The following is a 140,366-nucleotide window of genomic DNA, read 5'->3' on the forward strand; positions in this document are numbered from 1 at the left end:
TTGAATCCGTTCTATGAAATCAATAAATCAAGCTCTGGATCCAAGAACTTTTGAGAGAGTCCAAATCATTAAAATCAATGCGGCATTGATCTCAACAATCTCGATTCTCGACACAATAGAAGATCACTTGAATCAAATGGCTTCATTCGAATTCCAGATTGTCTTTATGTTAGGGTTTTCTTTTGGAGAGATGCCATTAATGTTCCAATTGGCAAATGTCGAGGAGGAAAAAATACCAAGAGGGAAGAGATCGAGAAGTTATTGGTTTTATCAACATAAGAGCGAGACAAATATCGATAAGTTCTTGTACGCTTTATGCCTCGTTCTAATGCTCTCTTATCACTACTTCATATATATATATATATATATATGTAATCTATAACTGCATGCATAGGTACTGGTAAATATATACTTTTGATTTATGGACAACTTGGATATATATAAGTAATTAGTTTTGTTTTCAAACTTAGGCTAAAGTTATTTGATTCCCATAATATCGAGCATAAAGATCAATAACATTCGGTACGTACGGAGAAAGGGAGGACGTTACATGCACTACATTAATTATTTGTTAGTGGTCTGTAGTTCATGTTTTCGTCAGTCGACGTAGGCCGGCTTGCTAAAAGATAAAATCATACACTCCTTTTATTATTATTGTATGATTGATCCTTTATTTCAATCATATAATCCTTTATACTTAAAGTCAATCCTTAGAATAAAGGTGATCAGAATTGAATCTGCCCGTGATAAAATTATTTTCTCAATTGAAAAATATCGTATTTACTATAATTATATATAATTATATTGGAAGATTAATCATATATATATATATATATATGACTATTAACTATATATATATAATAAATACCTTAATCTTTAGGGTTAGTTACGTCATGAGATCACTTTAAGAGATCAAATGATTACTCAAAAAGTAACACAGGAGTGGATGCATGAAATGGTACTTCCACTGAGCAAGTTGACATTTCCTGATCATATTTGTCTTCTTTTTAAAAAAAATTAATTTCCATGTAATGGTGGTGATTAGATCTTGTACGTGCACGAATCCACGATTGTCGATTAATTTCATTTAAATATATCTTAGGTTAGATTCTTCGATGATCTACAGCTTTAAAATTTAGAAAAATCCCTCTCTGATATTCTAATTGAATTCCGCTCCAAAAACTTAAAAGAGTCTTTCATTGCCAGGAAGCCATTGGAGGGGAGAGGGGAGGTGGAGGGTTGAGTTCTTTATCATTATAATTGCTTTAATCAACTATAATAATATTAATAATAATAATAGATAATTGTCCCGAATTAGGACGCACGACATTAGGGCAGGTTTGTAAATTTAAAATTCTCATTTCAAACTCAAAATTTTCATCTTAGCATTACACTCTTTTTAAATCTCCATACAAAATATAATAAATAATTCAACTTTTTCAAATCCTAATATAATAATATTACTAAAACTAATATTTTAAACTCTGATCTCAAACTTAAAATTCTCATCTCTACTCCCAAACCTCCCCTAAGTAGGTTAGACGACAAGTCTTTTGACATCTCTAATTGGTCGAGGCCTATCGCAGGGACTATTAAATTAAACATTGATGGGGGATCAGTAGGTAACCCAGGCATGTCGAGAGGGGGAAGAGTAATTCGAGATGATCAAGGTAAGGTTATTGCGGGTTTTGCACATTCTTATATATATGCGACTAATACTATTGTTGAGTATCGGACATTTCTTGATGGTTTAAAATTGTGCTATCAGCTTGGTTTTAAACATTTTTTTGATTGAATTAGATTCAACGGTAGTAGTTGGTTGGTTTAAGTCGGGAATCTATAAATTTTGGTATTTATGAAATTTTTAGAAAGAAGTTATTCTTTTGTTTAGATTGATAAATGCTAGAGTTTGTCATATATTTCGAGAAGCAAATATGGTGGCGGATTTCCTCTCAAAGGAAGGTGCAACTGGTTGGAATCTGAATTTTTTGGGTGAGGATTTTAGAAAAAAGGTTTTGTGGCCTCGTTCGAACGAATAAATGGGATCTCTCTTATATTAGGTGTTAATTTTTTAGTTCATGTGTATTCTTTGTTGGGACACATGGGTTGGTTTGGTTGTTTATTTGTTATCCCCAAATGTAATAATGTTTTTTGGTATTATTCCGCCATAAGTGGGTTTTTTCTAATAAATATGGGGTGGGATCATTCATAGACATGTGGCCTTACCTCTTCTTAAAAAGAAAAAAAGAAAAAAAAATGGTGGACAACATCAATATGCACTAACATTAATATATAATATTTATTATTTAACAACAACAACGTCATGGTAACTAAGTTATGTACCTGGGATTTCCTGTCTCCTGATCTGCTATGCATTAATATGTGGCAATACGGCCAAACAACCAAGCGGAAAATCGTGGGGAAGGGAAAAAAAGCAAGCCTAATATTTAATACTGGTAATTGGCTTGGACCTAGCTAGCATTATTATTTATAGAGAGAGAGAGAGAGAGAGAGAGAGAGAGAGAGAGAGAGAGAGAGCAGGCATGCAGCTTGGCCAATCTCTGTAGTCCTAGTTGCTAGTGGATGAATATCACTCACACACACACACACACACATATATATATATAGATAATAGATCCCTTATTATATAGAGTGCTTATTTGCACAACTTTTCCTTCCCGATAGGTTTCTGTTTTCCTGTTCTGGAAGTGATATTAAAAGGATGCTTAATCCGAATTAAGGAATGGACATAATTGGCTTTCTTCTTGATCTTTTCCCCAGGTCTTTTTGGGGACTCAAATTAAGCATTACGAGGGGGATTGGTCTGACTATTCACATTATCTTTTGCTCATTTACGTACAAAGATCAATTAGTTATGGGGATTGCAATAAATGGAAAATTTTCACGTGGCATACAATAAATTAATAAAAATACATAAAATGAAAAACAAATAAGGAAAAACTACATTATACAATAATTAAAAAACTACATTATCCCTCCTTTTGTAATCTAATTACTAAACTATCTAAATTGTCATTTTGACGTTCAAATTACCATAAATTTTACAATTTATCGTCTCTTTTAAGATTCAATTGTTAAGATTATGTCTGTTATTTAATTTCTATTCATCTGATAGTCAGATCTTGATAATATATAAGATATCACAAGGAATGTTTTAAATTGAAAGACTAAATGAAATTTTTAGTAGTTATATTATAAAAGAAGTTATAGTTTAAATGGATAATATCTTCTCTTTTTTTTTTTCAAAGGATAAAATGTGATTTTTAAAAAAAGAGAAAACTGTATTCGACATTGTAGCCGGACCATTGGGCCGATGTTCTTATTAGAGTCTTCCGGATAGAACACAACAACAAACGTAGAAATGCTGTGGCCCATTGCGACTATTGGGCTGAGTCATGGAGCCGAAGGTCCTGATGGCCTTTTGCAAGGTGCTTCGAGGTAGGGAATTTTTTTAATTTCTTTTTTCTTTTTAATTTTTTCTTTGACGGAATGATTCGAGACGGGATTTTAAAGCAAAGTAACTGCTTTCTACTTTTCCTATCTGTTCATTTCATGACATAGATAGGCAACGAATATTTAGGTACAGGTTTGGTATGTAAAAATTCCGTGCAGACCTTTTAAAAAAAATAAACAAAATTTATGAAAAAAAATAATTTTTCAAATAGATTCTACCTTTTTTAATAGGGTTTACGTGAGTTTTGCACATTCAAAACCTGTTTTTTAGATATCAGTGTTACAATCCGAATGGGGGAAAAAGGAAAAAATTTGTCAGGCATGTCTTTCTTGCCAGTGTTATTTTGCAAAGAAAGTAAAAATATTATTTCGACAGCTTTTGAAGAGAAGATTATGGGCACATTCGAATGTATTTGTTCATAGAAAAATTTTATTCATCATCTCCATAGCAAAGCATTTTGCTGAGATTAGTTATCTTACACAAATTTCAGATCAGGAAATGTAACTGCCAATGTATTTGCAATTATATGATCACCAAATCATCACATTCAATTAGCAAGATAATTTAAAAAAAAAAAAAAAAAATCGGAAATGATGAGACTGCTCAAGCTGCCAAGTCTGCCAAAGACCAGACAAGTAGAATAATTTGACAAGTTATACCCAGCAGAAACAGAGAACAGAATTCAGTACCACGACCAAGGAAGAGTTTATATGTAATCATCTCTCTTTTTATGATCACAAAGAATTGCTAGCCATATAAATAATACAAAGATAACTCGGAAGATCTTTACCAAGGAAGAAAACGGGGGCGGGGAGAATGCACACAATAAAAGAAGGCTATAAATCAACCCATATATCCAACAGTAAAATGAATTACAACGTGCCAGCAGTAAAATTCTTAAAAACCAGCCACTATGCAGTTAGAAAATCTTGTTATACTGGCCAGTGAGAGAATCCTTGAGATTTGAATAAAGACCATAAAGCGAGTACTGACGAAGTTTTTCCACTTCATACCATGAGTTGAGAGCTGAAAGGTGCTTATCCGTACCAGAGAATGCTAATTGTATCCCAAGACTGCAATCTACAGTGGATCCATGGTTCTTGCAGCTGGATGTTTTGATTGCACAATGCTGATTATTGAGACAGACAAAGTTAGTTTTTCCTGAACATTTGGAGCAACCATCCCTTTTCCAATACAAGTTTTGCAGCCTGCCCTTCTGAAACTCAAGCACCTGCACCACAAAATTTAATGGGTTTATATTTTTTTCCAAGTATGTAAAGGAAAAACCAGATCTAAAAGAGTGAATGAAAGTTGGATCTCCTTACAAGAGTAAAGCTGGTTACAGTGTATGAACTATTCGCAACAAACGTAGGAACAGACCTTGCAGCATATTTCCGACCCGCAAATGCAACCATATACCCATAAGAGTCCTGTTAAAGGCAGAAGAAACATTACACGTGACATAAATATATTACATATACAAGTGAATTTATTGAGGATAAGGAATAAAATTGATTAACCAACTAATAGTAACAATACTATATTAGTCAATCAAGGGGAAGAGTGAAAATCATCTGATCCATTTTTCCAAGTAACCTCAAGAAGGTAATTCCTTAAAAGAAAGGAAAAAAACAGCTCAAGAAAGTGTAAAACTTTTGTTTGGACAACACAAATTCAATTCAACAAATTCACTACATACTTTTAACTTCGAAATAGAGCAAACAATCAATACCACTCCAGTACTCCATTTCTCACCATTAACTGGCAAAGCTACGGAGAACAGCTTTAGTAGGGAATCAACCCAATAAACTAATGGCAGATAAGCATATGCAAGCGACTGTCCATCCCAACCAAAAATAAAAAATCCAAAAATAGCAAATATTTGGGAGTTAGCACTTGAAACAGGCAAAAAATAAAATAAAATAAAGTCTCAAACAACGCCAGAGTTCAAATTATTCTGATCTACAAAGTAGTGAAAGAATTTGACGCTTGTTATGAAATCAAGTCAAAGAAAAATTCTAAAACTCAAGCCCAATATGGCTAAGGAAGCGTCTGAACTCTACATACTGGAAAAAAAGAGGGACTCACCATAACAACTTGACTGGTACCGTAAGTTCCTAGTAAAGGATGAAAACAGAGAACTTCAAATTATATATATAAATATATATATATATATATTTTTTTTTTTAGTAGCAAAAAAATAACATTTTCCTCGAAGAGAGAGGAGGGCTTGATATTTCTCAATGAAGCACTGCGAGATTTGAAATGAAACATAATTCTCTGGCACAAAATCAAGGCTGAGTTACATAACCTAACATAACCCTAGTAATATTTACATATCAAACCCATTATAACACCATGTTTCTAGTACAAAATTAAGGGCGTGGAATAAGATCGGAATCCTAAAGTCTAAACACAACCCTAGTAATATTTACATATCAAACCCATTATAAGACCGTGTTTCTAGCACAAAATTAAGGGCGTGGAATAAGATCGGAGTCCTCAAGTCTAAACACATCAATTTCATTGCTCACGTATATCAAATTGTTTCGTAAATGAATTTCAACGGCTCACAACACCACATCATGGCGAAACAAGATCATCCTTTCAAGTAACCGTGGAGGGAGGGAGGGAGGGAGGTGGAGAGAAGGGGGGGGGGGGGGGGGGGGGCGGACTAACCGGTTTGAAGGAGGAGGAGTTGACGGTGAGGAGTGAGATCTCGTCGACCTTGGGCCTGAAGAGCGCGATCTGAGAGTTGGAGGAGGAAAGGCGAAGCCTGCTGTCACAGGGGGACAGCTGGAGGGCGCTGTTGTATAGGAACGAGTTCTTAGCCGCGAACGCGATCGCGAAAGTGAACCCGTCGGACCTTGCCACCGTCGTGTCCGAGCACGGCGAGTGTACCCGGTTGTTGTCGCTTGCTCCGACCGACACCGCCGCCATCGCCATCGCCATCATAGTAATCGCCATAAACGACGTAGTCGCCATGGCCGGTCGTGAGTATCTTCGGTTCTTTGTTCCTCTGAACTCTGAAGCTGAGGTAAGCAGGAGTAGAATTTTTTCTTAAGCGAGCCGGAACAATTAGAGGTATGATCTAGTGCTGCGTCCCCAAGTTGGCAAATGGTACCAATTTCTTTTATATATTTTAGCTGTAAGCATTCTTCTGGTAGGTAATGAGATGAAATATATTTTTGAAAAATATTATTTAAATATTAAATATTTTTAATTTTTAAAATTTTAAAATTTTTTATTTAATCATTACAAATTTTAAAATAAAATAAAAAAACAGTATAATCTTTTCAGACTTCAAAATAAAAATTATATTTAATTTTTTTATCCTATTTTTATTCAATATTTTCTCTATATTTTTTCAAAACTCAATAAAAAAAATTTTATTTCAAATAATTTCACTATTATTTACAAAATTATGAGATTCTCTTAGTGCCAAAACCAACCTTAATTCTTCACGCTTGCAAATGTGTATATTTTAAAGTCATTCTACATCATTTTACTTTCAATCATATTTAAACATTGTTATGTATATAGAAAACATTTTATATCTTGATATGTCATAAAGTAATTTTCAAAAAATTTTAATTTCATACTTATTTTTTAAATCAAATTTAATTGTGTCAATAACTTATAAGGTTTTTCTTCTATAATTACTTATAAATAAAATATACATAAAGTTATCGTTCGTTTGATAATACAACTATTATCAAGTATTATAAATATTTCATTTCAAAATATTACTTAAATATAAATAATTTTTAATTTAAATCTTTACATCTAATTATTATAATTTTTTCAAATTTTCAAACAATACTACTTTTTTAAATTTCAAAACAAAAAGAATATTAAAAAATTATATTTAAATAGTTTTTTAACTTTATAATATTTTTATTTAATTTTTTTCTTTCATCTTTTAAAACTCAATAAAATATCTTAATTCAAATAATTTAACTGCAATTTATAAATATACTGAGATATTTTAAATATCAGAATGGAATTTAAATTTTCAAACTTAACAAGAACAATTGTAAAACAATGTATCAATTTTAAATGAGTTTTATTACATATAATTAAAGTGGTGTATTAATTTACATACTAATACTTATTTTTTTATATTTAAAATTTAAATTAATATTATTTTCAATAAAATTTATTTTTCAATTAATTATATTAGATTGACATATATATTAATACACAATTATATTTATAATTAAATTTTCCTATTTTAAATACAAAAGTTGCATCTTTTGATTAAGGATCAACCAGCCAACCCCTCCTGGAGCCAGCTAACTGTACAATGCTGTGATGATACAGGAAGGAAGTGATAAATGCACAGTCCTAACAAGTTGGCCACCAACACATTACCTGTCTCAAAAATAGTCTTTTTGCCTTTTAACGTCAGTTTGAAATGTGGAATAAACTGAAATTAATTTAATTTAATAAAATTTTAAATTGAATCTAATATTTAAATATCTAATTCATTTCAATCAAAATATTTTACATGTAAAATCTATAATTTTTTTTAACTCAACACATTTTTACACACGAGAGTTATATTCTTTTTTAATCTTCTATAAATACATATAAATTCATATTAAATAAATTTTATAAGACTCATTATTATTCATAAAGAATTCAATTTATCTCACTCAGCTCAACATTTTAACCGATATAACATATCCTTAGATGGCGTACAAAACTCATTCCTAATATAAATAAAAAAATATATATTTATATTTATTGTAAAACTATTTAAAATGTGGAATTTAATAATACATAAATGGTATGTAAATAGGTGGGAAACTGGTAACACAAACTTCGTGATCGTGGGGGCAAAACTAAAGCATAATGCGACACGACATAAACAGGGTAAAGAAGAGGCCTCTTCATTCTCCTAATTTCGATCCATACAAATAAAATATTACCTTACCTTGGCCTCAATTCTAATAAATTAGTGTTAAACATCAATCTTGCAATGCATCGAATGTGCGTTGTAACTCAGATGAGTGAGACAGACATGAACTATTAATGCTTGTTTGAAATAAGGACGTTGCCCACATCAAACACCAAGAGTAATATTATAAAAGGATGATGAGATGCGTTGACCTCCAATCACCCAAATCACACTTGCACACAAATTTTCGTAATCTAATGTAGATATGAGTACAATGTAGTCACATGTATTGCTCCATTTGGTTTTCCTCTTTACTTGCAAACAAAATAAACCGACTTTGGATTAAATACTCAGCCAATAATCTCTCTCTCTCTCTCTCTCTCTCTCTCTCTCTCTCTCTCTCTCTCTCTCTCTCTCTCTCTCGTGTTGCATCCGTTGACTTTTTTAACACTAATCCTAAAAAGCCATTTTTCTTGGGTCACGGCCTGGCCATGGCTGACCAAATCACTACTCCTATTATCTCTCAGAATCTCAATCCCTGCAGCTGGGTAATTCCTAAGTACTCCTTAAGGCAATGAACAGCACAGCAGGATCAGGTGGACTTCTCGACAACATCGGAGGATTTGGCTATGGCATCGGAATTTCGATCGGAATCCTCCTGCTTATCACGACCATCACCCTGGCTTCTTATTGCTGCACCAGGGCAGACCAACCAACAGAACCGGCAAGAAGTCGGAGGACTGCTCCTCAGGTAATCGAATCACAAAACTATGTTGTCGACGTTGGGCTGGATGAGGCCACCATCCTGAGTTATCCAAAGCTGCTCTACTCCGAGGCTAAGATCAAGAAGAAAGACTCCACGGCCACATGCTGCTCCATATGTTTAGCAGATTACAAGAGTAGCGATATGCTCCGGCTTCTGCCTGATTGTGGGCACCTCTTCCACTTCAAGTGTGTTGACCCGTGGCTGCGTCTGCACCCCACCTGTCCAGTTTGTAGAACATCTCCAATGCCAACACCCCTCTCGACACCTCTAGCCGAGGTGGTTCCACTGGCAAGCAGGAGGGATTGATGGCTGGACTGAGATCAGGACATTAGAAAATTTCTCTCTTTTTCTGACATTTGTATACGCTGTAGAAGTTTCCCATATTATTGAAGTTCACACACATGACGATACTATTGCTATATTGAAAATCCATATATTCTTTCTCCTTTCTTTAGGTAGCCTCGGATCTGATTCTGTCATTCATTGATTTTCAATTATATGCAATATAAGTCCAGGAAATTTGTGTATGTTTTCAACATGAACGGCGGTATTGTAGAAGTGGTTTGTTGACAAGATACGGGTGCATAGAAATCAATGCGGGACCATGCATCGGCCAGACTTTTGGACCAGATCAAGAAATGTAAAATCAGGGGAAATTTGCATCCAGTGCAGGTGCATACATCTAAGTTTCACTAGAATATGATTTTCTCACCCCATAGAACAGATAAAAGAAGGTAGATAAAACCATAGAAACTCAATAAACCAAAAATTGCCTAAAGATTCCACAGACCACACAGGCACAACACAACATCAGATCAAGGTTTCTTCAAATTTTTGTCCAAGTTTGAAGGCCTCAAGTGAAAAAAAGAGTGACACATGAAATAAATATTGCATCATTTATTGTTATCCGTATAAATATGTCAGATATCATTAAATAAGTAAGAAATAATATCTGACTCACTTCATGCGTCACCTTCTTTCTCTTTCATTAGACGTTCTCAGCTAAAAATTCGAGGAAATCTTTTTCTTGGTATAATTTTGAAACACTTGGAAGAGAGCCAAACTAGAACCTCGTATCTATCTCCACCCTCGGCATCTGCCTCTTCAGATTGCCTTAAGTCTTGCATTTATCTCATTATAATTTTCTAGCGCCCTGATAAAATAACTTGGGAAGACCTAACAACATTATTATATCATGTTTAAATAGACAAAACCATTGGCACAAGCATCCTGAATTCAACTCAACATAATTGTGTGTCTTTCAGGGTGGTTGTCATAGTGGCATCAATCATGCAAGCCTGCTGTCTTGGGATTGAGTAGTATTTTCGCGAAGTGTGAAAACAGCTTGGTTCGACAGAATCAACATCAAAACAGAGCAGTATTCATTCTTATTCATCTACAATATAAACTTAAAATTGATTCCTCAAATTCTGTAGATAAAATCATCAGCCATAATATAATATTAAACATTCCTTTTGTGATCAAGAGACGTTCATATACATATATGTAGCTTGTCTAACTTAAAAGATATAATTTCAACATAATTATCTCGTTTGAGTTAGATAGCTATATAAAGAATATAATTTCTTTAATAATAATAAAAATAAATCAAAAGATTATAATATTTAACTAAATGATAAGTTTGAACTCGACTCATATTTTAATTAACTAAAATTTACATATTTAATATTTAGGTGTACTTTAGATAGTGAAATGAGATGAGATAGTTTTAGATGAAAATTGAATAAAATATTATTATTATTTTGAGATTTATAAAAGTTGAATTATTTATTATATTTTATATGAAAATTTAAAAAAATTATAATAATAAAATAAGAAAAAATGAAATCATTTCTGTATCCAAACGGATCCTTAATTTGACTCATATAAAAACTATTTCAACTTTATTTGTTATTTAACTTATTTTGGAACCATACTCGTCAGTTTCTAGAAGACAAAAAACTCAAATATATTTTTAGAAATTTTAGAAAATTCTAATTAAATAAGATGAAAACTAAAGTAATAGGTTAAATATAGTTAAAAAAATTAATTAAAGAGATAAACACAGATACACAATAATCAATGAGAGAGAGAGAGAGAGAGAGCGAACCAGCGAGCATGGACTAAAATATTTGTTAAAGCGAGAGCTGCCGTCATAAAAGGGCGTAAAGAAGCATCGATTCTTAAGCCAGCTAACATTCGAATCCCAAACACAATCACCAATCCGGGGTCTTCTTCAGATGTTCTTGCCTCCCCACGCCTGCCACTACAATCTCCAATCTCTCTCTCATCCTCTAGTCCTCTGAACTCAGGATTTGTTGATCACTATAATTTGCAAGAGTATCATCTGTTTTTACAGATTGCATAATCTACTCTATGGAGGCCTTTCGATTCAAGCTTCTCACCCCCCTCCTCCTTTCGCTTTGTCTGGTTGTACCTTTGACCCTTGCAACCGACGTCAAGTACTGCGGTCTGTATCTCTCTCTCTAACCCTACGCCCTGTTCCTTCCTCAAATTCTGAATTTTTGTTTTTTGTTCCTGCACAATCCTTTTTACTTTGATCACTTTATAATCGGAAACTCGTTGCTTTGGTTTTGGATTATGGTTTTGGTTTTGGAATGAATAGCTTTCGTTTATTGTGCCCGATATCGCGTTCAATGATGTCGGTTTGATGTTCGTAATTGTGAGTTGCCGCTGATGGGTCTGTTTATTTTGACCGAAAGTTTCTTTCTTCGAAATAATCTCGATAAATTTTCTCCCGTTTGTCTTAAATTTGATACATGTAAAATAAATTTTGAATCCGTAGACTGTAGCCAACAGGATCATAAATCTTGTATTTTTTTTTTTCTTTTGTAGATAAGAATGCTGACTACGCTGTTAAGGTCAAAGGCGTTGAGATAATCCCGTATCCCGTTGCGAGAGGCAAGCCGGCTACCTTCAGCATCTCAGCCTCTACAGGTACTTTATGAATGCCGCTTTGCTGGATGAATGATGAATCTGCGCTTGTTGCTTACTTGTTGTCTGTTCCTTAGTTGCTATCGAATACTTTTTTTTATTCGCACGGGGTGTCCAAGAACAGCATCTCAACTAATTTTGGAGGTGCACGGACCCTCATTACGGAGTTTCTTGCAAGTGTATTTCGGGTAATTTTAAGGAAAAATCCATCATATGATGGCCCCTAGAGATTGTTTACCCTTAAGAATTTTAATTTTAGACCTGGAGGAGCATACCTCCAAGACTAAGGTTTTTACCACTTGAGCCAACTACTAGGGGTTTGGAATGCTTGATGCCATGTTTATACAACCAAGGCCACAAATCGAGAAATGGCCAAAAATTGTTGTGTTTGGTAAACTGGAAGTTACTTATGCATGAGAGTCTATTGCGTTTGGGCCCCCCCTGGTGGGGTAAGTTGCGTGGAGTCTGTGGATAGTTACCTATAAAAATAAATAAACAAAAGGAATAAATGATGCATGATGGCGAGTGGAGACATTTATCAGGCCTATCATTCTACTTTTGGTATGATGGATCTATTGTTAATGATGAAGAACAACTCTAAAACAGAGTTATCAAGAATCAAATTTTTTATGTAGACATTTACCTTTGAAGGTGGCATATGGGTGTGGAACATTCATCCGACTAGTATATTATAGTTGCTATGTATGTGCGGTCAGTACCTTTACATGATAAGAGAAATCTATTCTACTTTCTAAATTTCTAATAAGTAGACGGTAGCCATTTGGCTGAAGAAAATAAGGAAGAGAAATTATAAATAAAGTTCAACTTTTATTTCATCACTTGAGGGTTTTAATCAATTTTCTTGTGATGCATTTGCAAATGAAATCCTCAGGACCCCCCCCCCCCCGATTTTTTGTTGTGCTTGCATGCCTTTGTTAGGAACTCTTTGCTGATGATAAATTTGTACTAGATACTAGCACTGCCTGGACAAACCATGTCCTTTTTAATATATATGGGATTTTCATTTTGATATTCATACTTGTATATATGCAACACAGGGAAAGCAATATCTGGAGGAAAAATGGTGATTGATGTCTCGTATTATGGATGGCACATCCACAGTGAGACCCATGACCTTTGTGGAGAGACATCTTGCCCTGTTTCAACTGGCAATTTCGTGGTTTCTCACTCACAAGAGTTACCTGGATTTACTCCCCCAGTAAGTCATTATTCTGTTTAGTAATTTAGCTTTTAGCTTATATTTTTTTGTATTTCTCATGACTTTCCGGCTGGAACAAACCCTTCAAGTTTAATTGTTGGTTTACTTCTGGACCAATCCAAAGACTTACCCCTAAGCCCCATATGGTGTATTCAATAAGTTATTTTTTTGTCGTCACCTAGAATGTTGTTACCTCTGAAGGGACTCACCCTTGTGAATTTATCTGGTAAAACACAGATCGTAGCAGTGTAACCTGATAGTTTCTATCACCTACCGCCCCATGGTTTGTGTATAACCAGCTGCCTTTAATGTTGGGTATGGAATCCGTTCATGACTGAATTTTCCATCAACCAGGATATACGTAATTTACAAATAAACAGGACAGAAATACCTGATTCTCAATGACTTAATTTTACCCTTTTCCTTTTGTATTTGTGTCACACCACATTCATTCATTTTGCAATTGCTTAATTTTAGCCAAATTTTACTTTGGGCAATAGAGTACCGAGTTGAGATGAAATAGGCTCGGTTTGATCAATGTTTGTGATGTTGAATCCTAAACCATGACCATGTTTGACATATGCAGGGCTCATACTCTCTTAAGATGAAGATGTACGATGCAGACAAAATTGAGCTGACCTGCATTGGCTTTGATTTTGAGATCGGTTTTGGCTCATCTGTGGCTGATAGCTAAGTTCTTCCAAGAATGAATTTTTATTTGAGTCTTCATAATCACCATATGAATAGCATGTACAAAGGATTCTCTTCACAGTTGGTTCCTCCATTGTACTTTCAACCTTTGCTATTTTTATCCGACTTATAAATACGACTAGCTCCACTACGAAGGAGACTATTGGAAGTTATTTCTCCAGCTACATTGGGAGGAATTATGATATATTCTGTTGTTTTATGTAGATAAAATGTTTGTGCATGAATGTTGGTACCTTTTTCGCAGTTTATTTTTTTGGTGAGAGAGAGAGAGAGTGAGAGTAGCATTAATGATTTCTTACGCCGGAACAAATTAATGATTTCTCCCAGTCCACTCAAACGTGGATCTTGTGCTCGGATTTAACACATTTGCAGGATGATTCTTGACACGCTTTATGGTAGGTTGATTCTAATATTTGGACAAATAATCCAAGGGGTTGGCTCAAGTGGTAAAAGCCTTGGTCTTGTGGTATTACTCCCTTCAAGGTCCAAGGTTCAACACTACTCCCCTTCAAGGTTCAAGGTTCAACACTTCATGGGGTGCAAATAATCTTTTAGGGCCACACCTCCTATCCCTAATGAAAAGCCAGCGATTTAACTAGTTCTGTATAGGAAAACTTCTAAGAATGCAGTGCACAAGATTAGGGTTTATTTTGTAGGGACGGGTCTGAAGGACCTTACCTCGGAGAGGTTTCCCGATATATATATATATTTGAACAAATACCCATTACGATTTTAGGTCCCATATTAAGTAGTTTGCAGTACTGAAATTTAGAGATGGCTCCAGAAACGCCTTTGTTTTGAAATGTATGCATTAAACCATTCGTCTGCAAACTAAAATTCCAATGCTATGAAGTTGTGCTCTACGCATTTTCAGCTACGTGTGGAATGGAAACCATGGATAGTTCCTCCAGCGTTGCGGCCGTGATTATTGGAATTGATTGCGGGTCAAAGGGTGAAATTTTTTGGTAAGAAAATTTTTTGGTAAGAAGGGTTAAATAGCTCACTATATTATAGTACTCATGACAATGGTGCCAACTGATAAAAAGATGGAAGGGAAAGATGCTGCTGCACTGTTGCTATTGAATTATTGTCATTGGCACTCCTTGTCGCCCTGGGATTAGCCGTGTGGTCCTGGGGCACTCTCTATAAATGTGTTTTGAGACCAATCAAATTGTGCCTTGTTAAGGTCCAGCGGACATAGTCACCTCTGGGGTAATCATGCATGGGCATTTCAACCATAGGCTTGTTTCCATTTTATTGTTAATTTATCCGCCTAATGGTTGGTACTGGGTCAGTGGAAGCTAATTGAAAATTGGAGATGGGTTCTACACAAGCCAGCCCCATGCAACGATCATTCAAAAACTTTTAAAAGCAGCCCCCAACACAGCCTTTTCAGTTTCCACTTCCCACTCATTGGAAACCAAAAGAGAAATGTCATCCTTATCTTGTCCTCTAATCCCCTCTCTAGTCATTCTCACCCAAACCTTACATGCATTGTACTCAGAATTTTGGACCAGAGTAGAAGCTATGAAAGGGACGAGGGGAAAGTTCTTTATGAAATTGAAATTCATACCATCATTTAGTACCTTGAAACAAGGTCTAGGCCCTCAGTTAGACCCCTCGGAGAAGGTTTCCAGTCAAAACTGTCAAATTCCACCAGTTTACAAAGAACGAGATGGGAAGAGCAACAACCTCTTAGAGTTATTAGTTGGCAGTACTGGCGTGTCTGAACTGGATAACCATCCTCAGGATGAAGAAATGGAATTGGACGTCAGTTTTAGCGACAAAGATTGCTTTACATCCTCCATAAAGACCAAAGACAAGGTGCTTGCCAAGGAAACTCCAGAGATTCCAATCTTGTCACGCAGCATCATGGAACATGGTGGTACACATGAAGTAAAAGAATTCGAAGAGATATGTCCACCCGGGGGAAGTGACTCCATAGTTTTCTACACAACAAGCTTGAGAGGTATCAGGAAAACATTCGAGGACTGCAGCACAATCCGGTTCTTGTTGGAAAGCTTTAAAGTATTGTTCTACGAGAGAGATGTTTCAATGCATTTGGAATATAGGGAAGAACTTTGGAACATCATGGGTAGTAGAGTGATCCCTCCAAGGATTTTCATAAAGGGGAGGTACATTGGAGGAGCTGATGAAGTTGTCAGTTTACATGAGCAAGGCAAGCTTAGGAAGCTCTTGGAAGTTATACCACTCGACCCATCCAGTTCCTCATGCAGTGGGTGCGCCAATGTGAGATTTGTGGTGTGCCCTAATTGCAATGGCAGCCGGAAGATTATTGCAGATGGGGAAAGCGATGACTTGTTCATTCGATGCCCTGAATGTAATGAAAATGGGTTGGTTAAATGCCCAACTTGCAGCTGATAATCTAACGAATATGACCTGTTAATTTCTAGCTCTTCTTGATCAGCTGGTAATGAAACTTATTCCTCCTTCTCTTAGTTTTCTTGGTCTTCACTTTATAGTATCTATTTAAAACTTCTGTAATTGTTGGTTCTGATTATTGTTCCATTAGCTTGTAGGTGGAAAAAGAAAACCATGACGTTTAGACCTCTCAAGATGGAATCTTTCATCTTGGGGTTAAATTTCAAGAAAATGTTGCCTGTAGCTGAGAATAGGAAGTTTAAGGATAGCATGTTATTGCAGTGGATGGCATCATGATGTGTTGTTTAGAAAGAAAACACCTCCATAATCTATATAGTCCTAATATTGTTGTGGGCCTCAATATATACAGATTTAGAACATTTTGGGAAGCCATGCAATTGAAGTAACCTCACGCTATCATCTGGTTCTATTACTTAATCTGAACTTAATGAATGGGAATTTCATTTGTATTGAAATATGGAATGATAATGTAGGGAACGGCCTAATCGCGTGTAGGGAAGAGGACGCACGTGGGCCATAGTAGTTGACAACATTCAGAGAAAAGTCACTGTTTTTATGTACCAAAAGGTGATATTATAAAGGAAGAGCTTTAGCTTATGATGGAGCATTCACGCCAACAACTTTAATGTTTAAAGTGTGAACATTGCTTTTCCTTGATTTTTTTTCATTATATTTTTTGACATTGGTCAAGAAATTCAAGATGTCAATTCAAAATAGGGGAGATAAATTTTCGATGCAACCTTCAAAAGAGTGACTGAGTAAACGAATGGGATTGAGTTTAGAGTTTAGACCCCGAGTGACAGACACAGCCCAGGGACTAGAAAATGGTGCAACTTTCTACCTATTGTGTGTTGGAGCTTACCTTTGGTTAGCTGCTTTCAGAAATACTCAGCAGCATCTGTTGGAGTCGTGTTGATAATTGAAGATGATCCGATCAAAGCAAGGGGGACCTGCAATCAAGAAGAGGAACACACAATGGGAAGTTTCTGGTGGGATACTCGGACGCTTAAGTTAGTAAAAATATTATGAATGAAGTCGAGATTTTCATCGAGAAAATTTTCCGAAAGGGAAAAGGAACTTGGCCGTAGGATTCTCCTTTTCTTTCTTTTCAATCAGCAGCTTTTTCTTCCCCTTGTATATGAGAAGGTGGTCAGAGTTTGTCCAGTCCGTAGAACAAGCTCCGACTCGACCAACATCTTGTGTCAGTCGGTCGGGTACTCGAGGAGCTTATTTCCAATTGACTGGGCTACACAGCGAGAATTGAGGCTATTGGGCTTGAGAATCCTGGACCTGTTTTGTTTAGTCCCAGGCGTATGAAGCCCCGTACCAATCAATGAATATACGGATCTCACCAAAAAACTGTTACTCTTTAAAAACCAACTTTGAAGGGGCTCTGCTATGGTTGTTGCCCAGTGTAGGAAAGAATTCTCTCAAGCTCCTGCGGAGAGAGAAACACATGGAGAAAGGGCTTACAGTAACAAATATAGTAATACTATATATAGTCGTGTAGTATGCAAATATTATACGGTACAATCACGACTATAATTATCATTTCTCTAATATATATTGTAAGATCTATTTTATGTGTTTATCTCTCTTCTACTTAAGATTTTCTAAGTTCGAATAATAATTCAGACCACTTTGATCTATCTTACGCTACAGGCAACAGCACATGGAAATAATTTTTGGGCAAGTCTGGCAGAACAAAATAATATACGAACAACGACATGATTTTGGTACCAACGGCCTGCTCATGAATAATTAATTACAATCCACGTGAAACAGGTATGGTTATGATGATGGAATGTAGAGGGGATGGAATATTCTAAACGTGCACAGCTGGGGCCGGCAAAACATTATAAGTTGCTCACAAGGTAGTCGGTACAAAGAAAGAAGTCATCTTGACGGTATCGAAAGGAAGCCTTCGGATTAACATATCTCAAAATAGGAGCATGCAAAAATTATTCGCTTCAACATAAATTATTACCAGAAATTCAGAATTTTGAATATATAGGCATTTTTCTAAACCGTCAAATCCAAAGGATCAGATAAATGGCCTGGGATACATTTATGCATTACGGGAATGAGAATGAGAAAGCAGCTTCAAGGAGTACAGTTGTATTATGACTTTTTCACAGTCTGCAAAAGCTATAAAATCTGTCAAAAAGTAGTTTTTCGAAATTTTGAAGAGAAGGTTAGATATGCTATGCATGTGAAATGTAAAAGGAGACCGCGGTGGTGTTGTGACACCCCCAAAATTTCCACGCCCGAACACGGAGAAATTGAGACGTCCGGATGGTGACACCCCGGGTCACCATCCCATCGACGGGTGCCGAGTGTGTGCAAGGCAGCAATTGTGTACAGAGAGACACGCAGCGGATAAGAAAGTCATAACTAAGTACCAGAATTTTTCTTAACGTAATACAAGCTGTTTAAGACATACATAGATAAAATATTACAAAACACAAATGCAGTTTTAAACAAATAAAAAGATAACATCAGCAACCCGGCGGAGCCGCATCCTCGGGCTCAGCCTCTTCCTCCTCCTCCTCAACTCCTGCACCAAAAGCTACGGAACCACAAATGGTTCCGCAGGTAAGTAAAACCCAAACACTACCAGATAAAAACACATATAACTCAAACAAGATGCATGAAACATGCCCAATGCACAAACCCGTAAAACACAAGTTTTCCACGCACGCCAAAAGACACATTTGACATCTCAAACCATTATCCAATTTTAACCGTATGCACCATGACCTCCCCTAGGGGTCATCCGCACACCCTGGCTCCAGTGTCACACCGCAGAGTACCGCCACGCATGTGACACCCAACGAGCGATGCCCAGTTCCGCGCCCCGCGCGTGCGTAGCCAAGCATCCTCTAGCCCTCGCCAGCGAAGGGCCACGGAGTCGGTGAGTAGGCCGATGCCCGGTTCCGCGCCCGGCGCGTTCGTAGCCAAGCACCCCCTAGTCCCGCTCCCATTATCGCTTTCGATAACTCAGGGGACATCACTCAGTTTATTCCGCTCCCGAGTGACCAGAGGAGCTCCACCGAGATAATAACCCATCCCGGCTTGGGCTCGTGATACCCACGCACCCGCAACACACTCACGCCAAAACACAGGCTTTTCTCATAAACCCACAACACACGTGCATGCACCATGAAATGCCAAATCAATGCATATTAAAATAATCCAACAATATAAATCAATAAAACAAGTAACTCCGTCCTCCATCCATCCGACCCCCGAAACTCCTCGGACTCAGTCCGGAATCAACAACCAACAACAGATATTTATTGAATGAGCAATATATATTTAAATCTGTAAATAGGGTTTGGAAAATACTTACAGCGCTATACGGCAATTTTAGAAAACACGAGGCGTTGCAAACGGCGGAAAAACAGCAACGTCACAGTGAAAATTCACTGTGGCCGTGGGTCCGAAAAACCCACTTTTGAACGGGGACAAACTAGGTCACGTAATTGATAGGGAATGGTCTAGGGATGGTTGTGAAGCTATTGGAAGTGACGGACGGCCGTGGGTGGCGGCGGAATGGCCGGAAATGGCCGGATTACCCAAAACGGAAACTAAGCTCGTAGGAGCTGTTCCGGTGGTCGTTGGAGGCCGGAAATAGGTGGGTTAGGACGGCAAGGAGTCGATGATGAAGTGGTGAAGAAATGGTGGCCGGAGGTGGAGCGACGGCGGCGGATCGGAGCAAAATCCGTGCGCCCTTTGGAAGCTTTTTCCGGCCAAATGGCCGGCCGGTTGGGGGTGGGTTTTGGAGGGAAGGTAGACCGGAAGGAGAGGAAGAGAATGGGACCGGTGGGAGGCCGAACGGTGGCCGGACGGCGGCGGTAGGGCTTAGGGAAGGTGACGCCGGCGTAGGGAGAGAGAGAGAAGAGAGAGAGAGCACGGGGAGGGGGGGGTGACCGGGTCGAGCGGGAGAGAGGAGAGAGAAAAGAAAGAGAAAAAAGAAAAAGAAGAAAAAAGAAAAGAAGGGAAAAAGAAAAAAAGAAAAAGAGAAAAAGAAAAAAAAGATGTGAAAAGAAATGAGGTCCAGTCCTCACTCCGGGAAAAAAAAGAAACAAACCGCCAAAAAGATTAAAACCACAAAAACAACTAAAAGAAATAAAACACAACCTCAAATAAATTAAAATAAATTAAAAACCGACTTTAAAACCGCAGCTAAAATAAAATAAAATATCTGATATATTAATTAAAATAAAAACAATTATTTCAGCGAAAATACACTTAAAAGCGAGTCATCACAGGTGTTGTACAGAATACACCTTTCCAAGAAAGATAAGACCAAAAATAGCAAAACAAAGAGCAGCACAACTTGGAAGGGATCCATAAATTTAACACAGTTGAATACTGCTCCATTTCCAGTCCAACTTGAACGGACAACCACATCTCTAATATACCACGCAAAAAAGATCGCATAGGCTCCTCTTTATCGAACCAATTTTCACATCAGAACACAACCCATAATCCATAAAGAAAGACAGGTTAAGAGTAGTCACACCTCCTACAATTTACAGTAAGTCCTATGAGGTGGAAGCTAATGCAACATCGACAATTTGTGTCGTAGCTGCAGTCATTTCGGGTGCTGGAGTTTCAGATTCTGGTTGAAAGAATTGGGTGTAGTGGAATTCAATCTGTAACCGGTGATGAAGAGGTGTTGATGTCATTAGACCCTTCTTTATATCCACCTGTAATTCCCTAAGTGGAATAGCAGCCAAGAAACTCTTAATGTACGCTTTACATGACTCCTTCCCTCGACACACAACTTCCTCTTCCTCCTCACTCTTTATGGGTTCCTCAGGTATAATTCCTACCACCCCTGCTACAGAACCCTCTTCCTTCATGTTGGCTAGCTGGGCCTGCTGGTTCTGATGCTGGTTATTGGATGTTTTGTCTTCCGGTGACTCTGCAACATTTGGCATTTTGTAAATTACAGTGCTGCGATCAAATTTCAAGATATAGGCCTGATTGCATCCCTCGTACAGCCTCTCCCCCAATGTGTCAATGATGTAATAAGCTTCCGGCTCAACTTTGAGGATGAAAAAATGATCATTCCAACTGACAATATAAACCTGAGGTTCACCATTGCCTGGGCATTCCAAACCAGTGCAGCTTATCTCATCCCAAATGCTGTCAAAGGACATGGCACCATGCAGAAAGTCAAATCTTCCCTCTTCCATCTCCTCCGGATGGAAAAACCCAATAAAGGACTGCCCAGGAACAACAGAAAGAGGGCGTATCTTGGCTTGGATGACTGTGTCAAGATCAAAGTGCTTGTCAGGGAACTGCTCCTTATAGGTTTCATTCTCACAAAGGCTTCTCCACTCTAACGAGCCTTCTCTTATGAGACTATCAAATTGGGATTTTATGGGCATAAGATCACGATTGTTCTGAAACCAGTCTGCAATGACAGCAACAAGGGCCGTACATGCACTCTCACCTGCTGCCTGCTCACTCCGTTGATCAATGGAAGCAAAGAAAACTTGGGTCTCAAGTTTCATGTGTCCATCCCGACTTGTCACTTGTTTCTGCTCCCAACTGCCTACGGCAAAATTGTCATCCCCAAACTCAGAGACTGAGGATCGATTTGCAAATGAATCCTCGTCTGTCTTGTGCCACTGCCAAGATGGTTGCAATTGTTTTCATTTAGAATATCGTCAGCCAGTAATTTGGTACTTGTTTTAAAGAGAACTAATTAGCAAAAGATTAAAAGCCTAGGTTTCATATTATAACAGTGTAAACAGTTCTGATTAGAGATCGATTGACATAATAAATTTATTTTTATTAATCGAATTTCAGTTTGCTTCTTCTATGTGCAAAACTTTTTACGACATGGTCATGGCAGAGCAATTTTCTCATGTACAAGGTTAAAATAACTCTAATAACAAAAAAACTTGAAACCATCTTTCTAGATAAGAAATGAGGTTTTCCCTTACTCTCTCTTTCACCAAACTATAAATAAAATAATGTCCAGAAATCATGAGCTTCTTTCCTAAACCATGAAAATATGCAATTAAGAACAGATTCTTACCCCAAGTGAAGGACATTCATCAGAACTAAGCTGTCTACGATCAAAATCAATGTCGTCCCCACCTTCTTCTCCATATGCCTTCTTCAATAACGGCTCTCCTTTGGCTTTAGGAGACCTGAAGCTTAGCTTCCTCTTCCTCCAAGGTAGTATGCTGCGCTTTGAACCTTGCAATAGCGATGGCTCAGGCACTGGTGCAACTGAATCCTCAATGTTGGAGCACCCAACATCAGATTTGCGATTGCTATAGTAAACCCAATTCTCATCCTCATTGTTAATCCTTGTACTGGAATAATATGATCCTCCAGCATAATTAGCATGTGCCAGTGAGCCATAACTAAATGACTTCCTGACACTGGAATTCTCCTTGTGCTCATCTGATTCTCCATCCTCAAAATCCTCAAGCGAGTCTGTGTCAAATGGGTAATTATACTCACTGTCCTCACTCCTGGCAGAGCACCTGCCATCACTGCCCTCTTCCTCTCGGCAGGCCTTTTTCGTTCTCCTGGCAGAGACATACTCAGTAAAAATCTTTACTTTCCTAAGACCAGCTTTAATTGCAGAAAGCTCATCCTTTTCGGTTGAGATAATTTCTCCTGATCGGGTAGGCGATGGAACAGGCACTGTTGATTCCTGCATTGGCTCTGTGGTCTCTTGAGCAGTTCTGAGTTCCAGTAAGCTCAGTGATATCTAAATGTAAGAATAGAGGGTTCAGAAGAATATATAAAAACACTGGACATTGAAATGAAAAGGAGAAACTACAAGTGTGTTCCCTAAACAGGTAACAAATCACTTTTTTTATTCTTTTTAAGGAAAATGCTATATATTATGTCATCATCTCGCTCTTGATGAGGTATCATTGCCCCATCAACCATTGAATTTTTTTAAAAATTTAGAAAGTGCCACATTTACAAAGTAGGATAAAAGTAGAATAAGAATGTGGTATATAGCATTACTTGTTTTTCAATTGCCCAAGCAAACCAATTGTACAGCAGGAAAGGTAGAAATAAGCAGTGGAAAGCGATTGGAAGTCACATACACTGAGTGAAGGAGAAGGCTCGGCTGCATTGCCAGAGAGTGCAAGAGGGAGGTTTAATTCAAACTCTTTGTGATCAGCTGCAGAAGCATATTCAGCAAGGTTCAATGAAGCTGTTCCAACAACAGGAACCTTGTTCTTTGGCCCTTGAAGTTGATTTAATCCCTGGAGATAAAAGCATCAACGTTTTCATGAAAGGTTCAATGATAATTCTCCGAGTAATAAAATAATAACAGTAGTTATAAAAAATGATTAAACTTGTTTCTTTTTATGTGAAAATTTATATTAAAAAAATAAACTAAAACCAGGTCTCACAATGTGCAAGTCCGAAAAATGACAATTATCTCCAAACCCATAAAGGGTGAACTTTCACCAAGAAGTTTCCAAAACTTAACATATTTTCTGATACCTCAACACCTCAGAACCAGACATTCAGAGCACAACCATCGGTCAAGTACCCCCCCTGAAATAAATCAATTACCACACCTTTACCGACTCAATTGCAGAATTAAAGACTTGATTATCATACCAATTCCAGCCATTTGGTTCCACAGTGAAGAAGTGAGGAACGAAGAGACCTTTCTTCTCTTAAATCAAATACGGAAAGTAATTTAAGAGAAAAACAAACAATTGCAGAAATATACTATACTTCGCAAGCGTCGACATTCATCAATCAAGAATTATATATTAGGCTTTGTTTCATTTGCATATGGATACGTTTAAGAAAATTATGAAAATCACATTTCTTATAAAATACAGATTAAATCCTCCAATAAATCCAAACACATCACAAAATGGAAACACCCAACAGCAATCCAATGAAAATTAACCTCCCGAATGATACAAGATTCACACCCTAAAAGTCAACACAATCAAACAGTTAAAGGAGAGAACAAAAAGCCTCCACATGATTAGTCACAGATTATCGTCTCAATCCATAAAACCCATGAACTTCCCACGGTCTTTCTTTGTACTAATAAGACATTTTCTCGAACGAAGACCCGCAGGAAAAGACGAAAAAAAAAAGCTTTATATTTTATTCATATATATCTGTATAATAGAGAGAGAGAGAGAGAGAGAGAGAGAGAGCTCACATTGAAGACAGTGAAAGCGATCTCCCACGGGTGAAATACATTATCCTTGTACGCAGAGAGAGTACAGAGGCTCTGAAAGTCCTCCTCCCACTCGACGACGCCGTTTTGTTGAGACGAAGCACCTGCGTCCACCTCCACCTCCCTCGTGAAGTTCCTCTTCACGGCGGTCCTCCTCAGCGAACTCAGCGCCAATTTCGGACCCTTCCACTTAATCTCCACAGTCAATCTCGCAGAGACCCCTCCCTTATCTGTACCCTCCCGCACCAGATCACACCCCTCCAGACTCCGCACCACAAGCCTCACCTCGTACTTCTTAGACACCAGAGGCGGCCACGGCCGCCACCTCATCATCTTCACCACCATTCCCACACAATACAAACACGAGCCCCGAAGATTACGAGGAAACCTTGAGAAAACGGACCTCGAATAGCAAAGGAAACAAGACTTGCGAAAATCCTCGAAATTATCTCAAGTAATTCGAAGAGAGATACTCTGAAAGTTCAGAATAACAAGGGATAATTTCTTTCTCCGGAGTAATAAAAAAATCCGGAAGAGGACAGAGTGAGAGAAAGTTGGGGAAGACACGGCCTTTATATAGTGGAAATGAGAGAGGGAGGGAGAGAGAGAGGGAGGAAAAGAGAAGGAAAGGAGGGTATTTGACATGCCGTGAGAGATACTGTGCTTACGTTGATGGGTTTGGTTTGGTTTTTGGGTTAGGGACTAGACTATGGTGGAAGGAAGGTTAAAAAGAGTATTTTTAACCATGGTTAAAAAATGACGTACCAGTTAAAAACAGAGGATTCCGGTCTGGGTATCCCCTGGAGTAACGCCGTATTAACGAGTTAGTTGACTTCTGTTGTTCTGCTTTTGGTCTTTTTCTATTTTCTCTTTTCTTTTCTTTTTTTCTTTTTTTTTTTTTTTTTTTCGTTTTTTAAAATCGTTATCCAAGTGCTTTTTATCCGTTGGGTTTTCTAGCCGTAACATCTCATTTAATGGCTAGTTGGAATATCTGTTGCTAACAGCAAAGTCGGATATTTTGGTAATTTTCTTTTACAGTTCTACTATTTTTAAACAAGTTTAAAAGGAAATAGAAGTTTTCTTCTCTTTCTACAAAAGTCACACCATGATTATTATTTATTAGGTTCATGCATGATGCATTGCAACTTCTTAGCCTTATTGACTTGGCTATTTCATTTCAATTTATTTATTTTGTAAACAATTTTTTGATTAAATTTTTCAAGGCATACATCATTGACTTGACTTAGCATAATAGGTTAAATTATAAATATATTTTTATTATAAAGTAAATTTAACGTATCATATAAAATTATGTTAATTTTTAAATTTATTTTTATATAATCTACGTAACTGTATCACTTATCTTTTAATAATTTAAATAATTTTCAAAGCTAATTTTCATCTAGATGGTGAGTGAATTTATAAGAAATCACATTCATTATTTTCTTGAAAGATATATGAAGTCATGAATACAAGGTACTCATTGGACTAACTACATGTTCTCATTATGCGAATTTTTACTTCTAAGTAATCCATCCTACAACCAACGTAATGAGTAATGGTCATTTTAATGATGTAACTTTTACAATAATTTTTACTTTCTTTTTAATATTGTCTAACTTGTATTTTAAACTTGGCCCCTTGAATCAAACTTAGACTTTAGAGTTAGTTTGGGGACGGATCGAGGCACTTATTCTGAGGAGCACATGTGCGACACGAGTTATAAACTCGGGGGTGCCCATGTGAACTTTTGCTTGATAGGGTAGATAGGGATCAAACCCTTTTCGGATTCCTTTATGTGAGCAGAAAATGAGAGACACGCACAAGTTGGCATGCATTTTCCTTCATCCATGGGACAGTTTGGCTTTACAGATTGGCTTTTCAACTCGTGTTATGAGAGAGACAGACAGAGAGAGAGAGAGAGGTTTTAGAGGCTTTGAAGTTGGGGAAATTGATTCGACTATTGGGTGCAAGTTGAAAGGAATCCTAACCCCGTATTCAAAGATTACAAAAGTTACAAAAAAATCAAGAAAAGATCATGCCTATGTTGTATGTTTGAATGGATTTTTTTCATTTGGTAGGTATATATATATAACAAAAATCGTAACGCATGGATATAAATAAAAATCCTCTCAATTTATTATTCGCTATTAAGTAGGAGAGTGATAGATATATAAAATATATATTATAATAATTATTGAACTTACTATAGGTCTATCTTTCTCAATTTTTAAAATTCTAAACTTCGATTAAAAGCAATTAAATGTGTTGATGACCCTATGTTTAGCCTGAAAAATAATTTTCTTGTCTTGAGTTTATTTTGTTCTAATCTCCCGAAACGTGTACATGTGATCTTTCTGGCATTAATCTATCAAGAATATTAATTAATTACGTTGTGAACACTAATGCTAATACAAATAAATAAATAAACATTACGCAGTAATCATGTGAGTGGAATGGGGAATTTGCCGCCCCAAGTGCTAGCCTAGTTAGCACATATATTATATATATATGACATTGACGCATGCAATACGTTCCTATAAATTGTTGGGATGTCACGTATCAATTGTAGAATGAGTTAGTAGTCAGTTTATAAGTATGAATAAAATCTTCATTTCTTAAACTAACTCTTGAGTTAAAATTAAGAAAGATCCAAAATCACCCAAAACGAATCTCATACTTTGAACCACCCACATGCCCATGCATACATGGTGGCACATGATGATTGGCTTAACCCTTTAGAACTACTACATATGACGCACTCAAACCCTTTAGATTAATGAGGAATATTATTGTATCTATACAAAATTTTTATAAAACACAGATAAACATGTAAATTAAATACTTTTAATAAAATTATGCAAACCCATTAATTAATTACCCTTTGAAATTGTGATCTTGTTTTCCAAGCCTTCACAAATTGGCATGCAGCTGATCAATGATATTGACAAATAGTAAAGTACTATCATTAACCATGCATGCATGCCTCAGGCTTGTAGCCGATCGAAACGACAAAACTTTACCCGTCTTTCATTTTTCTGGGTTTTAATTTAACGTAGAGATCACGGAGTTAATAATTACTGTCTTTGCTATATATATATAGATAAAGCGATCGCTCATATATAACATACTTTAAGTACAGGCGGACGCATATAAAGAAATATTTAGGAAATTCAAGAGACGGTGGGAACATGAAAATTGACTTGCGTGTGAATAAGAAATATATATATATATATAACATCACGTAACCATCAAAGAAAAGCACTTCGTTTTTAATGGATCGCCCGTGTGCGTGTGGGACATACTCGATCGGAGAACTATATTACTTTAATTTATTTATTTGAGTAAGGCTGCTCACAAGTTGACGGAGTTTACAAATTAAAGAGGCGTATGGCTGATCCGATCTGAAATTTTGGCCCGACCCGAAAACAACTGACTCGATTAAAATGGGCTGGAAATCGAAATCGACCCAATACTCGAGTATATACTGGAATGATCTGAAATATGTGTTAAACAGTGTCATTAAAATTTGATTAAACTAAAAATAAATATAAAAATAAAATTGGGTCGGTCGAATCTACACTAATCATTGTTATTGAATTTCCATCTTCACATCAATTGGCGGGCATGAAGCATGCTGGAATATTCAAACCAATATCTACGAAACTACTCGGAAGAAGACAATTATATCAAACGTCACCGTTTTTGGACTTGGACTTGGGGGGGTGACACGTGAATTTTACTTGGCATTGAAAAATGAAAATGTGGGACCAACATACATATTACATCTTTAGGAGATAAAGTAAAAATTATGGAATTAAGTATGATTATCCTTTATTGTATATAGTCCATGGACACATTAATGTACATGTCCCTTCAAAAGCTACATTCATCGATAAATGGATCCCCAGTTGGATCTGGTTTTTTTTATTTAATAATTAAGGAAGTATATTTTAGTGATGTGAAATTTTAAAAAATATATATATATATATTTAAGATTATAAAAAAAAAGAATAAAAAAATTTGTTCTAGACAAGTCTCATGCTACATCCTTGACAGATGTAACACGACTCCTTCAATAAACTAAGTTCCGTTTGATTACATAGTTCAAATGAGTTCAGATAAAATGTTTTCAATAATAATGAATAAAATATTGTTATAATATAATTTTTTAATATTAGTTTTGTATTGAGATTTGAAAAAATTTAATTATTTATTATATTTTATAAGAAAATTTAAAAAAATTATAATGTTTAGATAAGACGAGATTCTTTATATTTATACATATTTATTATTAAAGAGAATGAGTCCATGCATGTGTACAATATATAGGCTTTTGATAAAGAATTTTACACAAATATACATAAAATTATATATAGAGTTGTTATTGAGTCAAATTTATAAATTTCAGAGGATTATTTTACAATTTTATTTTTTATTTTGTTTAAAAAAGAAGGAGAGATAATAATTAGAAACATCCTCAATGAGCCAATACGGTGCAACCATGGAAAGCCTCTGTAGGACAACCACAGAGAATTAGCTAGCAGACTACTAACTGATACATGGGCAAAATGACGAACTACATTGAAAGTAGCGACAAATCAAAGATGGTGGAACAGTGGGCCTACGTAAAATAATACCAACAACGACCGAAACTACGGCTTGTCCACAACCAACCAATGGGAAATAGACATCTTACGAACGAACGAGTCCCATTGGACGAGATAGAGACTGCCTTGCTACTGCATAGTAGATTAAAAGCGGCTTTTTTTCGCCACGACAATTCATTTATCTATGTATTTTAATAATTATTTTAATTATATGCTTTTTTATTTTTTATTTTTTTTTTTAATTTTTCAGGTGTGCTTAACGGCGCATCACGATGCTAACGTTTTGGTCTCTCACGCGATTGTTTATATCAATGATTCTGTAATTGTATGCAGTTAGTACATGCAATAGAGATCAATTTATAATTAATGTTATTTATTATTCATATACTACATATTATTATAAAATTTATTATTTTTATTATTTTATTTAAATATACATATTTATATATTAAAATAAAAATAATAAATTACATATTAATACGTAATTTAAAAGATAGTAAATATAATTTTTCTTTTAGTCCGGCCTAGAATCAATGTTAATGAATTGCCGTTAACACTTTGAATGAATCAAAACTTAAGATTTCAAAGGCAAAAAAAATCTTGAATAAGATCAAATTAGGAACAGCTGGGCATGAGTCCGATAAAAATCTTATGCAACTACCCCGTTCGAACCATTCTCATGAGACCTTCGTTGACCAACGTAGCGCTTATCAGCTTATATATGTAGACACACTAACTAGTTGGGATAGGCAATTTTGTAATCATGTTACTCTCTTTGTCTCTATGCTTCGGATATTATAATACGGATAAGTACTTCGGTTTTTGGTAGTATTTCGGATATTATGTGCGATGATTTTTTTACGACAAGCCTAACATTCATGATAATTAGTAGATTTAGCCATATTAAGTATCCCCAACATATATATAAATAACTGTCCTCGTTTATCAGTATGACTGTATATGCAATCTCATATTCAGATCTGTGAATATAATTTTTTTTTTTAAATAAAACTTAAATTTAAAAAATATTTTTTTAATATTTTAATATGCACGGTTTTCATATGCTATGCTAAGTAAGCGAGGAAAATTAATCATATTACAGATTAATGAAATTCGGTTGACCAAAAAAGGGTCAAGTTGACACGTTCTTCAAAATCAATGTGCACACTAGAATTCATCTATAATAATCTTATTATAAAGTTTAAGCTGTATATTATTTATGTTTATAATTTACTTTAAAATTTAAATTTTATAAATTAAATTATATTAAATAGAAAGTGTGCAGGATAAACTATAAAGACATCAAAATCGTAGTTAGCTAGCTAGCCCCTAGAACCTGTAAAAAAGTCGAAGCTTCGCTTTCACCTGATAACAACAGCACATTCTTGGTGTCATTTCCAACATGAAAGAAGCCAAAGTTTGTCATCAAAAAGAATCATGCAAAGGGATGTCCCAGTGGGGTTTCCCGCATTAATTATACTGAAAGCTAGCTAGCATACATGTATATGTACAGCGATTGAATGTAATACTCACTTGCAACCATGCATGCATGCAGTCATTGTTTGGCCAGAAATGAGATGATGGCGTATTTATAGCTAGCACTGTTTACACAGCATCCATATTTGTGCACTATATATGAAACAAAGTTTCAATTTTACAACTCATACAAGCACCAATTCTGCCAAACAGAACTTGCCAAAGGGTGAAAGAAGCAAGCAAAGACATTCTCATCAAAGTCCGCGTCAGGTTCCACAATGTATCAACAAGCAGCAGCAAATAGAAATGAAAAACATTTTGAGTGGCTGTAGTTGACCCACCCAATTAATAATCTTATTGTCTGGCCGAAACAAAACGTGTTTCAACTGTTTGAAAAAATTGAAAAATGAAAATCCTTCTACTGTGGATTGAGAAAAATTAATGATGGGTGGGAATTTTTTTGACCATTTTCAATGGAGACCATGATTACGGGGGTTGTTAGTGGAGGGTGGAGAGGCCATGAGGGCCACATTTTTCCCACTTTGATTTTGCTCCTCAGGTGGATATATCACGAAGATGAAGGAATCCCAGGAAATGGTGTATTCACATTGGACGACAGGTTTCTTTTTTGTCATGCCATAACTCGACCTTCGGGCACCATTTGCCGACCTCTCCAAAGCTATCTCCCACGTACCAATATCACATATTTTCAAAGTAGTGATTGCTGAGCAGAATTATCATTTCTTCCTGTTTCATTTTGTGGACAGAATACAGATCAGCACATGTTTGAATTTTCAAAAGTTGCGTGAAGAATTATGGTAAGCAAAATGATAGATAGAGATACATTTTTTTTTTATACAACTTGCTTATAATGTAGCAAGCACTATGTCAATGCCACGTAAAAGCTGTATTGATCCCTGCTGTCATTACTCTTACGGGAATGCCAAAGCCATGCATACTCCTAGAGCTAGCTTTTAGAGGAGAATATCATGAATGAGATATGCATACATGATAAGAGAGGCGGTGCCAGGAATTTGTTTTACATAAAAATTGAAATTGCACTTGACAATTTCGGAAAACAGGATACATGTACATGGTGCTTTAATATTGATTTCGTAACCCCTGAAAACGTGTGGGACTTCCTCAAAAGAGAGAAAATTCAACTTGAAACGCGCAAATGGACTATTTACTGTGTTGTCTCCACAAATTTCCAATCATGTTCTCTGCCTGAAATTTAATGGAACTGAGGGAGAAAAGAACGACTTCACACCCTACATGATGATACGGGCTCAATCTAAAAGCGACGTAGGCCTGTTACTTGTTAAATTCACAATCCAGTGAGCTAAGAATGTTACTAACTGAAATTGTGTTCGGATTTGGACCTTAAAGTTCTTGTTGGGCCTTGATTGTCCCTTCAAACTTCAAAGGTTGCTTAAACATCCATCCTTCGTGTAACTTTTGTTTTTGGGTTTCTCTATAGCTCTGGAGGCCCAATTTCATTCTGGGGTTGTGAATTGTGAAGCACATCCTTAAGATGCCCTTTTGTTTTTGGGTTACCTTAAATGCATCCTCTTACCGTTTTACGTGTTTGCACGCTCCTTGCAACTTTAGTCTGACTTTTATGCATTTTTTTGGTGGAAAAATATAATTATAAGTATAATTATATATTAATATATATTAATTTATTATAATTGATTAAAAAATAAATATTATTAAAAATAATATTAATTTAAATTTTAAATATGAAAGAATCAATATTAATATGTAGATTAATGCATAATTTTATTTATATATAGTAAAACTTTTATTTGCACATGGGTCATTAATGTTACAACTTCCTGCACCGTTCGTTGGTTGTTCGCAGTTGGTAATAAATGAGGATCTGAAACGTTTTATTAAATAGGAAGCTGTCCTGTCTATTAATAAAGTAATCTTATTAAGTAACTTAAATTAAAGGTGAATGTCTGGTACTGTTAACATACGTATAGTTGTATCGTGTCGTATTTTTAACGATAAATATAATTTTAAAGTGGGTGAGTTTCATGTATTTTTTTTTTTAAATAAATAAATATAATTTTAGAGTCTGTTACAATTTTAAAGACTGCTGTAATTTGTAGTATAAATTATTTTCCTATCAAATTACAAACAAATGGGACCGTGAGAGACCAAAACTGGCAAAGCCATAAATGCGTGATGGACGTCCTACGTATGGAGCTTAAACCCAACGCAAGAATCCCTTTAAACCAAAAAATATAAAAAAAGGGAAACCTTGTCACTTGTCAGTACATATGCACGCAAAATTAGGTGTCCTGTATTTGCTGTTCTCGTTGACCTAATATCTTTGCGTGGCAAAATTAGTTGTCTGTTACTAATTTTATATAATTATTTAAAAAAAATAAGATTTATAATTAAAAAGTTATTTTTTTATATAAATTTTATATTAATTTTTTTTAAATGACTACATACTATTTATACAATTATAACTGTAAATATTAATTTTTTTATATATATAATATATAAGTGTGGTGTAGTTATTTTAAAAAAAATGTGAAATTTATTATTAAAAAATTAATTTTTTATATTATTTATATATTTATTTTTTTAAAATAATTATATGATTTTATAATACAATCATGAAATATAAGTAAATGGTTGTAATTTAAATAAGATTGCACGAATTATTAGCTATTTTTTTGGAATCTCAAAAAATTCGTATTTTAATAGTATTTCCTTGATTAAGCCGTGATGTCAAATACTCAGTTTACCTTTTAAAAATAAAAATAAAAAGTTATATATATTTTTAGACTATTTATTATATTTTATTTGTAAATTTATCTATATTATGAGATGATAAAATAAATTATAAACATATTTATTATTTTATTTTAGATAAAAATTTAATAAAATTATAATAATTAGATAAGATGAGATGGATTGTGAAAAAAAAAATCAAAATTTTGTAAAGTCTTGTATGTTTTTGCAAATAAGATGAAATGTGATTAGATTAGTTGAGATAAAAATTAAAAGTTGAATAAAATATTATTTGAATATATTTTTTTAATATTATTTTTATTTTAAGATTTGAAAAATGATTAATTATTTATTTTATTTTATATAAAAATTAAAAAAAATTGTAAATTAGATATTAAATTAGATGAAAAGAGACGCTTGGAGACGAGAATAGTTGCGAAGAAAAGCCTTCTCACTTTCTTTCCACCTAAACTTCGTTGTAGCGCAAGCACTTTTCCCACCAGACACTTTATTCTCAGAACGTACACAACCGATGTACTCTTCAAACTGTATTTTTCCTCCCCCACCCCGCCTGCGGCCTGCCTCTATCTTTAAATAGAATTTGATGAATTCATCAAAAAAAAAAAAAAACAGAATTTGATGAAGATTTGAACACTGTTAACTATTTTAATTAGATTAACTCTGGGAAAACTAAAAAGTGTTGCGTGCGTCGGTGATTCTGTCTTTTGTCTGGAATTTCGTTATGCCCGAGAGTGGCCCGTGTTGCGTATCGTCCTGGGTGTTCGAACATCAGGTGACCCTGTCTCCTCCTCTTCATGTGGATTTATAATTGATTTTTCATTGAGATCTGTTTTTTGGGTGGTGGGGATTTCGGTGTTCTGATTCTCGGCTCTGTCTGGAGCTCATAAAGTCGAGCTGGGTGCAAGTTGCTTTTCTCTTGGAGCTTCGTGTGAGTTGTGTTAATGGAATTTTTTAGATGGGTCTTAATCTGGGCACTTTAATATATGTGATTTCTGGTTTTGCTTTGGAATGGGTTTTGATGAATGTCAAAATCTGTCTGCCAAGGAGCTTGTATGTTTATGTGTTTGATATTGATGGTTTTCTTTCATCTGTATTGGTTTTATGTGCTTAGAGGTGTAGTATTGATGGTTTTCTTTATTACTTGTGGTTTTATGTGCTCATAGGTTTAAATGTTTGCGTGTATGAAATTTTGTTAAGAAGGCTTCTTATTAGGTAAATCGTCGACGGCTTTTATTGGAAGTTTTCTAATAGATTTCAATTAACATTCATAGATTTCTAAAGGTCATCTAATCTCAAGTCCTTTATAAGATGGAATATAATTGAAGAACTTTGAACTTCTTTCATTACTTGTGTAGATCAAGAGAAACCTTTCTCCGTCATCATTTGAAGGCTTATTATTATATTGATGAATTGATGGAGATACGTTTGAGAGATAGATCTTCATAATTTTCTTGGATGTGTAAAGATGGAGGAAAAACAAATGATCACTCAGTATCGGGAGAGGTTGGACAAGACACTTTCGTCGCCGGATCTGACAAATGAAGAGACACTTAAAACCTTAGTCAAGAATCAACTCCTTCATTCTTTAGAAGATGGAACTGAAGGTTATTAATTCCTCTGGTTTTCCTATTCACTTTCTTTAGACAGTCGTGCTTATGTTTCCTTATAATTAACAAGAGATACTGATTTGAAAGAAAATATCATGCATTATTCAATAACTTTCCAATTTTAAACTTTTGTTTGTGCAGGATGCAATCTGAAAGTAATTGAAAGAAGGACTGCAGAAGTATCATATTTCCTTGACATGTTGAGGAGCGCTTCCACAGATGATAATGAGGGATTGAACGCCAGTGAGAGATCACATGCTGAATGGAAGGTACACTATATCTAATTTGCGTATTTTCTTCCTTTCCTTTTATTCACAGTGAACCCTTCTGTATTCTAAAATCTTCTGCGATTCCTCTGCCTTTCTCCCCTAAAACCTTTTCTTCTCATCCATCCAGAAAACATGTGAGAATTAATAAAAATGAATGCAGTTACATTTTCTTTTTATATTTGGATGGGCTTGCAGATGACATTTTATTAGGTCTTGGTATACTTTTGTGACAACCTCCTTCTCTTGGCAGTTAAAACAAGACAGTAAAGACTTTCGTGTTATGTATCGTGAAGGTCCGGAAGGCACTCCCTTTCATACATTACTTGCTGAAGGCTTTGTAGATGGGCCTGTAGATGTTTGTAAGTTATACCAGAATGCCCAGACATCTTGAGCTCATCTTACACTGATCAATAATAATCAGCGAGTTGTTTAGGTGGTTAGATATCATTGAATATCATATAAATTAATTTTAGAAATATTCCATCCTTCATTTCAGGTTTATGCATCTCATGGGAGTCAATCCTCTACAAGAAATGGTTAGAATCTTTCCATCATTCTGTGTGCTTTAGTTTTCTACATTAACTCTGCAATAATATATTTTGTCTGATGGCCTGATGTATGCGTCACATTCTACTCAATATGAATATATAATAGAGTATAAAGATAACTCACACTGGCAGATGTTGAGAGAGAGAGAGAGAGAGAAGGCATTAAGAGTCCATTCATGACAAATGGCAACCCGGCTTCTTTGATTGACTTTAGTAGAACTGTAATTTTGACAGTAATTTCATTTTCCTTTTCACGTTCTATTGTTTTTCAGGTGGCCTCAGTCTAGTGTTCCGACTTTCAAAATCCTCTCTTGCAAATGTTTGCAAAAGGTTCAGATTGGTGAACAGATATGCTCAGTGAGGTTTGTCTGGCATAAGACCACAGCATTTCTTGAAAATAAAGTTTATGTGATTACTTCTTTCTTTCTCAAACATATTCCACTTTGAAATCCTGATTTTTCTCTGAATTCTTGGAAGGAAGGATGAAGGTTCCTTGGCCACTGTCAACAAGGGAGGCCATTGTACACTATTTTATGTTTGAGTACTTTCAAGATGATCTCATTATTGTTCTTCTAAACACGGTAGTACTAGAAATCTTTGGTGGACTTTTTTTTCTCTCAGTTGCAATGTTTTTTTCTGTCACTTCTGTTTCTAGGTTGAAACGTGAAGTAAAAAGTATTTTGTTTATCGTGCTTGTAGATCTCTCATTCAGAAAGCATTGATAGTATTACTCATGGTTTCACCAGTGAGGGGATCCCTGAAGAAAACGATGCTGTTAGGATTGATGTTATAGGAGGTTTTGCTTTGCAAAAGGTGGCTCCAGAAAGAAGTTACTTTCGGTGAGTTGTAGTCGAATGTACTGAACATGGTGTGTGGACTTTTGGAACTTTAATCAACCCGAACTATAACACTCCTAATTTTGTAGGACAATAACAAATATGGATATCAAGCTTGACTTTATCCCTCCATCCCTTATAAACTTTGTCTCAAGGCAGCTCGTCGGCAATGGTTTCAGACTCTATCAAAAGGTCATTTTATTCTCTTGTACTTCACCCACTTGGTTCAAGATATCATTTTCTTGTCCACTGTGTCAGCAATAAGAACTCATGAAGAAAGAATGCTGTTTGAGTTAGTTCTGAATGAAAGTGATGCTACATTTGGATCTTATCAAATCATCCAACTTGATAACTTATAGAATTAACGGCATATATCCTACTTATTCACTGGATTTCAACAACTCTTGATTATCATATACAATCTTTTGGACTTAACATAATATGAAAACTCAAAATGTACTTGGTTGAATCTATGCAACATATGGCCTGGGTTAAACGGCCTGCGTGTTGACTCCTGCATCCTCATGTATGCGATTTACGTTCTATTTTCTCTCTCACATTTTCCCATTCATAAAACCACAGGTAGTGTCTTCTATGTCGAGCGACAAAGATTTTGTCATGGCCTTGGGGGACCCGTTGTATGGTAAAATACGTGATGTTCTTTATCCCATTGATGTACCAAAAAGGGCTGTGAAAGGAGCAGAGATTAAGGCTGATACATGTCTTCTCCCTAAAGAACATCTTATTGTAAGTAAGCAGGATGACTTGATGGATACAAGTCAGGAGGTTCACAACAATTACCATGCGAACGAATCTGAGCCAGAGAGTGAAAGAGTTACAGGTGGGAAAGCTTTTGGAGAGATCGAAGAAGAAGAGAATGAAGAAAACAGTCATTTTGAGGAGGATAGCAAGGACATCGATCATATTTCAACCAAGGAATTTGGAGAAAGGTATAATGTAAACGACACAAAAAATATTTTAATCAGACCTGAGGTGGAGCAAGCTCTAGGAACATTAGAGAAGATCATCTTGGTTGTTCGGGAATATGGATTTAATGCCCAACGTGGGATCTCTTCTGGCTTCAACGGTAAAGAACCTCCAAATAGGGAAGAGGGTCTGACAACACACTCAAATTCTTCTAACCCCAAGAGTGTCATTGATGATGAGGTTAGTCTTGAAGTGCCAAAAACGGAAATAGTCAACCAGACTTCGCAAGACCAACCGAGGAATAGCGTTAGCAATCACAGCTTCAGGTAATTATGCTAATAAACGAGTCCTATCAATTATATATTCACAAGCATATGTCCCGTGATATTTTGACATATAATTATTGTCCTCCATTTTAGTCACGTATTCCTTATCGTTTTTCCTTCATCCACACTTTCCGTTACTGTTTGCGTGAATGATACAGACTCTTACTGGAGTCCACATTCTGATATATGGATATCTGTCTTTAGTATCTTAAAGATTTCCTGGCACTCAGTTTTGACCTTACTGAATAATTTACTACTCACCTTAGCAGAATTTATGTGCTACTTAAAATAGGCTAATTAATGGTACCATCCCAATCCTGTTTTTCAGGCATGCGGGATCAAATTCTCTCTTAAGGGAAGCAAACCATAACAAAATAGCACCAGCATCACCGGAACAACATCTTTTGGTTCCTGGTGAGGGCCCCCAGGTTGCTTTGGGTTCCTCCTCAAACAGGACAACAGAAGTGCAGACTTTGGACGAGAGTTCGTATGATATTAAGCAAATGAGCACCAAGGCAAATGGCATCCATGAAATGAGTCTTAACCGAGAAGAGAAGTCAAGCAGGCAGAAAAAGAATTGGCTATGTTGTTTCAGCACGGGAGGTTAGTTGGAAAGGCATCACGCAACAGCTAATTCCGAGAGAGGTTTTGTAACATCTTGTGCGGGAATAACAGATAACTTGTATAATAGTAATACATTCTAATATACGTTCTTAGTTTTGTTCTAAATTTCTTATAATTTTGGCAAATGGGCTACCATAAAAGTTCGTGCTTTTAACTTTGATAATTTTGTTTGTACGATTCATTTTGTGGAGAGCTTCTCCTGTGAAAAAGGAAACGGAATCCATGAAACCTCCGGAGCTGCCTCTGCAATTAGGTGACAACCAAGCATCCAATAGCCCACCAACTTCACATCGACAACCCAGATAAGTTTCAACCAGTTCTTTGTAAGAAATTTTAATGACTTCACCCACCTTCCTGCCTTTTCTCCGACAAGGATCTAGTATAACTAAAGTTTTCGGAGCGACATCTTATTAATATTATTAATATTACAGCATATTACATTCAAGATCATGATACCTTGATCAGAATCTAGAAATATCAATCAACTGTACCTTGATCAAATAAAATACATATCGAAATTAATATGTTCCTCGCAAAGTAGAAAACATGATTTTACTGTCAGCTAAGCCAATACCCTGCTCAGGTTAAGGGCAATATCAAAGTAATAATGCCTTCGTTCGGTCTTGAAATTGAACTGAATATCGAGAAGACCCACCAATAACCCGACCGACCCATTAAGACTTTAAAGCAGGCTCACCAAAGAGGCCCATGTCCTTGAGCCGACGTGTCTGGACCTTTTTTCATGGACTATTTATCATCTTGGGCCCGAACGTACCTCTCTCTCTCTCTCTCTCTCTCTCTCTCTCTCTCTCTCACGTCTCTATTTATCGAATCGAATCGATGCGCCACGCTTGAAGCTTGCAGAAGAATTTTGGAATTCGGTGTATTGTGGGCGAAGCCATACGAGGCGGTTTCAATGGGGTGGGTGTGGAGGGACGATGAACCTGACGAGTTCGGTTCATACGCTGGCGGAATTATCCCGGGAGACAAGTGCTCCATCAGGAAGGCCGTTATGTTGAAGTGCAGAACCGAGGAGGTCGAGCCTGGAAAGTTCATCAAGAAGTGCGAGAAAACCGAACAGGTTCTCAGGGATTCCATCGGCAAGTACGTTTCTATCTTTACATACCTCTTTTGGTTGTCTTGTAATTATCGTTAATGGCCAAGGGAGCTGATGTTTATTTTCGATTCTTTGGGATTAAGGTTAACCAGTGCACTTTTTGTCTGTTTTTATGATTTATTTGTGTAAATTTAGGGATAATTATGGTTGTCACGGTCTTTGATTGAGTGCTTGTAATGTTCTTCCTTTCTGCGTTTCTTGTCTTGTCTGAATATGAGGATTGTAAATTTTTTTCCTTTTTCCTTTTTCCTTCTTCTGAATTTGTTTGCCCTCATTACTACTATTTCGGTTGATTTGAACTTATTTTTTTCAAATGAACTCTAAATGCTAATCAACGTGAAATACAGACGAGAAATGCTTTGTCTACAAAGAACTATGTAAATTAGAGTATGGTTTTTCGTAGAAAGAAAATTTTAAATGGATAAGGAACTAGGTGAGTTACAAGTTATGAACTTAGGCTGAAGTGGATATATTTTTGTAGGAGGAGGAGGTGTACCCTCTTGCACTGATTATATTAATGTTCTAAGAGAAAATACATTTTACACCCCGGACTACTACCTTTTTTATCTTTTTCAATTTGCACCGAGTTGCGAAAACTGAAATTTAGCACGGTGGCATGTAACACCCCGTTCTCGTAGGATAGAGACGTTACTAACAAACATGATAAAAGGCCCGGTAAAGAGACTCATTACTCTGAAATACCTCATTTATTGAAAGAAACTTAACTGAAAGGATATAAATAATCTTGAAACTTGAAACTGATTAACGCAAAACATGAGCTAATCTTAAACAAGACTAGTTATTGAAATGACATAAAAGAAACTTAATTCTTGTGTAAATGACACTTATTCGTCTCTAAGTCCTTATACTAAATCTACTCCTGGTCATCCAGCTCTGCATCATCATAATCACCATCTGTGGCAATCAACATAGAAGAAAACAAAAGACAAACAACAAAAATGAGTCGAATACTCAGTAAATAATACATCATACCGTAAAATACTATCTAGCTTAGCATAAATTTGATTTTTAAAGCCTTATCATAACTTTCATATAACATTCATGGATTAACATGAGCGGAAACATTCATAATCATGGCAAACATGAAGCTTGAATGCATGAGTAACTTGTTTATCTTGAATTGTACTTATTTCATGGTGAACCACGCTTGAGTCCATGGCACCACATAACTTGTCATGTAGTGAAACACGCTTGAGTCCGTATTTCACTTAACTTGCATAACATGAAGTGAAATACGCTTGAGTCCGTATTTCACTTATCCTGCTTGACATGGAGTGAAACACGCTTGAGTCCGTGTTTCACTTATCTTGCTTGACATGGAGTGAAACACGCTTGGGTCCGTGTTTCACTCATCTTGCTTGACATGAAGTGAAACATGCTTGGGTCCATGTTCACTTAACTTGCATGACATGGAGTGAAACACGCTTGAGTCCGTGTTTCACTTAACTTGTGGTAACCACGCTTGAGTCCGTGGTACCGTCTTAGCATAACTATGGTAAACACGCTTGGGTCCGTGTTACCTTAAAATGTTTATCTTTCTTGATGCATGATAATTTTCTTGGACTTCTTAGACTTTTCTAGCATGGCATATTCTTGTACATGGCATGGCATAACATGATATATTCTTGTACATGGTATAGTATAGCATGACATGGCCTAACATGATTTAATCATTTTATGACATTTCATGGCATGCATGATCTGAGAACTAATGAACATGTCATACATGATTTGGCTATTTATTACATGGCATGCTTGACTTAAGTTATTGCATGAACAATACATGGCATATATGGTCTAAGTACTACATGAATGAAGCATGCATGATCTGGCTATTTTAATTCACTTAAATTATTATATGATCATATCATGACTTCCATGTAATTTTAGTAACATTCAATCCATTAATCAACAATCCATAAAAGCATAACATATATATAGGCTTACTTTCATGTAAATCATCGTAATTCATAGAAATTCGTGAAAGCGATCTAACCTTGACTTAGCTCTTAGCGCAACGTAGATAACCATCAAAACCATATCATATTATCATACCCAATTATAATATTTACATTACGCGTACATTTATATGATCATACTATTTACCTCTTAGCGGTGCTTCCGAAATCTCACGTCGTAGCTCGTGATCTATACGAGGCACTAGACGTTACTAATCTTTCTAGAAAATGTGTCGTAGCAATCTAATTACTTAAAATCTTACTATAGAGATAATTTAATAAATAAGTAATTAATAAAAAGAATAAATATAATCAGAACATAACTAAATAATTTCTAACTGAATTAACCTAAATTCTAGGTTTGCATGTTACATGGCATGGCCTAATCAGAGAGGAGAAAAGCAAAACAAAATAGTGAAAGAGGATCTTTGACAATAAGGATCATGGATAAATTTATAGTCGATTATTGAAGTTTGTTAGGTCAAGGCAGTATAGCACCAAATGACGGTGAGAATTTGTCTTTATTATTACATACAGTAGAAGTTGAGGTCTCTGGAAAATATAACGCAAATTTCCTTCATGCTCAGCTTAATTCTAATATGGTTAGGGTTTTATTTTTATTTTTTTTATGATGTTAATGAGTCTTTAACCAGCCAGATGCGTGGGATTGTAATCAATTACTTCATTTGACCTTTTTTGTTACTTTGTTTGTCTGCGTTTGAGTCTGTTTGTGTCACTACATGTGGGGGTTACAAAACAGGTGGGAATTCTCTCCAATCCCCTTAAATCCCGAGTGAAAGTGGGTTTTGGTTTGAAATAGTCACAGATAGCACCTTCAGTGGACCCTTTTGTTCTTTTTACCTTGGCCTCCTATCTTTGCTAAATTACACTGCTATATGGAAATGGTCTCATCTTCTTCATTCTCGCTTGACCTTTTCAAAAGATTATGCATCTGCAAGCTTCAGTGTCTCATTTGATTTTAGATGGCATTTTTGTGAAATCCATATTGCTTTAGCTATATATGATGCATACGGGTATATACCTCTGCTTCAGTTTAGGATGTATCGTTCTCATTGATAAATGTTACCTCCCTCCCTCCCTTATTGTTGGGAGTAACATATTTGATGCTATGATGCCTTGTTTTTTTTTTGTGTTATTTGTTGTTCCTATTTGTTTCCAAGAACGCACTGCATTTCATATATGTTTGTTAAATAATTGTCTGTTGAGCTTTGTTACTTGTTTCAGCTTAGATACTGGCCATAACAGCTAATCAGATGTATCAACGGATAATGGATGCATACTACTTTGTTTGGTTGCAATGGATTCTTACATGAGTTATCAGTATTTAGGCTGTTTTTGGGTAAAAGATGTGGAATATGAGATGTCATGACGGAGACAATTATACATAGCTTTTCTTATGTAGGTTGGTTTTAGCCTTTCAGGTTAGAAAACTTATGGAACTCCCCAAGAATATAGGAATTCCTACTGATATCTTGGCAACCTTCAAATTCTGTTTCTGGGATTGCAATGCATTAAGGACAGGTGATTGGAGATATATTCTGACTGGAATGTTATATCTCACGCTTGCCTTATTTTTATTTTATTTTTTGTCAGGCCTGTTGAGGTGGTAGTGTCCAACAAAGAATACACTGCAGATGATGTCACAGATGAGGTTCTTAAAGGGTCGGTCTCTTTTGAGACCCCAGGTAATGGGGCATTCAACTTCCATGGGTTACGCAGTGATATCGAAGCCATGACACGTGGCTTCTTTAACAGCCTCAACCGTGTCTTTGAAGAAGCTGAAGAGATGAAAAATGGCTTTTTTAATGTCTTTGGAGCTCCACGTGTGTTTAATGGGGAGTCTTCATCCTCACCATCCATGAGACGAGGGATACCTGTTGAAGACCATCCTAGGGAAGATTCCACTCCTAAACCAACTGAGCCTGATTCAGGACAAGTTGATATTTCTGGATTGGCTAAAGATGTTTGAAGCATGGCAACTGTAGATCTTCACGTTGTTGGCGAAGGGTTTGTAGAGAAAACAAGTACAGTGACTTTTCTGTTTGTAGCCCCGTTTCTTTTTTTAGCGTATAAAGAGTGCGTCCTTTTGATAATGAAATGATCAAATATCCCATATTGTAATGACTAAGTGTAGAGGGCAGTTGAACTTTTGGTATTTTGGTCAACTCTATATTATGTTGATGATGAAATCATTGAAATAATCAAAATATCTTATATTTGTACCGAATTTCATTTCATTTCATTTGAGATAAAAAGAATCCTTCAACCTGCGGTGGGGTCACTATGAGAAGAAAGAGCTTCCAAGTGTTAGTGGCCTCCCTTAAACAACTTTAAGTCGTCTTTGATATAAACTATCTATGCCCATGAATGCACGTTCAGGATATTGAATTGCTAAAGTTGGAGGCGAAGTGGCACGCCACTTCCATTTCTTGACCAAACATTTAGGTTCGGTACGGCATTGAAAATTTTGAGTTTTAAAATGAAGTACTATATTTTAATATTCTTATTATTTTGTATGAAGATTGAGAAAAGTTTAAATTATGAGATGTAACTTTTGAGTTTAAGATGAAAATTTTTAGGTTCAGTTTGATAACAAAAATTTTTTATCTCAAATTTAAAATTCTCATTTTTTCATTACAACTTTCTCAAATCTTTATACAAAATATAATAAATAATTTAAATTTTTTTTAATTTTTTTAAATTTCAAAATAATAATAATATTAAAATATAATATTTTAATATTTTATCTTAAATTCAAAATTTTCATCCCACTTACCAAATAGAACCTGATGGCCGTCCAAACCTTATCACCCAACAACTTGTAAGACTGGTTATCACGTAGTTTGAAATAACGTTCGTCATTCATTGTCAAGACTTGGAATTACCTAAATGACTCTGAAAAAATTTAAAAAAAAAACAAAGAGATTTCGTTTTCTTTATTATCAATCGGTAAACACAGACCTAAAAAAAAGTTAGAATACTAGTTTATGTTGCCCTTGACATTGATAAGTCTTTTAGTATGTATGCAGATTTATCTTTTTTAAGACCATCTCTTCTAGTGGGTTATGGGTATCTCTCGTTTTCTCGCCAGCCAATTCCACTTGACTTGGGCCACGTCAAGTATTTGCACTTTAGGTATCATGACTTGACCTGTAAATATAGTTGGATCTTTTGAATAAACTCCATCAATCTTACATTGATTTAATTTTTCAAGGGCTATAGTCAGATTAAATTGCCATAATCTCACATAAATGTTTAAAAATAGAGTTTTGCTACATACAAATGAAGTCGCGTACTAATTTACTATCAATACTGATTCCTTCATATTCAAAATTTAAATTAATATTGTTTTCAATAAAATTTACTTTTTAATTAATCACAATATATTTATATACATATTAGTATACAATTGTACTTATAACTAGAAACTATAGGGTTAACAAAAAAAAAAAAAAAAGTTAGAAACTAGATTTAAAGGGACCATAAATCTATAAAAGTCAACTGAATAATGGGCTCCGACTTAAAAAGAAAAATGCAAATAAAATAACTTAAGAATGTATTTGGAAGCAATCCAATTTAATCCCCTCACCTAAACACTCTCATTAAAGGTCGTATGTTGGCATATTGACGCGTCATTTTGTTGTGACGTTCCTATATTTTTATTTTTTTTAATTAGTGATTAAGATAAAATAGTCATGAAAGACTCTTATAGTCAATCCAAACAAACAAGCTGTAGCGCACATAGTCTCATTGAGAATTTTAGTTGCAGTTAGAATAAGACTATTCTAAAACAACTTCAAGCATCTTCCTCTTAAGTGGGAAATGGGTTGGAGTTAATTTTTTACTCCAGATTCCTTCTTTTTTATTTTTACTAGTATTGAGTTTGTTTATTTTAGAATAAGTGTTGGGGACTTTCACTCTATTAATTATTGTATCATGTAACCCTTAGTTTATTTATGAATATGCTTGTTTTGGAAAAAAGGGAAAAAGAAAACTAGTATTACAAATAAAAATTTAAAAAAATGTAGCGGAATGGGCCGGCCGGCGGCGGCGGCGAAGTGTCCTACTGAACAAGCCCGCACCCTACTCACAAGATCTTGGCCGTCCGTTGAATTGGGCCCACTCCTCGGAAACGTCGGAAGCAGATATGTATATATAAAGGTATGGGGCCCGCCCATTCTCTCCTAAAAGGCATTGTTTGTAGTTATTTTATTGCGTTGCCCGAATTCACAACCCATCAACCGGTTCAAAGTTCTAACGCGTCCCTTCAAATTTGAGACTTTCTAACAGAAAAACCAGCAGGTCTCCCTCCTGGCTCCCTCCCTGCCTCTCCCCTTTTATCTCGCTCTTTTCCCATTTCGTCAAGAATGTATTCCCGGAAGGAAATAAAGAAAGAGCGGAAAAAACAAGGAAAATAATCAATGCCCCAGCAAATTAGGAAATTCCCCCATGACTCTTTCTTCTTGAACCTCTGTTTCTCTTCATGACCGCCTAATATTTGAATCTTTCTTCTTGTAATTCCTCCACTTTGATTTCGTCTGTTTGATCTCTTTTATTTCTTCGGTATCTTCTTACGACGATCTTTCCTATTGAGGTTTCCTTTTAATAGCTGTCTAGGTAATCTGCCACTCTGTTCAATTGGTTTTCATATTGGTGGCTTAGTTTCATACACCTAAGCCCCAATTGCTTTTTAGTTGGTTTTTATGAAGCTTTCGTTTTTTTATACTTTTCGCTTCTATATCAGGCACCCATTTGGAGAAAAAGGGATGGAACTTAGGATCTCAATCGTATGTGAATAGTAGTCGGTAGTAATAGAATGAGATGGGAAATATATGTGTGGGGTCGAAAGCTTCTTCCAAGTACGGACTCCTCAATTCGATTTCGAATACGATTTGGTGGTCTAGATCCCCAGACTGCATTGCTTCTACCAACGGAATAACCAGTGCACCTTCTGTAAATAAAGAACAAGAATCCCCTTTACCCGTTGCACAAAACAAACCCCCGGAAATGGTGAAGATGGTCGATGATGAGACTGAATTGGCACGGCCGCTTAGACATGAGGAGGAGAATAAGTTGGCAAAATATGAAAACCAGGACGAAAATACTAATAGAACATTGGATCCAATGAGACACAAGGAAGAGACTGTAAAACCTACACAGCCGGCAAGACCAAAGGAGAAGGAGCAGGAAGCTACTGATAAGCCATCAAGGCCGAGGAGTAAACCTTTTAATGTGAAGAGGTTGCCGAGTGCGGGGCTTCAGGCTGGGTCGGTGTTGCAAACAAAGACGGGTCATTTGAAGGAGCACTATAACTTGGGGGCGAAGCTTGGACACGGGCAATTCGGGACGACTTTTCTTTGCGTGGAGAAGGCGACCGGGAAAGAGTACGCGTGCAAATCCATTGCCAAGAGGAAGTTGTTGACGAAAGAAGATGTGGAGGACGTGAGGAGGGAGATTCAGATAATGCATCACTTGGCGGGGCAGCCTAATATAGTCTCAATCAGAGGGGCTTATGAGGACGCTGTTGCAGTTCATGTTGTAATGGAGTTGTTTGCAGGGGGTGAGCTTTTCGATAGGATCATTCAGCGGGGGCATTATACAGAAAGAAAGGCAGCTCAGCTCACTAGGACTATAGTTGGCGTCATAGAAGCTTGCCACTCTTTGGGGGTCATGCATCGCGATCTTAAGCCTGAGAATTTTCTTTTTGTCAATGAGCAGGAGGATTCGTCTCTTAAGGCCATAGATTTTGGATTGTCAGTATTCTTCAAGCCAGGTTTGTTATCTTTTTCCCGTCCAGATCCATTTGTTTATGTTTTCTTGAGTGTTTCTTTGCCTTCCAACTCATTTTTCTTGTCATACCAGTAATAATTACCACCCATGTTTAACATTTTAAAATTTCAGTAACTTTCCAACATATTGCCATAAACAACTGCCTTGTGAACATATTCAGTTCTACTCCTTACTCTTGTAATTATTGTGCCAGAAGTAGTAATATAGACGAAATAGTGCACTTTGTCGTGCCTTGGTTTTTGGTGTCTATTTAATAATGAATCGGTCCAAGTTTTGGCCCTTTTGGGACGGTCTTTCTTGTTTCTGACTACTTTGAACAGTGAAGTGTCGGTTATTAGATTTAGTCTTGCTAGATTATCATCAATATAGTCTGTAGATCATCATTGCCGATGAGAGACTCCCGCTGGAAGTTTTAAGAACCTGTCAAATAAGAAACAGAGCTCTATGAGATAACCATGATGCATATTACTTTTTCTTGATTATAAGGTGATGCTCACTAGATGTTACTCGATTATTTGGTTGCCATTTACCCGCTTCCTTTATGCTTATATGATATGCATATTTTCCAATTTTTTGCAGCCTTATACATACAATTTTTCTATGTCGATTTTATTACTGACAGTCCCAGATTACAGGAGAGATATTCGGTGATGTGGTTGGAAGCCCATATTATGTTGCCCCTGAAGTTTTGTGTAAGCATTATGGTCCAGCAGCAGATGTTTGGAGTGCTGGAGTGATCCTTTACATTCTTTTAAGTGGAGTGCCTCCATTTTGGGCTGGTAAGAGTCCTAATATACTGTACAGCATTATTTAGTTTTCTTTGTTTTACTTTCTTACACGTCTCCATCTTTCTAACAATTCAAAGTTACCGTCCTTTTCTTCTTTCGATTCACTTTGAAATAGAAAGCGAGCACGAGATCTTTGAAGAGGTTTTGCATGGTGATCTTGACTTCTCATCAGATCCCTGGCCGAATATCTCTGAGAATGCGAAAGATTTAGTTAGGAAGATGCTTGTCAGAGACCCAAGAAAGCGGATAACTGCACATGAAGTTTTGTGTAAATTATTTTGTTTTTCTTTCTTCCTTTTCCCTCTCCATGGATATATATATATATAAATCTTGAATTAAAATGCTAGTTAACTTTCTAAACAAGATGGCCATGAATTTTAGTATAAAGTGTTCTCTCTGACTAAGACGAATATTTTCCTGATAATGTTTGTTTTGATCCTTGCAGGTGACCCTTGGATTCAGGTTGATGGGGTGGCTCCTGACAAACCTCTTGATTTTGCTGTCTTGAGTCGCTTAAAGCAGTTTTCTGCAATGAACAAACTTAAGAAAATGGCTATTAGAGTAAGTTATTGCTATTTTGTCATCACGGAGCCAATCCCACAAGTATTGCTGACAATTTTTTTTTATATGTTAAATATGTAAAAGAAGTTTTTTCAAACACTATTATCTGCAGGTTATTGCACAGCACCTCTCTGAGGAAGAAATTGCAGGTTTAAAAGAAATGTTTAAGGTGATAGACGCTGACAGCAGTGGTCAAATTACCTTTGAAGAACTCAAAGATGGACTAAAAAGATTTGGTGCCAATCTCAATGAGTCTGAAATATATGATCTTATGCAGGCAGTAAGTATTGTAGGGGAATCTTCTTTTACTAATATGCTACACTTGAAACCCACGAACTTTCTGCTAGCATTTAGAATTTAAATTATTGATGCTTCACTGCTTGGTTAGACTTCTTGCCGCTAAAATGGAAGAGGAGGGCGAGAATATTGACTTGGGTTATATGGTTCTAACTGACAGCTATTTTATTCAGTGAATTCTCTAAGTCTATTCAGTAATTATTCCTCTTTATGCTTGGATCACTGAACTCGATTTTGGCTTTGGGAAGTCATGCTTTGTCTAAAGTTTTATGTTCTAACGGACAGTCATCCTACTTATTGTGATTTATTGGAGGCCCGAGAGTCTGTCTTCATGGGTAAAAAATACTTAAAATGGCCAATATCCTCACCATCCAACCGGTTTTTTACTATGCAAAGTTTATTCTGATTGTACCATGCTTTTAATGTAACAGTTTATCTCCCCTGATGGTGTCACTGAGAACAACATAGCTGGGTTTTGTTGCTGTTTACCGTTGTTATTTTATGAGTGGGATTCAGAGATTAACCTTGCTGGAAAAATTACAGAATTGACGGATCGATCTTATTTTTTAAGAAACATTATATTCTTGGTGATTTGGCCAGTGTATATATATTACTTACATATCAAACAATGGAAGTGGGGTGACGTACTAATAGCAGATTGTATCTTTAACTCTGTTTAACTTCAATGCCGTGTGTACTAATCATATGTACGTTTAAACAATGGCCCTATTTGTTCTGTAATTACAGGCTGATGTTGATAACAGTGGCACAATTGATTATGGAGAGTTCATTGCTGCTACATTGCATTTAAACAAAATTGAGAGGGAAGATCATCTATTTGCAGCATTTTCATATTTTGACAAAGACAGCAGCGGCTATATCACCAAAGATGAGCTTCAACAGGCCTGTGAGGAGTTCGGCATTGAGGACACCCACTTGGAAGAAATGATCCGAGAAGCAGATCAGGATAATGTAAGTACTTTGCTTTATAATCACTTAATTTATATGTAACTTAGAATTGAATAACATATCCTCCCATCAACTCCAAATATAATATATAGAAAAAGCTATTACAACCATAATTCTACCATCGGAATCTCTGAGATGGGGAGGTCTCAGATCTTCTGCATGATAATTAATGGATTACTTCAATTCATTCTAATGGTGTTATAAAGTGGTAGCTGAGGCAGATTTTATTGGCATAATTGATGAGAAAATACAATAGATAGAAAATTTTCTAACCCCACAAACACCCTCCTATCATGGGCTGAACAAACTTTTTGCTAACAAGCTAATCAGGGTCCACTGTTTTAGGTAGAGACACTTGGCTTACAAAAGCCAATGATCAATTCATTATTTTCTTTTTGTTTTGTAGATGCATGGCATTAATTATGATAAGAAAATGGAATTATTATGCCAGCTGGATAGGCATTGTCATTCGAACTAACTGGATTACAATTACATAGACAAGTTGACCAAATAAATTAAACTGTGTTCTAAACTTGTACGAAATATTCTTTTGACTATGAGGTATTAATGTCGTAATTCATGTCAATTTCGGATTTCCCACAAATTCTAAGACGTTCTTTACATTTATCTTCCAGGATGGACGAATAGATTACAATGAATTTGTAGCCATGATGCAGAAAGACAACCCCAGTTTGGGTAAGAAGGATCAAAAGTATAGTTTTAGCATTGGATTTAGGGAGGCCCTTCCTGTTTGTTGAGACAGTGAGGCCTTCTGTTTTTTTTTTCTCTTTGATTTTGTGTACTAATTTTTGAGATTTAAGGATCATCAGGTGCTGGTAAATAGTAGATGCCTGATTCCTTACTTGTCAGCATGTTGAATTTGCTCAATAGTTGCAGTTGATGATTATGCCTGTACTGTAAGATTGCAGAATAGCTGTATTTTCTCATGTAATCTGTGAAGGAAATTACTTAATTTCCTGCAGCTTCATCTCTCTAAACATCTTCAGATGGCATTGTTCTTTCCTCATCTACCCTACCGAATTAGCATTCGGTAGATTTCAATTGCTGCCATTTGTCAACCACCTGTAGGCCCAATATCAAGCACTGTAAAAGTTTGATTACTATTCTGACAAAAATTAGTAATTATCATTACAATTATAAATTTAAACTGGTTAGCAACAATCAAAGACATCAATGGAGTGCGATGGTCCCCCGTTTGGCGAGGGAGAATATTGAGGAGAAACAATTAGAAAATGACATTTTTTTATTTTTTCTCATTTTTCATGACAGCCTCACATATTAACTGAAAAATTAAATAATATCGATGTCTTTTTTAGCTAAGGATCATTTTCATGTAACCACTAGAAACCAGCTCATTGTACATTTAAGAGTAGAAAATACACACCAAAAACAGAAAAAACACTTGAATATGACTATAAGAATATGATCAATCATTTCTTGCCCTACCACTTATATTTTGGTGAAAGGAAGAAGCAAAATATCCAACAGTTGTACAAATCTTGCAAGCATATGATAAGTTGTTGATGTATCATTACAGGCTACATCACCAGCCATACACGTACTGATCTATTCAGACATGAAATCGTATTTAATTCATAGGAAACTAACATCGCTCTACGCATGCGGCATGCTTATATATAATAATATTTGCTTATGAATTAAATACCGAATGATTATCTTATTCATGGAATAATGCTATTTTTTATTCTAAATTTTGTTATTCTTAATCATATATAGAACTTGATGTAAAACTTCACAAAATAAAAGGAAGTAAATTAGGTCGAAAAATTGAAATTATGAATTCTATTGAATCGACTCATGGTGATTATTTGTTGAAAAATATATTAAATACAAAAACTCTATGTATAGTTATTTTTACATATTTTTTTACGCATTTCACTAATGTGATTATCTACGTCACTTTTTTAATATAAAATAACTATTTTAACTAATCATATTAGTAAAATGCATAAAAAATACATAAAATTTTCTCTAAGATCCCGTTTGAATATTGAGTTTAGTTGAATTATTTATGAATAGTAGTAAGTTAAAACAGTAGAGTGAATTTTGTAAGATCTATCTAAGATAAGTTTAGATGTATTTAGATATTAAGATTAGTTTAGATATATTTATAGAAAATTAAAAGAGGTCGTAAGTCTGGTGTATAAAGAAGTGTTAAGTTAAAAAATATTATAAATTTTAGATGTAAATAAATTTTGAATTGAAATAAATTTAATAATTTAAAAATTAAATATTTAAACATTTAAAATCAGACGGAATAACTCCAAAGGTGCCAATATTACCGATGCAAGTTTCCGTCCGTCACAAACAAAACGTGAAGGTGTTGTGAGTGTTGTGACTTGTCCCACAAACTTTCGGTCATGATTCGTCTCCAGCCGCAAGATCTGTAGCTATCTTCCCCCACCCACCATAATCAGACCCGCACGTTGTGACAGCTCAAACCCGGTGAGGTAGATGGGGTCCACATGTCGAGGTTGTCCGAACGTGGGAAGGCGAATCATGTCGCTTGGTCGTGCCATGTCATCACCCATGGGAACACTCACCCGCATACAGACTCCGTCCCCACCCCACCTCCCCAAACGGCCAAACCCAACCACGTTTTCGAACAGTTCTTCAGTTATAACTTATCTTCATGGCATTGGTCCATTTCTTAATTGACTATCATGCCCTTGCTTAGAATGACAAACGCTTCTTTCTTTTCCAATTGATGATGAAGATTTAGCTGAAAAAATGTAATTGGTGAGCCAGACTGTTAATAACTTAGCTTAGTAGTTTCAGCTATGATTAGATCCAGTGGTAGTTCCGTCATTTTAGCACTCCTATCATTCCATTCACTTCATTGAAAAACTCGTCCCTTCTTCGGCTTCTCTGTCTCGCGTGTTTCTCGTACCAGACCAGCGGAGTGTGTGTCAGCAACTCACGCTGTTACTTTCGAAGTGTCGAGCTCAAACAATCACAAGCAATTCGACTTCGCTAGTGCTTCTAATCTACACCACTCTCAATCTTTCTACCAACTCCACTCTATTTCAGGCTTATATACCCAATTAACCAACAATCTTTTATTCAATATCTACCCTCATCATTCAGGTTTGGAAAAATACTTGATCTTCATCTTGAGTTCAGTGTTTCGCCGTGTCAGCGAGGCTACTATTTAGTAAGTCCAAACACTCAAACTCCAAGTTTTCCTAGGTACATGCTGAAACACTTTTAGCATTGCATCTCTTTGACTTCCAATAAATGGGCTTCGAATTCTCAAAAACACGGTTGCTTTGTCCTATAATTTGTATATTTTGAAGGTTTGGTTTGTAGCGCCAGGTAGTATTGGTATCTGTGTACTCTTTACCGTTCAATTTTTACGTATCCTCAACTGGATGTGCTATAGTTTGTAAAACCTTTGCAGTCTATGATGACTTTATTAATCCTCTGTTTGATTGCTGAGCAAATGAAGTGCAAGATGTTAAGATTCGGGATCTTCATATCTGGGTAGAAAGTGAAATTCCTTGTTTCTAAAATCTCATGTTAATCTGATCATACGAACTTGGCTTTATTGGTATGCGTGTGCGTGTGTTTTCTTACCATTTTACGGTGTAGAAGTATTATGAAAGATCCAGAGGATTTTGAAAGAGGGGTGGGATGTTCAGTGGCATCGGGAAAAGGGGTCTGAATTTTGAAACGGTTAGTGCTGCGCAGATGTTCCTTTTACTGAAGGGATTTTCGTAGTCATTTGTGAAGCATGGTGGGGGAAGGAGGGGAAATACTAGTGAAAGGCTTGAGAATGTATCATGGAGGGAGAAGGAAAGCCATTACGATCTGAAGCTTGCATGCAGTTTCGTGAATGTGATGCGTAGAAATTGTTACAGCAGTTGAATCTAGTTAAAAAACCAATACTATACGAAGGAGGTACTAGTGTGAAGGAAGAGCTTCAATATACATACATGCGTACATACATATATGTATGTATGTATATATCTGCGGTTGTCTTTAGTGAGGTTTTGCAACTTTGTTGAGTAATGGAAACCTTGCTTCTCTACCAAAGAGGGTGCGGGAATCCTTTGGGCCATGTATTGGTAAGAGTTCAACATGTTTTATGTGTATAGCATGCTGGTGTACATCGGGCTCTGCACGTTGTTTCTTTGTTTTTCTCTGCAACCAAACGAAAAGAAAATTCTGGCCTGAAGATTTTCGAGCTTCTCTGTGCGACCAAATGGAGGTTTTACTCGTGTAGAATAAACTGAAATAAATTATCACTTACAAGGAAAGAAAATCAGTCAATCTTGGAAATAACATCAGATAATCTACAAAATTCAAGAACAAATTCTTCTCTATTTTCTTCTGACTGACTGACTGACTGCTTGAGCAGAGTGTTTTTTGGCCTAACTGCGGTATTGACACTTAGATTTGGCTGGTTCTGCAGAAATTATTCTTCCCTATCTGTACGCCTCTGTCACGCAATGGAGTCCAAAAATGGGGTTACTTTGGTGGATGAGAGTTGTGTTATTGAGAGAACATATGTGGAAGAATCAGCTTTGGACATGAACAAAGAGAGTGAGCATTTCTGTAACGCTGAAGTTCCCTCCATGAATGGAATATCTGAACCAGTCAAGAAAGCTGAAAGCTTTAATTCTTCTGAAGTGATGGTTAAAGCCTCTGCAACAGCCTCAACAAGTAAAAATTCAAAATCTACAAAGGTTCTGTGCAAAGAATTTTCTCTCATTAGCTGAATTTTCCCATGTTGGTTGCACCTTGTATTAATAATTTGGGTCTATTTATCTTTTTGCTGTCGACTCAGGAACCCAGAACTATACATGGGGATTCTCCAAAGACCAAAAAACTGGCCAAGGATAAAGCCAATCTGAAAGCCACGACTCCATTTTCTCGAAACCGGAAATCAGTCCTCACCCAGAATCTTTCCCTCCCAGCAAGAGGAGGTCGTTTTGATGTTACGAACAAGAGCATTGATGTGTATCCAGTGAAAAGAGAAGCCAAACATGCTCAAAGGCACGTTACTTCCAGTTTAAATCATCCAAACAGCCCTGCATCCGCCGGAATCCCCTCCAAGGATGCAAAAACAGTAAGTGGAGCTTCTGGTCGGCGATATTCTTCAGCATCTATGCCTAGTATTGGACGCACTGTGGTAGCTTTTTCTTTCTTTGTTTTTTCATTTGTGTCATCAGTATGGTCCTTCCCCTACTCTGTGCTAAAGTAAGTTCTTGCTAGGATCAGCCTGGGAAGTCCGGTTCTTCCAATGAAACTAGTAACTGCCCCCACGATGAGGAATCCCTGTGAGTTCCGATATTTGTCAAAATAATTTTGTTATAGATTTCAGGAGAGGCGTTATTTTTTGCTGAATAATTCTCATGAGGCTGTTATGTGATGTGATTGCAGATCATCAGTTAATCAGGACTTGAATTCTATAAAAGCAGCACAGCTGGTGAAAGAGGAGGATGATGTTCGTTCCATAACTTCGTATGATTCTTGATCAGACTTCTTTCTTTTCTTTTCTTTTCTTTTCCTTTTTTTCCCTTGTTGCAAGCATAATCGTTCATTTGTCTCACCACTTCCTCTTCAGTTTTTATAATTTCCTTGTTATTACATTGGTATTCCCGTAATGTTCTTTGTTATTATTATCAGAAGTTCTACTCCTCGTGAGCGGAGGAGGAGCAGTTTAGGATTTTCTTTCAGGTTGGAGGAACGAGCTGAAAAGCGAAAGGAGGTTGCTGATGCACTGTAGTCCTTGTTAACATTTTTTTTACTTTTCTAAATGCAAAACACTGATCACTTTCCGTTTTTGTTGACCAGTTCTTTTCAAAATTAGAAATGAAGATTCAGGCACGAGAAGTAGCAATAACTGACTTGCAAGCAAAATCAAAGGTATTGGGACATTATTTTTATCAACCCAAAAGATAATTTTCTTTTCATCAATCTGTTTTTCTTCGGTTTTTGTCTTCCTATCTCATGTCTGTCCCATTTCAGCTATTTACTACATTTTCATTCTGGGTATCTTGCAGGAAAACCAGGAGGCGGAGATCAAGCGACTGAGAAAAAACCTGACATTTAAAGCTACACCGATGCCAAGTTTCTACAAAGAGCCACCTCCAAGAACTGAAATAGAGAAGGTAACTTGCTTTTCGTTTTTACGCCCGACTTTGTGACTTCATGAACAGTAGTACCTAACTTTCTTTTGTATGTGCAACCCTTACTCATTGACCTAGATACCAACCACACGCCCAATATCTCCAAAGCTGGGAAGGCATAAGAGCTCTGTGACCGTGATAAACAACTCTTCTGAAGGTGATGGATCTGGTCTTAGCCCACCTACGAACCCATCTCCGAAGCTCGGGAAGAACAAGAATTCCATTACCGTAAACAACCCCTCGGAAGGCAGTGGGTCTTGTCGTAGCCCACATCTTAACCGAGAACAGAGCGATTCAAACCAAGGGTTACGCGCAGAATCTGATAAAAATGTTGTTGCTTCGAAGAAACCGATCAGAAAGTCCCAACCCAAGCTTCAGACTCGGGAAATTGCTGTCGCTAAAACTGTAAGAAAGCCTGCCAAATCTAAAACAGAGGCCCCGGGAGAAGATAAAGCATGCGGGGGAGAAAATGAAGAAAGCCAGAACCCGTCTACGTGTATTTCGGAATGCAAAGATAATATGGACCCAGAATCTGCAATGGATACCGCCCAGAACAACAATGCAGCGGCTCTTAATTCACCTACCCTTGAGATTAAGCCTCATGAAGTTTCCGCAGGAGGTTACTGTTAAAGACATCATTTTGGGACTTATATTTCATCGGTTTAAAGTGTGAAGTTTCATTGAACTTTTCAGAAAGAAGAGAGTTCCATATTATTGTGAATATTGTGGTTTTGAGAAAAGCATGCTAGTCGAATATTTGTTAATCTACAGGTTGATATAATTATACTCGGGTCTCTTTTTCATCATTGTATCATTGCCATATGGAAGTGTTTGCCGCTGTAATCTAGTCGACTTTTACGCGTAGTTTAAGTTAATGAATCTGCTGCTGAGTGCTGCATGATATCATTTGCAGGCAATTGATGAATCTCGCTCTTCTTCATTATGAGGATATACAGGTAAACAAAAAAAATGTCCATCGCCTTTCTTTCCCGATATAAGGATGTACATTGAAGTTCCAAAGTTAAGAACTTTCTTACCGCTCATTACACAAGGTTAGGTGGCAATTTGGCAAGGTTTTCTTTCTTCTCATTGTTTGGAACTAGGGTATCAAATTTTCTTGATTTCATGGCCAAATCAAACTTTCCTCAGTGCTTGAAAGAAACCATAAAACAAAAACCAAGTCTGGTGACCATTGAAATATAAATGTACAATTGCTTTTGCATTCGTAGTTGACGTTTTTCTCAGTCAAGCTCCACTCTGTGATGAGAAATGAGGAACCCTGCCGAGAGGAATCATTAGATCCTTCATAATCTCATACTCTTCCACACTTATTTGGGCACCATCCAACACCTATTTAGCCAACAACAAAACAAGGAGTCTGGTCAAAATTTTCCTCGCTCAGAACAAGTATGTGAAAAATCGAATCCACACAGACAAAATTCAAAAAATAAAGGTATCTCATGAATCTCTACATCCAGAGTTCTCTCTTAAATAAAAGGCTGCCGCTACTCCTAAGAACTTGGATTTTTCACATTCAAAATCAAATGTTTCTTTTATTTTCCACAAATAGCCTCATATGCCAATTCAATCTCTTTGGATCTGATCTCTTTGTACAATACCCAACTGTAAATCCAACATGTATTGTTTTGTCAAGCATACCATATCGCTACTGAGAATTCACCATAAGTTAAAACATATAAGATGATAACACAATATAACGTATGATCTCACCTTTGTCAAAAACATCCTCCTATTAGTCAAGTGTGAGGTAAGTGCAGGGATCCTACAAACAGAGAGAGCTTCAATAAACAGAAGAACAATCACTTGCCACTGTTTCGATCTGAAAGCTGGAAGTGCATCCAAAAAAGTCATTGTATCCAACAAGCGCCCCTGCATAAAACTTGTCAGAGATGGCTCACCAATCAAAAAATCTCATCTAATGTCTGTATAAACCACACTAACTTCAGATGATATTTTGCAAAAAATTAGAAAATGAAATAAGCAAGTCTAAAAAGCATTTGACTGTCATGCAGGGTAGTGTTGACATCCCTTAGACAAAAGGAAACAGACAACCAGCAAACTGACAGGTTCAAAATCAATACCAATCCTCGCTCCAAAATAGATATTGGTGTTGGCAGTCTCAAATCCGCAATTAGTCCAGGCAAAGCCCGAGCAAGACAACCAGCAAGAGTTTGCTTTATTTCAGAAGAACGACCATCTGCCAAGACAATCTTATTGGGGTACTCCCTCCCATTAACGGAATGGTACTCTTCATGAAAACTCTCATCCTTCCCATATATATAAGCCAAAGAAGACGCTGTTGTCCATGCAAAGAGAGCCATCCACATTTTGGCAAAAGGTGATAACTGAATGACAAAAAGGTACATAGTCAGACATTAATAAAACTAGTGAAACAAAAATGATTGTGGCCCTGTTTAGGACAGAGAAACCTTACAGTCAAATTGAAACCCTCTGGCGGAGCATCATACCACGAATCTTCAGGGTTAAACAACTCAGAATGTGGAACCCCAGGTTTTCTCGGCCACTTTAAAGGAGTTGGTTCGGATTCGAGCATATCAATATCATCCATCAATTCCCCTTCATCTACATCTCCTTGATGTGGCAGTATAATAATTCCAGCTTCAGAGACTGGATATTGAATGCGAGAAAATACAGGAAAAGAAAAGGTCAGTACTTTAATAGAGCTATCGAACCAAATATTCGTAAGATAACACAAACTTAAAGACACAGTGCTTTACTGGCATCTCTGGCATCAGATTCTCCAGAAGCAACAGCCTCTGCTGCCTCGTTTAATGCTATTGCACAAGCTTCTGCCGAGTCAAAGCGTAACTTTTCATCATTATCTTCCACATCTTTACCACTTAATCTTTCAGGAGCTTCCTTTTTATCTTCCATGTCACTAACCTCACAAAGATTTCCATCCCCACTGCCATCAACTTTCTCATCAGCCCAGGTAACAGTGCGACCAGATTTTTTCATACCCGAAGGTTTAAAAGAGGATTTGCACGTAGTTTCCTTTGACATAGCTGCTTTCTCATCGGCGGCTTCCTCTTCTGCTTCTGCAGTACTTACACTGGAACTAGTTGGGCAGGGGTTTGAAGTTGAAGGCAACCCTGTGATGATATACTCACCTTTGGTGGCCATTCTACTCTCTTCCCCTTTTGATTCTCTTGATTTCCTTTCACCAGGATTCTTTGTGGGAGCGGATGGTTTTTCACGTATGGCAACTTGATCCTCCAAGTCTTTACAATTCACTTTTCCTTTCGGTTCCCTTATTTTATCGTCAGAAGGAGTCTTTGTTGAACCTGATGGCATTTTTGAGACACTATATTCATCTTCAGTGATTATAGTACTGATGAAGTCCATCTCATTGATGACGAAGTCTTTTTCACTATTCAATTTGGTATGCCTAGCTTTGGACCCTACAACATACAATCCAAGCTCATTTTGATGCTAAAAGTTAATTTTCTTTAAGATACAAATTAAAATCGCACATCTGTGATGGATCTGGTCTAACAGACAAAAGTGGCACACTTAAAAAGAGATGCACGCTCCCAGATAAAACTTTAAAGATCATACCTCCTTTGGGATTTTTCAAAAGTGAGGACTTGGAACTGCGTTCCCTCTGTGGAACATAGCCTTCAATTGCATTTGATGGACCAACCCACTCCTCCAAAGGCACTTCCCCAACCTTGGTTTTTGGTTTCTCCTGAATTGTCAAGCCAGACAATCCTAAATCCCCATTCTTTCCCAAACCATCCTTGGAGTCCAAACTCAAGTTCCCAAATAACCTCAAAACCTCATTAAGTTTATCCAAGTCCAAAACTGAGCATCTTTCATCTTGCAAGCTCTTAGCAAAAGCTTGACTGTTAACAGCACAGCTTGAAGAGCAATACATGTATGTCTCCTGTAGGTCATAAACCTTGTGTTCCTTCAAGGAAATGCGGTAGCGTCCCTTTCGAGGGCGATCAGCTGGCAGAGAATTGCGGCAAAGAGGGTAGCCACAGAGGTTCACAATTGAACGCTCAGTCACAACGTCTTCATAGTCACTGCGAGACATCAGAGATCCAGCAGCAAAAAGATGGTTTTCATCTTGGATGCCTTCAAGGAGGGAAAGTTGCAGTTTGTAAACAGCATCTTTCACTGAGATTGATTGATCCTTTGCCATCGAAGAAAATATTCTGAAGTAAAGATCGAGTTAGATGAATTTCAGAGTGAAAATCTTTCAAAAAAATTCACATTTCCCACGCCATGCCATGTCAGCCGGTGTGAAGCGAATGTAATAAAATGAATAGGAAGTGTAGCATTACTCGTATGAAAAAGGAATAATAATTATAACAACAGCTCCACCAATTTTAGCGCTGCAGTGTTTCCTCATAAGCCAGGCAGAGGCGCGCGCGCGCGCACATATATATATATATATATATATATATATATATATATATGTAGGTGCACAGGCAAACATAAAGAGGAAAAGAGACGAAAATATATATCAGAAGCTCACGAATTATAAATCATTACGCGCATATCAAAGCTTATGGATTATCAATGACGCCCTCATATCTCTGTTCCAACTTGAAAATTTCTCCACAAGTATGCCTTTACAGCCCAAAAAAATACAAAGAATCTTACTTCTTTTCCAAATCGAAGGCACATGCATAGAAAACACGTATTTGCAAATCAAACTCGGAAATCCTACATTTTCTCCAAGTCCAAACAGAATCAATAGATATCAAACTTACAGCTAACCTAAAGCACCCAAGAGCTCGTGCGCACACATACAACTATAAAATATATACCCGGAAAAGAAACCCTAAGTGAAACAGACCTAGCCTTAGACTTTGATGTTGATTGTTGGGGCTATATGCAGTGACTTTGTGTAAACAGGTGTAAGTTCGAATTCACCGTAAGTAATCAGGCAGAATCTTAGATCGAGGTGCTGCAATTTAGGAAATTTCATAAGAAAACCATAGATACCAAGGTGGCCGAAGAATTTTCTCAACGTTTATGGTGATACAAAATCAGAAGCAATTCGAAGTTATTACTTCTATGAAACACTCAAGTGCTGTTTCCGGTGTTATCTGAGACCCAATCAAATTCAGATGAAGTTTACTCTTTAAAACCGGATTCGGAAATTTCAGTTCAACAGATACACAGTTACCAGGAAGCGGGAGAGAAGGTTGCTTGGAGGGACGCAGGAGGAGAGTCGGGAGACAACGAAATTGGGGGTTTTAGAAGGGCTTCGATGGCGGTTATATGAGCTCGGGGCTTATAAGAATATCTAGTCTTGGGCCCTTTTAATAAACACCAAGGCCCATATAACAGATTTAGGGGCTCTAATCGCTTTATACCTCAAATTGCCCTTTTCCAACAGCACATCTAAAGAGCTTTAACGTTGTGACGGTTGTTATCAGCATCTTGTAAATCTCTGTAAATAATATTCAGCATAATATTCAATTTGGAGGTTTTATGAGTCATTGCGTAAAGCACGTCAGTTATATTATTTAAATGATAAAATTTAATTTATAATATTTAAATTTTAAAATTTATCTTTTAAATTAAATTATGTCTTATAAATATTTTACTAAATATATTCTACATACCAAATTAAGAGTAAAAAATTTTCAAAACAATTTGAATATTTTCTTTTTCCGAAGGAAAATGTCATAATCAGGGATATCTCCATATCAACAATTTGGAGCTCCACCAACACATTACTAGACTGATCTGGGTTTCACTAATGTTAATACTGTCTACAAATAAATGTCCAATAGACAGTACTCTGTCTAAACAAAGACTCAACCTTACTCTTTATAGAAAAGGATGACTTGACCTCTACGAACACAACCATCCAAGAGACAAACTTTTTTTTTAATATACAATAAGGAAAAAAAGAACGAAAAATGATAAATTACAGTTTGGACTAATTTTGATATACTTTGACAGAGCGTGAAGGCAACAAACTTGTCTCTTTTCAACTATAAAAGTCAAATCTCAAATATCTAGTGGTGGTGATTCTAGTGATTCGGCGCGTGTGACTAGAAGAGCTATCGGAAGAGGTGATGCGTTACAACCACGCGCAGTTGTTAGTGGTGCGTAAGGACCACGCATGGTGATTTCTACAAAATCGCCACTATTCTCCGATCGATTTGCAATCTAATAGTCTTTTTGTGCATTGCATGTCTCTCTTGAGTAGTCAGAAAATTATATATCTAACTTTTGAATGAAGAAAAATAAACTAAGAAATGAAGATAGAAGAAAGAGAAAGAGGAGGATAAATGAGAAGGAAAAAGAGAAGAAACTCGAGGCCTCCTCCTACTCTGACGAAAATCAAATATGAAGGTTTATTTTTAGAGTGAGAGAAAGGGTTTCGAAAGGAAAGAATACTTTTGAAGCTTTCAAGTTTAAAATCAAATAGATAATTACACATAGGTTGCATTTAGATGTTAAACTGAGCTGAGTTGATCTAAATTATTTATAAATAATAGTGAGTTAAGATGGTTGAGTAAGTTTTGTAAGACCCACTTAAGATAAATTTAAAATATGTTGGATGTTATAATGAATTTAGATATATTTATAGGAAGTAAAATTATTAGAATCTACTATAAATATCTACTATTTACTGACATTATTGGCTCCTCACAGTGTGCCAAACTTGGAAAAAAACAAATTCTACACTTCATTATGGTGCAAGAATTAATGAACAAATATCATACTGTGAGTTTGAATTGTAAGACCCAACAACACATGTCAATGAGTAATACACTTAAAATGCGTTGTCCAGCTGATGTCAATTGTCAACTCATGTCTGGAGAACCATAAAGTCCATTTCGATAATTGCCAGTGCTATTTACGCTGGGCCTAATCAACGTGTTTAAGTTAAACTGTACTTATTTGTGTGTTTAGAAATTCAAATCAACTTAAAAGTAAAATGTATTGAACTGAGTTTGGCATCCAAACAAGCCCTAGACTGTCAAATAATTTTAAAGTTAGCTAGTCAATTCTCAGTTTAAATGACATGGGATCTTAAATACAACCGACAGGTCTTTTTTTTTTTTCTCTCTCTCTCTCTGATTGTTCTAGTTTTATACATGTTTTATTAATGGACTTTGATTACTTGATGGATTTAGAGGTGGCGTAAGTTTGTTTGCAACTCGAAGTTAAAGATGAAAAAAATGGTTAGGATATCAAAATCCCACGTCATTTTCGTATAAAATGATGAGACTCCTTTTGGGATGGACATTGCTGCCGAAGCCGAGAGTACTTTCAACCCGATGCAATTATTGTAATTATAATTTTTTTAACATTTTTTTAATATTTTTTAAAAAATATATAAATTCAATATAAATTATTCTATTTATTATACTTTTATCCTATTAAATAAGATATAAAATATTTATTACTATTAAATATTATTTATTACATATTCTTTATCATATAATAATGATGAATATATTACATTTTATTTAATAAAATAAAAATAGAATGAAAATATGACGTATACATTACTCGATCAATAATATTCAATTACTTAACCATTTAAAAAAAAGAGTACATATCATCATCCCAATTCATCGAAAAGCATTTCAAAAGGGGATTCGTCAAGAAGCTTGCAAGTGCGAATGAGAGCTTATTGATTATCATTCGAAGTAGTGGGATATGACAGAAGATTGGGAAAATTTTCTTTTACGCGTGACTGCGTGAGGCTGAGGTTGCCTTGAACACTCCAATTCCCACAGCATGGAAAAAGAGGTTATATTGAGGCAGAGGTTTTCTTCCTGCCCCTTGCAGTTTTGATGGGCTTGCAATTCATCAGCTATGGCTTTTGTTTGCGTAAACATTTTACTTCAATCTCATGTTGCATGTGCCGATGCAATGCACCACAGAGCGTGTGCGCTCCGAAACTTGCTTGTTTTATATTTTATAGCCATGGCTGATTTTGCTGTTCTTTTTTTTTCTTAATTTCTTTTCCCAACCTGCCTTAATGTGACATCCATTATAGTTATTTTCAGCGGCCAAAATAAAAGATTCTTTTAATGTTTTTCGAGTCAAAATTTATTCCAATCCGATATGTTTTAGGTGAGCAATTATTCACGTGTTGATCTCATTGTCTGGTCTCGAGCCACCGTCATAATTTGGTTTCATTTCTTCTAATCAAATCCAGCGTTTGTTTAGTTTGGACTCTAACCCCCCAACCAAATCCTGCGAATATGCCCTCCAACCACTGAATTTCATAACTAATATACCGAGGTAAAAGAACAAAAATATTCTAGGTGAGCAAACAAAAGTACGACCGTGTCGAGCCTCAGGTACATGCCAAGCTGTATCGGAATTCAGAACCGGTCTCTATTTCAGATATTTTCTGCATATAAATATAAAATTTAAATCCCACAATAATTAATATTGTTTACAGCCAATATATGGGATTCGGATTCTATACTCTCTCTTTTCTATTTTTTTTTTTCTAATGAACCTGTCCCAAAAAATAACCAATAATTGACCTACAGCCTGTGTTTTCATCTCTATTACTAAATGACAAGGAACAACATCCTTAGAGGGCCATCAGCTCTGCTGTCTAAAATCAGCAAAATAATAAACCACACAACCACCACCCCTAATTGTCAATGTCGGCACAGTTTCAACTTCAATGGAGAATATACATCCCAATCCAATAGAAAGGTCCAATTTCATACACACAATCATAATATGACAGTAAAGAATATTTACGTTTCGGTGTGGATATACGAGCCATGGATTCACAAACAGGCCGAAAAGATAAAAAAGAAAAAAGAAACACAGCCCAGTCATGAAATTCGAGCATCTTGGGAGATTGTTTTATGCATTATACAGAGACTGAATCAAAGAGGGAAAAAATCGTGATTATGGTATTTATAGCAAAAAACAGAGACCTTTCTTTCTCTTTTGCAACGTAAACGCTCTCCCTTCAATTAACTATGCATCCATTGTATTAGATGGAATCATACTACAACTGCATATAACAGGAATTACTTAGCAAAGGAAACCTATTTGAATCAAAGTTAGAAAGAATGTAAAGGAAGTGTCTTTACCATTTATGAACTGTTTACAAGACATCATTTTCCCTCCTTGGTTTTGTATATTCATTGACAAGTAGATAAACGGGAATCCTGTCCAAAAGCTCCAAGCATCCTACATGCTACTTCCAGCAACTTCCCTGTCATACGAAATTTAAGTCAAACACAAGATAAAAACCTTCTAGTTCTACATCACATCCGTAAATACTTAAGCAACTCCTCCTCAGCATGGACCTAGTCCACGAAAATTGTGGCATCATCTTAATTTCACTTCTCACCGACAAATTTGATTCACTCAACGTTGCTCTCATCAGAAACCCAAAAATCCACTACGATCCATTATCAACACATTACAGGTCGAAACCCACCATCCCCGACATGTTACACCAAACAGAAACCCCGAAATTGGTCGGGATAGCCGGGACGAGAATAGCATATCTCCGACAAATATTATCCCATCAACTCGGAAGTTCCAGTTTCCCCTACCAACCTAAGCCAAAAAAACATATGACTGTGCCGGATGAAACTAACCCATACTACTTACCCGCCCGCCCCTAATATCAGAAAGAACCAACCACGAACTAATTAAACAAAGAAACTAAAAATAATAACACATTATATAAGCAGTTAACCAATCAATGATGGAGGAACTTAACAGTAACATACCTCTTCTTGGCTTGGTGACAACCTTGACAACTGGAGCTGTTTTCTTCTCTGTCTTTAGTTCCTCCTCCTCCTCCGCTGGGAACAAAACACCGTCAATCCCTTGTACAGAAATTCTCCCGTCCGTGTAAATATCGGGGTCGAACAGATATGCGGACCCATCTCCCTGCCCGAATTTGACCGAACCATCAGCCTCCTGAGCCACAACCTTGTGCGGCAACCTCAGAGTATCGTAACGGACCTTTCCAAACCTTCTCACCGCATTGTACATACTCTCCTCGGTCTGATACTCGGGTATGATATGGTAGTATATTATCTGCTCCGGTGCACCGGGCTCGCTCAATTGGTCTGTCGTCAGCTTCGCCATGGCCTCGTCGTTAGGAGCCAAGACGGTCAAAACGTATCCTTCGGAGACCAACCTTCCCATTTCAGTGGCTAGGGAAGTTAGATTAACCAAAATATCTGCCATCTCGTTGTAACCACCGTAATGCAAAAGGGTGTGGATGAAGTCCTTGACCTGGCGCATACCATTGAAGTGACCGTGGGGTCCTCCGGGTCCTGGCGCCGGTGCCGGAGCCAGGGATGGTCCTGGTGCCATTGCGTCGTAAATCGGAAGAACCGGCGGGGCTCCGGCTGGAACAGGTGCTGCTGGTTTCTTCAAGCGGTGGGTCCTGGGGTCCACCTCGGGTGCGCCCTCCGGTAAGACCGCGGAAATCGACTGCAGATTCCTTCTCCGGTTGAAATCTTCCTGTACGGATCGGGGAATCAGCATCCGTTCGATCCCGTGGATTACACCGTCAGGGCGGATGACGTCATCCGGTCGAACAATTTCGGCAGAGTCGATGATTCTCTTGCCGGAACCCTGGCTTCTCAAATATACGTGATCATTACAGAGGTTTGGGTGCCGAACCGGCCCAGAAGACTGGCGGGGCCACTCGTCGGAACCGATTCGTCTGGGAACAATGTGGAACATCAAGAGGGTCTGGAGGGACTTGAGGTTCCCGGGAGCGAGCAAGAAGCGCTTGAACTCGGGGTCGAGTCCTCGCTCGAGAGCTTCATTCCTCGGCGCGAAGATGGTGATGTTGTATTTCCCCACGGCTTCCTCGAGGGTTTGTAAAAGAAGGGCTTTCTCCACGAGTTCAGCGAGCTCAGTGTAATGCGAATCGAGGAGGGCAACGAGGACCGAGTTAGAATTTATCTGGCCCGAGCTCCCAGAAGAAGAAGATTTAGAGATGGGACTTTGTGGCAATGTCACATGCGTTGCCGAAACTGAAAGAATGAAAAGGGCGAAGAAGAAGAAAACAAACTTGGAGACACCATAGAGGTGGAGATTCATGGCGCTCATAGAAAACAAGAACTTAGACTCACACTGTCTAGCCTGATGTTTTAGCATTGAAGCAGTAAAGTGGGCGGGCGGGTGGGTTTTGCTTGGGGAAGAAACGCGCGGAGGAAGAGAGAGAAGTGAAAGCTAAGACATTTTATGGTGGGTTCAAACAGGCTGGATGTAGGGACCACACCGTAGTGACAGGTATCACGAGCTGGACGGCTTCAAGCTCCGAGCCCGAGGTAGTCCCCAGCCACCGCATTCTGTCTTTAGCCACCATTTTTTCATGCCAAATCAAACACCGAAATTCCACGGCTTTGTTAGTTAAAAGTAAGAAAAGTGCTAAAGCTTCCTAGGGTTTTCGTCGGGAGTTTTTTTTTTTTTTTTTTCGCGATTAAATAAATATTTTTTATAATATTATAAATCTTTAAAAAAAATAAAAATATTAAAAAATACATATAAAAAACATAATAAAAAATAAAAATACATAAAATTATACTAAAGGAATCCCAAACGAGAGCTCCCAACTGCAGTAGTGACATCACCTTAAAAGTAATATCTTATTTTTATTTATATTTAATTTTATAAATATTTACATCATTTTTAAAATTTTTTATTTAAAAAAAAAGGATTAATAATGAACAAACAATTACACTTTAATATTATAAAATAAAAATAAAATAATGATATAGTAGGTAAAGTTTTCCTGAAAATGATAATATTTTTAAACTCATATTTTAGAAACTTCCATTGCTTCTCTCTCTAAAATGAAATTACAAAAACAATTGTTGAGATTAGTTAATACTTTAATAATTGTTGACGTTGAAAGTTGTTTTTCAATGAACAACAAAATTTAAGAGGCCGACAAAAAACAAAATCATCTAAAGATTTTCGAACTTTACAGAGTTGATAGATGTGATACTATATTTCTCTTCCTCTTATTTAATTTCTTAAAAATATAAAAAATATTTTAATTATAAAAATATTTTATAAAAAATATTTACAAATTGATATAACTTAATATGATTCTTTATATTATAAAATTATGTCAGTTTATGACTTTATTTATATAATATTTTTATAATTATAACAATTCTATAAAAATATTTTTATCATATATTGTAGTGATGTCATAAAAAAATTGATGAATATCATAAAAATTTTGTTACGTATAAATAAAATTATGTATTAATTTGTATATTAATATTGATTTATTTATATTTAAAATTTAAATTAATATTATTTTTAATAAAATTTATTTTTTAATTAATTATATTAAATTAATATATATTAATACGTAGTTATATTTATAATTAAATTTTTTTGTATTGTAATATCAAGAAGATAGAGGGAGAATGCGATATTAATTAAATATATTACAATTTTATTAAAAGAAAGGAATGATAATAAAAATAAGAGAAGGTAGGTGGGACAAAACTATCAAGTGCAGGTGGGTGAGGCTGAGGTGTTCAAGCAGAAGCCAGCCGAGTGTGAAGGAGCTCAAAAGGAAAGGTGTCGGTGTCTGAAAGCTGAAATGTAAAAATCAAATTAATACCCTCAATTTTACTCCAAGTTTACAAATTTCCAGATGTCGCCTCATAGCGCGCGCGGGATGCGTGCATTTGGTGGCTTCTCTGCGGACAATATATGAAACGTCGACGTTTTGTCTACCAGCAGATTCTTTGTCACCCTCAGGGTCTCATCTACGATTTGTTTTATTATTATTGAAATAATATAATATTGAATGATTTTACACGTTTTATTAAACAAATTTAAATAACCAACGTGCTTTGTCTTTTAGATTTATAAATCATTATAATTTTATAAATTTTCTGTTTTCAACTCTAATCAAAGAGTCATTTTTATATAAATTTTATACATTTTATTAATATAATTAACTATATTAATTTTTTTAATATATAACTAATCATATTAATAGAATACATAAAAATAACGACGTATAAAATTTTTATTAATCAAATGTGTCCTCCGTTTAACTTTTAGTTACTAAATTATTAAGAAGCTGTTTGATTTTTCAAAATTTTTAAAAACCATTTTATCTCATATCAACTCAATAATTTTATTACTATTTACAAATTATCTTAAAGTTATCTCATATCATCTCACCATCCAAACTAGTCCTAATTTTTTTAAGGTATTGTATTACATGATATAAAAAATAAAAGTGAAAGAAAATTATCAAGAAAACCAAAAATTGAAAATACAGATAAGTCTGAAAAGAATCAAAGCATGAAATGAGAATAAAACATCTAAAACGTTGAAAAACCACTTCCAAAGAGAAACAAAATCCAAATTTGAGAATATAAAAAGTAATAAATTTGTGAAATAATATTGTGATTTGAAACACAAATTCCCAATCCAACATAGGAGCTCAAGTTATACATTAATCGATTTTAATTCATCACATTTAATTAAGATACGTTTGGATACAATAAGTATTTCATCTCGTTTTATCTCATTATTATAATTTTTCTAAATTTTCACACAACATATAATAATTTAACTTTTTCAAATCTAAAAACAATATTTATATTAAAAAATAATATTTTAACAATATTTTATTTAATTTTCAATATTTATCTCATTTCAATTCACTATTCAAACGGCACCTAAATAATGCATATTTATAGTGAATCACACATTATTATTTAAAAAAATTGTCTGTTTATGAGTCAATCTTAACCCAATTTTTTAATTAAACTGATTTTTTTCCCAATTTTCTTACTTTAATTAATTGTTGTTATTATATGGTCTTAGGAACACGTGATGCATTTAGATTGGACATGATGTAGCTTTGTACTACCCAAATAGAAAAAAACAACTTGGAATAATAAGTTAACAGATAATTTTTGTCCAGCTTAATGACAAAATCCATAAAATAATCCAAGGACCATCTTATTACTCTATTTTTATTCTTATTTTTCAAAAAAGACAATCGTGGTTACTGAATATTAATAAAGGAAAATCCTTGACGATTAGTGGGCAGACAAGTACAAAGCAGATGCTTGGAGAAGAAACTGTCGAGCAACAGTTTAGACACGCAGTGATAGTTCATCCCTACCATACACAAATGAGAAAATAAAATATTGAAAGCAGCTATTATTCATCAACCTATAAGTGTGTGGTGTGCTACATAAACAGTGGCTTATGTATAGAATTACTCTGTATAAATACAAGCGTGTTAGATGGACTAGCCAGCCACACTGATTCTGATCGTAGCTGTTGCTTCACTGTGCCGCCAATGCCATCAGCAAGCAGAAACAGAAACAGAACATGCAGGAGGAGTGTAAATACCAAGAAAGTTTGGAGGGAGAACTGAGAAGCATGGGCAGCTCAGCTAGCTGACCCACTTATCTGTGGCCTTTCCACCAAGAGTTTATGCCATTATCACTCATAATTTCTGCACTAAAGAGATTCGTATCTATCACACACTTCAAAAGAACTGAATCAACAGTTACTTACTGTAAAAAAATAAAAAAATAATAATGGGAATTATATTAATGGATTATCTTTGAAATAAAATATTATTACTCCAAAATTTCCTTCTTAATTTAAACTCAAAATAAAGCAAAAGAGAAAGGACAACATTACATTTACCTGCTATGAGTGCTCCGTTCAGTTCTTCCATTTCAAGATCCTTTTCCACGATACACATTAGATTCGGGAACAGCTGAATTGAACCCACTGCCACTGGCATTCAGAACAAAATTTTTGTTTGTGTTATGCTTTTTGTATGAACCTAACGTAAACCAGCTGTCTTCAACATTTGCTGTCGGATATGAATCAAGCATTAAAAAGTCAAATCCGGAATTTGCCCACAGAAGTTTTAAGTTTACCTCCAAAAAGGAATAGAAAATGCTCCACAAAATGGTCAAGGATTCGAGGAACACCCATGAAGGAAAAATCAAGCAGTGAATTCCCCGACCCAATTTCTGTGACTGTCTCCGTTTACCGGTAATTATAATGGGAGAGTGTCCTTTTACGTAAAATACGACGGCAAAATGGGTCGAAGGAAGAGAGAGGCCAGAAATTACATATGAAACTGTTGTATGAATTTCATTCTCGAAGACATCAAAGTTGAAAATAGACGATTAGAAACGCAGAGTCGATCACCCTGGTCCAATTAACAGAAATGATTGTTGAGACCAGAGTTACGGACAAAAATGAGAGAGGATTTTGGTCGGAGGGACAGCGAGGACGAAGATGAAACTGGCACTTGATGTCGGCTAAACGAAATGGGGACAATAGAGAAAAACAACAGAGTGGGTCTAAAAGCCCATCCATCCCGGGGCCCCTTCTCGCACAAACATCAGGAGTTAGAAAAGGTTGGATCTTGCAATGGTAAATGGTAAAGAAATTCAACGGCCGAGTCAAGCCCAACCCACGCATATCGTTTTGCAGAATTTTGGGGAAAATGTTAGGAAATATGAAATTTGGATCAAATATCAGTACGTCTTGTAGAATTCGAATGCATAGTAAAAATAAAGAAATAGCTTTTTTTTTAATATTTTAATAACCTCTTTCTCTTTTTATTACGGGGGCAGAGGAACATGGTACAATCCTCTATTATTAGGCTGACACTGAAAGTCTGAAAGTGTACAATTAATTTATTAATTAGTGGGTAGTTTACCTCATCAACAATTATAATATTTCAAATAAAAAAAATATAATTATAAGTACAATTATATATTAATTTATGTATTAATATAATGTAATTGATCAAAAAATAAATTTTATTAAAAACAGTGTTAATTTAAATTTAAAATATAAATAAATCAATATTAATACATAGATTAGTGCGCGACAGTATTTGTATGTAACAAAATTCTATTTCAAATGCGTTAAAATATGAACAAACACTTCAATAAAGAATTAGAGATGTTCGATCCTCTCGAGTATAGAAGCTTTCGTGTCCAGTTCCACTCCGAGAGCAGATATAAAGTGATAATGTTTTCAAATCAATGAATTTGCATCCCATCCCATGGTTAAAGACGATGCAAAGGTCCAAAATATATTGTCGGTGATGGTGAGGGAAGAAAAGTAGGATGGGGTAGCTTCTATAAATGTCTAGACTACAACCTAAACTTGACAGATGCCAGATGCTTTTCGTCCAACACAAACCATTTTACCAGTATTTGAACACGAACCCTTCTTCTCTCTCCTCTTTTATTTCTTTTTCCTCCTGCTCTAAATCAAGCAAAATTGCAAATCAAGCATCCTTTACCAGCATAACTTTATCACCGCAACCCAAAACGAAGGTCCAATTACATGACCAGCAGCCAGACAAAAATCAGACGAGCAATGAACATAAATAAAATGAGTCACGAAAATTGTAGATCTTGGAAGGTTATTTATGCATACAGAGACGATGAATAAGAGATAAAATAATTGAAATATGTATATATATGTATGTAATTACAGTATTTATAACAAAAAAAAGAACAGTAAAAGCTCTCTTCTGTGGGTTTTCAAGGAAGTTTTGCGATGTATACGCCCCCTCCCATGATCTATGCATCCATTTTATTAGATGGAATTATGCTACAACTGCATATAAACGGAAAAATAAACTCAGTCAAACAAAAACCTGTTGAACAAAATTTGAGAGAATGAAACAGATGATTAACGCATTTACCATTTATGAATTGTTTACAGGTTTTGTGCATTTTCATTGACACGTAGATAAATGAGAATTCTGTCCGAAAGCTCCAAGCATTCTACATGCTACTTCCAGCAATTTCCCTGCGAGACATGCAACAATTAGATAAAGGTACGATATATATATTTTTTGTGGGCAGATAAAGGTAAGATTTAAGTCAAACACAAGGTGAACCATTATACACACATGCATACAAGGTAGACAAAACAAATCATGCCAGCTGATTAGAAAGAGTACGAAATAAATAAGAAAAGAAACCCTAAGAAGACAGCAATATTAATTAATAATAGACAGGCTTTTGTTGGCGCACTTGGCAGTGAAGGCGTGGTGGGGGGAGGCAGAATGTGGCTAACAGCTTGGCAGCCCTGGATTTTCAGCGTTTTCTTTTCTTTTATATTTTTTAATACTTGTTTAGTCACACGGATTCCTTGGTGGCAAGGCCATCAACTCCTTAAATAATTGAAAGAATTAGTTGAGGAACCTTCACTATCATCTCTACTTTTTTCTTTTTTTATTTGTGAGATACTTCTCACCGACAAATTCATGTATTATCTGTATCTCTAGTGCCTACGGTGTATAGAATACAGAAGCTAAGTGCCTCCAGCAAAAAAGCTAACCCTTTTTTAAATGAACCACATAAAAAAGGTACAAGAAAGAGAACTACTTTCACTAAATCCATCAATGATGGCTTCAGGTAAATTCTTCTCTGTTGCAGCATTTACAATACTGCCTGGCCTATCTTGTATCAGTCAAGGACTCAAGATGCCAAACGAATTCTGTTCCATATATGATTAATTCCTGTTCCATGATTCCATACATCCCACCACCACAATCTGCTATCAACACCACAGTAGCGAAATTGACAACTGGCTCCGGCACAACTTCTACATGCTCTTACCTAACTTACCGAGTTCCGTAAGAGACCGGGCACAAGAATAACCTATTTCCGACTAATATTACTCATTTAGTACTCAAAGATTAAATCTTTGAATGTGCCATGGTGCTCAAAACCAGAGTATCAGATCAAACTATCAATTACTCGAGCGCGCCTAACATCAGAAAGAATAAAATCCGAATTGACAACAATAGAACGTTATGTAAGCAATTAACCAACACCGCAGGTTTAAGAAATGGAGGAAGGTAACGGTAACATACCTCTTCTGGGCTTGGTGACGACCTTGACAACTGGAGTTGTTTTCTTCTCTGTCTTTGCCTCCTCCTCCTCCTCCGCTGGGAACAAAACCCCATCAATCCCTTGTACAGAAATTCTCCCGTCCGTGTAAATATCGGGGTCGAACAGATATGCCGATCCATCTCCCTGCCCGAATTTCACGGACCCATCAGCCTCCTGAGCCACAACCTTGTGTGGCAACCGCAGAGTATCGTACCGGACCTTTCCAAACCTCCTCACCGCATTGTACATACTCTCCTCGGTCTGATACTCCGGTATGATATGGTAGTATATTATCTGCTCCGGTGCACCGGGCTCGCTCAATTGGTCCGTCGTCAGCTTCGCCATGGCCTCGTCGTTAGGAGCCAAGACGGTCAAAACGTATCCTTCGGAGACCAACCTTCCCATTTCAGTGGCTAGGGAAGTTAGATTGACCAAAATATCTGCCATCTCGTTGTAACCACCGTAATGCAAAAGGGTGTGGATGAAGTCCTTGACCTGGCGCATACCATTGAAGTGACCGTGGGGTCCTCCGGGTCCTGGCGCCGGTGCCGGAGCCAGGGAAGGGCCTGGTGCCAATGCGTCGTAAATCGGAAGAACCGGCGGGGCTCCGACCGGAACAGGTGCTGCTGGTTTCTTCAAGCGGTGGGTCCTGGGGTCCACCTCGGGTGCGCCCTCCGGTAAGACTGCGGAAATCGACCGCAGATTCCTTCTCCGGTTGAAGTCCTCCTGCACGGATCGGGGAATCAGCAGCTGTTCGATTCCGTGGATCACGCCGTCCGGACGGACGACGTCGTCCGGTCGAACAATCTCGGCGGTGTCGATGATTCTCTTGCCGGAACCGTGGCTACTCAAATGCACGTGATCGTTACAGAGGTTTGGATGCCGAACCGTACCGGAAGATTCGCGGGGCCACTCGTCGGAGCCGATTCGTGTGGGAATAATGTGGAACATCAAGAGGGTCTGGAGGGACTTAAGGTTCCCGGGTTCAAGCAAGAAGCGCTTGAATTCGGGGTCGAGTCCTCTCTCCAGAGCTTCATTTCGCGGCGCAAAGATCGTGATGTTATGTTTCCCCACGGCTTCCTCGAGAGTCTGTAAAAGAAGGGCTTTCTCGACGAGTTCAGCGAGCTCGGTGTAATGGGAATCCAGGAGGGCCACAAGGACCGAGTTGGAATTTATTTGACCCGAGCTACCAGGAGAAGATTTAGAGACTGGGATTTGAGGCAATGCGGTATTGGTTGCCGAAATTGAAAGAAGGAAGATGGTTGCGGAGGAGAAAAATACGAGCATGGAGACACCATTGATGTGGAAATCCATGGCGCTCAAATAGAATAAGAAATTAAACTCTCTGTGACTCTGTCTCTCTATCTCTCTTTCTGGATTTCTGGGTCTGGACTCTGGTATTTTAGCTTTGCAGTAGTAAAGTGGGGGGCAGGTTTGCTTGGAGAGGAGAAAAGAGGAGCAGAGAGAGAGAGAGAGAAGTGGAGTTAAGACTAGTTAAAAAAAGAGTAGGGAGAAGACTCGTGATGTTGTGTCAGTCTGTAATAAGGTTCCAACAGGCTGGATGTGGGGACCACATCCCCATGGCGACTGGCATCACCAGCTGCGCCGCTTCTAATTTTCCCTTTCCAGGCTTCAAGCCATTTAGCCATTTCGCCATTCCGTGATCTGTCAGGGAGCATCCAATGTTTCATGTCACGCAAATGCTCAAATGCTCAAATTACTCATAAAAAGGGAAAAAACAAAAAAAAACAAAAGACAAAAACAAAAATTCCTTAGTTAATTAACTATTTTTTATGAGTAATAATTATTTCTCATTATCTCATTTTTTTGTTATTTTCCAATTATCTAATATCAAATCATGGTGTGATATTAAATTATTAAAAATTATTTTTAATATTTTATTTATAAACACATAATCTAATACTACGTCATGAAATAATAAAAAAATGATGAGAAATAAGATGAATAATAATTTTTTTTAATGTTTCATATCCTTTCATGATATTGCAATTGAATAACTATATTACAATTTAACTACACTACACATTGTATAAATTAATTTAACAAATAAATTTTAAAATTTAAATATTATAAATTAAATTATATCACATAGATGATGTCTGGTACATAGACTTTAAAATAACATTTTTATTGCAATTACTCCATTGTTTTGTCTTAGACTACAAAAATATCCAAAATGTCACAAAACCATTACAACATCACTTGTTTAATTGAAATCACTTGAATTTTGATAGCCACCACCCCCGATCTAGTGTAGGCTGAATGTTGTGAATTAATGAGATGAATAAATGAAGATCGGAAGATGTGAGAGTTTGATGGAGTTGAAGAAGTCAGAAAACTGTAGATATGACAATAAAGAGGTAATGGATGAAAAGAGGTTGCGTGCGTCGATCTAAATGGTCCAAGAATCTTGGTTCTCAACTTCTAAGTGCTACAAAGATACATAATAAATGTATTGGAAATTAATGATTTTCAAGTCTTTAGAAGGACAATTCATTTTACTTAATTTTCTTGTTGACCAATCAAATATTAATGGTTTACAGTATATATAAACTTAAAAAAAAGGTTAAATAGCTTTTAAATTTATAAAAATGAGAACTGTTATAGATATAAAAAAATTATACAAAATAAATCTACAAACTGACGTGATTTAATGAAATCTATTAAATCTAATTTGTAATAAAAGTAACTTTACAATCTGATGTACCATATCAAGCCACATCAGTTTAAAAGTTTACTTGTGTGTAATTTATTTGTGGCTAAAGTATTTTTCTATAAAAATTGACATATTTATATATTTCAAATATCGATCTTATCAAATTATGTCTAGTTCATTTTTATAAAACTTTTCATATCATTTAATCATTATAATTTTTTTAAATTTTCACACAAAATAAAATAAATAATTCAAACTTTTTAAATCTCAAAAGAAAAAAAGTATTAATAAATATATTTTAATAATATTTTATTTAATTTTTAAATTTTATTCTATCTCATCTCATTTGTAAAAATAAACTAGGTGCTATATTAAAATTCAACACTAAAATTAGTGGTGGGTTATTTATATTTTATTATAAGAGATTTATTAGAGTTTTTCTTTTAATTCCCAATAGTTTTGGTACGTAATATTTACTAAGTTTCTTTTTCATAATTAATATATTACTACATTAGTTTGATAACGAGGGAGAAAGAGACGATTGGAACAAAAGTCAACAAAACTATCAGGTGGACAAGGGTGAGCTCCAAATGCTGAGCAGAAGCCGAGTCCGATCGCTAGCAAATACGTGCAGGCTGTAGCTCAAAGGCCCAGCTGCAGTGGCTGGCTGACACGTGAAAATCGTATAAATGCTCTCAAATTCAATTCCCATTAAAAAATACCCAAATTTTTTTTTTTTAAAAAAAGAAAAGAAATAAACAAAAATGCCCTCAAAATTCAAATTCTGGTATTCTACGCCAAGTTACAAAGATCCAGAGGCCCCCATAAAAGCGTGAGTGGAAGGAGTGAACTTGGTGGGTTTTCTGCGTGGAATACATTAAAACGGTGACGTTTAGTCTGCCGGCAGATAATTTGTCACTCTCTGCTGACGATTTTTTATTTTTTCATGAAAAGGAATATTGCTTCCGTCGGTGCCAACCGCAAATCATTAGCATTTATGATTAATTATTTTACGTTCCTCATCGTAAAAGACACAAAAAAAAAAAAAAAAAAAAATCTTGATATATATAAATAAAGTTAGCTATTAATCTACTTATTAATATTAATTTTTTTATATTTAAATTTTAAATTAATATTATTTTTAATAAAATTTATTTTTTATCTAATCACAATAAATTAATATACATATTAATACATAATTATGTTTATAATTAAATTTTTTAAAAAAATATATATACTCCAAAATGAATGTAATCCCAATGAAAACTGATTACTTCGAAATGTGGATGTCAAGAACTTTACATCGCATGACTTGACTTCAAAGTTAAAGTGGGACGGCACATTGTATTTTGAGTGCCTCTCCGGCGACACACATGGGTATCCCGTCGGTGCTTTCTTTTAAAAAATATATATAAAAAAATCCATCACATCGTTAATAAATATTTTTTTAATCATTAAATAAGAAAATTGAAAAAAAAAAATTATCAGAACCCGGTCGGGATCGTAGGAGCAGCATTTCTCTTATATTTTTCACCGTTACATTTCAGCAATTTTATTAGGTATTTAATATTATAATACTCATGCTATACGTTATTTCTCTTATTCGAACATTTTAATATTGAGTAACGGTAGATATCATCTTAAAATATATAAAATTTTCACATTCTCTTTAAAAAAAGAAAAGTTTATTATTAAAATCTTTTTTCTATTTTTTTTTTTTTGTTAGATGACATCTTAAAATTATAAATATAATTTATTTTTAATTTAGACAAATTTAAAGACGTCTTTAATGTTCGGACGAGAACTTGGAAGAGGACATGATACTCAACCATGGTATGCATTTCCCTCCTCTGATTCTCGAATTTAATTAGCTTGAAAAAAAAAGTTTCAAGTCAACTATAAATGCAATGCAATGCAAGGCCACATGTCCTTAGATTCTACGGTTGGACACAGGAAAACAAAAATAAAAGTGCTACCTATATAAAGAGTACAAACAGGTAAATCGATGTGATTTTATATGATATATTAAATTTATTTTATAATAAAAATAATTCTATAATATGACATAATTTATCAAATTACATTAATTTATAAATTTATTTTGTATAATTTTTTATGAATAAAATATTTCTCTAACAGAAATATCATCGGATTCTTTGGTTGTGGTAGGGAATAGAGACACCTACAATCCAAGAGAAGGAATGGGCCACATGCCCACATGGTAACATTTATGGATTCCTACTTCCCAATCAAGCTTGCTGCTACACTACCCCCAGCCAGATCCCACAAGCATGGCCTACAATGTCAATAGAAATGGAATTATATCCACCATTTCTAGCCAAGAAATGCAAAGCTGGCCTTCTTTGAATTTCTAGCTTCCACCCAGAATCACAGGCTCTAAGGGGAACCCGTTAGAAAATGCACCAGTGCTGCGAGTTCATTTAGCTCGGACACAAATTTTCAGTAAGAAATATATGTATTTATATAAATAGTTGTATCGAAATCGAAATCTACCAAGCCATCCAGACAGTTAAATTATCCAGCATCACATGTGGGTCATATATCTAAACAAATTCACATGCAAATACCCCCATTTATACGTCTCTGTCCAGGTGGAATCCCCTGTGACTTCCTGTCCTTTATTTGGATTTAAACATCAATCACCATTTACCCTCTGAAGTCTATTCTAAAGCATCTTGTCCTCAGCATGTCATTTCTGGAGAAACCAATTAACCTGAAAATCCAAACCAAAAGCTCGGATCAAGGGTTGAATTGCTAAAGATTAGGATAAATCGCAATTAGACGTCAAAGGACATTCAAAACAACAAAATATTTTGTGGGCATTAAGCACGACACAGTTAGCAGTTGATTGTCATGACATACTAATAACAAGCTTGGAAAACACGGATAACAGAATTAAACTCACAGATCTTGAGATTGCCATATTACAATATGCTGGCATTGGCTTTGTGAATTGAGATTACCCTAACTTGAATCCTAATTTTAGAGCTACAAAACATCAGAGCATCAAAACCATTCCTCACCTTCAAATATGAAATGCTGAGGATAGAGCACTAGCAGAAACAATGCTCAACAACTTAACCTGAAGTCGAACCAGCAGCACAAGAAGCTGGCCGATTGCTGTCATTCTCCACAACATTCTGGTCAGTAACTTCAGAATCTTGGTTGGCAGTATTATCATCTCTGGTTTCAAGGTGCTCCATCATACGAGATACACTGGCAATTCCTGCATTCACTTCCCTCTGAACTTCAGGGCCGATATCTGACATGGAAGTATTACGAGAGAAAAGCCTCTCCTTCCACCCTCTTGTATTTTTTGAAAGCGACTCTTTGTATCTAAAATGCAAGTACAGCAAGTGTTAATGAAAATGGCCAATGGAGGAATATATTTAATTTGCCACATTCAAAATGGGATACCAGAAATAAGTATATATATTCAGAAATAGTACCTCATCGACATGGCATTAAATCTAGATTTCAGAGACTCTGAAAATGACTGAAAATCAGATGGCCCTGCTCTATCAGGATTTGGTGGTGAGGAATGACTAGCAGGGCTCCTACAAAAAGATGTCAAATAAATTTCCTAAGAACCAAATAAATGCTGCATATGAGTACATAGCAGAAACTGAAACACAACTTACGCATTCCAAATATGTGTAGATATGTTACAAAGGAAAGCTATGCCACTTATTGAAGGATATAGAATAATCATGATTACCGATTATTAAGGGAAATTCCTTGACGATTTGTTGGCAGGAAAGCAGATCCGGAGGCTGGGGAAGAATCTTGATCAGTATGAGCAGAAGGAATATGTGAAACCTGCTGGGATGGTACATCTCCACCCGATGCAAGTGGGGTAGATGGACTAGCCACACTGATTGAAGCTGGTTCATTGTCCACTCTGGGAGCAGAAACAGGACCAGAAGGTCCACCAGGATGAGCGGAAAACACCAAAAAGTGTGGACGGGTATGGGCAGCTGATCGACTCCTCTGGCCTTCCCTCCTACCAATATTGTGGGCCCTTCCCATTGCTGCAGCAGCTGCCAAATGCTGGATTATACGCTCTTCAAGTTCAGCATCATTAGCACCTACTGGCAACTGCATTACCACACAAAAATTAACATAAGAATAACCTGATGGACACATTGTAATAGGTTTGATAATAGATGAAATGAAACACAATTCCAAGTAATAATCAGAAACAGACATGCTGCAATTCAAAATCACCAAGGGTGGGATGATGAAATATAGTGGCATTTCTTGCTGGAGTAACTCTAAAGTTCCTCTCACGTACTACCGTCTCAAGCAATTCTTGACTGCCACAATATGAACGAACATAAGAAGACTACATGAGTATAATTACAAGAAAAATTGTAGTAACTTTCAAAAACCAACACAACTAAAATGAACCTGGTGGGATCCTTCAGGCTAACAGGTTGCCAACACATGGGACACTGAGAGCTTCTCTGGCACCTAAAATTATATCAGTTAATGTTAGATTCCAACATTTTATTCCTAAATCCATGATCATGTACATGATGAAATTCACGGCTATCAGAGGCTCCTCACTGAGAGGTGCTAAATGAACTAAATGATAAGTTTTGATCAAAATAAGAAAGGAAAGAGATAATTGAACTTAAGAAAAAATTACTTCCTCTTTGCCAAATTGTTTGTGCACCTTATAAAAACAATTTAACTTTAAGCAGCATCATTTTAATGCATTATCTTAGTCATTTTTATTTTGAAAAAGGAAAAAAGTCATCACTCCAAAATCACCTCCTTAATTTAAACTCAATTAAAGAGAAGGAGAAGGAAGTCTGTTAACTTTCCAAATAAAGTAAGAGTACATTCAGAAGGTTATTAAAATTGTATTCAACAACTTTCCATTATTTGGAAACATACCAAAACAGAATCTGGGATAAACAATATGATGGATATAGCAGCGCATTCAATTTTCTCATAGGTTGTTTATGGGACAACAGGTACATCAGCTTTTTGGTGTTTGATCTATTACTTATTGGAAAATGATCCGGGAGGATGTGGTGGTCATTCTAAGTGCCGACTGGTTCCGTACTTGCTCTACCAAAGAGTGCGTGTGTGTGTGTGTGTGTGTGAGAGAGAGAGAGAGAGAGAGAGAGAGAGAGAGAGAGAGAGAGAGAGAGAGAGAGAGAGAGAGAGAGAGAGAGAGAGAGAGCATGGAGATGATGCTCGGTAGCTGTTTTCTCCTGAACTTTTAGGTGCAGCAAATAAAATTTCCTCATGATGAGGAAGCATTTTATTCGCAATTTGCTACACAGTTTTACTGGGTTCACCTAATGGATTTTAAGGCACTTTTAAATATATTGGTGTGCTTCATGGTTTGCTATTTCTACTTTTAATTATATTGGTATAGTGTAGAGTCTTATATTTCTACTTTCCATGGATTTTTAGCACCTTTCCCTTTGATAGTTTGGTGAGTTTCCTGATTACTGGAGTATTGTCCTCTTTAGTTATTAATAAAGTCTTACATTGTCAAAAGAATTTATATAGGCATGGTTTCCTATTTCTCTTCTTCCTGATGTTGGTTGTTCATTCTCTCTTTCTTGTGTTGTTTTCTTCTCTATTTTTTCTGCAATCATTTATCATTAACTGGTTTCACTTACAGTCCCATAATATATCACTAATCCCTTAGAAACGCTAAGGTGTAGTTTGGATAGTGAGATGAGATTAGATAGTTTTAGATAAAAGTTGAAAGTTGAATAAAATATTGTTAAAATATTATTTTATAATATTATTATTGTTTTGGATTTGAAAAAGCTGTGATGATGAGACGAGATGAAACCGTTTTTGTATCCAAACTAAGCCTAACTCTATACACTAAACTTTCTCAACTTTATCCAACATCGGACTACTGGACTTGAAGGAAAAAAAAGCACATATATCAATCAACAGAAGATAGGTGTAAAAAAAATATAATGGAGAACTATAAAAGAGGAAAATTTTGCTTTCTCCCCCAAAACAAAATGATTACAACAGAGGTGGAAGAGGATGCTTCGTATCAGAAAAGAAAGTCGCAGAACAATTCAAAAACTGAAAATAAAGCATTTATACCATTCAAGGATGCACTGAAGGTGAAATTCATGCTTGCAAGTAGTCAACTGCAAGGCAAGCGAGAGGATAAAATCAAAGTCACATTTCTATAATACTAGAAAGAGTAAATAGTGCACAAGCTTTTGCAAGAAACAAAACAAATGAAGAGGAAGGAGGGGAGGGGAGGAGTGCTATGATAGATGTATTAAATATACTACCGTTGATGGATCGCTTTCAGAAAAATCTTCAAGGCATATGCTGCAAGCATCATCACAGGCTTGTTGTATTCCCCCTTCCACAAAGGCTGCAGCCGATGTCATATGACTTTCAGGCTTTGCCTCCTCCATCTCCAGAACCTTTAAAACATAAAAACCTTCAAATTACAGACAAAACTAGAATTTGAATCATTTGATACTCCCTCAAGACCTAAGAAATCTTTCTGCAAAAGTCATTCGACCAATGCAGCAGATTCAAAATCCCACGTCTGTTCCCAGAGCGAGGACAACATTACATACTTTGAAAGTTCTTCCATCTGATACGTTTTTTTTTTTTTTTATCCAAAGATTTTCACACATTAGATTCGAAAAGGCTAAAAATAAACCACTTAAAAAAAACTATTTGCTTCTGTATCAACCTAGTTCGAGTTGTCTTCAACATTTGTGGGATACAAATCACATACTAAATGCTAGCTGAATCAGAAATTGTCCATGACATTTCAGAAAGTTGCTTTCTCCTTCGTGCATTTATAAATACGTGAAATTTTTAGTGGTAATATTTTTTGTGCCAACTAGCAGAAAACAGCAAGGAAGCTATTTTGGGTTTTATCCATAAACCATAACCAAAATGAGGATTCTACCTGTTTTCACGCAAAAAATTAGTTTTTACATCAAAGCCCTCAACTATTGGAGAGAAAAATTTACGTAGAAGCAAACCTAGGCAACCACATATACAGATTAATTTAACAAAAATAGATCGGAAAAGGATGTTACACATGATAGAATATAAATCCAAGAAACCAATAATAGATTTTTTGAACAGAAGACAATTTCCTTTTTTTTTTTTTTTTTTTTTTTATCGAATTTCAGTCAGAAAGATATTGGGTTTACCTCCATAAAGGAATTTGAAATGTTCCAGAAACTGGGTAAAGGAACGCTAGTTGACCAAAGAGCAAGCTGTGAATTCCCAAAGAGCAACACAACCAAAACCAATGCTAGTGATCCATGCAGGCAGGGAAATCAAAACCCTAGAATTCAGTGATGACCATGATAAACTAAACTGAGAGAGAGAGAAGAAAAAAAGAGAGGAGAGAGGAATCAGAGACCCTGTTTGTCTCCCTCTCAACCTTTGATCATGGTTTTGCTGCTGCTTTTAATTTTTTATTCTTTTTTATCTTTGGCTTGTGTGTTGGAAATAAACCCACCACCCCCACAGCATCTCAAAGGGACTCATCCAGTCATCCTTCCACCTCCACCTCCCCCTTTAAAATAATATTTTGTAATCTTATCCCTTTCCCATTTTATTAAAAATTTTAAAAATCTTATACAGATTTAAAAATATACAATTTTATATTTTTCAGTTATTAGATAATTTATTTTTTAGGCTTTTGGATTTTCATTACTTCTATGGTATATTATTAACATAGAAGTAATTAAAATAGAACCACATGAAATTCTTTAATTATCACAGTATACATCATATCATATTATATCATTAAAAATAATATTTATTTAAGAATTTTAATACCACGATATATTATAATAAAATAAAAATATTACGTTATTTATATTATGAGAGTGTATAATGAATTTAATATTTATTAATAATTATTAAAAGTTAATGGTGCGAAGAAAATTGGCACTGGTTGTTGCAAGGAACTTGCAACCATATGGTTTATTCAAATCATAATTAAGAAACCCACCGGTTTTGAACAAGTAGGTCAACGAAAAACTGAACCGTTAGGCCAGCTTTGAAAGGGTGGGTGGTAGTTTGCCACCCGGACTTCGGTGTGTCCATTATTACAAATTTTTTTAATTTTTAATTTATTTAAATATTTTTAAAAAATAAAAAATATCAATATATTAAAAAATAATTTCTTAATGATTAAATAGAGAAAAAAATTAAAAAAATAATAAAATAAAGAGAGATACTAACATTTTCTATATTAAAATATGGGTAACTTTAATCATAGAAGAGGGATGGATAAGTGACAAGTCCTGAAAGCAGCCATAGAAGACTTTGGAAATTGAATTTAAACGTTATTTAAATTGGATCATAAAAGCAGTGAGGGGAGAGAATATTCTGGACAATCTAGAAGAGACGAATTTGGGTTATTTATAATGGAAATGATGATTGTGTTAATTGGAGGTGTGTGCGCTCTAAATTCAAACACTACAGAGACAGGTGGAAGAAGTCAGGGAAACCGACACGCTTTTCTTTTAGAACTCCAAACCAAGTGTGATTAGGTTGTGGAAGATAAACCCATTTTCCCTGTGCTGTGACCCTACCATTTAATTAATGGGACAGAATTTTGTACAATGTTGACTTAATTCGCCATACAAAATATTGAAATTTACAACACCCGTGACAGAGAAAATTAGAGACAAATTAAGATTTTTTTTTTTTTTTCAGCAGATCATCTTGGACTGTTTGATTAGGAAAAATATAGTTACAAACATAATTGTACATTAATTTATACATTAATATGATATGATTAGTTAAAAAGTAGATTTTATTAAAAATAATATTAATTTAAATCTTAAATATGAATAAATCAGTATTGGTACACAGATTAGTACGCAACTGTACTTGTATGTAGCAAAACTCGTTTGATTATTAGAGTGCATTAAGATTAATTAAGTTCAGTCTAATTTTAAGTTGAGTTTAATATTTAAATACACAACTCTCAAATAACTGAACTCACCTCAATTTAAAACATTTTTACACGTAAAACTCATAATTTTTTTCAAACTAAACATTTTTTTATCTGAAAGATTCATAATTTTTTTTAACTTTTTATAAATAAATTTAAACTTATCATAATATCTAAACGTAACTAACCTTATTTTTAAGTAGATTCTATAAAACTCATTAATATTTATTAAAAATTCAACTCACGTCAACCAACTCCAACGTTGAAACACAGCCGTGTAGACCTTTCATTGTTGATTGTACCCGGTACTCCGACAAGACAATTTCGCTGAATTTAATGTGAAGTTGGAAACGGGCTTGATAGAGGAGGGCCATAATGCTCAACCCAACTTTAATATCTAACCTAAAATGGGCCGAGCTCATCTACGACCCAAAAGAAAATACCGAGCTATCGAGGCAGAGCCCAAGGCCTTGCATCTGCCACCAACCAACCAGGACATTGTATTTTTTATTTCAAAATATTTTGATAAACTGACTTAAGATTTTTTTTATATATGTTATGAGTAATATTATTATTTATTCTCGATTTTGTTACTAATAAATATTCATGTATATGATTAACATATTATTTCTCTAAGAACTCATAATCCTCTCTCCTAAAAACCTCTTGTCGAAGAGGGAAGTTGAGATCTAGTCTCCTTATTCTTCTCCTCACCTTCCCTTTCATCGGCAAGTGTTTTTGTATATTTTTTTTTCCCACACTATGTAAAAAGAAAAAATCTAGTTACAAACATAATTATGTATTAATATGTATATCAATCTATTGTGATTGGTCAAAAAATAAATTTTATTAAAAATAATGCTAATTTAAATTTTAAGTATGAAGGAAGCAGTATTAGTACGCAGATTAGTACACGACTTTATTTGTATGTAGTAAAACTCATGTAAAAAATTCTCAACCTACGACTTCCAATCACATCCCTAAAGTCCACCAATTAGATAGCAATAACTCGTCTATTTCAGCAATCTCCTATTTGATTTACGGCTAGTTTGGTTGTCATACTAAAATCAATTCAGTTCAGTCAAATTTTAAATTGAGTCAAACATCGAAATACATAAATCTCAAATTATTAAATTCATCTCAATTCAAAAAAATTTTACACGTGAGATTTATAATTTTTTTCAACTCAACACTTTTTTATACAAAAAATTCACAATCTTTTTTAATTTTTTATAAATAACTATTTTAATATTTAAATTTATCTAAATTTATTTTAAGTAAACTCCAATAACTCGTTGGACCATCAATTCATTACTACTTATTAAAAAAAATAAAAAAAAAGTACCAAACGCAGCCTATATGAATTCTTTGTCCTTTTTTTCGTTCTTCTTTTCAAGCGCTGCTGTTTTCTAATTCCATTTCAGAGCTTTGCTACGTATATTCGTCACATACAGTCGACGTACAGTCGGTTGTATGGAATAAATAAAAAAAAATTATTTTTTTATATTCAATGAAACTTACATGAATTATAAAAAGTTATAAAAATAATTTTTTTTTTATGTAAATTCTATATTAATTTTTTTTTACAACCGACTACATATTGACTGTATCTTCTAACTGTAAAAAGTATTTCTCAATGAATTATTCTGTGTCAGTGGGTTCTTCTTTTATAATCTTTATCTTGGGAGTTGGGGCCCTCCTCGGTTTGGAGAGCAGCAATTCACGCGCTCTAAGAGGATCGTATTCCCTAAAAAAGATTTGATACATCGTGAAACTCTTGTAATTTAGCAACGTGGGACAAAACACACCGCAAAGATACAAGTGACTAGTTTTCTCTGTTTTTTGAGGTGAAAAAAGACACCGCTCTCCAAGGACATGGGTGGTGGGGGGGCAACATGAAAGGAACAGTTTTAAATGCGCAACCAGAAACACCACTTGCAGTTCAGTTCCAAGCCACTTGGGAATGCAATCGTGTTACATGTAGCATGTTGGATGGGGACCCATTAATGATACGGCAGTGGATGAGAAGGACTAGCCCTTTTAATGGAGTTTTAGAAAAAAAAAAAAGTACAACACGCAAGAAGATCTTTCAAGGAAACATCACAACATTAAAGAAGACAGTAAAAGGAGGTAGATATCTTGACATGTGATTCCCAGAACCTGAACATTATCATGTGCAACAGCTAGCACTTCTCCATCTGAAATGAAAATGTCCTTCCCAGAACCAGAACGCATAATTTAACACCGTTCATGGACCAGTAAATTTATCATTAAGTGTGCACACAGGGCAGTATCGGATAAATGGTGTTTTGATAATATATATATATATATATATATATATTGCATACAAAAGCCATGCAAAGGTAGATGTTGCCCAAAGCAGAAGCCCCAGGAATGCCCATATCACTCATCAGATTTTAAGAAAGCAACATGCAAGCCAAACCTAGGGTCCCCCATGTCGTGCCCAGTAGCGAAAGCCTGCACACAAAAATCTTCAGGCTGCAAGGAAGATTTGCCCTTTTGAAGGCAATGAAACTGGATCACTTAGATTGTAGCTCCCACACTTGCTGGCCTTCCAAACCCACCCAACCATTTAGTTGCCAGGGACCACTCCTCTATATCTTCTCAGGTGTAACGAATAGTCCACAACAATAAGAACCAACCATGTCGAAAAGATCGGAGCCAAAAAGAAAGGAAGTTGAGGGAACTTTGAGGACATCATGAGTACCCGCTATAACTAAAAATGCCTTTCAGTTTCCATTCATAATAATAACAATGATTAAGGGCTCACTCTTAATCAAAAAGTTGGAATCAAATGTTTTTAACACAAAGTCAATATCAAATATTCCTTTCAGTTTCCATTCATATATCTTCTAATATTTGATTCTAATAGATCTCATCAAATCTCAACGTAAATATATTCTAATCACCGGCCATTTTCAGCTGTAAAACTCAGCTCACCGGACAACAAACGCAAATAGTCAATAAGACGGCTCTCTCACACCGTAATGCATTCTCTAACAAAAAAAGCTTATTTTCTTTGAAATCCAAAACATCCTTAATCCTTTCTATTTACAAAATCCCCCAAAATCAAGTAGAAGGCAAGAAAGCAATACAACCCCATGTTCAATTTTCCACACCAACCCAAAAACGCATAGCAATAAAGAAAATATAACCCTCGTTTTCCTTGACAAACTCCATCAAGTGATCGGGCACAAGAAACGAATAACCCGAAAGGGAAAAGATATAAGAGAATGCACTTTCTTTGGAAATTTTCTTGGGAAGGAAGGGAACAACACCGAGAGGGGCCAATGAATTTCTTGGGAAGGACTTTACTTACCAAAAAACATATATATTCTTTGATTTACAGTTGATTTTTTACCGTTAAGGGGACTCCCTCTGGGATGGACTTCTCCAAAACCCAGTACTGTAAAACTTCTCCCACATTTCCTTCTCAAGCTTCATAACCTCCCTCTCCGATTCCTCCGTCTGCGCCGACTTCATCTCCGACATTATTCCGTCAACGGCCACCACCGGGTGAATCTGTTTCCCGGTATCGTCGACCCCGCACGAGCACCGGCGTCTCCGAGGTGGCAGCAGGCCCTTCTTTACCAGATGCTGCCGGCGTTTCTTCCTCATCGTGCGGCACAGCCCGACCGGGAACTTGTAGATGGCCAGGTACAGAAGGTTCACGAGCCCGCATGGGCAGCAGCAGCACACGGCAGCGCACTCAGCGGTGGTACCGCCCGCTACCTCGGCGAGACGGGACCCCCCCGATGAGGCTTGCGTTGTTAGGAGCGGTTGGAGGCGGTTTGACGACTGCGGGCGAGGGATGAGTTGGCTAGACATAATTGATTATCATCAGAGAAAAATTGGTTCAAGAAATTGATAGGAAAGGCTGAGATTTTTATCCAATGGGTTGCGATTTTGGTGTTTTGTTCAACGGAAAAGGGTGGCTTTCCAAGAAAAGGAACGGGCTTGATTCTTGGGTGGACTCTTCTGGTTCAGCAATTTTCTTGATCTGAATATTTTATTGGCTTCAGAACAAAAAACAACAAAGGCTCTGATTTACAAAACCTTAACGATCCTCGAAAACCTCGGTCTCTTTTTTCTCAGAGCAGAGGAACTCGATCATAATTGGTTATCATCAGAGGAACTCGATCGGTCGTCCCTTGCCAAGGTATCTATTTCCTGAGAAGGAGATCTCCCCGCCAACACAATATCAGATGGCAGGAAACGAAAGCCCGGTCTCCAGAGAATATGCCGGAGGTATGGTGGGAGGAAATGGTGAGCAGAGAGATGAAGGCCGTGCTGGAAGGACACGACAAACCGGACTCTGTGGAGGTCCTTCGGAAGATATACACCAGAGACCGAAAGTCGAAGAATGCGGTGGGAAGTAAACGATATCTATTGGCTATCTGATTTTTTGGAGTATTGGAATTGGAAGTTTTGACCGCTTCTTGCCTTCGTTTTCTTATATATATGGGTCCTACGAGCCTCTGAGTGGGAGTATGACTGCACGCACGAAGTCGGACGCTGAAAAAATAGATTGCGGGGAAGCAGATGTAAAATAATGGTAATATGTATAATATTATTTTATAAATTTTGCTATATATAAATATAGTTACACATTAATTTATGTATTAATATTAATTTATTTATATTTAAAATTTAAATTAACATTATTTTTAATAAAATTTACTTTTTAAATAATCACATTATATTAATACATAAATTAATGTATACTTGTGCTTATAACTATATATTTTTTTATTTTATTTAGTTAAGGCGAATGATTTATTCACAATATTATTTTATGTTAGTTAAGGTAAATGATTTATCCACAATATTTTAAGTAATTTTAATTTAAATAAAAAGTATTTAGATAACATAATTTTACAGAAATATTCTTATTTTTTAATATTATCGTAAAGAAAAATATTTTAATTATAAAAAAATTACATATAAATAAATTCATAAATTAATATAATTTGATGTGATACGTCTCGTTGTAAAATTATTTTTATTATAAAATAAATTAAAAAAATTTCATAAAATTATTTTAATTTATAAAATTATTTATATAATATTTTTTTTAAATTATATAATCTTTTTATATCTACAATAATTATCTTCCTAAAATATATTTTACAAAATATGTTAAACGGATGAAGACAAGGAAACGTAAGGGCTGCTATCTGAAAAGGTACCAGCTGATCCAGCTCTGCTCACGTAGCTGAGCAGATAGTCAAATCCAATCAAAATATTCGAGGACGAGAAATGATTTGTGCAGTCGGGAAATGCAGTCGGCGTGCAGTCGGCTGTAAAAAAAAAATTAATACAGGACCTACATGAAAAAAAAAAATTATTTTTATAGCTTTTTATAATTCATGCAGGTCTCCCTGAATATAAAATAATTTTTTTATAATTTTTTTTTATTCATTCCGTACAGCCGACTGCACGCCGACTGCGTTTCCCGACTGCGTGTAGCAAAGCCCTTCGAGGACCCACCGCTCAACGGCCAAGCATCCTTACGGACCTTACGACATCCCTCATCGATATGGTGTGAAATAATAATAAAAAATATTTATTATTTTACATTAAATAGCTATTATTTATTCCACTTAAAATGGATATCATCATATTTCAATCTTCCTTTTTTGACGTTAGCATCTTAAATAAATGGATAAATCTAATACCGTTCAAGTTAATCACTCGTCAATTTTTTTATTTAATAATTAAAAAGGTGATTTTAAATATATTAATATAATTTTTATTTTTAAAAATATTTAAAAATTAAAAATAAAATAAAAAGAAAATAATTTAAAAGTATATTATAGATAACAATGAGCAGTGCTACTCTGTCGCCTAAATAGTACTGCTCTAAATAAATCTAGTCAAGCCATAGTTAAGATATATTTATATATATTTAAATTTATAAGATAAGGGATACTTTCATATAATATAATTTATATTATTATATCTACAATATACTTAATAAATAAATACGCATAATGTAAACTTAAGTCCTCACTCTACGATGCAAATACCTCAAATCTACCAAACCATCTCCCATCATGCCAGGCACTGCTCTCCCTTCTCTGGGCTTAATTTGGAAAGGTATCTTCCATTAAAAATCCATTTTCTCATCCAAACTCAAATTTCTCTCGGCATATGCTCCAATCCATTAAATAAACGCTACCTTTCTCCAACCCCTCTCTTCTCTTGCCGCCACGCCTCCTATTCACACACGTCTCCCACCTAATGAATCCGCAAAGTAGCTTCCAAAAGATTTGCATCTACTTCGCACTAGAAGGTAATTTGCCTTCAAATAATTAGTAATTCATGTGAAATGATTCGCTAGATTATAACTTATTCATTTTAAAAAAATATTTGTCTCATTTTATTTTAATTATTATAATTTTTTAAATTTTTATATAAAATAAAATAAAAAATTCAACCTTTTCAATTTTAATATAAAAATAATATATTTTAATAATATTTTATTTAATTTTTAATTTTAATTTTAATTTACTTTTATCTCATCCCTTAAAAAGAGAAACAAAAAAGAGTATACGTGTAAAGTTGTAAATGATGTCTTGTCTTCTGCATAAACCTACTTTATTGATCACTATTTTAATATTAATTTTTACTATTTTAAAATATCGGGTTAAGGTCGTGTAATGTGCGCACTGCGCGTAAAGTTGTGGAATACAAATATGACTAGGTTTCTCTACGTGGAATATCATAAAATTCCTTTATTTTATTTTTTTTCCAATGCAACTCATTCGTCGTCGTTACAACAACGTCAAGCAAGTCATGCGTGCAGCTTCTAGAACTGTCCTACCCAATCTAATTGCACGTGTTTGTCAAAGTAGCATCGCATGATTTTCAAACTTAAGTTGTGATTTTTGAGTGCGAATTGACTTAGATGTCTAGGGCTTGGAGATTATGATAAGAGTTTTAAAAAATATTTAAATATTTTTAAAAAAATTTTAATAAAAAAATTAAATCGTTTCATATTAAAATATTTTTAATCTCAAATAAATTAAAAAATACATTTGAAAAAAATTATAATTTTGATTTTTTTTTCAAATATAATTTTTCGTATAAGGTAAAACGTAATTCGAATTTTAAAAAAACTATTAATAAATAAAAATATTCATACAACTTTAAGATAATTACAACTTTTAAACTTTTAACGATATGATTATATTTTTTAAAAATTCAAATAATCGTTATTTCTATATAAAAAAATATTTTTTAAATTTATTTCTAAACAAACGTATACATGTTTAAAAGTATTTTAAATATATGGTTATTAAATAATAAATAATATTTTAATAATATAACTTATTATTTAATTTATAAATTATAAATTTTAAAATTATAAGTTATATTTTCTACCGTAATTATAAATATGTATTAAAAAAAGGAGGAGGATGATGAGAAATTTAGACTTAAAAAAAAATAATGACGTGATTAAAGTAATCGAATCACTATATTTCATAATAAAAAAATTATTGTTTAAAATATTAAAATTAAAATAAAAGGAGAATATTTCTATTTATCAAATGCTATTGGCTTGTACTAAACTCTACACACTGTCGTGGCCAATGAAAATCATGTTTGGCACGTCTCCACCGTTGCAAGAGCTTTTAAATTAAGTCACTCCAATTGAAAACATGCCTCCAATTACACACAATCATCTCAACATGTATATTTGGGCCATGTCCATGACGAAGGATGGACACGTTACATTCAATTGCGTCACGCCAACTATATTTTGTCTTTAACTGTTTAAATCATGACAATATAGACGCTCCGACAAACTTTAACCGATAACATCCGAAGTGATTTCCAAAATTATGTAATGGAAACTAATGATTATGATCTTGATCTAACATTGCCAAGGGGTTGTTTGCTAATATAACCACGATTAACATCATGTTTCGTATGTTTTAAAATCACATTCAGCAATTCGAGTTTTCAATCTTAAACTTATACACTTAGAAAAAATATAAAGAGTTAAGAGCTTAGGTCCTGGCTAGAAAGTCTTAGATGTTTAAATTAGGCTGCATTTAGATGTTGAGTTAATCTTAAATTTTTATAAATAATAATAAGTTAAGATGGTAAAGTGAGTTTTGTAGAGTTCATTTAAAAGAAGTTTAGATGTGTTTGAATGTTAAGATAAATTTAATACTACTTATAAAAAATTGAAAAAGGTTATGGGTCCATAATGTAAGAATGTTTTAAATTGAGATGAGTTTAATAATTTTAAGAGTTGTGTATTTGGAAATTAGACTTAATTTAAAATTAGATTGAACTGAGTTGATCTCAGTGCCATTCTGTCCTGCGAGTGTACGCCGTCAGACTCCTCATTCCTTGCCATTAAAAGATCAATGACTCCCCTTTTTCCCGTCCACTTGCTTGCACAATGCCCTCTGAGACTAGGCATCGTAGAGGAAAGTCAAGGTGATGTCTTCCTTCCTTTATTGCATTTTGAGACTTCCCGCCTAATTATAGCTATGGGCTGACCTTAGCTTCAAGACCAGGGACCTTAATGTGCCAAGGGGTTGCCTAGCCAAGCCAGGCTCTTCATATTTGGACTTGTCTTTTAGGGTTTTCGGCCAAGGAAAAAAAATCCCCTTACAATCATGTTCAAACCAAAGCAAAATATGAACAACGTCATTATTTGAAGACATTATTTTAAGGTACTAACTACTATATGTCAATGGAGTTGCAAGCGGTTGAAAAGAAGAGTAATGTTGGAGGTTGTTACGGTTGTACACTTCTTTAAAAAAAAAAATTGATATTCACCATTAAAGAATTAAATTTTTAATGTGTATTTTGTATTTATTCTTTTTTTTTTTTATCATAATAAGTGTGCAGAATTTACATATTTTATAATTACAAATATTATTTTTCAAAATATTTGAATTTATAGAACTCTTTTTCTGAAAAAATACGACTGAAAAAGAGCAATGTTAGATAGTTTTAACTCTTAGATTTCCAAGCTGCCAAACCTAAAAATAGTGGAACTCACGGTTAACAAAAAAATTTTCAGCTCTTCATTAAAAACTACTTTTCATGGGGTCTTAAATTTGTTCAATTTTTTTGAAAAATTATATAATACTTACCTTAAAATTGTACAAATCACTTTCTCATCTACTGTATATAAAAAAAGTAGAGATTTATTTATTTTCGCATAAAAGGCGGGCCAACAAAATTCATGTGAACATAGAGTCGCAAATGGGTCCCTTATTTGGTTGACGAACTAAAGCTATTATTAGAAGGTCCATCTCAAAACTTAGACCATACACATGCATTTAATACAGAAATGCCATCTGATTCAAGGCATCGAGACAGCCACCAATTGTTTGAAAATTAATTATAGTTTTACAAAATCATTATTTATTTATTTTATGTTGGAGGTTCAAATGAGAAATGCTTGATAAAAAAAAATAATTATGAAAAACTGTATGCAAACTAAATATGTTAAGAGTGTAAAAATATTTTTATTAGAAAATAAATATAAAATATCATATCATATCTAATAAATTTATAAATATTTTTATAATTATTTATATACCTAACTCTTTTCAATCGAAAATTGAGGGCATCTGCGGGTGAAAGACTTGAGGCATCATTTAGATGTTTAGATAAGATGAAAAATTTATAAATAATAATAAAATAATTTATGTCAAGATATTTTATGAGATTTTAAAAAATGAGAGATAAAGAATTGAATAAAAATATTATAAAGTTAAAATATTATTTTTATTTTACCATTTGAAAAAATTATGATTATTTTTATTTTGTTTGAAAGTTTAAGAAAATTTTAATGATTCGATAAAAATTAAATAAAAAATTAAAAATTAAAAAATATTTATTATTTAACGATGAGATGAGATTTCAATATGAATGCGTTGACAAGTAAAACTAGAACCGAGTCCAAACATTTATTTAAGCCGTTATTGCAACTTGCTGGACTCTTTTATTTAAGCCGAACATTTTGGACCCAAAATCAATAGCTTAGAAAAAGAGCTTCCAGAGTCCAGAGACTCAAAAACCCAGCCATGACTCTTCAAATTTTGAAATACCTTGACCCCAAAAAAAAAAAAAAAAAAACAACGTTTTCAAAGGAAAACTATAGCACCAATGATTTTGTGTATTGATATGGATAAGATGGAGATAAATTCAAATCCTAAATTTAAAACCCAAAAAACAGGGGTAATTACTGATTATAAAGATAATATCTCAACAACCTTATCAAATCCTGAAGAGAAAAAAAGAAAAAAAAAATCTATCACATCAATTAACTTGCTTCTAAATTGAATGAATGGTGACAGTTTTTCTTAAAAAAATATATGAACATATCGTGATTCTGCCATTCTGGATATTTTTTATAAGAAAATATTTTAGTTACAAATAAATTACACGAAAGTAAATATATAAATTAATGTAGTTTGATGTGATATGTCAGATTATAAAGTTAATTATATTATAAAGTAAACCTAATGAATTTCGTAAAGAAGTTCTCATCATCTATATGCATAAAAATAATATTTCATGGCCTTGAAACACATGTTACTGTACTGAATATCTCAAGGTTCCATCTTAAAGTTTGGTCAACGAAAGTAGCTAAAGCACTACCATTTACGTTGCCAAAACATAATCAAAGATCGCTACCATCTATGGGGGCTTCTGACATTTTCAACAGCACCCCCGAAGAGCTATTTACTACCAAAAAACAAAATATGAAAACCTCTACATCAGATGTTGGGATTAAACACCACCCCCATCACGATCATGATCGGCAACCAAGATTAAAAAAAAAAAAAAAATGGAGCGCTGAAGCATATATATATATACACACACACACACTTCATTGAAGACTTTTATTGCTTGTTATGATTCAGAGAGTACTGCCTCTTACGGTACTCTTTGTTATTCGATGATGGTTCTTTAACATCGTCTGCAAATCGGACCTTCTTCTTATTGGCTCGCCGTTTCCCAGATCCTGGAACAAAAACAAACATATATATGTATATATATACACATGAGGATAAGAAAGAACGTGGAGTTTCTATTTACAGGAAAATTGAAATTGTAAAATATAATTGCATAGTAGGCATGAGGAAATTAACGTAAGCAGTCAATTAATAGTATACCCAATTCGGACTCGACTTTTTTCATGAAATCGGAGAGAAGGCGCTTATGGACTTGATGAACAAGGAGAACTACGCTTCCCGAGACCGCAAATACTGCCATGAATCCAACGCCGACAGAGCCCTCCATTTGTCAACGGCCTGGTGATCTTTCTGATGATGATCTTAAAATATCAAACCTTTAATTTGGATGGAACAAGTATTCTGATGAACATTTAGTATCATCCATGGACAAAGAAGACGAGAAGATACAAAAGGAACATAGAGAATGAAAAGAATAAAATAAAAAGTGTTTGCCAAGAAGACGAAAGATGAAGAGAAGAAGAGGAACAGGTCGTCGTTGCGGTTGGTGTAAATATGAAGTTGTAAAACGATGAAGGGAAGGATGGGGGCGTGGAACGGACGGCCTTTAAAACAAGACAGAAGACATTTTATTTTTTAAAAGATATTTTCTATCTTTATTTTATAATTTCAACCCCACTTGGCATTAACTATATTAAGAAAAGTTTATATATATATTTTCTGGATGAAAAGAGGCTGAAATTGAAATTGAAGTTGCTCTTTTTGGTTGTTGGAAACAAAAGACGGCTTGACAGATTTTCTTTCTTTTGTGGTGCTGTCAGATATTTGGGTCGATTGCGGGTGTCAGACGGCGTGCGATTGCATTGTCCCCCTCAAAACCTGTGAGTTTTACTCACAACATGAACCATGATCAGCGCCTCAATTTTTCCTGCTAACAAAATTATAGATAATAGATAAAATTTTAATCTATTTGTCATCATCATTTCAATAATTTAAAGGGTAAATTTAAGTCATAAAATTAAAAATATATATATTTTTTAAATTAGTTTTTTTTTTAAAGAGAATTATTATCTATTATTTCTGACCGTTATTATTAGGTCACAGCCACTCTAGTACATCAAATACACACCCTATATTCTACCCAAAAACTAAATAAATAAATTCTCACCCACTAAAGAACCTAGCTAATTAATTTGGGGTTGGAGAGATTGAAGAAAAGAAAAAATGTGTAATATCGCAATAGAATGTTTAAACCACATGATTTATTCTAAAATGATTAGTTAATAATATAATTGAAATCCCATTGAAATCTTATAAAAAGTAAGAACTTCTTATTTTTAAATAATGTGAGTTCTTATACATCACATACCCTTATTTTTATCATATGTGGTATTACAAAAGGGAGTTTGAAGGATTTAAAAAAAAAAGAAAATTATTGTTTTTTTTTTTTTTTTTCTATTGCGACATATTCACTGTATATATATATATATATATTTTAACGCGACATATTCATAAGAAAGAGAAGATGCATTGGTTGTATGAATGAACAAAGTAATTGTTTTTGGTTAGTAACCGAAAAAGACAAAAACTTATTGGCTTGCAGGGCATTAAAGCAAGATGGGTAGGTAACATGAAATTAACATTGGCTTATGATTTATATATATATATATATATATATATATATATATATATATATATATAATATTTACACGAATAAATTAAGTTGCAAGGGGAGGAATTATGTTTCATGAATAAATTAATATTATCAACAAATATTTTTCTTTTTCGGTGTTTTTGGTTAGCATAGACTCGCATTTAATGTAGTGTCGTTTAAGTCTTTGATTTTTGAGAATTCAGATAATCAAGTTAAATAGGACTTTAATGATACCTCGTAACTCCTCATTTATGTATATATAAGAAAGTAGTTATACACGAAGTTCGGTAACTTTTTTTTGGTAATTGGCTCCAAATGATCAGTTAATTTCCTTTTGTTTTTGGATATCTATGCAATCAAATTATAAATTGTATGAATTAATGTGATATATTAGATTGTAAAATTATTTTTATTATACAATAAATTTAATACATTATATAAAGTGATGTCACTATTGTATATTATAATTATAACACTTGAACAGAAGGTTAGATATATATATATATTATGAGAACTTCTATGTATCGTTATTTTTACATATTCTTTATATATTCTACTGATATGATTGATCAAAATAATTATTTTATATTGAAAATAAGAGATATATTCAATCACATTAATGAAATACGTAAAAAAATATATAAAAATAATTATACATAAAATTTTTAATATATTATATATATGTATGTTCTTCTCTTGAAATGGGAAAATAGAGAGATTTGTGAATTTAAAATATAAAAATTAAAACTAAATAGAAAATATTTTTGATTCCTAGCTAAAGTATATATATTTGGACGAGTAGTTCAAGCCTCAAGGTATGATAATATTTTATGCCGCAATTTTCCAGACACTAATTAAATTTTTAAATCAAAACTTGTCAATTTTATTTTTCTAAAGATCAAAACTTGCCAATCACATATACATATATACATATATATATATTTATATGTGCGCGCGCGCGAGAGATAAGATCGATAGAGAAAAATTAATATATTGAAGAAAAAAGAGTCAGCGGTCTGTAATATTTTTTAATTTGGTTTTCATGATCGTGATTAAGACATTACATGATATTTTTAAGCACAATACAACTTGGATACACGTAATTGTTAAGTGTTAAGCCATGTTGAACAGGAAATAAATAATATAATTCATGCATTATTGATAATATATGTATAAAAATCTATTTATTTTCTCCAACTCACTCTCATGATACGTGCCGTTAAAACAATATCGACAGTGACCTCTAACGCCGTCCCTAGATAAATCGAGCGTCGTGTATAGCATGATCTGTGAAAGCATTCTAGATACTACAGAAAGTTTTGCATCTTCAGGGGAAAACGACAACACCCTAGCTTTATGGCTTTTACTGAGAGTTTTTCATTGCTTGTCCAAGTTCCTTGGAATCCGAAATAAGAATGATATGTGTATTTTTTTTTTATGTATTTTTTTATATATTTTATTAATGTGATTGACAATATTATTTTTTAATATAAAATAATTATTTTAACTATTTACATCTGTAGAGTGTACAAATAATATATAAAAACGACTATATATAGTAGAATTAATTTGAAAACATCCAACCCATCAGCTCTGTTGAGCTTGGCTCCTTTCTGTGTTTGTTTATTTTTACATGCTTTTAGCTCATAGCAGTGAAGGGGAAGCATGGAGTCCGGGATTCGTAGTTTACGTACACGATCAAGGTTGCAACCATTCATGCTCGCCAACTTGAGATCTGTAATGACTGTGAATACTGTTTATGTTATTGCAATTGGAACATCAAAGTTTAACTCGAAAACAAAGTAATCAATTCTCATGACATCATGTCACACCGATCGAAGCAACATACATTATTAAAAGCAAAAAAAAAAAAAAAAAAAAAAGACGAAGACAAAAAGAACACACCAAGATCACATCCATAAAACTGGTGAAGCAGATACAAATCCATTACATGTATACGCTTATAAAAGAAGTACCATGGCCAAGCATATACTTGTATTTTAGGATGTGTTTGGTTGTTGAAATCAATTCAATTCATCTGAAACTAATTATTGATAGGATTTATTATTTTTTCATATTCTTATAAAAAAGTTAAACCTATCTCAATCTATTTCATTCATTCAAATACATTTCAATGAGACCTATAAAATATTATTATTCACAGATAAAATCAAATCAACTTAAATTATTTAAAATTACCTCAATATCCAAATGTAGCTTTAATAATTTTTTCTTAGGCAATTATTCATTTATGATACTCTCTCTCTCTGTGGGCTTCACTTTATCTGAAGTTCTGATTAAACATAAAAGACTGAAATGGGTTAATTTGCTCGTAAGTTAGATGTGTTGCTAAATTTCCACTGCTTAAAGTCAAAATTTATAATTTCTTTTCCAAATGCTGTCCCACTACTGGGTCCATAGCTCAGTGGTAGAGCATTTGACTGCAGATCAAGAGGTCACCGGTTCGATCCCGGTTGGGCCCTTTGATAATCTAGTTTTGAAGAAATGAAACGGAAATTTTTGATAATCTATCCATTAAAGAGATGAAGGTACATCATAGACAAGTAAAAGAACGAAAACGGGTGGGAAGAAATTAATCTGAATAGTGAACTCCACTCTTTCGAAGGGCAAAAAATATATGAAAAGAGCCATGGAAACAAACATGAAGAAGCATAGAACAGCTGGCATTTTATGAATACTATGCTCTGCAATGTTGTCGGACGGAGGGAGATAACGCTTTTAAAGTGGCAGTCTGGTTGCAGTTCTAAGAAAGCAGCCAATACTCCGATGTCACCCTTGAAAACCAACGCAACTTTCATCATAGTGGCAGCATCCCCTCATTGGACCAAACATGAAGTCGGAACATAATTTGATCCGGTGACATGCCAGTCTTCAGAGGATTGAAACGATTTCATTTCAATTAACCAGAGAAGTTGAACAATATCAAAGTCATACCATTATCTTCCACTACAAACATTTTGATGCAGATTATGAACCATTAGCTATGAACACGAAGTGATCCATGGTATGGCCATGGACCTTATGATCAGTTTTAACTCAAATTTCTCATAGAATAGGCGTTGATGATGATATGTAATTTATACATGAAATAAAAACAAATATTAAAAATGAATATCTAAAATACATTTATTTGAAAGAAAAGCTTCCATGGCATTCTGGACTGAACTCAATCTGTTGCTGCTGCACTCTAGATGGGCCATGTTGAATGATCCTTAGATGCCGATTCTTCAAACCATGTCTGATGAAGATGCACCCAAGTGCGACCATCTGACACAGTGGTGCCATCCTGAAAATAAGAAAAGGAGATAAGTACAAGCAAACATCAAGCACAAGTTTAGCGGAACGCCCATGCATCAGTCTCATAACTCACCTTTGAACTTAGTATAGCAGTGGACGTGCAACATTTTAGCTCCCCGCCTGCAAAGGTCAGCTAGTCAATTAAGAGCAGAAAATATCAAGAAAGTAACGGAGGAAAAAAATATAGCTCTTACCAGATGACTCCCACTTCTTGAACTTCACAAGCCATGTGTCTGGACTGATCTGTACGGGTAACACCTGATCAACCCAAACCCGGAACCGTTTTCCCCGTTCATCTCCATAATACGATCTCAATGAGTCTATGATTTCACAAAGAGATAGCTCAATGCCAGACGGATGGACAAAAACCCCAGATGAATCCTGACAAAAAGTGCAAAAATATACAAGTAAATAAATACCCGATTATTAAGTATTAACTAACAAGAATAACTGCAAGGGGAACTGCAAGGGGGACAAAAACTAGCATTGGACCCATGACCTGCTTTTAAAAAGTATTCCTATTGAAGCAGGAAACAAACCAGGGAGAAGACCAGTACAAGATTGCCTAATTGGACCTATCAATACGTCCACACCTGTTGTGTTCTCAGGTCACGAAAAATTCTATACACGCACTCAAGAAAATGTAGCAAACCAGGAGGAATGATGGACAAGCTTAAGAGAGTAAGAGTCAAATGCATCATAAATCTGAAATCTAATCTAATAATGTATCCAAATTAATCATATTTTAAGCAAACATAATCTGAAATCTAATTTATTATCTTTTATATTGGGGGCCAAGGAGAAACGAAAATGTTTATCTTTCATCTACATCCAACAGTTCTATCGCAAAAATATAGCTAACAACACTGCAGTAAATGCTAAATATTAGTAGCAAATCAAGTTAGGGAGCGCTGCACCCAAAAAAAAAAAAAAAAAAAAAAATCAATTAACATCAAATGTGGCACATACAAGCATGGAGATACAATCCCCTTGGAAAGACTACATATCACTGACCTATACCAAATAGGGTGGTCTATATTTTTCTTTTGCATCCTAGGTAATAAGGTTCTCTACACTTGAGATCCTAGACGAAAAGGAGAGAGGATGCAAGACATACACAAGCTGCTTTAAGACTTGCCAGATACGGCTCAGAATTCTCAACTTCTGCACGCCTCCATCTCTCATAGAACAAGTAGAATTTTACAACTTCATGTCCAGGATTCACATTCTCCAGCTTGAGGTCCAAAAAGTCCATGACGTCTCTAGGAGATGTGTTCGGGCCCAGGCTAAAATGGCCGATGGCTTGTATGATCCCAGCTGCACACCTCTCTGTTGCATGAATAATCTTAGGGTTATTCTTAGCATTTTCAGCATGCCACTGCAGAAGTTCTTCTTGAGCATTGCTAACCTACGTAATGGACAAATTGTATAATTATACAGCTAGGAAGACAACATCAACTGCATATTGAGACAAGAATCATAATAATGAATCGGGTGAACTACCAACCATGACACCATAAACATCTGGTATGCTGAATAATTCTGCATCATTTCCAGAATCACCACAAACAAGCGTGTTATTGGGTAGTTTTCCCTCGGTCTTAAATTTTTTAAGCAGATATGCAAGAGCTTGTCCTTTGCCAGCACCCTGTGGCAATATATCCAAATCCATTCCTCCACTATGGATAATTTTAACATCCAGCTGGCCAAAAACAAAGCAAGATTACACATATTCACAATATTTACGAAGTAAGAGCAAAGAAATCTACTAAAGAATTAAATCTTACTCCATGCTTTTCAAAACGCTCCAAAAGGGACTTTGTGACAACATGAGCCTTATCTTTATCAACTTTAAAGCTAACCTTGTGCGGTCGTTGCTCTGTATCTGGCTGTGTCACCAAATAAAATTCAACAATTCAGACATTTTAAGCCTGAAAAGTCTTTAACTGACAAATGAATTAAGTTGCCTTGAAAAAAAAATCCTAAATAAAATTATCAAGTTTGATATCACCACCATCTACAAGGGAAAACAATCAACCTATCTGATTACACCGTATCTATGAACAATACCTGAAGTTCTAGTTCACGGAATTTGCTTGATTCCTCTTTGACTATGTTCACATCCCATTTCTGATTTAAGACTTCAACCCAACCTTCATCAGGCACCATTGAGTTGCCATATGTTATCTCAGTTCCAACAGACATTATGGTTATATCTGGAGTTAACATGGGTTTCTCTTTCCTCAACTCTTTGTAAAGAGTAGGTGATCTTCCAGTTGAGAAGACTAGCAGAGAATCATGACGATAATTGGATTCCCACAATGCATTGAATCTGAGCAGAGAAAGGTTCTCAGATTCATGATGGTCAACCTGAGATGGAAGCATTTTCTTGATGAAAACATTGCAGCAAGACAATGAAGTGATGCAATCATAAAGAAAAGAAATAGAAAACCTACCATCGTATGATCAAGATCCGAAACAATCATGAGACGCGCTGAAGTCTTAAGCCGATCCATGATTTTTAACCTGGCTTGACCTGTCATTATGAAACAAGCATATCTAAAAGTCTACAATACCATTTTTATGCAAGTTATCTAAACTCAATAAAAAGTGTATAACCTGCATGATTTATTCGCAAGTGCATACACATGGTGTGCACGAAAATCAGATGAATTTTCATATACTTGTATACATGATTTCAGTCATTGTATTTTTAACTCCTAGGTCATATTTAATAACATTTTACCAGGTAAATGAGTAGAAACTTCTCCATTCCATCCTGCAACAAATATAAAGGACTGGCACAACGGGTAGGCCTTTTAAAACTATAGGTAGAACTAACAAATACAAAAGATTCAAATCCTGTTGTAGATCAATCAAATTCCTTAAAAAATAAAAACCCTCTCAACGATATCACTTAACTCCCACCCCCCCTCCTGCCACAAAAACCAGCCAAAAAAAAAAAAAAAAACTAAGAACAACATATACATGTACACGGGTGCAAATTGAAAGATAGAAGCACTTATTAGAAGTATTCAATAAGTAACCCGTAGCAAGGAGTAGATGGATTAATGTCCTTTTTTCTTCTAAGATACAAAAAAGGTATTGACATTGAGGATAAAATGGTATTCAACACACGACCGTACACGTTTGAGTTCGACTGCGTTCAGCAAAAGTGGACTGTCAAAACAGAAACTCAAGAAAGCACGAGCAACCACACCACGTGGTTTTGCAAAAGAGAGTCATTGCAATATTCATACCAGTAGAGGGGGAAAAAAAACAGATATCAAATTGGAGAAGAAAAGCAAGAGAAAACACTTCTGATTCAACATGCAAACAATAAAAGAGATTATATAAACAAGGAACGATCAAAATATTTCAAACTACAGCAGAAAAAATAAAATATCCCTCATATATGTGAATTTATATTTGATAGAATAAGATGAATCTAATCAATCAATCATCGTATTTTTTCCAAATTGATCGCCGAGAAAAGTAAGTTGCAATGCAAAGCTAATCAAGACACAAACGTAAATGAAGCCGCCCTAAGTAAGGAAAAATCCAGCAATTCAAAGCTTCCAAATCCCGATTTAGTCACGTATTTTCTCGCAGACTAAACAGAACACGTAGAAATGAATGCGAAGCCGGGGAAAGCATCAGAGAAGAAAAAATATAGTAAACTATCACGGAGTATACAAACCGATTCGCTTCGAATTCCGGATCAACAGATAAAATATTGCCAAAAAAATGGACCTGGACAAGTCATCAGAATCGAGAAATGAAACTAAAAACATAAGACAATTTAATTACCAGAAATTTGATCTTGAATCTGGGAAGTAGGAGGAGGGAGGGGTCCCCGAGAGAGAGAGAGAGAGAGAGGGAGCGTAGAGTATGAATGAGTGGCGTGAGGAGTTGATAATGGGGAAGAGAATTGGATGCAAATTCGTTGGCGCTTCTTTTGTGAGTAGGAAAGATCTTTGGGGCCTTAAAAATAAAGAAAATTAAAACTAATAAAAAAATAGAGAGAGACACTTGTGAGGTAGTGATTGGAAGAGGTTCTCGTAATATTCGTGAAAATTTATAAAAGTAAGAAAATAAAGTAGTATCACTTGGCATATGCCTTCCATACCCAATATTCGATTATATATTTTTTCCACTTTGCCATGAATTTTTGGAGAAAGAAATATCCTGACGTAGCCAATTTCATGAAGTTGATTAACCTAGTCGGTTCGTTTTGTTCAGTCTTGGAGAAACCAGTGCTCTATAGTATACTTTACTTCACAACTGTACAGGATTATAGACGTAGCAATAAAGCTGATATGTGGGTTTATGATAGGGTGTGCAACAAGCGACGTCGGGTTACTCTCCGAGTGCCTACGTTGGATAGGGATAAGCGCAAGACTCGAGTGTCTACCTGCGTCAATTTTTTCCTCTTCTACTCTAATTGATAGATAATCTTGGACCGGATATGAACCATCCAACTATCCAAGCCAAACACCCACAAACCACCCCCCCACCCACCGTCTTCTCCCTGTTCCAAGAACCTCCGATTGTTTTTTTTTTTTCTTTTCTATTTTTAACATCTAAGGTGTTGTTTGGAAAGTTAAATAGATGAGATGTCATCATTTTATCGTCAAATATTATTCAAATATAAAATAATTTTTAATTTAAAATATCAAATTTTTATCAAATTATTACTTAATTATTACAAATTTTTAAACAAAATATAAAAAATAATATAATTTTTTCAAATTTTAGAACAAAAAATAATATTCATAAAATCATTTAACTTTATAAATTTTTATTCAATATTTTCTCTATCATTTCTTAAAACTTAAAAAAATGCAAATTATTTAGTTACTATTCACATAATTATCGTATCATCTTATTATCTAAACATGTCCTAAATTATAATATAATCTCTCTCTCTCTCACTCATATAATGATCAAAAGATTATGAGTGTGAAAGCTTCATGCGCCGTCACAATTTTGTTGGACTTATAACTACGTATCGACATGTTATTAACCCATAATCAAAGAAGAATGATGTTGGAATTTTCATCACACCCTATAATATTGGATTGCATATCATTTCATGGAAGTTGCTTTGGAGCACTAAGAGCATTGGCATTGACTTCATCAAAAGCCAATACAAATGCATAAAATGATGAAAAAGTGTAAAAAGCCACTGCATTGGATTCATCAAACCGTAAATGACAAGTTTTGACCTACAGTAAATTTATACTTTCCTTCAAATATGAAGGACTACTGCAGACTCATCTTCCTATTATTTTACTCGATTTTAATTCTCATTACCGAACAGCTTTCCCACTTTCCCTCTTCATTTTCCTCCCCGCGTTTTCTCTCCCCCTCTCTCTTTTTCATTTCTCGCACGAAACAGCACACGGATATCATCAATCCACCGAAACAGCACTTGGATTCTTCACAAGAATCACTCTGATCTGGACCGATTTTCAGACGAGCTTCTTCTCCAAGGCTAGCCGTAAGTTTTCTCTTCCCCTTTCTCTCTTTCTCTCGTTTTCAAGCTATTTATCCTTCTTCGTTCCTTCGATTCTTGGAGCAAGTTCATCTTGGGTTTTGTATAGTGCAAGGACCGGACAGATTCGTGCGTTGAAGTTCATCTTCAGGTTCGTTGGATTTGTTTTTCGATCAACCCTAGTTTGCTTTCATCTTACTGATTTACGGTGAGCCCCGATTGGGGCTTTTGCTCTCTGTTCTTGGACTACTTTGAAAAATAATTTCATACCTGAAAAAAATCACTTAATAATAGGTTTTTTCCCGAGAGATTATGATTTGAGTTGTTTGAATTGGGTTATCCTTCTCTAGGATTATGTAGCACAAAAGAATTTCTTACAAATATGAAATGCATAAAGATAAAGTTGAGTGTCATTCTATGGCTACGAGCATGGCAGATATCTCTCTGTTAACCCTTATGGTCAGATATCTCTCTGAATTGGGTTATCCTTCAACCCTAGCTTCATTTATTTATATAGTTTTATGGTCAGCCCCAATTGGGGCTTGTGCTCTCGGTTTTGATAGGGAAAAATTTATAAAACTGATTATACAGATACTGAGTTTGGCTTAATTTTTTTCCTGATATTTTTGCTGATTTTCTTAGGTGCCTCCAGTCCTGCCTTCGGCTCAAGCTACTACACTGATTCTGGGCAGCCACTATGAATGGAAAATTTTTTTGGCAATTCATTATGCTGTTGTTTGGAATATTTTGTGGAAAGGCAAATCTGAATGGTAGTTTCTATTAGCTATATGTTTGTGGGAGGAAAATCTGTTTATTAGCCATAATCTATGGATCTGTCTTTGTGGTTAGAAAATTTGGAAGTGTAGCTTATATTTTGGAAGTGTTTGGTGGTGATTCTAATTTGTTTAGTATAATGTATTTTGGAATTGTTTGTGGTTAAAGGCTGTGTGAATCCGAGTGAATTTGTTAAAGTGTTTGTGGATATGAAAATTATGTGAAGTTGCTTGTATTTTGGAGGTTGTTTGTGGGATATTTTGGAAGTGAATTGTGGTTAGAAGCTGTTTGTATTGAGAAACTGTGTATTTGGATCTGTTTATGGATGGGAAAATCTGAAGCATAGTTGTTTATTGTGTCATTTATTCATTGTGAATTAGTGTCATTGTTATGTGGTGTCATTGATGACTTGAGGCTGAATTTCAATGAAAAATCTCAAGATGTGTCTTTCTAAATGAACTCTGGCAGATTTTATTTATACAATTCTATTTGGATACATAAATAAACTACACTTCGTTAAATATCCATGACCAGCAGTAGTACATTATACTGCAGTATAAACAGGATATTTTTTTACTCACTTCTTTTGCATTGCATTGCACCAATTTTGGGATATATTAACATATTTGTGTAGTTTATTCACATGGTGGAGTAATTTGAGATCAAATTATTAATGTACATATAGTTAGTTTAATTGTAAAATATGAAAAAAAAAAATTATATTATTATTAAAATAATAATGTTATATTATTATTTTGATGAATCCAATGGCTAATCCAATGTGAGATTATGGATAGGAATATTTTAGATTTATGGAAAACTTGTACTTTTCATCAAATTTTGAAGATGGCTTTGATGAAGCCAATGCCAATGCTCTAATAGTGGGCTAGCTAAAGTTAAATTTTAGCAAAAAAATAATTAATGTGTCAAATAAAGTGTAGTAGTGGGCTCAATAAATGAACAGTATTTTTAATTTCAGATCATATAGCTGGCTAAATTTGTTGAGCTGAAAGGACTAACTAAATATTATTTTTAGACTAAAAAATGGTATTCTCAAATGCTAATACTAAAATTTGGTTTGATTCTTCTATACTTGGATGATACGATTTTATTTTCTTTTACCACTTCTTTGTTTGTTATTGGGTAAGATATCGGTGTTTTTTTTTATAAGCGGGCTGCAATTTTTTTTCTTTCTGTAGGCTGCAATTTTTTTTTTGATTCGGTGCGATTTTGTTTGCAATTTATTTATTGGTATTTTCCCTATCAAACATCATTTGATTTTGCCTCTTTCTAATTTGAAAGTTAAAAATTAATATTTTAATAGAATTGTAAAAGATTTGTTGAATCTATTATTTGGTGCAGTAAAAAATGGTTAGTTAAAATTTTAAAAAATGAATTTTCTAGTCAAATTTTAGTCAAAATTTATTGAGGTCACTACTAGTACTCTTTGACCACAGTTCCATAGTTTAATGGTCGGATTATAAGAAAATCACCTATTTTGAACTCCTCTTCTTGCGTCAAAGACTTCATATTAATTCATTAGCTTAGTTGCCTTTTTTTCTACATTTTCCACGTTACATTTTCTCTAACGAAAATGTTGTTAGGACACCCACTCCTCACACATTCTGAATTTAACTTAACGTGATCAAGGAATTGAAAAGAAAAGAAAAAACTAAGGATAAATGCAAAGAAAAAAAGAAAAGTACTTTTATATAAATGCAAGGATGATCCAATGAGAGATGTCTCGATCTTACCTCTAATGATAGGCTCCAATCCCCTTTCAAATAAAATAAAAACCCGCTTTCGCTGAAAACGAATTCTGTTATTTGTTTCGTCTAATTGAGGAACAATGGAGTGGAATCACAACGCACTCAAGACAGACGTAACAAAACCATCAACAGCTATAAACCTCTCTCACACCTGAAGGAGAAAAACCCAGAAAAATGTTGCCCTCTCGCTCACTTTCTATGCCTGAATTTGTATTTTCTTCTTTACCAGGAAACCACCGTTCCCATCTTTTCAATCACCATAGTGCCACAAAGTTGAATCCTATAAGAGCCACAACTCCAAACCACAAATTCAAGTTCTTCGTTACTCATAAAGCCGTTGGTTTCCGTGGTTCCAAGGGCTGCGACTTCAATTCGGGGTTTAACAAGTTTCAATTTTTGTGACGGGTGTTATGCTACGCAATTGAGTAATCATAACCAAAAGTAAAAAACACAAGGTCTTCTCTCTTAAACTTGCTAAAACATTAGCTCGCGATGATTACCAGCTCAGCAGCATGAATTTATATTTTTATGGTACCATACAGTTGGGCACTTCCAGACCCAGAAATTCAGAAAGAAGATTTCTCTCTGTCGGTGCCTTGAGAATTCCGAATTCCAACAGTGGTTGTTGGATACAATGGAAAGTGAAATAAGAGGAGAGTTTTAGAAAAAAGTTGAATAAAATATTATTAAAAAATTATTTTTAATATAATTATTATTTTGAGATTTGAAAAAATTAAATTGAAATTTAAAAATGTTAAATTGTTTATTATATTTTATGTGAGAATTTAAAAAAATTATAATGATAAAATGATATAAGATAATTTTTCAATCCAAACCTCCTATAAGATATTAGCGGGACTTCAGAGTTTGCGTGGTGAATTTGATCAGTCAGAAATTTGTATTGGGATGAAAAACAGCGTTGGGTATAAAGCGAGAGAGAGAGAGACGTGGGCGAGAACTGGTTAGGGAGAACTCTTATGATGCAATCGTTATTGGGTCTGGGATTGGAGAAGTATGTCATTCCTGGTTGCCCGGTGGTGGGAGCTCTGGATATTACATGAGGGATGGGTATACCGCGTATACATCTGATGTTGGGTCCTTGGTTTCTGTCTGCATATCAAGTTTTTCCTTGCTGCATTTTGCCCCCAGTTTTGTGCACTGGATTTTAAAATTCATTGCTAAATCCATTTGATAAATAATAGTTATGGTTATACAAATCTAGTGTTTGCACGTAAGTTGTAGTCAATTAGAATTAACACAAAACTATTGCTTCAAAATCAAGACCGCATGTTAACATGAGCTTGAGATTTTCTGAGGACATCTTTGGGGACACTGCATACAAATGAAATTGACTTGGAAGCCTACGGGAACGTGTAGCATCTCTTTAATCTCGTCTATAGGAGATGAGTCTTCTCATCTATCAATCTCGCTAGCATTTCATGAACTCACATTGACATTCCAGTCTTTGCAAGAAGCTGTCCAGATCGATGCTCCTTTGCAGATCCAACCTTTTAAGCTCCAGATTGGAGATTCATCCTCCGCAAAGGAAGGTATGCCAGCAGACGGTAACCAAAAACCATAGCTACCAGGGCACTGACCTCTATAATACCATTGTCTATTCTCATCCCATTTATGGTGGGCGTGATGTGTTCATACTGCACCTTGAGAAGCAGCTTGAACGTGTGGTAGTTGAAAGACAGATAGCGGATATTCCAATATATGAATATTGGAACTTTCTGCAACATTGTAGACAATGTATTGTTATTTTCTGCTTTCGGATTTATCTAGCAGCTTTCCAAAATAAATTTTTGCAGACAATCCTCAACTATAGTATTTATGGTGAGATAAATGCAGATATTGACTTTCAAGTCTGCTTACTTTCGTTAATACCAATAAAAAGAAAGAGTTTGCATGCTTACCTGACAAAGAACCCACCAGCTAGCATGAAGGTCATCATAGTTACAGAAGCCAGGGTGGTTGCCCTCTTTTAAGTCCATCAATGTAGCCCCTGTAGCTAGTCCTAATCCCCGTTTAGCAGTTATGTCATTTAATTATATATGGTATATTTGTTTACGATGTCATCTTACTCAGTTCTACAGGAGGCAAACCTGAGCTGCCACAACGCAGAGGATGACTGTAAGCAGGCTTAGGAAAAAGGGACCAGCGCTGAGTCTCAAGCCTGCCATGAAATAGACAAGAAGAAGGAATAATACTGGTAGTACAAGGTCAAGCGGAACGTGGCTTGTAGTTCTAGCCACAAAATATGCACTTAGTCTGTACATGTCAGCCGCTCTTTCTTTACTCAACATGGCTCTTTCTTGAGGAAATGTGAAGATCGCTGTGAAGACAGGAAAGAATCCCCAGAAGATATTGATGAAGAAAAGCAATCCTGCCTGCAATGGAAGTGTTGCGCCTCTGGCTTGTTCAAAAATCACACAAGACGATAGAGAAACAATAATTAAGTGGTTCGGTAACTTGCCTACGTCCACTGAAACGAAAACTCAGTATTTTCAATATGTTTATACAAAATTACAAACACTCATAAACAAGCTCTCTATCTCTCAAATGTCCTCTGTTCTGGATTTCTCCAGAACCTATATTTCACCTCAGCCCTCTGCTTTGATCTCTCACTACAGTGAGAATAATTTTAATCTTCAGCAAATGACCTCATTTTATAGGAGAAGCCATGGGGGACAAAACACCCACACTTCTTGACCAAGATGAGGCTATTTTCAGTGCAGCCATTTTGGTCAATATTTGCTGCCAGATACTTTCGGTGGATGGGTGGGTGGCTGCAAGTTCAAATGACATTTCACACTTGGGGAGTTTTCAACAATCACCCCCTCTACCCAAGTGTGCCATACTAGGATGCTACAAACTGTTGCATCCTTCAAATGATTGCACTCCTTCATTGGAATGCTTGTTAGCCATGAGAGATTTCCGCTATCAAATGCATTTGCAGGTACATCTTCAAATGGATGTCCAAATGCTTCTTTAAATGCATCTTCAAATGCATTAGCATCGTCTATATCCACAGAGCTTGCAAGGAATTTTATTCATAGGAGATTTACAAGTGCTTTATTGCACAATCCCAACTCTTTAGGATTCTTCTTTCACTCGAGTCCATGAGTCAGCACTCATGTACACCTTGAGTAAATTGAGGATCGAGCCACAGCCAAGCGAACAATCTACCTGGTGCCTTTACAGCTTTCAAAACCAGGCTCCATAATCCTACAATCACACCAATCTCCAACTTGGAGACTGGTTCTTAACATGCTAGCTTCTATCTCCAGCATGGCCCCTTATCATTTTTGCAATTTTACATCTCATGTCTTCAAGTTAGAAGACTAACTAAAGTGATGCATAACTTTAGTTCATCACGTACAGTGCCCTTAAACACAGCTATATATAGGGCAACACATCTCCCACTGCACTGGGAATCAATGATCTCGCATGGACCTTGACACATATCAGAGAACCTGTTGCTGAGGTCTCCATCTTTGATCTGACTGACTCATCATCTTGCTACTATCTTCAGTCGATGTGCCCATCTTGTGTGCAATCTCTGCTAATTTTGATTTTCATAATCTCCATTCTTGCAAGATTTTTCTTCATACCATAGTTCACTACCTTCATTCAATAGGATATAGTTTAAGGTAGTAAACACCATGGAGGTCTAATCGTCTTGACAATTATGTGATCATCAACTTTAGGTGTAGACATCCCTGGAACATTTGATGTTCTATTCCCATCTCTCATACCTTTGCTTCATGTCGTGGTCTAGGGAGATTTCTTCAGGTTTAGATGAGGAAAAGTAAAACTAAGTTCCTTTTACTTCCTCATCTAATTCACATGACCATTATCATGAGCCAAGACTAATGAATCATTCGTGACCTTCCACTCCTTTTTGAGAAAACACTACTGAATGACTGCTGTCTTCAAGCTCTCTTTAACAGAATTGTGTACTGCAAGAAATACGACGTCATGTATTTCTTTAGTCACTATATTCACAACATCATTCTCAGTTTTTTCCTGATTTTAGCAGTCGGTTGTGGCATGTCTTGCCACAATTTCTAGCAAGTCACATGTTGTCCAGATCTTGACTTGCCTCTGCTCTTATTCATGGACTTTGACTAATCTAAGCTTTTGCCCTGATTATCAACATTCAAGACCAACAAACTCGAGATCTTGCCAGAATCTCTTCTGCGCACCTTCTCATCTAGGATAAGATTTCTTACATTAAGAAACTTCAATTTCGACTTCTTTGCAGAATCACTCGTAGCCATTCTCATGACCTCCCAACTTTTTGACCACAACGCCAAATACTATTGGGCAACAAAAGTACCTTTTGCCTTTTTGAAGTCGAACAATTTCTTCATCTGTACTTTGTTATTTACAATTGGCTTTTAAAAAAAAACCACAATGAGATCCGTTGCTGTTCTTAATAACATTATACTCCATGAGTTGTATGACTTCCAAAATCTGTTGATATAACAAGTTAATCAGTATCGTTCAATGATTTGAAGTTTGCTCCTTAAACTTCACGATCCCAACTAGCTTAAATCAAGCCCAAAAGAACTGAGTTCATCACAACTTCAACTGGCTGCGATCAAGCCCAAAACAAATGAGTTTGTCATGACTCCAACTGGTTGCGATCAAGCCAAAAACAAATGAGTCCGTCACGACTCCAACTGGCTACAATCAAGCCAAAAACAAATGAGTCTTGCATGACTCCAAACTGGCTAAGATCAAGCCCAAAACTGATATGAAGTATGAACGGTCCATATCATTAGTACTGATGGCAAATCTCAACATTCCCACCATACGGATGAATCCAGAATGATCCAAATAGTTTGTCAGCACTATTTGATCATCGCAATTGGACTGCAAATGGCTTTGATTAAGCCCACAACTGATCTGAAATTTGAACGCTCCAGATCAAAAGTACCGATGGTGAATCTCAAAATTCCCACCATACGGATGAGTCCGGAATGATCCAAATAGTTTGTCAGCACTATTTGATCATCGCAATTGAACTCCAACTGGCGTAGATCAAGCCCAAAATGATCTACAACTCTGAATAGTTCAGATCGAAGGTACCAATGGCTAATCTCAACATTCCCACCTTACAGATGAGTCTGGAATGGTCCAAATAGTTTGTCAGCACTATTTGATCATCGCAATTGAACTCCAACTGGCATAGATCAAGCCTACAATGATCTGCAACTCTGAACAGTTTAGATCGAAGGCACCAATGGCGAATTTCAACATTCCCACCGTACTGATGAGTCTGGAATGATCCAAATAGTTTGTCAGCACTATTTGATCATCGCAATTAAACTCTAACTGGCTTAGATTAAGCCCAAAATGATCTGCAACTCTGAATAGTTCAGATCGAAGGTACCGATGGTGAATCTCAACATTCCCACCAAACCAATGAGTCCGGAATGATCCAAATAGTTTGTCAGTACTATTTGATCATCGCAATTGAACTCCAACTGGCATAGATCTAGCCCAAAATGATATGCAACTCGTGGACGGTTCAGATCGAAAGTACCGATGGTGAATCTCAACATTCCCACCGTACGAATGAGTCTGAAATGATCCAAATAGTTTGACAACACTATTTGATCATCGCAATTGGACCTCGAATGGCTTAGATCTATCCCAAAATGATCTGCAACTTATGAATGGTTCAAATTGAAAGTACTGATGGTGAATCTCAACATTCCCACCATACAAATGAGTCCGGAATGATCCAAATAGTTTGATAACACTATTTGATCATCGCAATTGGACCCCGAATGGCTTAGATCTAGCCCAAAATGATCTGCAACTTATGGATGATTCAGATCGAAAGTACCGATGGCGAATCTCAACATTTCCATCATACAGATGAGTTTGGAATGATCTAAATAGTTGGAAAGGACTATTTGATCATTGAAATCGGACTTCGAATGGTTTAGATCTAGCCCAAAAATGATATGAAAATAGACAGTCCAGATCATCTGGCACGTGGCGTACACGCGCTGCAGTAGGGCCTCTGAGGTCTGGTGCGTGACTTACACATGCCAGAGTGCTCCTAGGGTGTGTGGGGGCGGGTGAGAAAGTGCCTCTCACACGTCTTCAACCCTAGGATGCGCGTGAGGGCGCGTGTCCCTCATGCGTCTTCTTCCTCTCGCCGCGAGTGGGGCGTGTGGGCGCGTGTCCCCACTCCTCTTCTTCCTCTAGTGCGACTGAGGCGTGTCTGTGCACTCTTCGACTTCTAAGGGCGCGTACGGGCTCCTCCAGCATCCATTTTTGATGCCGTTTGCAACAACAAATTCGTCTTGATGCGAGGAACATCATTGTGTGGCCAAAAGTTGATTTCAATCAACTTGATTTTTCTAGACAACACGAAACCAAAGCTCTAATACTAATTTTTGCGCCTCTGGCCTGTCCAAAAATCACACAATATGATAGAGAGCCAATAATTAAGTGGTTCGGCAACTTGCCTACGTCCACTGAAGCAGAAACTCAGTATTTTCAATATGTTTGTACAAAATTACAAATACTCATAAACAGGCTCTCTATCCCTCAAATGCCATATGTTCTGGGTTTCTCCAGAACTTGTATTTCGCCTCAGCCCTATGCTTTGATCTCTCACCGCAGTGAGGATGATTTTATTCTTCAGCAAATGACCTCCTTTTATAGGAGAAGCCATGGGGGACAAAACACCCACACTTCTTGACCAAGCAGAGGCTTCTTTCGGTGCAGCCATTTTGGTCAATATTTGCTGCCAGAGACTTTCGGTGGATGGGTGGGTGGCTGCAAGTTCAAATGACATTTCACACTTGGGGGGTTTCCAACAGGAAGTTGGCTAAGTTCTATGTTGGGCTATATATTTCCAATATATGCAGAAGAGAAAAACATAAAGTTAATGCTTTTGTGAGGATGCTTATATTGAAAAGAGTTTACATTTTAAGAAGCTTCTTTTGACCGGGCCTATTAGGATAATGCCATTGAATTTCCTATGAAATGGAAAGTCTTTTTTTTTTTTTTTTTTTTTTTTTTTTTTTTTTTTTTTTAAATCTCTATGAAATGGAAAGTTATGACCAGATCTATAGTCCAGTTTGCGTATAACTTCTTTAGAAAAAAAAGAGAATTAAAAAGCATAGCTTTTTGCTTGGTGCGTTCCTTTCTCTGTTTCTATTACTGTCTAATATGTTTGATCATCATCTCTTTCAGTTTTTCTTCATGTGACAATAAAAAAATCACATAATTAGACAATACAGAGATGAAGAAATATTAATAACAGAAGAGAAGCGGTGCCTTTCTAAGAACCAATGGCTATATTGATGGTATTGGAGAGGAATTGTGAATCTAGAAAGAAAACAATCGAGAGAAAGGTTGCTGAAGCAGAAACTTTTTGCGATATTGAATTCATTGTACTATTCTTTTACAAGCTATTGCAGCTTTATACAAAAAAGGAAAAGGGAATCTTAACAAACTAAAGGAAGAAAAAGAATTTTGTATAGCTGCGTAACAAATTTTAAAATTGCATAAAGGTACATGACAAAACAACAAAAGGATGGTCCTTATGGTAAATGAACAGAGGAACCACAACATGTATTTTGCACATTGGATGCAGAGTGAACCTGCATATCAGGATCCTTGAATTGTCCACGATCAACATGTGCTTCATGATCTAAGCCTTGACTGTTAGGCTGTGTATGCTGCTCTAATAAACTTCAGGGGAAAATGGTAGATGATTGAGTTGGTAAAAACATGCATGGAGTATATAAGGAGTGGACTAGTGTGAGAAAATGCGGACTGGAAAATATTTTATGATCAGTTGTCCATATTATTGCTCTTTTTGTACACATAAAACCTTTTTTATCAGTAGGAGTAGTGAGTCATTGACTTCGACTGATCTTTTTGGTGGAAAACAGGGGAGGTTTTTTTTGGTACCATTGAGGTCACTCAATGTGTAGAATTTGGTAACGAATTGGTTTACCTGTTCTTGCACACCTTTGGGGCTATTGCTATCAGACTGCCACCATAGTAATCCCAAGATAAATGCTATAGAGAGAACTTGGGTGATTCTCAACCAGCTAAAATACTCATGCTGCCGTTCTTTGATTCCTCTCCAGAACAATATGGAATATTGTTCCCACTAGCTTGCCCCCCATTGTCGCTTTGGATAAGAAACATTCAATTTGACTTCTTCTTCAAGCGGGATAGGAATCATAAGTTTCTTCTTTTCATTTTCTGTTACTCGTGTCTCGTAGGCCTTCACCATATACTGCTTTTTAAATAAGAGAGTCATTAGGAAGAACCATAGCATTTGATGTTTCCAGGGATCAACAGGTCTGGTGGCACCTGCTCTTAGGACAACAATCACGATTAATCATACAAGGTAAAACATGCCTATCACGTAAACGTCCCAATCTTATTGTCGTTATAGTGCATCAGATCCTTTTTTTGAATGTACAATGAATAGAATTCTATGCTTTTATGTTGCTAGTGCTGTAACTGAAATACTTATTTTACCTTGTGCACAATAGCAGGAGATGGTTTCCCGTTCTGTATTTCATTGTCTGAGTTCCCCATCTGCACTTTGTCCTCTAATTTTGATGGTAAGGATACATCATGAAGGTTTCTGTTTGCTAGGTCTAGCAAGAACTCTGCTGGATTCATGGCGATCATGGGAGAACATCCTATGGATGAGAAATACACCATTGCTTCTGATGCTTTTCCGAAGTAGAGCATGCTCCCTTTCCCAAGAAGGATTAACTTGTCAAATTTGTGGAAGAGTCTGCTTGACGGTTGGTGAATCGTTGTTAACATTGTTTTACCGTCCTGCTACAAATTTGCAACAAGTTTATTAAATGCAATATTTCATGTACTTTTTGGGATCATTTTGCTCCATTTCTTTCTTATCATCACACTAGTCTGTCAAAGTACACTATTCCATTTCAGGAGGCAGGGTCTGTGCATCAGCTGTTACACTGTAATGACTCCAATACTATTCAAATCATATATATTGATATTGGACAAAGAGAGTAAAAGTGGAATCTCATTCCATAAACGAAAATTAAAGAAAAAGAAGAAGAAAAAGAGGAAAATGGAGGCAAATGAATGCTCCTGTCTGAAGTTTCCTTATGTTAAGTACCTTTGCAATGTCATGTAACATTTGGTCAATCCTTAAAGTAGTGGTAGAATCCAGACCGGAGGTCGGTTCATCAAGAAACAAAAGGGAATACTAACTCTTTTCCTTTCACCACTTGAGAAAAAGTTTCCTTTTACGTTACATGCATGCTCTGCTAGGGTTCCCATCCGTGCGGCGCATTCTCTTCGTGGGCAGTGATGAACGGCCCTCCGGTTGCCTCTGTTATCAGCGGGCAGGATCAGAAGAAGACGGCAGGGCCCGCTCTGGTGGGGCTGGAGAGATCTACCGGCAAAGTTGAGGTGCGTGAGCGCAGGACTTTCGTGGAGGCCCTGTAGCGGCCGATCCCTCCTCCAAAGTTCAAAATTCCTATTCGAAGGCTTGAGGTGATTAATGGGGATCTTGGTTTTGTGATACTGAGATGGAGCGGGCTGTTGAGGATCTAAAGTTCACGTTGGTTTTGAAGTTCTTGAATACGAGACCCTCCATTGATGTGCTAAGAAGCCATATTATCAAATCTTGGGGGTTTAGTGAGGTGTCGATGATTAGTTTTATGGATGACTTTCATGTAGAGCTATGCAAATTTTCAATTATTCCGATTCCGTCCGAGCTCCGCTCCAATTCTGACTCCGATGGAGTTGGAGTGTTCGAAAATCGGAGTCGGAATTGGAGTAGTTCCGAAAATATTTTTGGAGTTCGGAGTCGAAGTCGAAGTTCAAAGTTACTCCGAATTCTGAACTCCGATAAATATACTTAATATATTTAATATTACAATACATGTAAAAGATATTTCATTGGCCTAATGGTCATTACATATTTTATTGAACTCCACTACTGGAGTTCGAGCCCCCTAACAACGTGAACAAATAGTTTTTGAGAATAAAATCAATAAAGTAAAACTATTGAAGACTAAAATGTAGACTAAAATTAATAAAATATTAAAAAGTAAAACCAAAGTACTTGAGTAGTCTTGACTCCCCACGTGAACTTTGGTAGCTTTTTGAACAAATGTTCCCCAACCCTCTCTCATTTCTCTGTTTTTTGCAGCGCCATTCTTTGGAGTTTGGAAGCTTTTTGAAAACTATTGTTCCATAGATGACAGACCTACGATTAATTCTCTCTCTCATTTCTGCATCTTTGTGCAGTGCCCATTCTCTCTATTTTTCTCAGTTCTACGTCTTGACTCATTTCTCTGTTTTGTGTAGCGCCCATTCTTTGGAGTTTGGAAGCTTTTTGAAAACAAGTGTTCCACAGATGACAAACGCACGATTAATTCTCTCTCTCATTTCTGCATCTTTGTGCAATGCCCATTATCTCTATTTGTTTCAATCTCTCCCCATCTCCTGCGCAGGAGCCATGTTCGACAAGGAGCACTACTTCAAGTCCCAGCCCAAGCTCCGATCGGAGTTTCGATTAGCATTTCGAACTCCGACCTCCGATCGGAGTCGAACTCCGACCTCCGTTCGGAGTTGGAGGTCGGAAGGCACTCCTCCGACTCCGTCAGAGTCGGAGCTCAGGCCTACTTTCACGTCCTACTGCACTTAGTGAATGAAAATGATTATTTTCATGCTTGAACTTGTGAAGGCAGGGTGGTGGCAAGAGTGCAGTTCCGTTTATTTAGTTGGTCCGTGGGTTTTGATGTGAAAAAAAACCTTCCATTGCTCCTCAATGGATCTTCTTGCCAGGCCTTCCCCTGCATCTGTAATAGCTGGATTGTCTCCAGAGTTTTGCTACTACGTTCGAACATTTTTTGGGCACTGATAATGCTACCATCTATGATAACCCGAGCCATAAGAGCAAGGATGTGCGTTGAAGTTGATCTTCGGGAAGAACTGATTTCAGGTTTCCCTATGATGGTTGGAAAGAACCAGATTTGGCAACCGGTTAGATATGAGAAGCCAGGTTTTTATTGTAACAAATGTTTCCATCAAGGGTAAACTGCAGTGGTCTGTTAGAATGGCCAGCGTCCTGCACGTAAAACTGGCGTGATCAAACAGGGGAAAGAGGGTGGAAAAATAGAGACACACGGGACGTGGAAGGAAGTGGGTCAGAAACCTATTGAGAATGCAGAAGATGAAGGGAATAAGCATCCCGAACAACAGAACATAGATCCAAACAATGGGGGGAGTAATCCAACAGAAGGCAGTGATAGTGACGCTACTGTGAAGCACTCGACCTAGTTGGAAGGTTTGGAAGGGGAGAGAACCTGGGTAGGGGAGGGGGGGAGCCATATCTCCTGTTATTTTGGTGACTAAACCATCTGGATGTAGTCTAGGTATTGCAGCTGTTTCAGTCCCGCATGTAGAACCAGAATTAGACTATTCGGATGTAGAAGAAACGAGAACGTGTACAGGGGAGGGGGTTGTGTGCCATCCGCGAGCTCGGAGGAATTGATAGAATAACATGTGGGGAAAATAATTGATATTCTTGCTCCAACAGATGAAACAACTTTGGCTCAAGTGCATAACAGTGTGGTAGAGGAGGTGGTTGTCCAAGATATTACGCATGAGAAAGAAGTGGAAGGTTCGGGTAGGGGGAAGCTTTGTTATGTACTAACAAGTTTGATGCTTTGTCGAAAGAGGAAATTGTTCCGGGGTGTGATGGAAATAAGGATTACACCTCGGACCCAGGCGACTCGTGGATAGGAGAGGGAGTTTCCAATGATGAAAGTAATATTGTCCTAAGGAGATCTAAGAGAGCTAAGGCTCTCCCTCTCAAACTTTTTAATGCTTGACAGTATTTTGGTGTGGAATGTCCTAGGTTTGGGCACTTCTAAGAGAAGGTTACGTGGGCTGATATAGAAGATGAATATTTTGATATTAGCTATTTCTGAGCCGTTTCAAGCAGTGGATAAAATTCAAACGTGGGCGCGCCGTATTGGGTTTCATAAGTCTGCTTTGAATGTAGAAGAGGGAGGTAAAATATGGGTTTTTTGGTCAGAGGAGATAGATATGGACTTGGCTGCGGTGTCTAGTCAATCCTTTACAGGTTTGTTCTCTTTCAATAGGGAGACTTTGATGGTTTCTTTTATTTATGCTAAATGTTCTTTAATCGAACGTCGTGAGTTATGGGCCCATCTAAGCAGTATCAATCGTACGGGTATTCCTTGGGCTGTTATGGTTGATTTTAATATTATTCGGGATGAATCTGAAAGAAGAGGTGGAAATCCACGATCTCAGCTGGCTATGAGTGAGTTTAATTTTTGTATTGATAGCTGTGGTCTGTTAGACTGGAATCTCTCTGGTAAAAAATTTTCTTGGTGTAATGGCCTACAGGGCCTTGCTCGTAGTTGGGCTAAACTTGATCGTATCTTGGTCAATAATGTTTTCACGGTCAAGTGTGCTGGTGCTGAGGCTAGCCTTTTGAATTGTAGCACTTCAGATCACTCGCCCCTAGTCCTCCAGTTGACTTCTTCCTTTCCCAAGTATGGCCCGACTCACTTTCGTTTCCAGAGCATGTGGTTATTGCATAAAGATTTTCTCAGGGTGGCTTGGGAGGCTTGGTCTGTAGAGACTCCAGGTGATAATAATCTGATTAAGCTCGCTGGTAAACTGAAAAGGATGAAAGTCTGCTTACGTGCCTGGAATAAGAATAATTTTGGCAGGGTGGATTTTTGCATTCGTGAATTGGAAGAACGTATTGAATTGCTTGAGGAGAGTCTCCAAAATGGCTTTCCTACCACGGTTGACAATGATTTGTTGAGGACCAAGATAGAGTTGGACTCTTGGATACAACGGGAAAATGCGAGGCTCTCCCAACAGGCTAAGAAAAAATGGCTTCAAGAGGGAGACCGTAATTCCAAATTTTTTCATGCGGTTATTGCTCAACGACGTAGGAATTCGAAAGTCGATTCTATGAGTATTTCAGATTATGTTACTCTTTCTTCTCCGGATCAAGTACATGAGGGAGCTGTGAAATACTTTGAGAACTTTTTGGGCCAGTGTGGAAATGGAACTACCCCTAATTTGTCTTCTCTCTTTCAGCCGTGTCTGGGGGATTGTAATTGGGATGATTCCTTGTATGAGCCGTCGGATATTGAGGTTAGAGAGGTGTTTGCTTCTATTGCCTCGGACTCAAGTTCGGGCCCAGATGGGTTAGGATCTGCGTTTTATACTGCGTGGTGGGACTTCATCAAGCATGATATCATGGCTGCGGTGAAGGATTTTTTTCGAGGTACTAGTTTACCTAGCTTTTACTCTTCCTCTTTTATTGTGCTGATTTCGAAGGTGCCGAATCCTTTGAGTTTTGATAAGTTTCAGCCTATTAGCCTGTGTAATGTGATCTATAAAGTTTTTGCTAAGTTGCTGGTTAATCGTTTGTCTCCTGTCCTTGCAAAGATTATTTCCCCTGAACAAGGTGCTTTTGTTAAGGGCGTAGCATCTTTCAGAATATTTTGCTCACTCAAGAAGTGCTTAAAATGCTGCACAAGAAGGTAATGGGAGGTAATTTGCTCATGAAAATTGATATGAGCAAGGCTTATGACCGAGTTGATTGGCGTTTTCTTATGATTGTCCTTCGTTCTTTTGGGATTCTTGAACATTTCTGTAAGCTTATGTGGAATTGTGTTTCTACCCCCTGATTTTCGGTCATGATGAATGGTATGTATAAAGGTTTCTTTAAATCAGAGAGGGGTCTTCACCAATGTGATCCCCTGTCCCCCTATCTCTTTATTCTGGTCTAGGAAGTTCTTTCTCAGCTTATCTCCATAAGGGTGAGGGAGGGGAGAATTAAATGTTTCTCTCTGCCTTCAGGTGCCCCTATGTTGTCTCATCTCCTGTATGCTGACGATATTGTGATTTTTTCTAATGCTTCTAAGTGCACAGTCAGGGCTTTGATTGAGATTTTCCGTACGTTTGAGTCTTGGTCGGGCCAACAGATTAATTATGATAAGTTTGAAGCGTCCTGGTCTAAGTGGTTATTGCCTAGTCGTACCAGAGACATCCTGGTTGCTACAGGGTTCTCTTAGGGACGTTTTCCTATCACTTATTTGGGAGCTCCTATAGTGGATGGCAGGCTCAAAGTTGCTCATTTTGATCCTCTTATAGAGAGAGTTGTAAAAAAGCTGGCGGGTTGGAAAAACAAGTTGTTATCGCAAGGTGGCGAGTTAGTCTTTTTGAGACATGTCCTAACTAGCATGCCTATCCATTTTCTTTCGGTGGTTCATATGCCTAAGACAGTGAAGAGGAAACTCTCCAACATGTTTGCTAATTTCTTTTGGGGTGTTGAGGACCAGAAAAAGAAAAGGCATTGGCGGGCCTGGAATAAATTGTGTGTCTCGTGTGATGAGGGAGGTGTGGGTGTTAGGGACCATGATGAGGTCCAACAGGCCATGTTTTTAAAGTTCAGTTGGCAGCTTTTGACACAGGATTCTCTTTGGGCCAAATTCTTCCGTGCTAAATATGTGAAGAATAGTCATGTTTCTCTGATACAAGAGGGGCGGTTTGGTTCTCAGTTTTGGATGAATGTCCTTCATGGTATCCCGTTGCTTCAAAAGTCTCAATGGAAAGTACGGCAAGGAAATGTCTCTTTGTGGTATGATAAATTTATGGAAGATGGCCCCCTTTGCTCAAGGGTGAATCTCATCACGGAGCCTCTTATTCGCATGCAAGATTTGGTGGTTCGGCACTGTTGGGATGTGGAAAAACTTAATGATCTTGTCGGTCCTTAGCTGGCAAGTGAGGTGATGGCTTTGGTAGGTGGGTTTAAGAATAAAGAGGATATGTTAATTTGGATCCCCGATAAACATGGTGAGTTTTCTACCAGGCCGGCTTGGGATATCATCCGTGTCAAATTCTCAAAAATGGATAATGCGGATTGGATATGGAACAATTTGTTGCTTGGCAAAATTCTATTTGTATGTGGAAAGCTTATTTTAATTGTTTTAGTGTGGATGAGCAATTTCGTAAGCTTGGTATTCCTATCGTCTCTTGTTGCAATTGCTGTGAGACTCGTCATTGTGAAGATCTGAGTCATGTTTTGGGGAGTGGAGATTTCGCTAGTGCCCTTTAGAGGAAAGTTTCTGCCGAAATGGGGTTCCCTTTTGTGGCTATTCAAGGTTGGAAGGCACGTAGTGCTATGTGGTTTCGCCGTGCTTCTCGTCAGTCCCAAGTTGGGATCCTTACTGGTTTACTTCTGTCCATTGTAGTGTGGAGATTGTGGCAACGTCGTTGTAAGGCTAGAATGGAAGATAGGAGGGAATCGGTGAATGAAGTTTGGCACTCTATTAAATTTTGGTGGCATGCGGTGATGGAGAACATTTCCAAAATTACAAAGCTCAGTTCAGGGGATGCGAAGATACTTGCGCGGCTGGATATTCCTCCAATTTTTCCCAAACCAAAAAATGAAAGGGTAGTGAGGTGGTCCAAACCGTCTCGAGGCCGTGTTAAACTGAATGTGGATGGGAGTAGTCTCGGGAATCCGGGAAGTAATGATGGTGGTGTGCTTCGTGATAGGGAGGGTAATCTTATTTTCACTTTCTCCAAGCCATTTGGGAATTATACTAATACTGAGGCTGAACTTCATGCCTTGTTGGAAGGGATATGTCTTTGTAGAATTGCCGGCTGGAGGGAGGTGGATATTGATTGTGATTCTCAGGTGATTGTTTCTTGGGTTAAATCCAAAAAATGCTTGCTTTTGTATTTATGGGATTTTTGGGACCAAATTTTTGATTACATTGAGGCGATGGATGTTGTGTGTAATCATTGCTTCATAGAAGGAAATTCTGTGGCGGACGCTCTAGCTAAGGTTGGTGCACAAGGCACAGACATGCTCTACTCAGATATTCAAAGTCTTCCTCGTGAGATTAGAGGCCTTGCGAGACTTGACAAATTGGCAATTGCTTACATTCGAACCTAGTTTCGTTGGTGCTCTCGAGGTTGGTTGATGTTGCAAGGCTCGGGCTCCCTCCAGGTATGTTTCTCTTTGCACTGTGTCCTTTATTTTCTTACTCTTTGGTTGTGTAGGGTTTTTTACATGTTTCTACGTGTGGTTTTTATTTCTTTGAGTCATATGTATTGTGGTTGTGTTTTCATGGTTTTTCTGTTGGGGGTCTTGGTTTTGGTTTTTTTCTTTGTAACCCCCAAGCCTTGGGTTGTAACCACGAAATTCTTCCGCTATAAGTGAGAGTTTATTAATAAAATTGGGACAGGGCTGCTATGTAGGTGGCTTCCAGCTCTTCTTAAAAAAAAAAAAAAAGAATAGGATCGATCAAGGGTAGTTTCTGCACCCCTGATCTAATTTGAAGATTGAGAAAATCCCCAGTTTCAATGATAACAGGAAAGAGTGAGCCTTACCTCTCCAAGCCTAGTTCATAGATAACATCTATTGCTCGTTTTTCCTTTTGCTCTCTTGTCAATGTCTTTGGGAGTCGTAGGATGGCTGCACATGTCAGTGTTTCCTTCACCGTAAGGTGAGGAAATAGAACATTGTCTTATGTTACAAACCCTATCTTGTCACAATATTTCACGTTAGTATGATGTGCATTTGATTCTTTCAAAAACCTACATCTCTAGTCATGCTTATTCTATGGTGGCTTCAAATAAAACTTGCTAATCCTTTGTTGTTGCTCCTTCATTTAATCTGATTAGTTTCTTCTGTCAAAACCCATATTAAATTTGATAAAATTATGGCTTGTCCAAAAGCTTAACAACACTTGTTTTAATCCTAGAATAAGTTTGGATACATATGCTGACCTACTTTTCAGAAACTTGGAATAAGGCTGGTCATTGTAAGTGATTAGACCACCAACGGTGGGCTGAATCAACCTGCCACCGAGAAGATTTAGGAGTGTCGTCTTTCCAGTTCTTGAAGGTTCCATTAATGCCAAAACCTCTCCAGGATTCACTGAACCTAAAATCCCATTTAGGATATCCTTCTCCACTGTTATCATTCCTTTGAGAGTTACCTTGTAAGTCACATCTGTGAACTGCCATTTTTCCAAAACAAGAATTCACCTTAAGTATTGCACTGAATTTGGTTACAAAACTTCTATGATACTTGAATTAACAAAAAGAGGAAAACATGGTTTTATACTACAGACACCACTGTTCACAAAAACTAATAAGCTTGTCCATACCCTTCTTTCCTTGTCAATGCTAGCTATGCTTTAAAATGTTTGTCTTATTTAAGGGTAAGGCCTGACTCAATATCGAGCTAGATTCACACTTTCTAGCCTCAATGCAGGATCTCAAACTAGATAGGAATATGAACTAGTTTCCCTGATTCTAAAATCCAAAAGCATGTAGTGCTTTATTGTTGGAAAGAAGGGAGAGTCTTGTACATAAATATCATATAGGATGAAACTCTGTACAAGACTGAACCTGACCACTCTATATTGCTTAGCCCTGTTCTATGGATCGTGTTGATGCTAAACTGAATCTCCATCCTGGCCTGTCCAAGTAGGTAGTATAACATTTGTTAAATGGAGGGGCGCCCACATGGGGCAGACCCCTCCTCTCCTGAGTATAACGCATGGCTTAAAGCCATGCGTTACTTGCTTATAACGCATGGCTTAAAGGCCATGCGTTACTGCAATTTATTTGGCAGTTTAAGGCTGGCCTTTAAGGCTAGTTGTGTAGGGTGGGCTATATATAGCCCCCCTCATTTGAATCTTGGGACCCATCTGAATTGAGGAAAAACTCTTTTTTTTTTTTTTTTGTTCTCCCTTGAAATAGTATTTAGGTTGTGGATTTGTTAAGTGTTACTCTAGTTTTATAACTACATAGTACACTTTACCACTAAGAGGAAACACTTGAGATTTGTCGATTTGGAGAAATTTGTGGAGCAATTTTATAAGCTGAGCTTGAGGTACTTTCCGCTGTGCTTTCTAACATTGGTATCAGAGCTGTTATAGTTGCTTCCAGTTTATTTTTATTTGCATATGCATGTAAACTTTAAACGTGCCATTTTTTTAACAAAAAAAGAACTATTATAAAAACATTTAAAAACCCCCACCTAAACCAAAGGACATTTGTAGCCCAGTGGTGTGCCCATCTCCTTAGTTTAGTAGGTGGTCCTAGGTTCAAAACCCCATTGTGCCAGAACAATATATCTAAGCATATATTAAATCATACAATTTTTTTTAACAAAAAAAGAACTATCATAAAAATATTTAAAAACTCCCACCTAAACCAAAGGACACTCGCAGCCCAGTGGTGCGCCCATCTCCTTAGTTTAGTAGGTGGTCCTGGGTTCAAGACCTCATTGTGCCACTCATTGGACCACAATTGTCCGAGTGGACTAATTGCAGTGGAAAAGATGCCCTAGTTGCTTTTCTAAACGGTTTTCTCTTAGCTTTTCCCATTAAACAATGTTCACATGTGGGTAAGATGACCTTAGCGAGATTGCCTATCAGGTTTTCTCTAGTTAATCGAGTCATTCTATCTTGCCCTATATGGCCAAGCCTAGCATGCCATGTATATGAATCCAAATTAGCCTCCAAGACCTCTTGCTCGTCTAAGACATATTGGATCTTGTGATGTCATATGTCATAATTTTTCCAATCTAATTTCTCCCATTTGTTTAAGTCGGCAACAATACTCTTGGATGCCATTTCACTCAAACCCTTACTGTACCCGGGGAAGGGAACTCGGAACAACACAAGATAGATCAACAAGCCTATACTCAATGGGCTAAGAAAAATCGGTGCGCGCGCATAATAATGTTAAGCAGCATCCACAATGATCTAATGTGTGAGTTCGAGATTTATGACACTGTCCAAAGCATGTGGGAGGCTTTGAAATTGAAGTTTGGTGAAACATCAGCTACTAGGTTGCGTGGATTAACCATGACGTTTGACTCCTATAAGATGCGCTCTGACCACACGATGAAGCAGCATCTTAGGGCTATGTCAACTATGATCTGCGAACTTAGGTCGGTAGGAAATAACCTGACAGATGAACAACAAGTCCAGGCAGTGATAAGATCACTACCGAATTCTTGTGAGAATATGAGCCAGAACCTGACGCATAACAAGAATATCAAAGACTTTGATGATGTCTCGCATCACTTGGAATTGGAGGCTGAGCGCTTAGAGGCTGCTAAGCCCAATCATATTGCCTATGTGACTAATGCTGGTTCGCGCAAGGCATCAAGGCCTAAGCGCAAGAAGTCCAAGAATAGGGTAGCTACTGGACAAATTAAAAAGGTGTCGGGAACTTCTCAGCGCACCAAGAGGGGCAAGCGCGAGAAGAACAAATCAAAATTAGAGTGCTTCAACTGCGGAAAGATTGGCCACTTCGCTCGTGACTACACTGAGCCAAAGAAGGTACACTCTGAATTTTCTCGCATTTTTTTTGTAACTAGCCATGTGATGGTTGCTCACTCCTATCCTTTGTGGACTGTTAATTCAGGAGCGATCGAGCACATAGCATGAGACAGAGTCAGATTTGTGGAGTTTTGTTGGATTCCAGCTTGGAGCCGTGATATCAAGGTGGGTAATAGAGCTAGCGTAGAGGTATTGGGACTTGGTACCTACAAGTTGGACTTGCAGGGTGGCCGCACTCTTTTCCTCCACAATGTGCTATACGCTCCCGAGATCCGACGAAACTTACTTTCAGTTGTTACTTTATTAAAACTTGGCTTTTAGATTGTTTTTGAAAACAATTATGTTTCCTTTTATTTGGGCCATGGCAATGCTTTTCTGTAAGAAGGTTTTATGATATTGGATTTGGATTATTCCAATATGAATGAATCTATTGCTTTTCTTTCTTCATCTACTGATAATTTGGATTCATATACATGACATGCTAGGCTTGGCCATACAGGGCAAGATAGAATGACTCGATTAGCTAGAGAAGGCCTGATAGACAATCTTGCTAGGGTCATCTTGCCCACATGTGAACATTGTCTAATGGGAAAAGCTAAGAGAAAAACGTTTGGAAAAGCCACTAGGGCATCTTTTCCACTGCAATTAGTCCACTCAGACATCTGTGGTCCAATGAGTGTGAGGGCAAGACACGGAGGTGTCTATTTCATCACTTTTATAGATGATTTTTCATGTTACGGTCATGTCTACTTAATCTCCCATAAGTTTGAAGCATTAGAGTGTTTTAGATGATATCTAAGAATGGTTGAGAATCGGTTAGACAAGAGTTTAAAAACTCTGAGAACTAACTGAGGACGAGAATATCTTTCTGAGCAATTTAAAAGGCTCTGTGATGAAAAAGGAATAAAAAGACAGTTAATGATGCCGAGTATGCTGCTGAAAAATGGCATGGCGGTAAAGTGAAATCGAACACTGCTTGAGATGGTTAGGTCAATGATGGAGCAAGCAAACCTACCAATTTCTTTTTGGGGGATGCACTTTTGACTGCTGCTTACATTCTTAACCAAGTGCCCTCCAAATCAGTAACTTCCACCCCATATGAACTTTGGACCAGCAAGAAACCCAATTTGAGTAACTTGTGGCCATGGGGTTCAATGGGTTTTGTTCATGATCTTTTTCATAAATATGGAAAATTAGGCCCTCGAGGGAAGAAGTGTATCTTTATAAGGTACTCAGAACACTCTAAAGAGTATGTATTAATAGGTGAACAAACTAATGGAAGTGTGACTAAGATTGAATCACGAGATGTGGACTTCATTGAAAATGAATTTCCAAGTAGAGGTGAGGTTGATAGGAGTTTAGAACTTCATGAGATTGTGGAATAAGAGGAAAGTGCTCCAAGGAATTTAGTTGAGAATGGGGAAGAAATTCTTCAAGCTCATACAAATAATAAAAAGGACTTAAATTCGAGTGGGAGCACACCACTTGTCAATCAATCACAACAACCTCAGCCGCATAGAAGCACACGTGAAAGTATTCCCCAAGATTGAAGGGGAAGCTTTTATGGTAGCTCCGCATGATGATGATGAGTCTAGGACAATTCATGAGGCTCTCTCATCTTCTATTAAAGATGAGTGGATGAAAACTCTTAATGATGAGATTGAGTCTATAAACACTAACCAGGTTTGGGATCTGGTTGATCTACCGATGGGGCGTAAGACTATTAGGAACAAATGGGTTCTTAAAGTCAAAGCAAGTAGGATGGATCAGTTGATAAGTACAAAACTCGCTTAGTGGCGAAAGGATATACCCAACATGAGGGTATAGAATATGAGGAAACCTTTTCACCAGTGGTGAGGATTTCTTCAATTCGCCTGATTCTAGCTATAGTAGCAAATTTGGATTTGGAACTCTACCAGGTGGATGTTAAGACAACATTTCTCAATGGATAACTAGATGAGGAGATCTATATGGATCAACCAACAGGTTTTGTGGTCAAAGGTCAAGAGCGCAAAGTGTGCAAGCTCAAACAATCTAATGTATAGAACTTATCTAAAGAGCTGTGTTCTAAAACTCAAAGAGAAAAGGAAAAGATGGCCCGTGTCCCTTATGCTAATGCTGTGGGTAGTCTGATGTATGCAATGATGTGTACTCGGCTTGACATATGCTATGCAGTTGGCTTAGTGAGTAGATTCCAATTTAACCCCAGATTGGCTCACTGGAAAGCAGTCAAGAGGATTATGCGATATCTCAAAGGAACTGCAGACTATGTGCTGTGCTATCAAGGTTCAGATTTGCAGTTAAGAGGTTAAAGCGATGCCGACTGGGGCAGTGATGAGTCGCATGGTTGCTGATCCCTTAACGAAGCCTATAGCAAAAGATGTCTTTGAGGCTCATGTCAGGAATCTAGGACTACGTAGACTGTAAATGTAATTTGTGTTTTAAATGACATTGAGATGTAACCTTTCCTTTGGGATATTAATACAATATGCTTCAGTTATTGTCTTTGTCATATTGTTTTTTCTAATACACAAATAAGATATGTCAACAGGCTTAGATCGACTCACTCACACGAGCAATCGCCTCTAGCGCTTGAGAAGCGAGTAGAGATGAGATATTGTATTTTTAGATACTTTTCCAAATGGATAAGTTAGTAGACACAAAGATATGTCATTTTAGTGGGAGCTAAGATGAGGTCCAATGAGAGGACTATGCATGGGTTACCCCACAACCTATGTAGTCTGTGGTTAGCCAGATGTGAGATCCTCTTTGACGCCTTGGAGGTGAGCAAATGAAGGAACTCGGGTTAGACGCTTAAGGAGCGGCTAGACTAAGATCTGTACGGTGTTGATATAGACATATGCTCTTTGAGAAAGAGAAATCCATCGTAACATGTGTTTCATACAACATGTGCTTATTTGACCAAATGAGTAAGTGAGTAAATGGTTTCCCTCTTTCTCATTGTGTGAGTCTCATTTTTTTAAGTGTCCTTTACTTTTGACTATGTCACAAGATGAAGGTTGTGATGTTTGCTACTTTGGCATGTTGTCTATGGCCATGATTAATTCGGTCTAAAGAGACATTGTTGGGAAAACGAGCCGACCAAAGTTGAATGATATGAGTGAAAAGGGAAGATTCTTTAATATCGCATCTTCGATAGTATTTATTGACGTCAAACTATGACGCTACATACTGGTAGCGACTAAGGTTGTGAACATATTGAAATGATTTGGAAGTATTCAAGCATTGTTTTGAGTTTTCTGAACTCAAGAGGGTTCGAAAATGCTTGATCTAATATGATCGAATAAGTCTAGGACATAACCAGATAGTTTAGGGATGTTACTATGCTGGTCTTCTCTGGGAGAGATTTAGTGTAAGTACTCCCATTGTGTTTTTAGATGTGCTTGGTGGTCACACGGCCTATTTACTTGTATGAACAAGATTGAGAACATTAGAGAGATGCTGACCTGGGGTCATGCCCACTGTGTGCGAATGGGAGATGTTAAATGGAGGGGCGCCCACATGGGGCAGACCCCTCATCTCCTAAGTATAACGTATGGCTTTAAGCCATGCGTTACTTGCTTATAACGCATGGTTTAAAGGCCATGCGTTATTTATATGGCAGTTTAAGGCTGGCCTTTAAGGCCAATCGTGTAGGGTGGGCTATATATAGCCCCCCTCATTTGGTTCTTGGGATCCATCTGAATTGAGGAAAAACTCTTTTTTTTTTTTGTTCTTTCTTGAAATAGTATTTAGGCTGTGGATTCGTTAAGTGTTACTCTAGTTTTATAATTACGTAGTACACTTTACCACTAAGAGGAAATGCTTGAGATTTATCGATCTGGAGAAAGCTTGTGGAGCAATTTTGAGTTGAGATGAGTTTAGTAATTTGAGAGTTGGATGTTTGAATATTAGAATCAACTTAAAATTAGATTGAATTGAGTTGATCTCACTGTATTGCAACCAAACAAGATTTATCTTCCAATTATAAGACCTGGGTCCTGGACTGGTTTATCTTTATCAACTTGTATTAAGAACAAATTAAAGTCATATCTTTCACTTATATTTGGACCCACTTATGACTTGATTTCGCCCTGCTACCTTTGTTGTCAAACCGTGATACTCAAATTCATCTTGAAGACCCCAAAAACCAAAATATCATGAGCAAAACAGGACCATGATTAGTTCATGATGGTTTGTCTTGAAGGGAAAAAAATTGAAACTATCCCAAAAATGTAAAGAAGATGTGAATGTTTCAGGGAAAAGAGTAAGGTCATCAACATTTGGACGACAAACTCTGATTATTTCTCATCTCAACTGATACAGACAAGCTTCAAAATAGGCCATACAAATGGGAGCCCTCAAAAGAGTCACGAATATTGTTTTTCTAATTAATCCAGATCAACTTCCCAAGCAACAAGTGAAAGGCAACCAAAAGTGGTCCCTTTCGGATAAGTGGCCCCCATCACATTTTCCAAGTGGTTGTAAAAGCACTGCAGTTTGCGCACCAATATGTGTATCCATTTAAAGTGATTGGTTAAAATATCAAAATTTAATAAAAATTGTGCTAATTTGAATTTTAAATATGAATACAGTAGTATTGGTACGTAGATTGATACACGGATTCGCTTGTATATAGTAAAACTTTGAATGAGTGGAGTCAAATGAAAGTGCATAGGAGGAGGAAGGGTCCTGTTACCTCACTTTTTGCCAATCTCACATCAATCATTTGCTCCACCCTCACCCTCAATCACCCAACTCGCCTCCCTTTCCCTTTCCCTTTCCCACAAATTGTCTTCCTAAAGCCAACAAACTCGTCTAATGGACTTCACTTCTAAAATTTTTTACGTTCTAGTTCATCTTTTCTATTATGTCCATGATTCTTCGATCCATTTTCTTACTCTTTTTGCTATTTCTTATTGCCTTCGCAAGACTATTGCTAATGAAAATCCGTTTGATCTACTACTTAAGATTGTTGATGTAACATATGCAAGATTAAAAACAAGAATGCAGACACGTATGCACGCACACACAAAGTGGTATATTAAAAAATTATGGTCCATTAATTAATGATTTTGTGCAATCCAAGTGGCGTTGCAAGCACCAAAGATTGTTGCTTTAATGGTTAGCTGCTAGGCCATGTTTATGCAATATCAAGACTCATGAATATCATTGTCGCTTGTTGAAGCAAATCATATAGTCCATGATGCACAGCCAACAACCGACGATATACTATCAGCAGCTAGCAAAAAGCCTACTTAGGCAACACCTACAATTCACACAGGTTACACGTCAAGTAGTGTGCAACGTGCAGGCCATGTAGTATGAAGCAAGCAGACAACACACAATGGTGAATCTGTACAAAATACACAACAGCACTACCTGACCAAGGCATCCTCCAGCATACACTCAAACCATCCACTATAGCAATAGTACATTTCTGTTATAAGCTGTACATTTCCTTTTGTAAAGAATATTCCTTTCTTTATACCTTTTATCTTTGTGTATAAAACCAGAGGCTCTGTCTCAATGTAAACAGTGAGTTCAATATAAGGAAATATTTAATCCTAGCATGGTATCAGAGCATACCGAGGACTAATCGTCCAACTCTCAAACCTCATGTCTGAATCTACAGGCACCATGTCTTTTTCCTCTTCCCCCTCTTCTCCCTCCCCTCCTTCACCCAACTTTTCTCACATTCTGAAACAACTTCAACCAAGAAGATAAAGATCGAAGAAGAGATGAAAAATACTTCTGAATTATTCAATGTGTATAGTACATCAAGTCACCTCCTATTTATACAAGATGCAGAAAACTGACTCTCAGTTAAAAGACTAAAAACATAAAGGTAAAGTAACTAAATGTCTATTTTTGGTAAAGGACTGAAATGTACCTTTACAACTTAACAGTATTTACAATAGTCCTCCTCAAGATGAATGATATATATTTTGAACATTCATCTTGGACAACAAGGAATGAAAAACAGTAGAAACAAGGGGCTTAGTTAACAAATATGCAAGTTGATGAGAAGAGGAAACATGCAGTGTCTTGAGTAAGCCAACTTGTATTTTCTCTCTAATGAGGTGACAATCTAACTCAATATGTTTAGTTCTCTCATGAAAAATGAGGTTGGCTGCAATATGTAGGGCAGCTTGGTAGTCACAAAATATCAACGAGGGTTGAGAGTGAATTTGATGGGAATCAGTGAGTAAAGACTTTAACCATGTTAACTCACAAACTGCATAGGCCATAGACCTGTATTCAGCTTCTGCAGATGACCTTGAGATAGTGGTTTGTTTATTTGATTTCCAAGATATTAATGAATCACCAAGAAATACACAGTAGCCAGATATAGATCTTCTTGTATCAGGGCAGCTTGCCCAATCAGAATTAGCAAAAGCCTTTAAATGAACTTGAGATGAAGCTGGAAGGAATATACCTTGACTTGGTGCCATCTTTACATATCTAAGTATTCTAAGAGCAACTTGCATATGAGGAACCCGAGGAGATTCCAAAAATTGACTCAAAAGGTGAACTGAGTAAGTGATGTCTTGGCTTGTGTGAGTAAAATATAATAATCTGCCTATAAGTCTTCTGTAGGCAGTTGTGTCTTCAATCAACTCTCCATCAAATTTTGGAAGTTTACAATGGGAATCCATAGGAAAGTTAACTGGCTTAGAAGCTAACAACCCAACATCACAAATTAATTCCAATGTGTACTTCCTTTGGCAAATAGAAATTCCCTTTTTTGATCTAGTAATTTCCATTCCTAGGAAATATTTGACAGGACCTAAATCCTTCAGTTTGAAATATACACTCAAAGATTCTTTAATGGATTGGACAACAGAACTGTCACTACTGGCCAAGAGTATGTCATCTACATACACCAAAAGAGCCATAAAATAGCCATTTGTATTTCTTGTGAATAATGAGTAGTCTGATTTGGATTGTACAAATCCCAGATCAACCAAGGCTGCAGTGAACTTGGAGTTCCACTGCCTAGAAGCCTGTTTTAACCCATATAAGGATTTCTGCAGCTTGCAAACTCGAGTGTCCCCCTTTCTAAGATACCCAGGTGGTGGTTTCATATAAACTATTTCTTCCAAATTACCAAAAAGAAATGCATTATTCACATTCAAATGTACTAAATGCCAATTGTAAATTGCTGCTAAAGACAATAAACATCTCACTGTCACCATTTTTGCAACTGGAGAAAAAGTTTCTAAGTAGTCAAGCCCTTCCCTTTGAGTATAACCTTTGACAACTAATCTTACCTTATGCCTCTCAATCAAACCATCAACATTAAACTTAGTCTTATAAACCCACTTACAACCAACTAAATTTTTGTCTGGTGGAAGATCAGTGAGGGTCCATGTTTGATTCTAAGGCAGCTAACTCAATGGACATAGCATCTCTCTAATGAGGATACTTAACAACTTGATGATAAAAATTAGGTTCTTTATGAGATGAGATAGCAATGCTGAAGGCTTTATGAGAAAGAGACAAATGTTTATATGATAAAAATTCATAAATGCTATATTTGTTACCTGAATGTGTATCAATTGAGCCAAGGGATGATATGGTAGATGTAGAATCTGCTGGAGAGACAAGATTGCAATGATAATTTTGCAAATATGCAAGACTTGTACGCTGTCTAGTGGACTTTTGAAGTGGAGGAAAATGATTAATATCTTGCAAGGAAGGAATATTTGGAATCTGGTTTGAATTAGAATGAGAAGTATTGGGAATATCTGGTATGGGATTGATAGATTTTGATATGGAATTAGAATCACTGAATAGAGAACTGTTTGAGGGTTGTGATATAACTGATATGGGATTAGGTAATACAAACTTAGATGGCAAAAAAGACTGCAGTGATGAAACTTTATTTTGAAAAGGAAATATATTCTCATGAAATATAACATCTCGAGAGACAAAAAAATTATGAGAGTCTAGATCATATAACTTGTATCCTTTTGTTCCTAAAGGATAACCAACAAATATACATTGTCTAGCTCTAGGTGAAAACTTTGATTTGTTATTGCTTAAGGTGGAAGCATAACATAAACAACCAAACACTTTAAAATGATTATAAGAAGGAATGTCACCATAAAGAATCTGTTGTGGTGATTGGTTGTTGAGAATATGAGATAGAATGTGATTAATGATGTGAGTTGCTGTCAAAACACATTCTCCCCAAAAATTTAATGGAACATTTGATTGAAATTTTAAAGCTCTTGTGACATTTAAAAGATGTTGATGCTTCCTCTCAACAATTGAATTTTGTTGAGGGGTTTCAACACAAGAGGTTTGATGGATACTTCCTTTTGAATGAAAAAATTTCCTCATTTGGAATTCTAAGCCATTATCTGTTCTTATACATTTTATTTTTTGTTGAAACTGTGTATGGACCAGATTGTAAAAAGCTATAAGAATATGCTTAACCTTACACTTGGATTTCATCAAGTATACCCAAGTTGATCTAGAATAATCATCAACAATTGTTAAAAAATACTTGAAGCCATCATGAGTAGGTATTGAAAAAGGATCCCATCACTACAACAAATTGGAGTTTTTGCCATGGGTTCTTTTTACGCCACATAGATTGGTGACAATAAGTGAGCTATTGTCACAGAAACTCCTGGTGGGAGTAAAACTAGACTTTTTCCCATGAGATTATACTGGTGGATATATATTGGTGAGAATATATCTTTCGTAATGAGAAAGCAATTTTTCTTCACGAGTTGTCATCATGGAAGTCAAAAATTATATGAACTTTTTTTAGTGATCGGTATAAGCTTTTTCCCACGAAATATGCACTAAATCCCGGCTAATGGTTCTCGCCACAAAAACTAAATAAATAAAAACTTGTCCTCCCTGCCCCCGTGATAATCTCCTATTTCAATAAAACTATAGACGTTCACGAATCGAAGCCCCTCCTACCGGCTTTGCAATTACCTCTGATTCTAGTGGAAATAATTCCCTATACCATTTCTTCTTGCAAACTAATCAGAAACCATTCCCTCTGTCTTCCCCCTCCCACTCCTGCAACCAATATCCCCACTCCTTCCCTTTGCCGCAGCCGCTGATCCCCAACTCCTCCAGCTCACGCATAGATGAAATCGCCACCCCCTCCCTCGCATACCCAGTTCATCTCCCCCGTTGGTAGTCTAACCGATTTCCCCACACAAACCTCTCCCTCCCGCGCAGCCCCAATTTGCCCACCACCCTTTTGCGCAGCCTTGTTTCCACCAAGGACTTTACTTCACGTGTGGATTTTCTCTTCCTCGTGCCCACCCTGACACCCATTGTCTGTAAGTTTTCAATTTCTCCCCTAACCCATGTCATTTTCCACTTAATTTTAGGGTTACTTTTCCCATATATCTTGTTGCATTTCATGTGAATCAATTTTCGATTAACACACCCTTTCTGGTAGTAATTTCTTTCTTGTTATTCTGTTGCATGGATTTTGCCTTGTTATTATTTTCTTGATAATGTGTTGCTTAGTTTGGGAAGTGATTAGTACTGCTGCCTTGATTTTCATTTTTTGTTGCATGGATTTTCCAATTTTATTTCCATCTATTCTCGGACTAGTTTTGCTTTTCTTCTGTTGTGTTTTTTGCCCTTTTTGTAATCGATATGACTGAATTATGCTGTCATCAATTTTGCCTATACCACTGGTTGTCATCCCTTTCTAGAGTAAGTGATTTTCACAAAATTCATAATTGAATACAACAGAGCATATAATGAATGAAATTTATGTTTTTGTCTATATGGTTAATGATAACTTTAGGATTTGCTACTACCGGTCCACTACCCATCCAAATTTTTTTTCCCTTTTCTTCCTATCTTCTGTCTTCTCTGAGATCCCACAATTCAACACCAGCCCAGACCCCTCATTCTCCCATGTGCTCTCTCTCTCTCTCTCTCTCTCTCTCTCTCTCTCTCTCTCTCCCAACTCATGCTTGCCCACAAGACCCGTAATACTTAGTACCCAACACACTATTTTTTGCCACAGGTTATCATTGAGTCCTACCAAGCTTATGACTCCTTGTTAAATAATTTCCCAAATAACATCTAAGGCAACTGATTTCTAATATATAGAAAGGATCGAGAAATTAAGCCATATATTATGTCTTCACTAAACTAGGACTCCAACTCCTAGTAGGTATCATCGAAACAATGAATACACAAGGGTCGAGATCAAAGGTTGCATCTAGCCCCTTCAAATTCATCCAACCCTAATTTCTTAGACAGTTAATTCATCCCCTAACTCTAGGATATGTAAAGTTAGTCTTAAATGCATGAATTTGGTTTTTATATTGTTTTATAGCCATTCTCATTCACCATAAAACAGTTTGTGTAGGTCACCATCATACTTGCAATATTGATGGAAACATCAGACTATGATATAGTAATAGTTTTTTTTTTCGAAAAAGCTATATAGAGAGGAAGCCCACTTGGCTTCCATCCACTTATGTTTATCCCAAAACCAACAGTGGCTCAGTTGCGTAACCCCTTCTAATGGTCTATTCCTTTAGTCACCGATATTACTCGCTAGATATACAGTCTACAATATTTAAAATTGGTAACCTTAATATATGTTATATAAGCTTGTAAGATAGTGATAATACAGAGGCCTCAAGTGTATACAGTACCACTTTTATGGTAAAAAAGTATTCTTCGCCTTTTAGCTTTTGCACCTTTTATATTTGCATATAATCCATATATTCATTCAGTATTGAAACTTGTTTTCAATGTAATCAAACTTAAATATTTTTTCCAGAAAAATATGCATTATTCTCCCTTAATTTTAAGCATGCATCCCCACTGTAGTTGAGAGGCACTACCACTTGATCCCCTGCTTCCTCTATCAAATAATTTGATAGATTATTGCTAACTACTACAATCAATTTTGAATAAGGTAGACTTGAGATTATTGGTACTGAAATTGGGAAATAAGCCAATGAGGAAGGTTAAATTATGCCATGAAATTCCTTTGTATTTGTCTGATACAACAATCAGAACATTGCTTGAAGTCTGAATTACGCATGCCCTTTCAAGCTGACACCTGCATTTCCAGACTAAAACTC

General features: G+C 36.1%; 16 protein-coding genes, 2 long non-coding RNA genes, 1 other non-coding gene and 1 pseudogene across 33 annotated transcripts; 9 read left to right on the forward strand and 11 right to left on the reverse strand.

The window, feature by feature from the left end:
- Positions 1–4,111: 4,111 nt before the first annotated feature.
- On the reverse strand, positions 4,112–6,594 carry LOC122279988. The gene is made up of 3 exons (XM_043090923.1): positions 6,155–6,594; positions 4,801–4,905; positions 4,112–4,706 (listed from the first exon to the last, which is right to left on the reverse strand). The coding sequence occupies exons 1-3, from the start codon at positions 6,458–6,460 to the stop codon at positions 4,395–4,397; spliced, it is 723 nt and encodes a 240-aa protein (XP_042946857.1). The 5' UTR covers positions 6,461–6,594; the 3' UTR covers positions 4,112–4,394.
- A 2,172-nt stretch (positions 6,595–8,766) lies between these two features.
- Positions 8,767–9,572, forward strand: LOC122279827 (RING-H2 finger protein ATL70-like). Its single transcript, XM_043090698.1, has one exon. The coding sequence runs from the start codon at positions 8,953–8,955 to the stop codon at positions 9,448–9,450; it is 498 nt and encodes a 165-aa protein (XP_042946632.1). The 5' UTR covers positions 8,767–8,952; the 3' UTR covers positions 9,451–9,572.
- Positions 9,573–11,285: 1,713 nt separating this feature from the next.
- On the forward strand, positions 11,286–14,249 carry LOC122279006 (putative phosphatidylglycerol/phosphatidylinositol transfer protein DDB_G0282179). Its single transcript, XM_043089244.1, has 4 exons — positions 11,286–11,614; positions 12,001–12,102; positions 13,158–13,318; positions 13,905–14,249. Exons 1-4 carry the CDS (start codon positions 11,521–11,523, stop codon positions 14,010–14,012), a joined length of 465 nt encoding a protein of 154 aa, XP_042945178.1. The 5' UTR covers positions 11,286–11,520; the 3' UTR covers positions 14,013–14,249.
- Positions 14,250–15,460: 1,211 nt separating this feature from the next.
- On the forward strand, positions 15,461–16,818 carry LOC122279005 (uncharacterized protein At5g39865-like). The gene is made up of 2 exons (XM_043089243.1): positions 15,461–16,460; positions 16,563–16,818. Exon 1 carries the CDS (start codon positions 15,461–15,463, stop codon positions 16,409–16,411), a length of 951 nt encoding a protein of 316 aa, XP_042945177.1. The 3' UTR covers positions 16,412–16,460; positions 16,563–16,818.
- A 1,719-nt stretch (positions 16,819–18,537) lies between these two features.
- Positions 18,538–20,854, forward strand: LOC122279007. Its single transcript, XR_006229419.1, has 2 exons — positions 18,538–18,670; positions 20,707–20,854. It is a non-coding gene; the product is annotated as an uncharacterized LOC122279007 (long non-coding RNA).
- On the reverse strand, positions 20,782–25,309 carry LOC122279003. The gene is made up of 4 exons (XM_043089242.1): positions 24,618–25,309; positions 23,527–23,688; positions 22,491–23,177; positions 20,782–22,077 (listed from the first exon to the last, which is right to left on the reverse strand). Exons 1-4 carry the CDS (start codon positions 24,978–24,980, stop codon positions 20,983–20,985), a joined length of 2,307 nt encoding a protein of 768 aa, XP_042945176.1. The 5' UTR covers positions 24,981–25,309; the 3' UTR covers positions 20,782–20,982.
- An 8,610-nt stretch (positions 25,310–33,919) lies between these two features.
- Positions 33,920–38,793, forward strand: LOC122279129. 5 transcript variants are annotated; one of them, XM_043089497.1, is made up of 12 exons: positions 33,920–34,265; positions 34,657–34,705; positions 34,849–35,097; positions 35,242–35,369; positions 35,620–35,728; positions 35,866–35,905; positions 36,190–36,279; positions 36,399–36,498; positions 36,617–36,756; positions 36,843–36,945; positions 37,336–38,006; positions 38,335–38,793. In XM_043089497.1, exons 3-12 carry the CDS (start codon positions 34,959–34,961, stop codon positions 38,612–38,614), a joined length of 1,800 nt encoding a protein of 599 aa, XP_042945431.1. In that variant the 5' UTR covers positions 33,920–34,265; positions 34,657–34,705; positions 34,849–34,958; the 3' UTR covers positions 38,615–38,793. The 5 variants fall into 5 exon arrangements, with proteins under 5 accessions (XP_042945431.1, XP_042945430.1, XP_042945432.1 ...); XM_043089499.1 differs by lacking the exon at positions 33,920–34,265 and adding an exon at positions 34,290–34,421; XM_043089501.1 differs by lacking the exon at positions 33,920–34,265 and adding an exon at positions 34,443–34,543.
- A 656-nt stretch (positions 38,794–39,449) lies between these two features.
- LOC122279130 (fra a 1-associated protein-like) lies at positions 39,450–43,974 on the forward strand. Its single transcript, XM_043089502.1, has 2 exons — positions 39,450–39,734; positions 43,341–43,974. Exons 1-2 carry the CDS (start codon positions 39,547–39,549, stop codon positions 43,714–43,716), a joined length of 564 nt encoding a protein of 187 aa, XP_042945436.1. The 5' UTR covers positions 39,450–39,546; the 3' UTR covers positions 43,717–43,974.
- Positions 43,975–45,949: 1,975 nt separating this feature from the next.
- On the forward strand, positions 45,950–51,134 carry LOC122278093 (calcium-dependent protein kinase 26-like). The gene is made up of 8 exons (XM_043088175.1): positions 45,950–46,364; positions 46,492–47,520; positions 48,173–48,316; positions 48,441–48,593; positions 48,771–48,886; positions 48,999–49,166; positions 49,931–50,155; positions 50,788–51,134. The coding sequence occupies exons 2-8, from the start codon at positions 46,569–46,571 to the stop codon at positions 50,908–50,910; spliced, it is 1,881 nt and encodes a 626-aa protein (XP_042944109.1). The 5' UTR covers positions 45,950–46,364; positions 46,492–46,568; the 3' UTR covers positions 50,911–51,134.
- Positions 51,135–53,064: 1,930 nt separating this feature from the next.
- On the forward strand, positions 53,065–57,134 carry LOC122279022 (protein WVD2-like 4). Of its 5 annotated transcripts, none has more exons than XM_043089270.1 (9): positions 53,065–53,383; positions 54,609–54,882; positions 54,984–55,328; positions 55,412–55,476; positions 55,580–55,660; positions 55,826–55,907; positions 55,994–56,065; positions 56,203–56,310; positions 56,407–57,134. In XM_043089270.1, the coding sequence occupies exons 2-9, from the start codon at positions 54,646–54,648 to the stop codon at positions 56,956–56,958; spliced, it is 1,542 nt and encodes a 513-aa protein (XP_042945204.1). In that variant the 5' UTR covers positions 53,065–53,383; positions 54,609–54,645; the 3' UTR covers positions 56,959–57,134. The 5 variants fall into 5 exon arrangements, with proteins under 5 accessions (XP_042945204.1, XP_042945205.1, XP_042945206.1 ...); XM_043089271.1 differs by having other exon boundaries at positions 53,065–53,348; XM_043089272.1 differs by having other exon boundaries at positions 53,066–53,383; positions 55,418–55,476.
- A 151-nt stretch (positions 57,135–57,285) lies between these two features.
- LOC122279021 (putative RNA polymerase II subunit B1 CTD phosphatase RPAP2 homolog) lies at positions 57,286–61,639 on the reverse strand. 5 transcript variants are annotated; one of them, XM_043089266.1, is made up of 8 exons: positions 61,395–61,599; positions 61,178–61,288; positions 59,929–60,530; positions 59,088–59,771; positions 58,784–58,977; positions 58,431–58,694; positions 58,060–58,218; positions 57,286–57,678 (listed from the first exon to the last, which is right to left on the reverse strand). In XM_043089266.1, exons 3-8 carry the CDS (start codon positions 60,515–60,517, stop codon positions 57,574–57,576), a joined length of 1,995 nt encoding a protein of 664 aa, XP_042945200.1. In that variant the 5' UTR covers positions 60,518–60,530; positions 61,178–61,288; positions 61,395–61,599; the 3' UTR covers positions 57,286–57,573. The 5 variants fall into 5 exon arrangements, 3 of the variants coding, with proteins under 3 accessions (XP_042945200.1, XP_042945202.1, XP_042945201.1); XR_006229425.1 differs by having other exon boundaries at positions 58,060–58,175; positions 61,178–61,600; XR_006229424.1 differs by having other exon boundaries at positions 58,060–58,228; positions 61,178–61,600.
- Positions 61,640–64,964: 3,325 nt separating this feature from the next.
- On the reverse strand, positions 64,965–67,504 carry LOC122279779 (fasciclin-like arabinogalactan protein 17). Its single transcript, XM_043090608.1, has 3 exons — positions 66,069–67,504; positions 65,418–65,542; positions 64,965–65,338 (listed from the first exon to the last, which is right to left on the reverse strand). The coding sequence occupies exons 1-2, from the start codon at positions 67,456–67,458 to the stop codon at positions 65,469–65,471; spliced, it is 1,464 nt and encodes a 487-aa protein (XP_042946542.1). The 5' UTR covers positions 67,459–67,504; the 3' UTR covers positions 64,965–65,338; positions 65,418–65,468.
- Positions 67,505–70,489: 2,985 nt separating this feature from the next.
- LOC122279815 lies at positions 70,490–72,024 on the reverse strand. The gene is made up of 2 exons (XR_006229675.1): positions 71,008–72,024; positions 70,490–70,810 (listed from the first exon to the last, which is right to left on the reverse strand). It is a non-coding gene; the product is annotated as an uncharacterized LOC122279815 (long non-coding RNA).
- A 703-nt stretch (positions 72,025–72,727) lies between these two features.
- Positions 72,728–75,750, reverse strand: LOC122279624 (fasciclin-like arabinogalactan protein 15). Its single transcript, XM_043090359.1, has 3 exons — positions 74,222–75,750; positions 73,043–73,149; positions 72,728–72,954 (listed from the first exon to the last, which is right to left on the reverse strand). The coding sequence occupies exons 1-2, from the start codon at positions 75,552–75,554 to the stop codon at positions 73,076–73,078; spliced, it is 1,407 nt and encodes a 468-aa protein (XP_042946293.1). The 5' UTR covers positions 75,555–75,750; the 3' UTR covers positions 72,728–72,954; positions 73,043–73,075.
- A 3,624-nt stretch (positions 75,751–79,374) lies between these two features.
- On the reverse strand, positions 79,375–84,440 carry LOC122279842 (E3 ubiquitin-protein ligase RHF2A-like). The gene is made up of 9 exons (XM_043090720.1): positions 84,114–84,440; positions 83,226–83,363; positions 83,029–83,075; positions 81,349–81,411; positions 81,146–81,254; positions 80,657–81,036; positions 80,388–80,495; positions 79,962–80,274; positions 79,375–79,651 (listed from the first exon to the last, which is right to left on the reverse strand). The coding sequence occupies exons 1-8, from the start codon at positions 84,117–84,119 to the stop codon at positions 80,016–80,018; spliced, it is 1,110 nt and encodes a 369-aa protein (XP_042946654.1). The 5' UTR covers positions 84,120–84,440; the 3' UTR covers positions 79,375–79,651; positions 79,962–80,015.
- A 4,445-nt stretch (positions 84,441–88,885) lies between these two features.
- On the reverse strand, positions 88,886–90,333 carry LOC122280084. Its single transcript, XM_043091041.1, has one exon. The coding sequence runs from the start codon at positions 89,723–89,725 to the stop codon at positions 89,261–89,263; it is 465 nt and encodes a 154-aa protein (XP_042946975.1). The 5' UTR covers positions 89,726–90,333; the 3' UTR covers positions 88,886–89,260.
- A 6,116-nt stretch (positions 90,334–96,449) lies between these two features.
- Positions 96,450–97,466, reverse strand: LOC122279758. Its single transcript, XM_043090564.1, has 2 exons — positions 97,051–97,466; positions 96,450–96,899 (listed from the first exon to the last, which is right to left on the reverse strand). Exons 1-2 carry the CDS (start codon positions 97,175–97,177, stop codon positions 96,778–96,780), a joined length of 249 nt encoding a protein of 82 aa, XP_042946498.1. The 5' UTR covers positions 97,178–97,466; the 3' UTR covers positions 96,450–96,777.
- A 3,448-nt stretch (positions 97,467–100,914) lies between these two features.
- On the forward strand, positions 100,915–100,986 carry TRNAC-GCA. Its single transcript has one exon. It is a non-coding gene; the product is annotated as a tRNA-Cys (tRNA).
- Positions 100,987–101,436: 450 nt separating this feature from the next.
- Positions 101,437–105,790, reverse strand: LOC122279804 (probable sucrose-phosphatase 2). 3 transcript variants are annotated; one of them, XM_043090641.1, is made up of 9 exons: positions 105,632–105,790; positions 104,278–104,357; positions 103,892–104,191; positions 103,609–103,710; positions 103,329–103,523; positions 102,939–103,229; positions 102,016–102,202; positions 101,895–101,941; positions 101,437–101,810 (listed from the first exon to the last, which is right to left on the reverse strand). In XM_043090641.1, exons 2-9 carry the CDS (start codon positions 104,335–104,337, stop codon positions 101,712–101,714), a joined length of 1,281 nt encoding a protein of 426 aa, XP_042946575.1. In that variant the 5' UTR covers positions 104,338–104,357; positions 105,632–105,790; the 3' UTR covers positions 101,437–101,711. The 3 variants fall into 3 exon arrangements, with proteins under 3 accessions (XP_042946575.1, XP_042946574.1, XP_042946573.1); XM_043090640.1 differs by having other exon boundaries at positions 102,960–103,229; positions 104,278–104,361; positions 105,632–105,787; XM_043090639.1 differs by having other exon boundaries at positions 104,278–104,361; positions 105,632–105,783.
- Positions 105,791–110,998: 5,208 nt separating this feature from the next.
- LOC122279488 lies at positions 110,999–119,179 on the reverse strand (annotated as a pseudogene).
- Positions 119,180–140,366: the final 21,187 nt, after the last annotated feature.

The sequence above is a fragment of the Carya illinoinensis genome, chromosome 10, assembly GCF_018687715.1.
Source record: "Carya illinoinensis cultivar Pawnee chromosome 10, C.illinoinensisPawnee_v1, whole genome shotgun sequence".
NCBI classification, from domain to species: domain Eukaryota; kingdom Viridiplantae; phylum Streptophyta; class Magnoliopsida; order Fagales; family Juglandaceae; genus Carya; species Carya illinoinensis.

Coding starts and splice junctions, on each gene's coding strand:
- LOC122279129 (XM_043089497.1), top strand. CDS start 34,959: ATGGAGGAAAAACAAATGATCACTCAGTATCGGGAGAGGTTGGACAAG. Junction 35,098..35,241: donor TTTAGAAGATGGAACTGAAG/GTTATTAATTCC, acceptor TTGTTTGTGCAG/GATGCAATCTGAAAGTAATT. Junction 35,370..35,619: donor GATCACATGCTGAATGGAAG/GTACACTATATC, acceptor TTCTCTTGGCAG/TTAAAACAAGACAGTAAAGA.
- LOC122279758 (XM_043090564.1), bottom strand. CDS start 97,177: ATGGAGGGCTCTGTCGGCGTTGGATTCATGGCAGTATTTGCGGTCTCG. Junction 96,900..97,050: donor AAAAGTCGAGTCCGAATTGG/GTATACTATTAA, acceptor TTTTTGTTCCAG/GATCTGGGAAACGGCGAGCC.
- LOC122279006 (XM_043089244.1), top strand. CDS start 11,521: ATGGAGGCCTTTCGATTCAAGCTTCTCACCCCCCTCCTCCTTTCGCTT. Junction 12,103..13,157: donor CAGCATCTCAGCCTCTACAG/GTACTTTATGAA, acceptor TATGCAACACAG/GGAAAGCAATATCTGGAGGA. Junction 13,319..13,904: donor TACCTGGATTTACTCCCCCA/GTAAGTCATTAT, acceptor TGACATATGCAG/GGCTCATACTCTCTTAAGAT.
- LOC122279022 (XM_043089270.1), top strand. CDS start 54,646: ATGGAGTCCAAAAATGGGGTTACTTTGGTGGATGAGAGTTGTGTTATT. Junction 55,329..55,411: donor CTAGTATTGGACGCACTGTG/GTAGCTTTTTCT, acceptor AGTTCTTGCTAG/GATCAGCCTGGGAAGTCCGG. Junction 56,066..56,202: donor ACTTGCAAGCAAAATCAAAG/GTATTGGGACAT, acceptor GGTATCTTGCAG/GAAAACCAGGAGGCGGAGAT.
- LOC122280084 (XM_043091041.1), bottom strand. CDS start 89,725: ATGTCTAGCCAACTCATCCCTCGCCCGCAGTCGTCAAACCGCCTCCAA.
- LOC122278093 (XM_043088175.1), top strand. CDS start 46,569: ATGGGAAATATATGTGTGGGGTCGAAAGCTTCTTCCAAGTACGGACTC. Junction 49,167..49,930: donor TATATGATCTTATGCAGGCA/GTAAGTATTGTA, acceptor CTGTAATTACAG/GCTGATGTTGATAACAGTGG. Junction 50,156..50,787: donor GAGAAGCAGATCAGGATAAT/GTAAGTACTTTG, acceptor TTTATCTTCCAG/GATGGACGAATAGATTACAA.
- LOC122279779 (XM_043090608.1), bottom strand. CDS start 67,458: ATGCTAAAACATCAGGCTAGACAGTGTGAGTCTAAGTTCTTGTTTTCT. Junction 65,543..66,068: donor TGTCACCAAGCCAAGAAGAG/GTATGTTACTGT, acceptor TTCGTATGACAG/GGAAGTTGCTGGAAGTAGCA.
- LOC122279021 (XM_043089268.1), bottom strand. CDS start 60,517: ATGGCAAAGGATCAATCAATCTCAGTGAAAGATGCTGTTTACAAACTG. Junction 58,695..58,783: donor CAGAGGGTTTCAATTTGACT/GTAAGGTTTCTC, acceptor TTTGTCATTCAG/TTATCACCTTTTGCCAAAAT. Junction 58,219..58,430: donor CTATTTTGGAGCGAGGATTG/GTATTGATTTTG, acceptor AGTTTTATGCAG/GGGCGCTTGTTGGATACAAT.
- LOC122279005 (XM_043089243.1), top strand. CDS start 15,461: ATGTCATCCTTATCTTGTCCTCTAATCCCCTCTCTAGTCATTCTCACC.
- LOC122279988 (XM_043090923.1), bottom strand. CDS start 6,460: ATGGCGACTACGTCGTTTATGGCGATTACTATGATGGCGATGGCGATG. Junction 4,906..6,154: donor ACTCCTCCTCCTTCAAACCG/GTTAGTCCGCCC, acceptor TGCCTTTAACAG/GACTCTTATGGGTATATGGT. Junction 4,707..4,800: donor CTGTAACCAGCTTTACTCTT/GTAAGGAGATCC, acceptor TTTGTGGTGCAG/GTGCTTGAGTTTCAGAAGGG.
- LOC122279804 (XM_043090641.1), bottom strand. CDS start 104,337: ATGGATCGGCTTAAGACTTCAGCGCGTCTCATGATTGTTTCGGATCTT. Junction 103,524..103,608: donor AGCGTTTTGAAAAGCATGGA/GTAAGATTTAAT, acceptor GTTTTTGGCCAG/CTGGATGTTAAAATTATCCA. Junction 102,203..102,938: donor CAAGTCTTAAAGCAGCTTGT/GTATGTCTTGCA, acceptor ACTTTTTGTCAG/GATTCATCTGGGGTTTTTGT.
- LOC122279827 (XM_043090698.1), top strand. CDS start 8,953: ATGAACAGCACAGCAGGATCAGGTGGACTTCTCGACAACATCGGAGGA.
- LOC122279130 (XM_043089502.1), top strand. CDS start 39,547: ATGGGGTGGGTGTGGAGGGACGATGAACCTGACGAGTTCGGTTCATAC. Junction 39,735..43,340: donor CTCAGGGATTCCATCGGCAA/GTACGTTTCTAT, acceptor ATTTTTTGTCAG/GCCTGTTGAGGTGGTAGTGT.
- LOC122279003 (XM_043089242.1), bottom strand. CDS start 24,980: ATGGTGGTGAAGATGATGAGGTGGCGGCCGTGGCCGCCTCTGGTGTCT. Junction 23,689..24,617: donor TCGCTTTCACTGTCTTCAAT/GTGAGCTCTCTC, acceptor TTTTATCTCCAG/GGATTAAATCAACTTCAAGG. Junction 23,178..23,526: donor AGCCTTCTCCTTCACTCAGT/GTATGTGACTTC, acceptor TCTTACATTTAG/ATATCACTGAGCTTACTGGA.
- LOC122279842 (XM_043090720.1), bottom strand. Junction 83,076..83,225: donor CTGAAAGCGATCCATCAACG/GTAGTATATTTA, acceptor CTTGCCTTGCAG/TTGACTACTTGCAAGCATGA. Junction 81,255..81,348: donor AGCCTGAAGGATCCCACCAG/GTTCATTTTAGT, acceptor ATATTGTGGCAG/TCAAGAATTGCTTGAGACGG.
- LOC122279624 (XM_043090359.1), bottom strand. CDS start 75,554: ATGGATTTCCACATCAATGGTGTCTCCATGCTCGTATTTTTCTCCTCC. Junction 73,150..74,221: donor CGTCACCAAGCCCAGAAGAG/GTATGTTACCGT, acceptor CATGTCTCGCAG/GGAAATTGCTGGAAGTAGCA.